The sequence below is a fragment of the Armigeres subalbatus genome, chromosome 2 (assembly GCF_024139115.2).
Source record: "Armigeres subalbatus isolate Guangzhou_Male chromosome 2, GZ_Asu_2, whole genome shotgun sequence".
In the NCBI taxonomy this organism is placed as follows: Eukaryota; Metazoa; Arthropoda; class Insecta; order Diptera; family Culicidae; genus Armigeres; species Armigeres subalbatus.
In genome coordinates this window covers 22,332,248-22,476,426 of record NC_085140.1, presented here as the reverse complement: position 1 = coordinate 22,476,426, position 144,179 = coordinate 22,332,248, and the positions used below count along the sequence as shown (strand labels likewise).

At 40.1% G+C, this 144,179-nt stretch overlaps 6 protein-coding genes and 2 long non-coding RNA genes across 10 annotated transcripts in view; 3 read left to right on the top strand and 5 right to left on the bottom strand.

Moving 5' to 3' along the window:
- Positions 1–4,895, top strand: part of LOC134218191 (protein dopey-1 homolog) — an 18,200-nt gene extending 13,305 nt beyond the window's left edge. The window contains 1 exon segment of the mRNA XM_062697099.1: positions 3,978–4,895. Coding sequence (XP_062553083.1) covers positions 3,978–4,196 — 219 coding nt within the window. The 3' untranslated portion in view covers positions 4,197–4,895.
- Positions 4,896–27,146: 22,251 nt separating this feature from the next.
- LOC134214128 (otefin-like) lies at positions 27,147–28,932 on the bottom strand. The gene is made up of 2 exons (XM_062693552.1): positions 28,578–28,932; positions 27,147–28,511 (listed from the first exon to the last, which is right to left on the bottom strand). The coding sequence occupies exon 2, from the start codon at positions 28,508–28,510 to the stop codon at positions 27,305–27,307; it is 1,206 nt and encodes a 401-aa protein (XP_062549536.1). The 5' UTR covers position 28,511; positions 28,578–28,932; the 3' UTR covers positions 27,147–27,304.
- Positions 28,933–38,576: 9,644 nt separating this feature from the next.
- On the top strand, positions 38,577–40,213 carry LOC134214127 (uncharacterized). Its single transcript, XR_009979670.1, has 4 exons — positions 38,577–38,870; positions 38,934–39,163; positions 39,299–39,744; positions 39,807–40,213. It is a non-coding gene; the product is annotated as an uncharacterized LOC134214127 (long non-coding RNA).
- Positions 40,214–55,569: 15,356 nt separating this feature from the next.
- LOC134214126 (uncharacterized) lies at positions 55,570–57,720 on the bottom strand. Its single transcript, XR_009979669.1, has 3 exons — positions 57,260–57,720; positions 57,119–57,198; positions 55,570–57,045 (listed from the first exon to the last, which is right to left on the bottom strand). It is a non-coding gene; the product is annotated as an uncharacterized LOC134214126 (long non-coding RNA).
- A 5,776-nt stretch (positions 57,721–63,496) lies between these two features.
- Positions 63,497–65,259, bottom strand: LOC134214125 (monocarboxylate transporter 12). 2 transcript variants are annotated; one of them, XM_062693550.1, is made up of 5 exons: positions 65,066–65,259; positions 64,801–64,927; positions 64,396–64,742; positions 64,072–64,332; positions 63,497–64,012 (listed from the first exon to the last, which is right to left on the bottom strand). In XM_062693550.1, exons 1-5 carry the CDS (start codon positions 65,135–65,137, stop codon positions 63,524–63,526), a joined length of 1,296 nt encoding a protein of 431 aa, XP_062549534.1. In that variant the 5' UTR covers positions 65,138–65,259; the 3' UTR covers positions 63,497–63,523. The 2 variants fall into 2 exon arrangements, with proteins under 2 accessions (XP_062549534.1, XP_062549535.1); XM_062693551.1 differs by having other exon boundaries at positions 64,825–64,927.
- Positions 65,260–76,737: 11,478 nt separating this feature from the next.
- Positions 76,738–135,169, top strand: LOC134218178 (ubiquitin carboxyl-terminal hydrolase 31). Of its 2 annotated transcripts, none has more exons than XM_062697078.1 (6): positions 76,738–77,789; positions 110,114–110,305; positions 110,373–110,507; positions 110,568–110,702; positions 131,256–133,586; positions 134,066–135,169. In XM_062697078.1, the coding sequence occupies exons 1-6, from the start codon at positions 77,337–77,339 to the stop codon at positions 134,114–134,116; spliced, it is 3,297 nt and encodes a 1,098-aa protein (XP_062553062.1). In that variant the 5' UTR covers positions 76,738–77,336; the 3' UTR covers positions 134,117–135,169. The 2 variants fall into 2 exon arrangements, with proteins under 2 accessions (XP_062553062.1, XP_062553061.1); XM_062697077.1 differs by having other exon boundaries at positions 76,739–77,801.
- Positions 82,991–84,257, bottom strand: LOC134214124 (uncharacterized). Its single transcript, XM_062693549.1, has 2 exons — positions 83,915–84,257; positions 82,991–83,842 (listed from the first exon to the last, which is right to left on the bottom strand). The coding sequence occupies exons 1-2, from the start codon at positions 84,237–84,239 to the stop codon at positions 83,595–83,597; spliced, it is 573 nt and encodes a 190-aa protein (XP_062549533.1). The 5' UTR covers positions 84,240–84,257; the 3' UTR covers positions 82,991–83,594.
- A 3,594-nt stretch (positions 135,170–138,763) lies between the features above and the next one.
- LOC134214612 (uncharacterized protein K02A2.6-like) lies at positions 138,764–139,518 on the bottom strand. The gene has a single exon (XM_062693943.1). The coding sequence runs from the start codon at positions 139,493–139,495 to the stop codon at positions 138,764–138,766; it is 732 nt and encodes a 243-aa protein (XP_062549927.1). The 5' UTR covers positions 139,496–139,518.
- Between the last annotated feature and the right edge of the window lie 4,661 nt (positions 139,519–144,179).

The following is a 144,179-nucleotide window of genomic DNA, read 5'->3' as shown; positions in this document are numbered from 1 at the left end:
TGTTCTCAATCTATTTGATCGCAGCAAACTGATTTGGATGGAGAATATTATTTCATTGTCTACTATTGAAAATTGACCGGATGGAACTATGGGCTCAAAAAATATGGCCAAAATACATTATTGAATATGTACAAGAACACTTAGAATCAGCCTCTTTTTCTGACACTTATCTTTAACCGATCTGCTTGCAACTTGCAAGTTGCGTTTGATAGGGATTAATTTTTATGAATGTAAATAAGGGATCCTATCCATCTACCAGTGCCAATTGACCCTTCCTGTCTAAAATTGTGGTTCGTTTTATTGTCTCATTTAATTCTTTGACTCGTTGAAGGTTAACTTTCCTACAGAACCCATATTTTTTTAAACCTGAAACGACTGAAGAAAAATTGACCTAATTCAAATTCTAAATCGGGCGTATGTTTGGCCAAGTGATCCTGCATGAGCATTTAAGGATCACTCGCTTGCTGAACGTTTAAACAGCAACACTCACATTCCGGATATTCAGTTTCTTTTCCTGCCCTTAAGCATCAGTATAATCCGCAAGCTTGTGGTGAACAAATATGAATGCGGCCGAGGGATATTCGACAACACTTATTTAAATATAAAGACTAAAGACTAAAGAGATTTTTCAGTTCTTTACAGTTCAAATCATAATCAAGCTCATACAAAAAAAAAAAAAATTAGCACACATTGAAATAAACTCTTCCAGTTTCCTAGACATACTGCTAACAAAATCCGTGGGTCGAATTTGTTGGATGTTAATGCGTCATCTGCCCTTCTACACGTAATTCCATGCACCAAAAGCAGAAAAAGGTTTAAAGCAAAGATCGAACAGTTAAATACGTCAACCTTATTTCATCACTTGCTTCTCATACTGTCAGACTGACAATTCACTTCTAGTTTTCATATAGCAGAGATTTGTAAGGACGTGGCCGAGGTGCTGTTGATTAATGCAATATACAAGTACAACGACATTTCCAACGTGAAAATGGTAAATTAATCCAGTCAGCCGAACATATGATTCAATGTGGGATTATATGAATATAAGTTCGAAAACATGACTTACTGGCCTTTACCTGCCCCAATTTACCCTAATAAATATAAAATCAATGTAAAATATGACATAGAATATTCAATAGCTTTTCAGAAACCCAAATCACGAAAAAAAATTTGGGCGAGAAAAATTGTCCATATAATCGAGGTAAAAAGTCCATATAATCGAAGTCCATATAATCGAGGGTCCATATAATCGAGGTATACCTTACTTACATGTCATCAAAAAGTTGGGAATTTATTGTTATCATGGGCAGATAATAAAGCAATAAATTAGCGATGAGTAAAACAAAATCGGTAAAATCGAAAAATGTCAAAAAATGGCCGCCATTTGCAGCAGCGCTAAAACACATGTAAACATTTTTTTTTCTCGAATTTGAGCAAAAAAAAGATTTGGACTCATTTTTTTAAAAGCGAAGTGCAAAAGCAGAATATTTGTTGCTTCAATATGATGAAAATCGGCTTTCAGAGTGTAATTTTTATCTTATAGAAAGCAATTTATGTTGCGCAGAATATGGCACAAAATTTACTTTCTGTTCCTAATTGTGCGCGCGGAATGAATAGGTACAATAAACCTGGCTTGTCAACCCAAATTGAACGTAGCAACTGTTTTGGCAAGGAAACATATTTCAAAATGCTGGAATAAAACAGGAAGAGCAAAAATGCGAAGATAGATTATCCGGAAAGAGACAAGGGCTATCTGCTACTTGGCCTTGCGCATCACAGTCACGTGACTAGCACGAATAATTTTCCCTGAAAAATCGACATAATTCCCCACTCGGAGATTTCCTAGGTCGGACTGGCATTCCGACATTTGAGAAAATAGCACTTTGGGCAACATTAGCATTTATGTAGGACTGGTCTTATTATTCGCATTGGATTACATTTATTTTCATTCTATATAAATATTCGATTTGATCGGAATAAAAAATTGCCTTTTCATCAATGGCGAACTTTAGTAAACAAGGCAAAACAGTGACTTGACCATTGACATGAACAGAATAACCGATTTGGAAAATTGTCTAACGGAAAAAATGGATCGTCGAAAGCAACTTGTGGCGATGGCGAGCAATCGGATAATGGACTTGAAAAATTAATAAGATCTTTGTGCACATACATCATACACACATACACGCACACACAGGCATCATCTCAATTCATCGCAGCTGAGTCGATTGGGTTTGGGTCTAATTCTCCAGGTCTTATGTTAAAGTTCGTTTTGGAGCGGACGTTTTTTCGTATACTTAGCGTACAAGAACGGTAAAACGTCGTAGTCAGATAGACTTTAGGAAACATACATGGTACTAAAAACGTGCAAAAGTAATGAAATATTTAAGTGTTTTTTATTATGCACAGAATTAGGGAAGAATACGGCATTGGCAGGGTGCGACAGTTGTTGGCACCCTCAAAAATATTTGCGTTTTCCAGCAAACATACACTATTTATGAACATAATTTTGATTCAATCACACAATTTCAAGTCTAAGCTTTCATTTGAATAAGTTGTTTGTGTAAAAGTAGCAAGATTTGATGTGTTAATCACCGAAACAAATTTGCACCTATGAAATTCATGCCATTATTGCATTGCCAAAGAAAGCAGCGCACGAATAGCAAACTGTTACTTACTTTTTTGGATCGCCTGTTTCTCCTCTTAATTGCGTATGACACGAGAAATTAAGTACGTAAACTACTTTTTACACTTTATCACCACTTGATTATCACCACAAAGAGCAAATTTAAGCAATATTTGCTCTATATTTCACTAAATAAAATCGGGACTGTTCGTTTTCTTTGACAGCAGCACACTTTGGAATAAAGCGAGAGAATGTGTTTGTGAGCATATCAAACACACGCTACGGAGATACCACGCACAATTCTATGTGAGTTGATTTTAGCAAAAATACGAACAAAATATCCGGCGATGGCATTTATTTGTTAAATAAACTAACTAAAAAGGATAAAAAGCTCTCAGAAACTTTTTTGATAAGTATGTAAAAAATGCCATCATCACCCGGGGCTTTCATATTTTATATATTTTCTAGTAATTAAATCATCCAAACCGTTCATCCAAATAAGTTCCCAACGAAAGGTCAAAACATTCTCATGATTGATAATGTCTTCGAAGCGCCGTGTAACCTGATCCTCAATTGGACTACACTAGACCTAGACCAAAATGATGGGCACTCTCAACTGCTGAGTAAGTTTTTGAGCCTTTTCGCCATTTGTTTATAAAATTTTATTTCCCTCTTAATGCGCTAGAATTGGCTTTTGAAGATTTTTTAAAAAGAATTTTCGGTAATTTCCAAAAGGGTTTAGAACGAACGAAGGGATCCAACTTTTAAACATAATTCTCAAAGTTGGTTTTTCTCAGAATAGCGAAAAGTTTTTTTTAATTTCTTGCAAATTTCACCAGATAACTTTCAACGCGGGATCTGGAGTTCTTTGGTATAGGTATTTCCTTCGTCTTACATAGCTGAAGATCGTCGTCAATAACAATGGAGTTGAATTTAATTTCACATTTCACAATTGCAATGCCTTTGGCTTCGATAATTAAATTTGTCAAAGATACGAGAGCATTATCAATATCACTTTTGGTATCTAGAGGAATATCGACATCAAAATTCCCATCGATATAAGTTTTATATAAATCCCAATCAGACGATAATTAAAAGTAGAGCTAATTGGATTATTAATGGCTTCTTGTAAGATATCAAACGTCACAGGAAGGTGATCAGAGTCAAAGTCAGCATGAGTTACCAATTGGCCACACAGCTGACTTGAATCCGTTAAAACTAAATCAATCGTCGAAGGATTTCGACTAGAAGAAAAACATGTTGGTCCATTGGGATTCGTTGCGAGAACGCTCTAATAATATGTTCATTAACGTTCGGACTGACACTAATTCGCCGCATATCTCATCAACAGAAGGCCCAAACCACCAAGGGCAGCCACATCATGCTAACCTGCCAGTCGATCAACACCCTGCAGGATCTGTACAGTTTCTTCTCGACGCTGTCGATGCGATGGCCTTCGCACATCTCCTACACGGCCGACACGGAAAAGGACACCAAGAGCTGCCTCGACGAGGTGGAGAAAGTGCTGGCACTGGACTTCCTCGAAAAGATGCCCTCAACGGTTAAGTAGGAGCGCGCACTGGGAAATACGGTCGACATCTGCGTTCGGACTTGTGTTCGTTTCGGGATGGGGCGTGTCTTTGAGCAGCAGTATTGTATATGTGACCGACTAGTTTATGAAATTCGTGATTTGTGATCCTTTAGATACTTCCTTTTTTAATTGTTGATTAGTCCCCCTCTCTATTATTGATCATGTACAGACGAAATTTACAAAATTAACGCTATTTATTCTAAATTATTTTTAAGTGATAGTCTGTAAATAAAATAAGCCACGTGTGGTGGTAATGACTATAAAAAAGGCCAACGTTTGTACTCTTCTGAGTAGTGAAATGTGAAAAGTGATATGACGGAAGAGGAGATTTAGCACACAAGGTGAAGATGGATACACACTTCACGACTAAGCTTACAAAAAGCTGTTCAGAGATCTAATTTAAAACAAACGTCTAAATAAGAAATCTATGGAGCGTGGATTCTGCATGTTAAGCTAGCTTATTTTTTCAATAGTTGCAGAAGTTCCTTGAATATATATATAATAGCAAATCAAAAATTGAGTATCGAAAGAAAAAAAAAGATTCAGGATAAGAGAACAGTAATTTTTCGGAAAATAAGATACAATCTAGTGATCGACCATGGCGCAGTGAATGCTAAATAGATATGTGATTACCTAAATATATTTTTAAAACATTTGCGATTGTTTTAAAAATGTTAATATTGGTATTTTTACTGCCGATTGTGGTGTATCACATTATTTCAAAAAAAAAAAAAAAATGTTCCTAAGTCAATATTTACGAGACTACAGAGGAAATCAACATCAATTGGGAAAACGCCGAACGGAGAGCGATTTGTTGATCCACCATTTTATGCACCTGGAAAAGTTGACCTCATCATCGGCAGCGAGACCTTTTTCGACCGTTATCAGCGGCTAGAGACCGTACTGTTCTCGACACCACACATACCGTTTTTAGAAACCAACAGAGGAAGATTGTAAACTGTAACAGTAACGACTTTTAGTAAATATGAAAGGAGACGAATTGGAACATGGAATGTCTTCAAGTTAGCTCAGCAAGGTGAGCTGGCACAGCACAGCTGGTGAGTTAAATCCGTTGGTCGAATTTTGGAGAACACAAATTACCATCAGAACAGGTACATCGCTTCCTGGCTCCGAGTCGCTTAGCTCTAAGGTACACTGGCCGGCATAATAAAGTGCCCACTTGCCGTTTTTCATACAAAATGGTCAACTTTGGAGCTCTAGATCTCGGGTTCCCGTGAACCGATTTGGCTGAAAATTTTACCAGAGCTCAGATATAACTTGAATTTTAACATATCTAAGTTTCGACCATATTGATTCACAGGTTAAAAATTATTGCGGTATTACCAAAGTGAATTTTTGGCAAAATTTATTTTTAAATATCTTGAATTCTATAGGTTGTAGACTGATGACATATTCAGCAAAACACGTATTTTGGCAATTCAAAAAGTTTGCTATATATACCTGTACACTTAGAGATGTAGTTTTCGAGGTATTTGAAAAACAATTTTTTGCCAAAAAATTCACGTTGGTATTACCGCAATAATTTTTAACCCTGTGAGTCAATATGCTCGAAACATAGATATGTTAAAATTCAAGTTATATCTGAGCTCTGGTAAAATTTTCAGCCAAATCGGTTCACGGGAACCCAAGATCTAGAGCTCCAAAGTTGACCATTTTGTATGAAAAACGGCAAGTGGGCACTTTATTATGCCGGCCAGTGTACATACGGCGCTTAAGACAATTAATAAAAGAATGATGATTTCCAGTTTTAGAACATGGATTAGGGGATTGTACGACATTTCGCGGATTATATTATTTGGCGGTATACCATTCCGCGGTTAGTACTATTTCGCGGTGAACTTTTTCGCGGTCAAAACCAATTCGCAGGTTTAATTTTACTAATGTTACAAGTAGCTCAATAATGTGTTCTTTAGCTTTGTAAAGCCTCAAAATTCACCTAATTATAATGTACATGAGTTTACACCAAACTTATATAAATTCAAATCCCAACAAAACAAATATTTGGTAGCAAAACATATTTTCAAATGCGACTATGTAAAGAAGGCGAAACAACACGCTTAAATGCAAACATTTAAATAAAGCGAGTCAACAGATTTTGCCTTATACCGTGCAAATGCAAACATTTAAAGAAGATGAAACAACACATTTTGCCTTATACCGGGCAAATGCGAACATTTGAAGAAGACAGCACATGATACTTCGCCTAATACCGGCTAACACTTGAGGAAGATACATTTTGCCTTATGAATAATTTTCAGTCATTCCATCTTCTGAGTTCTACCAAAATACCATAGCCTTTTAAGCTATTAAGACAGCGAGCTTAATCATATAATATAGTGTATCTTGATGATAAAGTTTACACATCTAATTAACATATTGACAATAATGTACATATATGTTTTAAGAGAAAATCGAATATCGCTAAACGGAGCACCGCGAAATAATATATACCGCGAAAAGGAATACCGCCAAATTGTATAAACCGCGAAACAGATTACCGCCAAATAATACAGACCGCGTAATGGTTTACCGCGGAATGTTTTACCGCGAAATGTCGGACGGACCTTACCATAATCCAAAGTTTCGCATCGACCGATGCTGTCGAGTTGCAGCCTAAGAAGAATTTTTACAGGGAATTCTGAGGTACAAACGATATGGTGATTGGGGGATCGCCTTTCCCCATCGACCAGTAGTACAAAGTCACATGGGTATCTGGTGAATGGCATACTAAAAATCCAATCGACAAACATTTTCTAATGAATTATTGGCAGTGGCTGATTTTCTACCCGCCGCTGTTACATCCAGGCGCTATCGTATATGCGCAAAATAGCCAGCATGAGTTAATCGCCAGAAATATGTACGGCCAAAGACATCTAACGCGGGTTTTCTCGAAAAGGGGAACTTTATCGGGAAAAATATTTGGTACCAGTAATGCAGGAAGGTATCCGCTACTACGCTTACCAAATACTTTTTTGATTAACCCTTTCCCGCTCACGACTTTTTTCAAGGATTTCAATAGGTAGGAATCATCTTTGAGAAAAATGCTAGAACAAAAGTTATTTGACATAGATTAAATTAGTGGAAAACAAAAAAAAAGTTTGATTGTAAATAAATAGTTGATTGATTGTTTTCAATAGGTTAACTATTTGTTCTCAAAATTGATTATATTTGCAGTCTAATGGAACCATAAAGATGTGCAAAATATTGTTTTAGTTGTTGAAACAATTCGATGAAGGTTAAAAGGTACAAAATTGGATGGTGCTCTACAGACACCATGGGCGGGAGAGGGTTAAGGTGTTTAGTTTCGAGAAAATCGACTTTAGATACATTTCGCCATACTGATTTCAGAGAGTTAACTCCTAGTGTGCCGCTGTAAACACGCTCAAAGTGGGTGATTCATTATCAAAATCCAACTACGCATTGCTCGGATTTAGCGGCGGAAGGAGAGGTTCGGATGGCGATTCAACACACGCCGACAAGCTGTTAAGAAATGAATCGCCCACTTTCGCCCACTTACAGCGACACACTAGGAGCTAACTTTCTGAAATCAGTATGGCGAAAGGCATCTAAGGTTCGATTTCTCAAAATTAAGCACTTTCATCAAAAAAATATTTTGTAGGCATGGCAGCGGACACTTTCCTACATAATCGGTACCAAATAGCTTTTCATGAAAAGTTTCTTATTTTGAGAAAACCCGCGTTAGATGACTTTCGCCATACACATTTCTGGCGGTTATTGTCGATGCAGATAAAATCAAGAACATGTATGAACTTGTCTCAACTACGTCGCTCGACTGAAACGTCGCTGGTCGCTGGCGACCCTTTCCAGTCAGTGCTCCAGCGACGCAGGCAAATTAAATGCGTCGCCACAGCACCAAACTGGAAAGCGCTCGCTGGTTGAGCGACGCGACAGTCCAGCGATGACCCGCATAGACAATAACTCTTGCTGGCTATTTTGCGCATATACTATATCGCCTGGATGTGACAGCGGCGGGTAGAAAATCAGCCACTGCCAATAATTCATTGTTCGTCGAAGAGAGGGGAGAGAACTCGTGGAGAGGATTTTCCGGATATTGGCAGCGTAAAGAGCAGTGTAGATAATCATCAAGAATGTTTTTTGATGATGCACATGTTTCGAAATGGACGAATCGATTTGAAATTTACGAAAAAGAATCCACGTGTCTTGGAGGGACGCGAACCGTGAACCTCCTACTCCCTAGATAAGCGTGATAACCTATACACAACAAGACCACTTGAAGATCCCGTGAATATCTTTCGAATGCTTGATTTGATCAATCATCACATGTGTTTTTCTGTTGTATATCGACCTCTTCAGATTCCTCAAGAACCTTCTTCGGAAATTCGTTCAGAAGTTCCTTTCGTAATTTTTTTCGAGAATACATCTAGAAATTCTCTCTAATTTTTTGGAAATTTTTCTAGCAATTCCTTCTGTAATCCCTTCAATAAAATCTTTAGAAATTTACTCCAATAATTATTTCTAACATTTTTCAAGCAATCTTTTCAGAAATTCTACAATGTATGAATTAGGAAACTCCTCAAAGAAATACTCCATATATACCTCAAGCGATCCTTTCGGGCATTCCTCCAAAGAATCCTTTGATTTTTTTTAATTTCACAAGATTTTTTTTCACAATTCGTCAATTTCTTCAGGAATTCTTCTTCTCCTTCTTATTCGCATTACATCCCCTACTGGGACGTTGCCGCCCCGCAGCGTATTGTTCATTCAGCACTTCCACAGTTATTAACCGCGAGGTTTCTAAACCAACTTACCGTTTTTGTATTCGTATATCATGAGGCTAACACGATGATACTTTTTTGCCTATTTTCAAACCGAAAATTGCCTACACCGGCACCGGGAATCGCATCTTACCGCTAGGCTAAGGAGGGCCCCAGGGAATCAGGAATTCCAATGGAAATATCTTCATCTGGAATTCATAGGGACTATTCACAAAATACGTAACGCAGCAAGTAGGGATGGGAGAGGCCAGGTCCAGTGTTACGGTTTATAAAACAAAAAATAACCATCCTTAAGTCTAGTAGTCTCCTCATACGGAAAGGGTTCACGAGAGGGACGGTGGGGGTCTAAACTCGCCAAATTTGGCGTCACGTAATTTGTTAACGAGCCCCTATGAAAGTTTCTTCAGAAATTTCACCTCCAAAAAATTTCAAAGAATTTCTCTAGGAAATTGATATTTCATTCAGTAATGCCTTTAGCACGAATTCTTGTAGCAGCAATGTCCCATTGTGGATATAATGCCAATAAAAGAAGAAAGCATTTCTGAAGTAATTCCCAGCATTCCTGGGGGGATTTCTCAGGTCAAAACAAACATGCTTACAATGGGTTATGGTCGTAAGGGACAAATGATCGTAAAGGACTTATTTCTTCTATCTTTTTGCCTTTCTCGTATACTAAGTATACGTAAAGGCTAAACAAACTTTTTATAGAAGGCTCGGAGACCCATAGTGTTATATACCAATCGACTCAGCTCGACGAATTGAGGTGATGTCTTTTTTTTTCTTCCTAAGCAATGGAGGGGGAATCTGCTCAACAGACATCCTGGGTTGTCCAGGAAGTGCGGGGTTAGGGACCACCTCCAACAGCAAACGAGGGAGGCATCCCCGACCCGCTAAACCGTTTCCATTGCCGCCAAGCCCATAGTCCCTTCGGTACAACCAGAAAGTAATGCTTCATGGTATCGTGCCAGTGCATTGCCGGCTTTTCAGGTGGCCTTACCACGCCCTATGTCCTCGGAAGGTGGGAAGGGTCGACTTCGCGCCTGCTTCCCTCTGCACGACTGGTATCAAGAATGATGATGCCGCGTGCACCCCAAATTGACCTCTCTGCGACAGGGCCTATTCGCCAACACACAGAGGGACTTGCCGACGCGGTGCCTACGCCTGCCCCAGCCTTGACGAGGACCCCGTTCCGTCCTCAGGCTCGGAACCCGCCTGCTTGACCGACGCCGCGAAAGCGACGATACCATGTTGTTCTTCGCGCGGCCACTTGTTCGATAAAAGGATCGAGTTCGACCACAGAGCATGACCCATGAAGCCGACTCCGATCCCTTGGGCCACCTCTTATTTGCGCCTGAACTAGCCATCCTTGAGTCCACGCGCCACCTTCTGTGTAGCTTTGAGACGATTTGGACGATAGCCGATGAAACGGCGTTCCAGCCAACTTCATCTTTACACATCCTCCGAACTAGGTTGTCCGGGGTAGTGTCCAGACCACATATGGCAAGCATGTGGTCACGCATTGCGCGAAAACGTGGGCACACGAACAACACGTGTTCCGCCGTTTCCTCTAAACCTGCGCACACCAAACACTCGGGCGAGGCCGAGCAATCCAGCTGCGTTACCTGCACTGTGATTTTGCAGCACGCTTAAACGCCGGGCACATCGAACCCCCCATGGGGTGCTTGCTGTTCACAGCTTTGCTGGAACAAATCAAACAATTGGGAGGGTTCGTGCAGCATTGTGCCTTATGTCCCTCCAATCCGCAGCGTCGGCAAAGATTGCTTCTGTCAGGGGCTTTGCAGTCCCATTGCTTGTGCCCCGGTTCCAGGCACTTGAAGCAAACTTCGGGTTGATCGTATATGCCCACAGGGCACACCGACCACCCCACCTTGACGCTCCCTAACTTGACTATTTTGGAGGCGTCCGCTGCAGATAGCCGAACCAATGCTACCTGCGTCCCTGCCGGACCTTTCCGTAGCCGAACGGCTGCGGTGGGCGTCTCGGGGGGGAAATGCTTATCTAATCTTCCGGTCAATGTCATCATATAGTGCATATACTCCTGTATATATACGATTGTGATGCATCACCAGTGCTACGATGTGCACGTATTACCTGGCAATCTAACTGCATTGATTGTCTGCCTTTTCAGAATTCCCAATAAGATTCCGTTGAAATATCACAATTACCATCATAATTGTTTGTGGAAAGGGAAAGAAAAGTGCAATGGGTACCGGCCAAGTTCCCCCTGGCGGTGCTAAAATGATAAGCGGGAACAATGCATAATTTCATTTAAATCTTTTAGTATCATTAGTGATAAGCACACGTTATTATTTTATGTGGGGGGCAAGCATGGAACATATTTTTCAACGCGGGTGTCAGGCGGCTGACCCATGCTCGACCAAAATAGTAAAATTTAGCTAGAATATTTTAATTTTGTTTGATTGTTTTTATTTTGTTTTATTTTTTGCCAAATGATTAGGAGCTTATTTTCAGCATCACATAACGCAAGAAAGGGTAATAAAAAGTTTGTTTTTGGAGCGATCATATAGCCTTTACCGTATAGAAAACCCCAAACAAGTGACGCGCTCGCGAGTGATTGTGGTATTTATTTATTTATTCATTGATCTATTTATTTATTTATTTATTTTATTTTATTTGTCCGGTGACGTGTTTTATTGAAATTGAAGTGAATCATTGAAATTTGAGTGAAACGTTTGATGGAATGGAGAAAAGAGAAGAGTCATGTTCTTTGTGAAATGCAACATATTTGTACAACGCAAAAGGAAGTACTATTTCTATTACTATGTGTGATATGTGTTTAGGTAGATCAGCACGTGATGAATATTTTCTGGTGGTGGTGCATTTAGGCCGTTTACAGCTATTGAATTTTATATCAGAAATCACGAAAATACTTGAAATAAAACTTTGTAAAATGTTTAGTATAATTATCTTTAAAAGGCATGGTTTGATTTTTGTATTCGATGAACCTAGAGGAATCGTTTTGCTCACTAAGCAGAAAGTACAAAGTGATAGATTTAGATTTGTTCAACGGATAGTTGTTGATAGATTGAGGTTAAGAAATCGTCTGTAAATTATTTAAAGAATAAACTGTAAATAAAATCGATATTAGCATACTCTTTCGACAGCCGGCTGGCAAGAGTTTAAAAAAAACAGGTAAACAACATAGTATGTGGGTCGAATTGCCACATTGAGGCAAACCTCCATGACCTACCTTACCCTACCAAACCACCAACTCCGTAGAACTTATGAGGGTGTCGCCAAGTCGGGGGCCTCTCGTTAAGTAAGTTCTACATCAACATTTCCTTTCCTATCCCTAGTTACGGTAAAGATGGGCGTGGCCGGGAGTAGTAATCCTCATGCTTATGCCATTTTTATCTTAGACTGGAATCAAGGGTAACTCCCCACCTTGATTTCCGATAGCAATCTGGATAAGGATTCCATAAGAAACATGAGTATCACTAGTGTCCAATCTACGAAGTATACCGTAACAACGCTATCGCTAACGCTAACGAACGGCTGCGGTGGGCGTCTCCACTTCACACTGTCGCCGCAGTGCTGTGACGAGCTCTTCGACTTCGGTGATCTCGTCCAGGTCTTTAACCCTTAGATTCACCTCCGTCGTGAGTGCCCTCACCTTGACCGTCTCGCCTAGGACTTCCTCCGCCAACTTCTTGTAGGTGGCGCCTTTTGCGAGACGCCCCGCTTCAGCTCGAGGATCATCTCGCCCATCCGGGTACGTCTTATTCGAGGTACGTCGGCGCCGAGTTCACCGAGATTTACGTCACTCTTCATCGCCTTCAAAACGTCCGAGTACTTAGCCTCGTCCGTTTTGATGACTAGGGCATCGCCCCTGGTGCGATTGGCGCTTACCCTAGACATCTTGCTACCCTCATTCGTCTGCGCCTTCTTTTCGGCCCTTGACGTCTTCGGTTTCCTCTTGTTCTTGACCAGGGTCCAGGAGGCGTCATCCCCCTCTACTTCCCTGGTCTGGTGCGGCTGAGAGCTCGCAGCCTGCCGTAACCCCTTACCACCGTCTTTCCTGGGTGGACGGACCTTTCCAGGTCCTTCCTCCCTTGGTTTTGGAGGTACCTGGCCGGGGTTCGGCTTCCCAGCCCCACTACCCTTGTTCGGTATAGTAACCCTCCGCGTTTTGGAGCGGCCCCAGGAGCTCGTCCCCAGAGACTGTCTCCCCGTTTTTGTGTCTGCTCCGTTGGAACAGTCACCCCGACGTACCTGCAAATACTTGAGCCTCAGTCTGGGTAGACTTTGGCACCACCGTCTTCGCTGGCACGCATTCGGTCGATTCGACCTTGCCCGAGTCCGCGAATCCTTGGGCCTCAGTCTGGGTAGACCTCGACTCCACCGATTTCACGGGTTTACACTTGGCCGTCCCGACCGCCCTCTCCAGCTTGGCGTCCAGCATCGACTTTCGAAGTTTCTGCAAGCTCCTCTTGAGGTCCTTACTGATATTATGCTTCGATGACGCAAAATCGATGATGGCGTCAGGCTGTTCCGTCGCCACCTCGAAGGCTGAAAGCCCATCGCGTTTGCGGTTCATCGCCTCCACAAGCCATGGGCCGTCAATATCCCCTACCGGCGTTTTTTTAGCCGTGCGGAAGGTTGAGTGACCCACGCTGGCGCTGCGCACTGAGCTGCCGACTATTGCCTCAGGTCTCCTAGGCGGAGACCTGAACAACCCACCTCTTTCGAAGGGATTGTCGCCTACACTACTAACAGTAATTGAAGAACTGATCTGGTTTTCCATTTTGATCCCACGAGTTGCTCGGGAAAAGAGGTCCACCACGCCAGAGCCCAGCATGACGCGGTAAGGGACAATTACTGTGGAGGGTGCCCAGGTACCCCACAGGCTCCGTTAAAGGCCTAGCTTATTATTTCACCCCCTGGCCATGCATCCCCTCGGCACGGGTCGCTTGACGCCTTGGGATTAGGGGTTAGGGACGATGGTCCCGGTCTAACTCGCAGTGGCCATGGGGAGGGGTCGTCAAGCCCTTGGACAAAGTCCCTGCTGCCCCTGTGTGTGTGTGTGTGTGTGTGTGTGTGTGTGTGTGTGTGTGTGTGTGTGTGTGTGTGTGTTTTTTTTTACAAGGGTTAAAGGCCATCAAAATCTGCGCGACAGACACCTCGAGCATCCACACTATGCTCGAAGGCGAACAGGGATGGGCTCCTCCTGACCTGCTAAAATGTGCCTCCCGGATAAACCGGGTCCCTAATCCTCCTTGCCTCGATCCCCCGGGACCACTGGATGCTGCGACTACTTCGGGGGGCTGTGCTCATGCACTTCTTCTAAAATTCCGGCCCCTAGCTTAGGCTAGTTCGCCGACTGGCTTGCTGAGATCCACTGCTACGTCTCGATCCCTCGGCGGTTGTGCCGCAAACTTCCTCACTCGAATCCTCCTGACTCGAATCCTCCTGCCACCGGCGTCGAGGGTGGTCCACCAGTTCCGGTGAAGGAAACTTCCGCACTGATGGTGCCCCGACTACCGGCGGCTATCGCAGGGGACGCTTTCGCGCATTGCGCCGACTTCGTCTTCAGGTTGCAGAGGTGGTCCGACAGTTCCGGTGGTGGATAACGTCCGCACTGGCGGTGCCCTACATACCCGAAGCACTTCCTTCTTCTTTCTTCTTTCTTCAGCAGGTTGACGGTTCGAGTGCCGAGGTCGGTCCGACGATTCCGGTTGGCAGAAGACTTCCGGTTCGCTGGCGCCCTGACGACTCGAGACCCAACACTGCTCACTGTGCTGGATTTTGCTCCAAACCGACGCTTACTTGCTGGTCCCTTCTCCATCGACGCTGCAGCTCTGACATTATTTGTGTCACGACTCTGGTTACCGCATGCCACGTACCTTCATCGCGACACATTCGCTCTGCGATGTTGTCCGCCCTTATGGCAGGCATTCTCCTACGTGCCACCGCAAACCTCGGGCAGTCGAATATCACGTGCTCTGGAGTCTCCTCTACGTCGATACACGCCGGGCAGAATGGCGATGACGCATGGCCACACCGGTGCAAATATTGGCGGAAACAACCGTGTCCGGACAGGAACTGTGTGAGGTAAAAGTTCACCTCACCATGCTCCCTGTTCACCCACGTCGACACATTGGGGATGAGCCGATGGGTCCACCTTCCATTATCCGCATTGTCCCACTCCTGCTGCCACTTCACCATAGAGTCCAGTCTCACCGCCTTCCTCACATTTCTGGTATCCCTCCGTTGGTAGCACTCGATGTCCTCTGCTAGGGTTATGCAGACTGGAATCATCCCTGCGATAACGCAAACTGCCTCCGACGAAATAGTTCGGTACGCACTCGCGACTCGAATGGCCATTAGACGAAACACGCTATTCAGCTTCCTCCGGTTACGTTTCGTCTTGAGCGCAGCTCCCCAGGCTGGAACTCCGTACCTTAGTATCGAGGATGATACTGACGCAAGAAGACGCCTACTGCTGCCTTTCGGACCGCCGACGTTCAGCATGATCCTTGCTAACGCACTGATCATTTGAGCCGCCTTTTCACAGGAATAGTCCACGTGGGTGTTGAAGTTCAACCGGTCATCAATCATCACACCTAGATGTCTCAGAGTCCGCACCGACGGGATGTCGTGCCCTCCAATGGTAATCTGCATCCGCTGGATTACTTTGCAGTTGCTGACCAGCATCACTTCCGTTTTGTGATGAGCCAGCTGCAGCTTGACTCCATTCATCCAGGTTTCTACTGCGTCGGTCGCTTCCGCCACCAGCATTTCCACCTCCTCCAGTGACTCACCGGTTATCGTTAGGACGACATCATCCGCGAATCCGTAAATCTTTACACCTTTGGGCAACTTCAGCATCAGCACCCCGTTGTACATCACATTCCATAACGTCGGGCCTAGTATGGACCCTTGTGGAACGCCCGCCGTAACCCTGATCGACTTCTGCCCCGAGTTCGTGTCGTAAACCAGAATCCGGTTCAGGAAGTAGCTCCTAAGGATCTTACACAGGAAGTCGGGGATTCGCATTCCATGCAGCGCTGCGGCGATGGCCTCCCAGCTGGCACTATTGAACGCGTTTTTGACGTCAATCGTCACTACCGCGCAGAACCGATTGCCGCTCCTCTTCTTCTTGGACGCCCTCTCTGCATCTTCAATGACTGTCCTGATTGCATCCACAGTCGATCTGCCTTTGCGGAATCCGAACTGTTTTTCCGATAAGCCAGTCTCACCCTCCGTGAACTGTGTAAGCCTATTAAGGATAACCCTTTCCAGAAGCTTCCCCAGTGTATCCAGCAGACATATGGGCCTATACGATGCTGGATTCCCCGGCGGTTTTCCTGGTTTCGGCAGCAGCACCAGTTTCTGGATCTTCCACGTGTCCGGAAAATTACCGTCTACTAAACACTTCTGCAGCACCATCCTGAACAGATCCGGGAACGCCAAAATCGCGGATTTTAGAGCCACATTTGGAATTCCATCCGGACCCGGAGCTTTTTTCAACTTCAAACCTTTCGCCACTGATAATAGCTCGTCATTGGTGACTTGCATACCTGCAGCGGTTACTCGGTCTTCATCTTCGTACGGCGTACGCGGCCACGTCGTAGAACCATGCTGCGGGAAAAGACCGTCCACGATGATCTTCAGCTTGTCTGGACACATTTCGGCTGGCGTCGCTGGACCCCTGATCTTCTTTGTCACAACTCGATAAGCGTTACCCCAAGGATCAGCGTCAGCTTCCTGGCACAACTCCTTGAAGCAGTTAGACTTGCTGATTTGGATCGCCTGTTTGAATGCCGCTCTAGCTTCACGGAAAACTATCTTTCGCTCCTCTCTGACCATTTCAGACCGTGCCCTCTGAACGTGTCTCCTAGCTCTGAGACAGGCAGCGCAAAGGTTAGCAAGATTTTCGTTCCACCAGTAACTTGGCCGTCGGCTATTCGTTGGCTCCAATTTCCTCGGCATCGTCGCATCGCAAGCCCTCGCTAGCGTTTCCGTCAGTTGGTCTGCGTCAAGGTTTGTAGCGTCGCTGTTCACTCGAAGTGCTTCGATAAAAAGATCCTTATCGAAGTCCTTCGTCTTCCATCTTCGCCAACTAGACCTTGTCTCCCGTCGTACCGTCGGCGTTCGCGTTCCAACACTATATCGGATCGCCTGGTGATCGCTATGGGTATATTCTTCACAAACTCTCCAGTTCATGTTCCTCGCCATCGACGGACTGCAGAACGTGACATCGATGATGGACTCCCTGCCATCTCTGCGGAATGTACTAACGGTACCTTCGTTGCACAATCTTACTTCCAGCTTAGCCAGCGCCTCCAGCAAACTGTAACCTCTGGCGTTAGTCAGTCTGCTTCCCCAATCCACTGCCCAAGCATTGAAATCGCCTCCGATGATCACTGGATTTCGGCCGATCAGCTTCTCCGTGAGTGAGTCCAGCATCCGGTTATACTGCTCCAAAGTCCACCTTGGGGTGCGTAACAGCTACAGACAAAGATCCCGTTAATTTTGGCGATTACGAAACCCTCGCTTGAACTGTCTACCACCTCTTGGATAGGAAATCTGCCCATCACTTGGATAGCCGCAATCCTCGTAGCATCCGCCACCCAGTTGCCGTTGTCAGAAGGAATCCGGTACGGCTCAGCAATAATTGCCACGTCGCACATTGCTTCTGTTGTCGACTGCCACAACAGCTGCTGTGCGGTGTCGCAATGGTTGAGATTCAACTGGATGATCTCCATTAATCTCGGCCCGCCATCGCCTTCTTGTAGGCAGGGCATTGAAAGCCACCCGTCATGTGGTCGTTTCCATCCTCCGGTTTGCAGAGCAGGCATCTTGGTTGCTTCGTGCAGTCCCTAGCAACGTGTCCTTCTCCACCACATTTCCTACAAAGACCGGATCTGTCTGGGCCACTGCAGTTTCGCGCCTGGTGTCCAAATGCCATACATTTGAAGCATCGCTCCATCTGTTTGGTGATTCGAGGGGTGAGTCTCAACGGACACATAGACCATCCGACCTTCACCTTGGCCACCTCCACCATTTTGTTGGCGGCATCTACCGGTAGTCGTATCGCTGCTATTTGTGTACCACCGTACGCTTTCCTCAACCGAATGGTCATCTGAACTTCGCCCAGCATGCATTGTGAGATCAGTGCATCCCTCAGTTCGTCTATCGTGGTGATCTCGTCCAGGTCTCTGCATTCGACCACGGCCTCCTGCGTTAAAGCCCTTACGTTTCCTTCACTACCTAAGGAATTGGCAATGAGCTCCCGGAAGGCCGAGCTCTTGACCGTGGGATCCTTCTTCAGCTCAAACAGCAATTCCCCCTTCTGAGTACGCCTAGTCCTCACCACTTTTTCACCCAAGTCCTTGAGCACCGGGTCTTCTCTCACCTTCCGTAATATCGCTGCGTATGTCGTCTTGTCGCTCACTTCGACTATCAAGGCGTCCCCTTGACCCGCTCACGAGAAGAGCGATGTTTTCTTTCTTCTTCTGCTCCTTCTTCTTTCCACGTACTCCTTCTGCTTATTTCTCTTCTCTCGCTGACTTTCCACGGTTTGCCAATCACCGTTCTTGACGCCTTCCTTCAGTACGCTAGCACTATCTTGCACGTTCCGCTGCTTCTTCGGGATTTCCTGCTCTCCTGGAGAGTCCCTGCTTCGCTTCTCCGTGCGAGTATTTCGGGAGCTCATTGGTGTTTGCAGTGTCTCGACTGTTGTATGCTCCGCTGCATCTTTCAGTGCTTTTTCAGCTGCTTCCGCTCTTCTTTTGAGCGCGTTCTGTTCGTGCTCAGCAGATTTAACGGCGGACTTGATGCTCGTCACTAGAAGCTTGATCTTCGTGTGAACATTGTGCTTGTCCTTCACGAAGTCATAGAGCTCGTTGACTCGCTTCCGCAGGTTGGACCTCCCAAATTGTAGATCCTCCTGAATAGCACTACTTTCCGATTTTGGGGTGGACACCCTATTTCCGGATCCTAGCTCCTGTTGGCCTGCCTGGTTCTCAGCAGCCTTGGCCATACTGCTGGTACTTGCTACTGCTGCCTGCGCCATCACTGGAGATCGCTGCAGCCTCCCACTCTTTGCGAAAACATTCGCACCGCCTGCTCCTTCGTTGATTGTAGAATTTGTTTCCATGTAAAGGGTCCCCCTCCGGGCCGTTATCTCTTCCTGTTGTAGATAGTCGCCTCTTGTGATCCCATGGGTGCCTTTGTAACAGTGAGGTCCATGCAAGGGTTGACTCCGGTGCCTTATAACACCGTGTTCAGAGCCGGATCGGCGTAAATCAGGAATGGTGCATCTGAACCTACTACCCACCGGTATAGGTGACAAGTGTTGAGCGTTACCGGAGGCCTGCCAGGTTGTTTACCGGGACGGAGGCAGACGAACCATTAGCCTGCTTGCCATTTCAAAAAGATGTCACTCTTTTTTACTCAGGAAACAGAATAGCTCGACTGTCAGCCCATATACGCCTAATCCTATCCAAAACCGAGAATCGTCCAATGTCGTTTGCCGTGACCAGTATACCACAATCAGGATCTTACTGGCATCAATCCTGATGTGCCGGTTGGCACACCTGTTGGGCTTGTGTTCTTTGAGCGGTGCACGGTCGCTGTGATAGGGCCTGCTTGCAAACACATGCAGCTTTTTATAGAGGTTCAACAGAGCCCACTGTCAAACCCCACCACGTTCTAGGCAGGCCCCCTAACTCGCGGTGGCCATGGGGAGGGGTCGTCAAGCCCTTGGACAAAGTCCCTGCTGCCCCCTGTGTGTGTGTGTGTGTGTGTGTGTGTGTGTGTGTGTGTGTGTGCACAAACCCAAAAAAATGTCACTCATTTTTCAGGCACTTATCCTTGACCGCTTTACTCGCAACAAGTTGCATTCGACGCAACATAGAGTAGAGTGGGGCAAGAGTGTGCGTGGGGTAAGAGTACGTTTTCGATTTTTTGAAGTAATAAAAAAAGATAAACTAGCAGCACTGCAACAGTTTGACAGGTATTCTGGCCAACCATTATCATGTGTAATTGTAAACGATTTGAATAAAAAACAAGGGAAATATGGAGTTAGATAATTTTTGATCATTTTTCGAAAAATAATTGGATTTCCGCAACTAGTATTTCATTACCATATATACGTTCAATCAGGTGAACATTATACCATTTCGATAACCTATTGTATAGAGTACTTTATGGTGCAGAACACCAATCCGGTTGGTTTTCCAAGAAGTGAAAACCATTACTTGAATAATTTTTGGGACTGTGGGGTAAAAGTACGCAGGAACCGGTGGGGCAAGAGTACGCATATGAATCTTCAAGTTTTGATGTCAAACCCGTAACACCGGGTGCAATAAGACTTCTTCCAAAGCGTAAAGATCCACAACTAAGAAAAAAGGGACAGAATTCGAAATTATAACAAGTTTTTAGGATAAGTTGAAGTAATTCGGTGTTAGAAAGGACTTAGCGAACCAAGCACTGAAGCGAAATAACAGTACGAAAACACAATTTCATCTAAATGATAATTTCATTTAATCAAAAGAAACATTCATAAATTACGCAACGTTTATCTGGGAGGGGTTGCGAGATGTATGACGATCCATATAATTTTCAGAGGTAAAAAGTATAATATGGGGAGAGGGGTGATGGAATAACCAAATTTTACGTTACGTGATTGGTGGACTTCCTTTAAGGAAAATTCATTTGTATACGCCACGTGAAACCTGCTATATATTTTTACCTCTGTAGTTGTTTGTATATACAAAAAACAATGGTTTTTCGTATGAAAGTGCACATTTTTAGGACCCCCTCCCCCTTTAAGAGTTACGTAATCTTTAAACATTCCCTAATATATGCTCATTAAACATCAATTAAATGTTATTAACTCTTATTTGTGTTAATATATACTTAAAGCATATGATTGGATAAATGCGTACTCTTCCCACCCGATCCGCACTTTTACCCCACCGGTGGGGTAAGAGTGCGTTTTTCACTTGTCTTGCAATAAGGGTTCTACTAAAACGAATCTCAATAATTCCAATATTTTTTCCACTGGGTAACTTAAAGGAAGAGTATATGAATCATCGACACTGATTTGATATGCAGAAGCTTGCTTTATAAGGGCCACATGATCGATTGAAAACTAAGTGCGTACTCTTGCCCCACTCTACTCTACTCTCCCATTGTATCCTATTGAAAATTGTCCAGATTAGACTATGGGCTCAAGAATAATGGCCAAAATACTTTTTTATAATACACGTGAAAGGCACCATCACCGCTAGGTAGATTAATCAGGGTTTTTTCTCTGTTCTTCCTTCTTTATTTTTCTTTCTCCTTTCTTCTTTTCTTATGTCGTTCTTCTTTCCTTTTTTTCCTTCTTCTTTCTTCTTATGTCCTTCCTTACTTCGTCTTTCTTCCTTCTACCTTTTTTATTTCTTCTTACTTATTCCTTCTTCCGTCTTTCTTCCTCCTTTTTCCTTTTTCTTTGTTCCTTCTTTCATTTTTTCTTCTTTCTTTCCTTTTATATCCCGTCTTTCTTCTTCTATCTCCTTTCTTCTTTCTTTCTTTTTTTCCTTCTTCCTTTCCTCATCCTGATTTTTTCCTAACTTCTTCCTTAGTTCTTTCGATTTGTTTCGCCCCGTAGACTTTATCCATGAATAAGACATCAACCTCGTCAATTTAAAATATTTTTTTGATAAAATCTGCAGAAAGTTGGTGCTTGTTGTTGGATTTGCAACGCCGATACAAATTTTGGTATATCTTTTGAATTCATGATTGACCAAACACGGCTCCCACCCCGACGAGAATGGTAGGAAGAACGGTTTGTTTGAACGAGCTTAGCATTGGTTTAGTTTTGCTTTGAACATGTTCTACAATGCGTTTCAGTTTACCGGAATCGTCCAAGTCGCTGTAAGTCAACATGTATTCCAAATGCTGATTGTTATACCGTTGTTAGGCCTTTTTCAGAAGATTCTTATTAAAATCTTGATTTACCAATTCGTAAAGCTGTATATTGCTTCGTCGATTCCAATAGCGGTCTAATTGTGAATGTATAAGAATGATTCCTTGATCAACTCTAGGGATTTAGAAAAGTTCTCGAGTGAATCACTTTCATCAATCACATTGCTGAATGGCTTGATGGTTTCTTCATAATATGTCTCAAAGTTGATATAATTTATGCCTACCTAGTTATGTCCTATTCGTAGGGAAGAATCACGATAGTAGTAGTAGTAAAATTCTTCTTTATTGTTTCATTTTCTGTTCTACAATTATTTTTTACATGTACAGTGCTCGGCCGGCTTGGCCCTCCAACTTCAATTTTAAATGTTTATGTTTACATTGTTATTTAAGTGTTAATATGATATATCATGACGGCCTTTAGGAGGCGCTTGTGTGTTTTTTTTAATTTGATAACCTAACTACTATGTACACTAATATTTACAATAAGAAATTTGATAACCTAGATTGGAACTAGCGCCCTAATTGGAGCCTGATCCGAATGCAAGCAACGGACCCTAAACTTTTCTTTACACTCACCAAAGCGTTCATGTAAGGTTTTTATTCCGGCCAGACGGTGGACCTCGGATGTTCTTGTCCTGGGAGGGGTGTTGAGGATCATCCTCAGGAATTTGTTTTGGACCCGTTGAAGTTTGAGGTGGTGGGTTTTAGCGCAGCTCTCCCAGACCGGCATGCCGTATTCGATCACAGGGAGGATGATTTGCTTGTAGACAGCAAGCTTATTTTTCAGGGACAATGACGACCGGCGGTTGATCAAAGGGTACAGTAGTTTCAACAAGACGTTACACTTTGTCACCGTTTTGTCAACCTGCTGCCTGAAAATAAGCTTGCTGTCGAGGGTCAAGCCAAGGTAGTCGGCCTCATTGGCCCATTCCACAGTCGTGCCATTGAGGATGATTTTACAGTCCCCAGGCGGAACAAGTTTAGGGGATTTGGAGTGGGGGAAAATGATGACCTGGGTCTTCGCCGCGTTGATACAGATCTTCCAGCTGGTGAGGTACTCTGTCAGGGCATCCAGGCCTCGTTGGAGTTTTGCCACTAGCGCTCTGATCACTCTACCGTTGTAGACGATGGATGTGTCATCTGCGAACAGAGACAGAATGCCGCCTTCTGGAGGTTCTGGCATGTCGGAGGTGAACAGATTGAAAAGCAGGGGCCCGAGGATACTGCCCTGGGGACGCCTGCGACGATGTTGTGCGCATTGGAACTCGCTCCGCTGATTGAGACCCGAAATGTCCTTGCCGACAGGTAATTGTTGATGATTTTCACCAGGTAGCTGGGAAGATTGTAGCGTTGTAGTTTGTACACCAGGCCATCATGCCATACATTGTCAAATGCCTTCTCGACATCGAGTAAGGCAATGGCGGATGTTTTTGAGACAAACTTGTTCCGTCTGAGGTCGTTGGTAACTCGAGTCAGTTGGTGTACAGTTGACCGACCGCGTCGGAAACCAAAGTATTCCTCGAGCAAGATGTTGAGATTTTCGGCAGACTCAAGTAACCGGTGATGAATAGCTTTTTCGAATAGCTTGGATAACCCTGAGGAAAGGTTGATGGGACGATAACTTTTGGGAGGGAGAAAGGATCCTTCCCAGGCTTCCGGATGGGGATGACTTTCGCTGACTCCCAGGACGATGGGAAGTAGCTGCGCCGGAGACACTGATTAAAGATCAGCGAGAGGTGATCAAAGAACGGAGCACTCATGTGTTTGAGCTCGAGATTCAGGATGCTGTCGAAGCCTGGGGCCTTCATGTTCTTCGATGATTTGATATAGGTCGTCAATTCGCCAGCTGAGATCTCCAACTCCTCCGAGAAGTCGTTGGGAATCAAATGGATGTTGTTTGCATGCTCGTTGACGGCTGCTTCGTGAGGACTGGTGATGTTCTGCCCAAGATTGTGTGAGCTGACGAAGTGACGACCTATTTCAGCGACCTTCTCTGCAGGAGTTATCAAGCGATCCTTCGAGCCATTATTGTCTAGTGGGATCAAAGGTGGAATGGGCCGAGGCTTGGATTTTAGAATTTTGGTCATTTTCCAGAACGGCTTAGCATAATCTGGGAGAGTGCGGATCTTATTCGAGAAGTCGTTATTTTTGAGGTCCACCATTCTGGCCTTGATAATTTTGGTGATTCGATTGCAGCGTGCCTTAAGCTCAGGCAGTCCAGTACGCTGAAACTGCCTGCGAGTGACATTCCGCAATCGAATCAAATCTTTGGTGAGTGTATCGATGTTTAAGGAGTTGCTTACCTGCCGAGCCGTCGGTACGTGTTGCTCTCGGGCCGCCGTGATCGCCTCCTCGATAGCGCACAGCTGGCGGTCGATACTTTCCGGCGTCTCCGGACGCACCTCGTAGTCAACGGTGTTATCGACGCACTGCTGGAAACGCTGCCAGTTCACTCGGTGGTAGTTCCGCCGTAACTGCTGGTGCCGATTGACCGAGGAGCCCAGTTCCGCCACCACCGGATAGTGATCCGAACTGAGCTCCTGGTATACAACCGGCTGCGAGACGTGGTCACTCAGGTTTGTTACGTAGAGGTCGAGCGTTGCGTGGGCACCGGACCGACTCAGCCGAGTGGGGGAATCCGGGCTCAGGATCGTGTAGTGGCCTTCCTCCATGTCGTTGCTCCAGATGGTGCCGTTTCGATTGCCGCGACTGTTGCCCCAGGCTTGATGTTTGGCATTCAAGTCGCCGGCAATGATATACTGGCCTTGCCTTCGCGTCAGCTTGACGATGTCCCTCCGAAGGGCAGCCGATGATCCATCGCCGGCTTTGGCTTGCGTTGGACAGTACGCCGCGATGAGCGCGATTGTGCCGACCGAAGTGGTGATTTCAACACCGATGGCCTCGATGACACTGAGCTGGAAGCTTGGAAGCAGACGACAGTTGATGTTGTAGCGAAGAGCGATGGCCACACCACCTCCCCTGGTCGGCCGGTCGAGTCGCACGATGCGGAAGTCCGGGATGTTGACGTTCACCTCCGGTTTTAGGTGCGTTTCGGTGATGAACGCCACGTCTATTTCCTTCTCCTCAAGGAAATCCCTCAGCTCGATTGTTTTGCTCTTTAGCGAGCAAGCGTTCCAGTTGACCAGGCCCACCCTAGCAGCCATTTTCAATGATGAACATGCCAAGTGTGAAGACCTGGTCGAATCGGGTTTGCAGCCGCGCAGTCGAGTGGCGAGCTGCGCGAAGATCGGCATCAGTTGCTCCGGGTGTACAGCGGGGCAGATTCCTCCGGTGGGACGGCTTCGTTCTCCGACTGCCGACGGCATCCAGGAGGAGGGGGCGGGGGCCATTCGCTGGTGGATGGTGCCGACGATGTTGGAGCTTGGACCGATGCAGCTGCCGCTGCCAGTCGCTTGTGCGGCTGTAGCGGTGGGAGTATTGGAATCACACGACGGGGAGCAGGGATGGCTGGAAAGTTCACCTCGTTGATTACAGGAACACGGTTCTTCTTCGGCATGGTCCTGGTGGAAGCCTTCTTCCGGATTTCCAGGAACTCGGCTCGCTTTGGGCAGCCCTTTGTGGTGGCCCGATGTTTGTCGCCACAGTTGGCGCACTTGGGATCGGCCACCTCCATTTTGTCGCACTCGTCAGTCGGATGGGGTTCGCCACACTTGTTGCAGCGCGGCTTCATGCGGCAGTTTCTGGTGCCGTGCCCGAAATTGAAGCAGTTGGTGCATTGCGTGACATCGCGGTGCACTGGCCGATATCGCTCCCAGTCAACGACGGTGTAATTTATAACGCCAACCAGCTTCAGGTCCTTCCAGGTAGTGGAGCCGTGCTCCAGATGGATCAGGTAAAGCTGGTCGCGATATTTCCTCGCCTTGTCGTGACGAGCGATCTTGTGGACGGCTACTGGCTTCAGTCCGCAACTTTCAAGCTCTGCTTGGAGCTCTTCCTCCTTCATGTCGTGAAGTCCTCGCAGCAAGCCTTGAGCCTTGAGCGACTTCGTGCCGGGGTGGTCATGAGTGTAGTACTCATACTTGTGGACCTCGAGGAACTCCACGACGGATTGATGATGGTCCCTGTTGGCCGGCATCACTTTCACGCCCTCGCTGCAGAGCCGAAAAGTACATTTCAGCCCCTTAGCGATCAGCTGGCGAATTTTTGGGCGTAAATCCGGCGGATCGCCCTTCACAAACACTGGCGGGCACTTCTCCTTCCGCTCCGGTTGCACCTGAGGCAGCTGCGATTGCTGCTTCTTCCTCTTTTCCGCGGATTGCCGGCGTCATCAAGCGGCAACGGCGAGAACACGTTGCTCTGCAAAAGCTGCTTGGAGGGTTACCCGCGCCTCCAAGAGCAGTGCGCTTAGGCACTTTTCCAGCGACCGAATCGGCCACCGAGTCTCCCATGACGGGTCCGGGAGAAAATAACGCCAACGCGACAAGCGAAAACGTAAACAGCGAAAGAACGAGAAAAAACACTTCGAAAAAATGCGCGAGCAAAAAACACGTCCGAACGTGTTGCTGTCTCGAACTGGAATGAAGAATCACGATCATTACATCAATGATCATGATTCGATTCCATTGTTGTACTCGTTCCGATCAACTAGATGTCTTACATTGAGAGTAACGGCTTTTTGTGTGCTCCCGCAATAAACTTTCAACGTGAGTTACAAGCCGTGAGTGTAAATGACACCGATTCACGTAAATCTTGCTCTCCTGAAATCACGGTAGCTCATTACCCGAAACGCTCCACACGAATAAAGGGTGGAGAGCGCAAAACCATCACTTACTGACGATGATGCTTATGGATCTCACATAAAGTGTGTACATGTTCGTTGGTCGCTAGAAGCCATTTTTTGACATCGCTGATCACGAGCTGTTGTACCTATCAAGTATACTAAGAAAATATTATGAATCGGATAAAATAAGGCAGACGGCAGTGGTCTGGTCACTCAGTGCGAATGTCGGAAGAAAGAATAGCGAAAACAGTATTCAACAGAGAACCGGATAGAAGCCGGCAACTTTGTTGGCTGCACGCAGTGGAATCGGAGCTGGAAAGGAAACCATAAATGTTCGTGGAAGAACAGCACCCAAGACCAACGATTATGGAGCTCTACTACGCCAGCCATAGGTGTATCGACGCTGTAGCCAACCAGGTATTCAGTTAGATAAAATGTAAAAATCATAGATTCTTTAGTAGTTGCATATTAAAAATTAGTTTATTAGATATTGAAATGTCAACCTTACACGGCCAGTATAAAACAACAATCAAATACAGAAAAAACAGATCTTTACGCACACCTCTGGGCTCTGGCTCAGAACAAGTTAGTTCTCCAACCTTTGCTGCTTAAAGAAAAAAGAAAACGAACAAAAATATCAAAACCATGGCCACGATCAGCAGGTAGAACAACTTCCTAATCGAATACTTCTGGTCCAGCGAAAGGATGACCTGTCGGAGCGATGCCCGAATTTCGCCCTCCTTTTTGCCTTCCGCGACTGGCTGGCGTCGAGTTGAAGCCAATCGGGATGCGACATAATCGCCATCGGTCTCACGGGTAGCAGCAAAACTGGAGGCAATCGTACGTCTTATCGGATGGTCCCGCACCGCATTCAGCTGGGCATTTTCTGCCTTCAGACGGGACAAGCGCTTCGTAAATTCGCTCAGATAAGGGGAATCGGTCGGTTCCAGGTGAACCTCCTCTCGACGCGATTCTGCCCTAGGGGATGTGTACACACTAGACAACGATGGACGGCCAAAGGATGTTGAGAGCTCGCTTTGGCGAGCAGCAGTCGTTACGGGAAATCCTCCGGCAAGTGTGGTCCGTTTGCTAGATGTCGTTGTACTTGTAGAAGTCGTATGGTAACGAGTTTCACGCGGTGGATTAACTGAAGGCTGCTTCCTGGGTTCCGGTTCAATCATGATATCGTCCGTCGACTCGGTAAGATCTATTTCCATGTCCTCTACAATAGGCTGCGGTGGCTCAACTTCCACCTGATGAACGTACGACGTCGTTACCATTTCAGCTCGCGACAGCGACGGGCTTTTCGATTTCCGGTCACGGGTATTCTTTATCTGGGTTAACGGAAGCATATCCTCATCTTCTTCATCATCGGAATTTTCCACAATCATTGGTTCCTTGGGGGCGGCCACTGTCGAAGTATCATTTTTGCCTTGAACTGGGGTAATCCTTCCTGATCTACGCTTCTGAACGGATTCAGTTTTCTCCATTTTTGCTTTTGGTGGTGGTAAATCCGGCATGACTGGAAGCATTTTTGATAGCTTAGTAGCAGATGCACCGATAGTTGCTCGTCGATTGGATTCCTTCTTTTGTATTTTCTTCGGTTCTTCGGCGGTATCGGTGTCGTCGTCGGAGGAAAACTTTGTGACGTGAATAGTATCCCGACGGGATTTGCTATTGGCATTCTCAACATAGTTTTTTAGCTTTTTAACAACCGCCTTACGAGTTGTCGCTGTTATGGGAATGTTCGGCATGCCGTATTCTTGCATCTTCAACCGGAGTTGATCGTTGGAAAAATCGTCAAAGTTTTCCATTCTGCAATGACGTGAATGATTGGAATGAATAAAAAAAATTATAAAGTCGATAGAATTGCTCTCTTACCTTGCCAATTATATGCAAATGCCTATTAAAAATATTGTAGTTTGCCTGTTCTTTTAATTTTAATTTAACGTTTATTCTTTGTGGTGTTGAAGCCAGGGGGAGAAGGTGGAGCACTGAATCCCTACCCCAACATGTGCGACATCTGGATTTGGTTCTAAACTGTAAACAACAGTGTTAATTCTCTACCACCTTTTTGTTATGGCGAGGCAATTTTTATGCACACTTTTGTTTTCGATATTTTATCAAAATTAAACACTCAATCATGCAGCAATATAACGATGCGGTATGCTTGAGATACCTGCTTGATTATAGGGACTCGAAAAAGAATTTATTTGCAGTAAATAACCGAATATAAAAATGTTCACATTAACGATTGCGCCCTAACACCGGTTCTAAGCTTCGATGCAGAGTACACGAACTTTGTTCGCCAGTGACAGGCGTATGAGGCCCTTGGTTTTTCCACGATTGGTCAAGGTTTCTAGCAGTGCAGGGGTGCACAGAACTCAGTTGCTCGAATATTTTGAAGCTGAGATATTTGAAGTACTAGCCTCAAACACGGAGATTTTCTTTTACCTATTAATGGGTATTTTTATGTGCGTTTTGCCTTTCTCGTACAACAAAGTTGTACCAGAAAGGCTTTCATTTCACTCCCAAAACGTACTTTTTATAGAGCGCTTGTAGACAAAGATATTTTAGTTACTAGATAAAGATTGTCGCTACTGTTCCCTTTGTTCTGCTGTCCGAAACATGTGTGGTACATACCTGTCAAATCGTATGGATTTTCCTTCTTTGACATTTAGCTCCCCTATCCTCGCCAGCAAAAGATGTTCCGGACAGCGACGACAGCGACAATCTTTATCTAGTAACTAAAATATCTTTTGTAGACCCATAGTATTATATACCATTCGATTCAGCTCGACAAACTGAGCAAATGTCTGTCTGTCCGTGTGTGTGTCCGTGTGTGTGTGTGTGCGTATGTGTGTGCACATTGAAACATTAGCCAATTTTTCTAGTACTAAACCTGAATCGATTTTGCTACAACAAGTTGCATTCGATGGGGAATGTTTTCTTCTTGTTCACTATTGAGTTTCATAATGATGGCACTTCTCAAAAATAGTAAATATTCAAAGAGTTATGAGACATCATTATTTCGTAACAAATAAGCTATCGATTTTCTAGGTTATGTTCTCCCAAGACACAATTTATTCGAAACCGGCACACTGACAGCATAGAATACACAGCTTACACGGAAGAAAAAACTTCACAAAGAAACATAGAAACCCATTAATGAGTTAAAAAGTACCTATTTTAAGATTTCATGTATACACTGAAAATTCTCGTTTATTTTTTCAAAATGACCTAAGAAACATATTTTCATGAATAAATTTTAATATTGCGATCAACAGACCAATATGATAGCTTTTGATTGCAGTACACAAATTAATTCATGAAAAAAAGGTGACATATGTTCTTTTTAAAAGTTAAGCGTCATTTCTGCCATTTCTTTCCCCTATGGGCCGATGTGAGCAGTGAGAAGTGAAAAGTGAGACGTGAGAAGTGCGAAGTGAGGAGTGAAAAGTAAGAAGTAAGAAATGAAAAATGAGAAATGAAAAATCACCAGATGATCCGAAATGAAAACAAAAATGTTTTTCCAAATTTAATCTAGACTATCCTTTGAAAAGAGCTGAAATTTTTTTGCTAATATTTTCAAATGGATATAATAGAAAAACGACGCATCCCACAAAAAGTGTTGTATGGGTGACCATCGCAAAATCAGTCAAACTTTCTAGTGAAAATATCGGAAACAATCCAAATTGAGCCCTACACTGAAAAAAAATCAGTTTAAAATTTTTAAAGTCGATTTGCGAAAAAACGCCCTTTTTATTTAAATGAAATTTTGTCTCAAGATAGGTGATTATGTTCCTACCAACCGTCCATACATCGCAAGCTGGCACTCTTAAGGAAAAAAGTTTTTCTAACAAAAACTTTTTCTTGTCGGAATTATTTTTAGTGTATTTTCATCTGAAATTAAACCAATGAAAGCCATCGTTATAGAACCCCAAGCAAATCTATTTTTATGATACATTGTCTAATTTAGTCACTAAATATAGTTTGTTTTAAATTAAGAGTAATATTAAGAAGGGGTTTATATCTTCAAAAATATTATATTCCATTATTAGCTTCTTTAGTTGCGACTAGCCACCCTATAACCAGAGACCGGCGGAGTGAAAAACTGTCGAAATGGCAACGTATGAAAATGCATGAAATCATGACAATGATACTGGCAGCACTTGAACTTTTTGCTTGCTTCTTATGGAAGCAAAAAAGTAAACAAGTCGAAATGGAACCACTTTTGACGGTTCGATTGGAACCAAGATGGCGTCTTCGCCGATCTCTTATTCTAGTATTTCTAGTTGCGACCAGTTACGACCAAAACATTGTACTCTGCCTGACTGTACATGAATACTTAATATGAGTATATTATGTATACATATGTTAAATCCAATTTAAAGACACTGAAAAAATCAATTCCGTCAAGAAAAAGTTTTGTAAGAAATTTTTTTCCCTTCAAAGTGCCTAGCTTGCGATGTATGGACGGTTGGTAGGGAACTTAATCACCTATCTTGAGACAAAATTTCGTCCAAATCGAAAAGGGCTTTTTTGCAAATCGACTTTTAAATTTTTAAATCGAATTTTTTAGTGTAGGGTTCAATTTTGAGTTTTTCAAAAGTTTTATTAGAAAGTTTGACTGATTTTGCGATAGTCACCCATACAACACTTTTTTGTAGGAAGGGTCGTTTTTCGATTATATCCATTTGAAAAAATCAGTAAAAACAAGTTTGACCCTTTTCAAAAGATAGTCTGAATCAAATTTGAAAAAACTAAGTATGCACTTTTCTTTTAACTGCACTTCTTAAATATTGACCAATAAATTTACAAAAAGTCAACTTAAACAATCAGAACACTTGCAAGTTCCCAAAAAGTTCTATTTTGGCTTTACGCATTTTATTACATTTCCCGCATAACTTTTCAAAAGGACCTAAGTAAATTTTTTTCATGAATTCTCGCTTAACTTTTCAAAAGGACGTAAGTAACTTTTTTTTCATGAATTAATTTGAATACTGCAATCAATAGCTTTCATGTTGTTCTGTTGATTGCAGTACTCAAATTAATTCATGAAAAAATGTTACTTAGGTCCTTTTGATAAATTATGCGAGATCTATAGTACAGCAGAAAGTCCATTGCTGATAAACGTTCATTTCGAACAATACACCGCAGATTGCTGGTTAATTTTTTTTTGACATATACTCTGTCTCGCTCAAACCAACAGCGAATAATCTAGCGACTACTTTAACGAACTATTTAAGGAACAGCTACTTTAACCGACCGTGTCCATTCAGCAAGTACGGTGTTGAACATAATCTGGAGATTAAAATAACACTTTAATAAAGTTAAAAAAAATCTTAGCAAGTAACCGCACAATATTGAGTAAAACAAATTAAGGGTGTAGCATTTATGCATGCGGTGAATGAATTTCGCACCGTGTATATAACTGACAGCATGAATGTTTGTGTTGCTTTTTTCGTGCTTTATTGATGATGCTAACCTCTCAAGCAAAGTTTTCCAAAGCTTCAAATGTGGAACACGAAAACTAATGGACGAACACACACGCGCTAGAGACCCGAAGCCGATGACTTCATCCGCTCGCATCAACACAGCTGTAAAAGTTTCATCGTTGAAATAAAAATCGCATACCTACGTACATGCTTTCTCGTGCGCTCGTTACGTTTGCTGCCATTTTGTTTCATGCTTTGGAAGGAAAGAAGAGGCGTGCAGTTAGCCACTGCTTTTTGGTTTGGGTGGTTTGGTTGGTTTGGGTGGAATAATGATGTAGTTTGGGCATATGGGTGATTTCATACACCTCCTTATTTCCATATTGTGCGGCTTTTTCATTTATATTTATGTGAATTGTTGGTTTCATTTTCACAAATGTACTTGTACAATTATTACACAAAGGGATGCAAAATCAATGTATGACATACAACTAGTATTATTGAACTTTAATATTACATTGGTGAAAAACACTACGTGGGAATCAGGAAAGTTGGAAACATATCGAATTTCAATCCATATGTATTTTTCAAAACGCGCCGTTGCGCTAATCATTGTATTTACTATCGCTAATCATTGTACTATCGCACGATCGCATATTTGTAACATATGCATTTTTTCCTTTCTCGTACAACAAAGTTGTACCGAAAGGCTATATGATTGCTAAAAAAACTTGATAGAAGGCCCGGAGACCCATAGTGTTATATACCGATCGACTCAGCTCGACAAACTGAGGTGACGTCTGTTTTTTTGTGTATGTGTACAAATTTTGTAGGCACACTTTTTGAAACTTAGAATTATCCGATTTACTCGCAACAAGTTGCATTCGACGGGGAATTGTTTGCTATTGGAAATGGGCCCGATCATTGCTTTTCGGAATTATTGAAAAATCATTGTTTTTCCCCAAAGGTCCCCCTTGAAAATTCAAAGAACAATTTTTTTTGAATGGTGGCAAGGCAAAAATATTAAAAATGATCGAAAAAATGTGATCTATTCCCCCAAAGAGCTTTTTTGACCTTTCTAATATGATTTTTTCAATATATTTTATAATGCACGAGAAAGGCATCATCACTGCTAGGTGGATTAATCTGGGTTTTTTTTAAAGAGGCTGCACCGACCCGGTGTCAAGCGTGGTGTCATCATCATCAATAGACATAGACCGCTGTCATCATTGAAACGCAGTATGAAAAAAAATTATAGCCCAGGACATCCTGGCTACGATCTAGCGATGGGCTAAACAATAGGATGTCAGAAGCCTGGGCTGCACTCATAACAAACACGTAAAAAATAACCTCATATGTTATGGCAAAAAACCATTCGAAAACTAATCAGAAAGCTAAGGGGCCGTACACATATTACGTAAGCACTTAGTGGGGAGGGGGGTTCGATCAATATCTTACGCTCTACACTGAGCTGATTTGCCATCTAAAATTTATGTGCAATGCACATATATTTTTGCAATCAAGCTTTGCATATGTACTCTATTGGTCTTGCACATAGAATGCGAGGCTCTGCTACCCCTATATTTTATGTGCAGTGCACACATAATATGTAAATGCATGTGTAATATTTATTATTGGTTTATTTTAATATAGTTTATGTGCAGCAAGTAATATTAACCATGGGAGCTTATTATGGGAGCTGTTTCAATCTTGTTGGCGTTTCAATTCATAATTCGGTAAATAATGATAAGTGCTAAGAAATATTCGTTTTTATTTAAGGTTTTTCCTGATGTGGCATTTAAACAATTCAGTACGGGAGGAGTGCTGCTGCTGTTGTTGCTCGGCGCTTCAGCGGGCGGAGGGCGATGCAACCCGCTTACCCGCTGCTTGGGTGGGGATCTCACACGCATGATTGGTGCCATCCGCATGCTCATCTGTCGAGGCGGAGCTGCTGATGTTTTTTGGCAGATGCGATAAAGCATCAGAGCAGCGGCAACATCAGCAGCTCCCCTCCGGCAGATTAGCAAGCGGATGGCATCGCCCTCTCTCTCTTCCGGAACATCGAAGAGGATGACTAGGAGTACCACTTGGACGAGGACTTCAGCACCACACGTACGAGGTGTTCACTTTGGCAGCGGATAGTTGGGACCGTTTCCTGCTTGTTGAGGCATCGAGCAGCAGCGGCAGCAGCATTCTGTCCTCATTGGCAGTGGAGTGGAAAGGTTACATTAGATGACCGACCGCGACATTCTGGATGTAAAATTTCCGCTGAGCTTGGTCCCCAGGTGTTTCAAACGGATCGGATTTTTATTTTTCCTGCCGAAATGCCATCAACACGTCACCGTCTTTTTCGTCACCACAACGGTGATGCACTGCGTTTTTCTATAATATATAATATACCATGTTTCCATTAATTGTCAATGTTTCCAATAGTCGAAAAAACATTACCTGCAACCGCCTGCAACAATCTTAAAAGGATCTGCTTGGAATAAAAAATCAAAACACAACTATGAACTTTCACGTTCGCTCCTCCGCCATCTTTGGTGATTTGAAACAAAAAATCTTTTATTAAACGCTGATGAATTTAATGTATGGTAAATTATGAATCAATGCATTGAAAATTCATTTACAGAATTAATACATCCTAAGGGCCAAGCATTCCCTTCTTACAGGCGTACATTTATATTCTATTTACAGTAAATAAAATTTAAATGCTGCACATAAAATGGAGTTCGAGGAAACAAATTCGATTTTATATGCTTTACGCACATAAAAAATATTGTAGATTTGATTTCAGTGTAGATAAATAAAAATTCATTTGTATGAAAACAATCTTACATGGGGGAGGGGGGGGGCGAAAAACCCAGAAAAATTGCTTACGTAATAAGTGTACGACCCCTAATAACATTCATAAGTTAATTAAAAGTATAAGTTTCGGAATGTATGTGACTAATGCGATGTATAAGTTTTTTCTTATACATATCATTAAGCGCCTGCTTTGGCAAAAATGTATTAGAAATATTTATAATAAATAACATTAAATTTTTTTACGTGAGAGAGACGCAGTGTCAAAATTGGAACAGCGCACTTTACTTTTTTTATGCTGGAAAATACATCAAAATATTTACAGCAGCCAGGAGGGTGAAACGCCTGTCATCCGCGCTACAATGGCACTCTACCCAACATCGCTTTTGGTACTTCTGTTTTTGGTACCCAGTTTCTGGGTAGTATACCCGAATTCAGCGCTCATTTTGGGTGATTGGTTAATACGCAGTTCACAGAGAAAAAAAAAATTGTGTTTTTGACAACAATGCGCTTTCATTCCAAAAGTGTGCCAGTTTTGGTAATCTTAAGTAGCGAAATATTCAATGTGACAATAGAACTTTTAAATTGAAAGCTTGTTTTCAAGCAAAATATTGTTATTTCGAAAGTGAATATTTTTAAACTAAGAGATCAAAAAATTTCAAAATGATTTAAAATTTGCTTGAAGTTTGGCAACACTGGCTAGAAATGAAATCCATCTGGCAACTGATCCAACTGTCAAATTTAAGAAAATCTTCCCCGCGCTTTTTTATAGCCTATTCAGATTACGCCATTAACGACATAATAATTGGCGTTTCAGGGTAAATACGCTTTATGATGTCATTATTTACGTAATATTCCATACATTTTGCGCTGTCAAAAGATACCCGCTAAAAAGAGTCATAAAGAATTTATTACGAACAATTATTATGAGAGAGCTTTCGTTCTAACTGGAATGCAGGAAGAAATTCAACAAAACAAAACTGACAAGCGTCACGCTCTCTTTTCCAGAGAGAAAATTCTCTGTTTTCATTTCGTTTCGTAGTTGACAGTCATGCTCTTTCTGTCGCAGCAGGGTCGAATGCATGTTAGATGGAAATCATCTGAGCGCTGAAGAATAACTCGGATTGTGATGGTTTTGTGGAAAGCATTTTATATGAAGAAAAATAATGATGATAATTATTTATTCTCCACTTATTCAACATGAATTGCTTAGAATACAGATGCTCTCTAGAATTAACATGAAGTATTTAACTTAAACCTAGATTTAATAGAGCAAATCGAATAAATTTTCAAAGTTCAAGGGCCAATGCGGAAGACAATTTAAAACGTAGGAATGGTTGTAAAACGAATATATTTGATGAATAAACATGATTTCATAAATTGTTTCAATTCTGCTCCTTGAATGGCTTAATATACTTTGGATTTCAACATTGTTCACGTGGGACAACTGTACGATTTGAATGGGATGTATATATAAAGTAGAATAACCTTAAATAAAACATGGATTGGTAATGCATTAATTCATCCAAAATCCAGTTTAAATTATATTACATTCACACGATTCGATTTTGTTAGAAGCTGTATCATTGATTGTCGAGTAGAACGCAATGGTTCAGTTTCCATTTATGAAAAAAAAATTAAATTGCTGAGATGCCCTTCATACATGGAGATACTGGTGGAATTACATTTTAGTTCGATAATATTTCTTGAAAATTGGTCCAATCGTCCTCTTTTTTTATTTATTAGTGAGAATTCCAAAAGTATCTAAATTTTCTATCAAATCTCCGTTCGATCATAGAATCATAGAATAGTTCGAATCAAAATACTTTTAAACTTCAAAATAACTTGAGGAATAGTCTGATTCCCCGAAGAATGGCGCACCCAACTAGTGAATGTAGCTTCGCTCATTATCCTTAATGAGAGCTTCAAATATATTCTTCGAAAATCGCTTTTCATATTTTTTTTTATATTTTTTTTTCGTAGAAACTTTGTTCAGAAAAAAATGTTCGATTGTCGCCACACAAATGCTTGATTTCGCAAATTAAATTTTAAAATTCTCCTTGAATTCAACCCTGTATTAGCGTGCAAATGAGGAAACATGGAAACGTCAAGATATATTATCTTGCTGCAGTCTGAACACCTCGTAATAATTGGATACCCTCTCACTTAACAAAGTCATAAATAGCCCAATCTGAATAGGCTATTACAAAATTTACCCCGGTGTTGTTTTCTAGAGGCCTGAATAAGAGAAACGCGGATAGAAAATATGACTCTGCCAACACTGCATTCATTCTTTTTCATCAAAGAACAAAACATGAAAAGGAAAAAACGGTTTATGTAGATAAAATCTCACAATCCGCTATTTAATGTGTCCACATCACTAAACAATAGAATCCAATAAACAATGCAATTTCATTTCCTAATCTATAAATAACTTGCATATATTATTGTAAACTTATGTAAAATTTGTTTATTTAAAATGGCATAAAATCGAATTTAGCCGTTTTCAGGATTTGAGCCAACATTTTGGCTGCTTGACAGGTCTCCTGCTCGATTGGCTGCTGTTTTTTGACGGTTCGATTGGCGGCACTAGAGGCCTGAATAAGAGAAACGCGGATAGAAAATATGACTCTGCCAACACTGCATTCATTCTTCTTCATCAAAGAACAAAACATGAAAAGGAAAAAACGGTTTATGTAGATAAAATCTCACAATCCGCTATTTAATGTGTCCACATCACTAAACAATAGAATCCAATAAACAATGCAATTTCATTTCCTAATCTATAAATAACTTGCATATATTATTGTAAACTTATGTAAAATTTGTTTATTTAAAAATGGCATAAAATCGAATTTAGCCGTTTTCAGGATTTGAGCCAACATTTTGGCTGCTTGACAGGTCTCCTGCTCGATTGGCTGCTGTTTTTTGACGGTTCGATTGGCGGCACATACCTATTCGCGTTTCTCTTATTCAGGCCTCTAGTTTGAACTAGAGGCCTGGATTAAAGAAACGCAGATATGTATGTGCCGCCAATCTAACCGTCAAAAAATAGCAGCCAATCGAGCAGGAGACCTGTCATGCAGCCAAAATGTTGGCTCAAATACTGAAAAGGCTAAATTCGATTTTATGCCATTTTTAAATAAACAAATTTTACATAAGTTTACAATAATATATGCAAGTTATTTATAGATTATGAAATGAAATTGCATTGTTTATTGATTCTATTGTTTAGTGATGTGGACACATTAAATAGCGGATTGTGAGATTTTATCTACATAAACCGTTTTTTCCTTTTCATGTTTTGTTCTTTGATGAAAAAGAATGAATGCAGTGTTGGCAGAGTCTTATTTTCTATCCGCGTTTCTCTTATTCAGGCCTCTAGGCGGCACATACCTATTCGCGTTTCTCTTATTCAGGCCTCTATCCAGCTTTCCACGCTCGGTAATGGCGGCTTGTCGGTGTACAAAAATCAATTGGTCACTGTACTGTTTGACACTAGCTGGAGGAAACCCCACTGCCATGGCGTTCCTGGGTGAGGGGAGGGAAAAAAGGCCTTTTCGGCAGTGAGTTTTCCTCCAGCTAATGTCAAACAGTACAGCGACCGATTGATGTTTGCACACCGACAAGCCGCCATTACCGAGCGTGGAAGGCTGGATTGTTTTCTATCGTGCATCTTCTGTTGCTGCAGCAAAAATTCTTTATTTACTACCGGTCGTACCGGTAAATTAGTGAGGGTAGTTCCTCCGGCTACGTTAAAAAATCCTGGCGCATGCAAAATAGTCGTATCCGGCGCGCCAAGGAAAAAGAAAAAGTCTTGAAAACCGGAAAAGATCCTTGGTCTGATTGAAGTTGAAAGACTTTCCGTTATGTTTTCTGATGGTGGTGGCGTTTGACTGGTGGTATTTCCGCAAGAAAGGAACTTTATTAATCGGTAAGGCTAGGTTATATTATAATAGTTATGAAATGAATATCATTTGTTAATTTACAATTACAGAACAAGTTTCCATAATTTCGGATCGATGACGAGAAAGCCACATCAGCGAATGTCACTAAAAGCACCACGCCGACCATGTAAATGAAACGAATTCACCAAGCTTCGCATCAAGAGCCTGCTGCGTGGAGCTAAATATCAGTGTTTTTACTTGGCCGCACAGAAGGAATCGCTTACCTTGTACGGTATGAATCTGTCGGCTCGGGATCACCAGAGATTTCTTATTTGTTAAGGTAAGATTTCTGAATGCATATGATATCTCTATTACTCTTCCGTTCATGTTTACGCAACGCAATCCGCTATGTGGTAGCACAGAGTCCACAAAGCATTCTTCATATAATCGATTTTATTTGCTCATTTCCTTTCAGGTGGAGATTAATCCGAACTGCAGTTGAAAAAAACATGATTTTGCTAGTGGAAGAGGAAGCAGAACGATGACTTCGAACGGTGTTGAAGGTGGCGAATTAGGCTCTGGGCTCCATTACAAATGGTGTTTTGAGTGTGCGTAAAATCTATTACAATTTGGAGGCACTGCTATCCTACGACGACGGAGCACCATGAATCAAAATAACGAAACGAAACTATTTCGGTCAGTACCCGGTTTGGTATAGGGCAGTGCAGCTACTATGGAGCGAGTGGTAGCGGCAGTCAGACCTTCCAAAGAATTTGAACCGAAGCTTAAAACTGCGTTGTCAAGTTTTAATGTACTGACGGAGAGCGATGAAGGTATTCGGAGGTGCCAAGATTCCAGTTTCGTCGAAATAAAAGTTAGAGCCGGTGCTTAAGCTGAACAACGGAAAAAGATGAGTGTTTGGTATGTTTACATAGTGTGCACGGCTCGAATCCATTTTAATTTTCTTAATCCTTTTTTTCTAGGAACAGATCGAATAAACCAAAACGTTGCCGATGTTCTACCGATGATAGCACTGGAACTGATCGATATTGTCAAGCAACGAACGGGATCAAGCCGACACCCCACCTGTGGAATATGTCATGCGCGACCACCGGGATAACAGTGGAATCACAACCGCAATATAGACGGACTGAAAAACCACCAGCACAATAATGGAAAAGGCGGTGCGGTAGTATCAGGAATAATAATGGCACTGTTCTTCACACAGTAATCGGGAAGAAAAAATAAATACTGATTTTTGTTATTAATATATTTGTTGACATTTATTTTAATTGAAAAATACAATCTACAACGCTTGTTGTTTCGAAAGTATGACAGTTGATTTCAATGCAAAATTCACATTTAGTTTTAAGAGAAAAATGTTGTTTTGAAAAGAAAATACACACTTAGTTCTAAGAGAAAAATGTTATTCTGAAAGATCGGCTCTTGTCAAAGTTCTTGCTGAAGTGACATTTTCCCAATTGTAGTTTTAACAATCTTATACTTTCTACTGAAAATCACTAACTGATTTTCTCAATTTTACCAACGATTTTTTTTTGTGTGATAGTGCTAATTATCGGAATTTAACTTCTCCTGGCGAAAACTTGCAATTGGTTGAGGTACATCGAGCCTTTTGTGTTTGTATGGCTTCTTTATGTCGAAAAATAGCTCGTCGATACTTCCGAAGTTTTGTTATCATGAATCAAACGAAATTAAAACAAAAACATTGTAACATTCAATATGACAATGAATGATGGGTAGGCGTATTAGCCTTCTCTTCAGTCTCCTGACAGCAACTAATTTGTTCAAAAACCAAGCCGGTGACAAGCGCGATGTCATCATTATCAACAGACATACCCCGCTGTGATCATTGAAACGCAGTATGAAAAAAAAGTTATAGCCCGGGGCTACGATCTGCCCGGATAAAAATGTACTATTGGTTCAATAGTGTAAACAATTGAATTCACTGAAAATAATTGAAACGCTCGATTCAAGAATTCTTGCACATTGATGTCAAAGTTGTTCCACTGTTCAATGAATCGACAGCTTTGAGCGTGCTTACAGCGGCACACTAGGAGTTAACTTTCTGAAATCAGTATGGCGAAAGGCATCTAAGGTTCGATTTCTCCAAATTAAGCACTTTAATCGAAAAAATATTTGGTAGGCGTAGTAGCGGACACCATCCCTCATAACCGGTACCAAATAGTTTTTCATGAAAAGTTCCTAATTTTGAGAAAACCAGCGTTAGATGTCTTTCGCCATACAAATTTCTGGCGGCTAACTCTTGCTGGCTATTTTGTGCATATACTATAGCGCCTGGATGTGGCTGCGGCGAGTAGAAAATCAGCCACTGCCAATAATTCATTCAAAATGGATATCCTTCCAGATTAAAACTTCTTCACCCTTTGAGTTCAAGAGCTAAAACCGACCCGGTGTCAAGCGTGGTGTCATCATCATCAATAGACATAGACCGCTGTCATCATTGAAACGCAGTATGAAAAAAAATTATAGCCCAGGACATCCTGGCTACGATCTAGCGATGGGCTAAACAATAGGATGTCAGAAGCCTGGCTAAAACACTTGAGAACTCAATGAATCGCCTGCTTTGAGCATGCTTACAGCGGCATAATAGGAGTTAACTTTTTGAAATCAGTATGGCGAAAGACATCTAAGGTTCGATTTCTTAAAATTAAGCACCTTTATCGAAAAAATATTTGGTAGGCGTAGTAGCGGACACCTTCCTACACTACTGGTACCAAATATTTTTTCGTGAAAAGTTCCTACTTTTGTGAAATCCCGCTTTAGATGCCTTTCGCCATACAAATTTCTGGCGGTTAACTCATGCTGGCTATTTTGCTCATATACTATAGCGCCTGGATGTGGTAGCGGCGAGTAGAAAATCAGTCACTGCCAATAATTCATTACCATTCACTCACCGATATCAAGTGTGTTGGTTATTTAATTAAAGTGGAAAACACTTGGTTTTGCCCCACTAGTCAGTAAAGCCCTAAACGCAATACAACGGAACGGCGACGGAAACGGAAAATTTGACAGTTAGCCCATATATTTTCTGTCAAATTTGCCGTTTCCGTCGCCGTTCCGTCCCGCATAATTACAAACTGTACATGGATATTTTCCCGTGCGGTCGACAACAGTATCCTATACTGTTGACAACTGTAAATGAACAATCTCATATAAAGTTTTAACAGTTTGTGGTACGGTTATTTGACAAATAACAATATGTTGAATGGGTTGTTAAGTTATGTCACCATAAAAAATCGTCTGTTTTCGCGTGCAAAATTTTCGCTCAACAGTATGATAAAATGTTGACATATAATGCAGGAAATAAAGAACATTTTAGAGACAGCATGTTATATGTTGACATTTAGTGATGATGTCGAGCAGTTATGATTGAATCGATCGAAAAGTACTCGATAACCGCAACGTAAACTGTGAAGCTATATCTTACATCCTAATAATGATTCTGACCATATAACATGTTGTTTTTTATTATGCGGGTCGCCGTTCCGTTGTATAGCGTTTGGGGCTTAACAGTGACATCGAAGTGTAAAACACTTTCGATTCGATCGTTTTGGATTTGGCAATAAAGAGAATTCTGTTGTATTGCTGGCGAAGTCGTCAAAGTAAAATCCCTACAATCGAAAGTGTTTTACACTTTATTAAACCATGTTTTGTTTTGAAAAAAAAAATGAACTTGCAAGTTGTGGCAATGAATCGACTGCTTTGAGCGTGCTTACAGCGGCACACTAGGAGTTAACTTTCTGAAATCAGTATGGCGAAAGGCATCTAAGGTTCGATTTCTCAAAATTAAGCACTTTAATCGAAAAAATATTTGGAAGGCGTAGTAGCGGACACCATCCCTCAAAAGTTCCTAATTTTGAGAAAACCAGCGTTAGATGTCTTTCGCCATACAAATTTCTGGCGGTTAACTTTTGCTGGCTATTTTGTGCATATACTATAGCGCCTGGATGTGGCTGCGGCGAGTAGAAAATCAGCCACTGCCAATAATTCATTAGTGGAGAACATGAAGGAAGCTAAGAAAATTCACGTTCTCAGGATAAAAATCAAAATATTTCCAGAAGGTAAGAAAAATTAATTAAATACCATCATAGAAACATTATGTATCAATTGTTGTGCATATTTGTTTATAAATGTTTATAACTATTATTCTTTCAACAGGAAAAAATCAGGTGCTATAAGACACAATATTCACCATGGAACATGGCTGGTGTATACCTTATAAGATACATAGTTTGAATCACTTTAAAATATAACCACCTCGATAACCACCACATGATTCATCCATTTAAAATGTCTTTTGCAGTACGCTGCTATAGAAACAAGACATGCATAAGACAACGGACAGGACGCATAACTCCCAGTATGGACCAGTGGAGAAATTAACCGATCGCTAAAAACTTCCTTTTCGGAGATTGAACCCACACTCCATAGTCGTCGCTAACCGCACGGCCATGAAGCCCACATTTTCCAAGTAATTTATTTCACTATATGATGTAAAATACTTTAGGATACAGTCGTGATTGTTCGTTTAGCGTTCACTGGTCAGAGCTTCTGTCGAACTATTGCTCAAAAGCAGAACTATTCAAAACTATAGTTTTATAATGAGTAGTCCTGCTGTTGATGGAAATTGTGTTAAATTTCCGTGGGAAGAAAATAGACGGCAATACAATTTTACTCAGTCACTGGTTAGATGAAAATTAGAGTGCAGGATCTCAGTGAAATGGTTTTTCTCCGGCAAAATCACCGGTAGTTTCTTGTCGTGGGGCAATGGATTAATGAAGAAGCAAAATCTGCCGCTACGAAATGAGTAGATAGTGCCACCTATAGATAGTAGAATCTATAGATGAGCGAAAGCATGGCTGAGTCGATTTTTTTTGCCCGTGCACACGCGCATATGACGTCACAGCCCTTAATATTTTCATTGAAATAGTGACGTCATGCTCGTTTGGAGACACGTTTGACAGTTCGTTTGGAGACAGAGGATTTATCTTCGCTCATCTATATATTCCACTATCTATAGTGCCACCGTAGACCAGTTCCTTCAAAATAGGGATCCTATATTAAGAGATGTGCGAATACTTTCCCAGACGATTTAGGGGCTGTCCACAAACCACGTAGACCGAAATTTCACTTTTTCAAACCCCCCCGTCCCCCCTAGTAGACTTTCATAGACTTTTCCAAAACCCCTCCCCTCCCCCCTTGAAGTCTACGTAGACGTTTCCAAATTTTACAAACCATCATATATGATTGGAAAAATATGGAAATCAACCACGCTTTAAGCAATTCAGCTATTCAATTCCATTTCCATGTAAACATTACAACAAAATTCGAATTTCAAACATAATATAATAAAACTCAATAAAATACAACAAAAAAAAAGAAATTCAATCCTCTGTCCATAACTCCTGAAATCAAATCTCAAAGCCAATTAATTTAATTACTGTTGAATTGAATTCCTCCTAGAGGTGCGCCACCATGGCCGACATTTTTGCATCGGCGCGCCACTGATAAAATCTGTCACGCATCTGACCTATAATTCTCAACGCCGGTTCAAAATTGTGAAAACCGAAGAATTTTCTGAATTTCGAAAAATTTCAAGTTGAAATTTCGACTCCGCGAATGTCAAGTCTACATTCCAATAAGTTTTGATAACCTTGAAAGCTTCCAAAGAACTCTCCGTAATAATTCCGATGCTTTTCTTGAAAATTCTGAATAATCATCTGTTGAAATCCCAAGATTTTTCTTCTTAATTCCAAAAGTTTCCCCGTTAAAAAAACCCCGAGTAATTTTCCGTGAAAATTTAGAATTATTTCCCGAGGTAATTTAAGTTTAAACGGACATTCCGAAATATTTCCGTGGAAATTTAGAATGGTTTCCTACGATATTTTTTAATTTCTCTTGCAAATTTGGAGCAATTTCTTGAGGAAATTTAAATAAATCTTATGGGCATTCCAAAGAATTTTCTGAATAATTTTCGGTGGAAATTATGGAGAATTTTCAGTTGCGTTTTTTGTGAACCTCTCGTAAAAAAATCTAATAAATGTTCATAAAATTAGAAATGGTTTTTTTTTACTAAAATGGCATTTTTTTTTAAGCTCAAACTGTTTTTGGTGGGAAATTCAAATAATTTCTCGTTAAAGTTTTCTATGATTTATTTAGAAATTCTGAAAACTTCTCATCGATAATTCCAAAGAATTTGCATTAGAACGAAGAAAATTACGAAGATTTTTCCACGAGAATTTCGAATAATTTTGCATAATGTCCAAAGAACTCCTCGCGAAAATTCCGAAGAATTTCCGAAACAAGAAAAAAAATTTCGGGGACTTCCCAGAAAATCTCCAGTGAATATTCTGAAGGGTTTCTCGCGGAAATTTCGGAGAATTCCCTTTACAAGTTCCAAAGAATATCTTTTGGACATCCCAAAGACTTTTTCTTGGATATTCCAAAATTTGTAAATTCCAAAAAAAAATCCGTTGAAGTACGATATAATTTCCATAGTTTGCAAAGAAGTTCCTCCCGAAAATCAAAATAAATAGTAGTAGAATCTGCAATAAAATCCAAGCGAAAATTTTGAAAAATTTTCGAAAGTTTTCATACACAGATAAAAATATGTTGTGATTTTAAATGTATTTTCATGAACATATTTGGAGCATGCAAATAAACGTAATATTCAATTGATCTCACTCTTCTTCTAAATCGAAATAAATTTAAATAGTGCTTGCTTGTAAAATTCAATAAAATTTAATTGAATATCGAATGCTAAATTATTTGATGGCATGAGCTGCAATTTAACACGTCGTTGAATTTTCATAATTATTTGCTGTGTAGAATACTTTGGATAATTTGGATCCTGCTCAACACATAAGAATTTCCTGGTGAAAATCCATGATAGTTTTAAGCCGTAGTTCAGACTTTTACTTCAGTGATATTCATAACATTTTTATGGAGAAACGCAAGAGATTATTTCGGTAAAGTAATGCAGAAAAAACCGGAAAATCTTTAAAAAAAATCAAACTAGTGAACAAAGCTGCTGTATGAATCGTCCTAAAAAAATAAAAATAAAAAAAAGTCTACGTAGACTTTTGGTATACCCCCTCGTCCCCCTTCGTAGACTATCGTAGACTTTTTTGAAACCCCTCCCCCCCTCTCAAGAGTCTACGTGGTTTATGGACAGCCCCTTAGCAACGCTGTTACTTTCGTAAACATACGCTGCCAGCACTTGTCGTGGCGCAAAATGTTGGAGCTCGAACATGACTTTGCGTATAATGGCATTTTCAGATTTCGTTAATTCATTCGCATTATCACTAAAATAAAAGTGCAATATAAATGAACAAAGTACCATGCATAAACTACACTCAGAGAACTGAACTATCGAAATTCATAACTGGCGCCTTATGAATCTTCGGCTGATTATTCCACCAACAGTGATTCTTAGGCCGGTCACAATGCTGTTGGGTTTTGTATGGCGTGTTTGGAAATCAAACTAGAACTGAAACTAGCAGTTCGCAACGCAGAGTTGATTTTTATTTTTCGAGCACTTTTTGAAACTGATTTGCAACTGCTCGACTGGTTTGTTGCAAATAAAACCTGATTTGAAACTTGAATGAAACTGAGTTTCAAATTTATTTAATTGTGTTTGTTTGTTTGAGATGATGGACAAACTCATTGTTGTTCGTATGCGAGGTAAAAACTACCGCGAAAATGTTAGTTTGTTTTATTTTTGTTTTATGAAAAATAAAACCAAGTTGCATTTCGTTTACAACTCTGCGTTGCGGGCACCAAGTTGTAGCTCTATTTTGACAGTTATAAATTTTATAACATTAAGCAGTACCAAACTGAAACTGCAACTTCAGCATTGGGACCGGCCTTATACTCAGTTACCTTCCCGAGTAATCAAGCGTCGATTGGCGTGTGGTCTACATACCGGCCTCCCGACCCCGACGTCCATGGTTCGAACCCAGTCTGCCGCACTTCACTTTTTTTCAAATGAAAATCATCATTCATAAGGCAACATATTGAAATTCATACTGATTCCTTGTGGCAAATTTTCATAAGGCGTTTGATTAAAAATCATACGTCTATTTTCCTCAGTGTAGACTACTTCAACTTGCCAATGTAAAATAAATTGTTTATTCGACAGAACTTTTCGTAAAATCTTTTTCATTACAATCGCAATAATTTTCAATCCGCAACAATATCAATGTTCATTTGGCTCAGATTCTGACAGATCTCAATGCTCGATTGGCTCAAGATGGCCGCTTTCGCATATCTCTGAATGTAGGATCCCTACTTCTCGGGAACTTTTTCAAATCGGCGTATGTAACATTTTGACCAAGCTGAGAAAATGAGCTTGAAAGTTTTCAGATTTTATTTTTATTCCTATTTAGAAACTAATCATTTTTATTGCAATTGAATACACCTCAACGATACATTATGAAAAGGTTCATCGTCACTGACTCTGAAATCTGCACTGCGTGTGAACATTTCAGTTATTTTGATAAAAATATATGTTACAACGTTCTGCATTAGATAAATCACATACGTCGTTTTGATACGTCAGCATGACCGAGGTCATGCTACTTTCGTCGAAATGTTACGCTGCTCCGTACGCTGCATTGTTGATACGTCGAAATGTTGCGTCAAGTTGAAACGTTTCACGCACATGTGACAAAAAAAAATGCAACACTTACAACACGACGTAACAACATTTGCTGCAGAAAAACAACGTAAAATGTTTTTCTTAACGAAAATCAGAGTATTTAAGCAACATGCTTAATTTTGAAATCAGTGATGAAAAAGTACAAGCAGACGCACGTTTTAAACTATTTAGTTGTTCGAAAAAACTTTTTAAAGTACATTTTCTGCTAAGCGGTGTATGTGCAATATTTTCAACAATGATGTTACACCGTTTTGCAAAAAATTGATTTCCATTTTTAAAAACACATTTTCATGTAGCTTTGAAGATATACACATTTTTAGATGAATTTTATGCCATATGCTGTTGAAAACGGGTTTGTTTACAATTTGCGACATACGCCGTTTTGAAAAAGTACCCGAGACTTCAAAACCTCTCGCATGTTAACCTACATATACAGTAGTAGCTTTGTTTTGATGCGGTGAGTGTAAAATGAGTTACCTAAATTAATTTATTCTACGTTCCTTATGCGGTCACCGACACGCAGAAACCTTTCATTCACATAGTACAACCGCCAACTATGTTTGTGGTAAATACAACACAACGGGTTCAAATTACGCAACTTCCCTTCACTACTTGCTTCTTCCGGATATGATCAATTTCATCCTTGTACACCATTTGCTGAACAATGATTACCATGCTCTACCATCAGCTCTCCATTTCTACGTCCCACATGATTATGTTTTGAATGGCAATTGTAGACAAAATGTGTTATGTAGGCAAAAATACATTTCAGCTTACGAAATCACATCATATAGTTCATACTGTTTCTCTGATACAGTTAGAGAAACACTAAATCTGCCGGGTTTTGCTGCGACGGAATATAACACCACATGTTCGCTGCAAGCATCAGTTTTCTGATTTTCACCACTCGATTTTGTACAAACACTGGAGTTCCAGCTGACACTAAAGCAGCACACAGTTCCAGTCTAGGAATCGTCATCTCACCTGGTGTTGCATATTCTTCGGTATCTCGTTGCACTTCTTTCAAAGGAGCGACACGTGACTTGTCACAAACCAATCTACTCTCCGTTGTTACATCACCCAAGACACTTCTCGAGTAGATGCAGCATCCATATGTGACTTTGGATGCATCGGCGAACCCATGAATCTCAATAGCAACAGCGTCGTCAACGGATATTCGCCTATCGATCCGCAAAGCATGTAGGACGCCACGCTCAGCTCTAAATCTATTCCATTTTCGAAGCTGTTCACTCGGAATTGGATCATCCCAAACGATGTTTAGTTTCCATAGCTGCTGCATCACCAGCTTGGCGATGAGTACGATTGATGATAGTAGGCCATGTGCATCAAATCGTTTTGACATTTCAGATAGCACCATTCTCTTCGCTAAGATTTAATTGTGCCTTGCTGCAAAATGACAACTTTCGTGATCATTTTTCAAATCAGATCTGAAAAAATATCCGCAGTACAAATAACACGTGCTATCAAAGCATTGCATATTTTTCTTAGGCGACTATCTGGCGATTATTTTTGGTTGCGATGAAAAATAAGCGGATGTGTAGATTTTTTTTAGCGGCGGTACAATATTGCAGTCGCTCAAGGATTTCGCGTGGAACATAAATTCAACCCGAGACGGATTCCAAAGTATTCCCAGTGTTTTAATAACTCCGTTTATCTCGCTATATTTCAAGTCAAATTGTGTCTCATAGATCTCAATTTGGATGTCATCGAGCAGAGTTTCGTCATTCGCACACCATTTGTGAAGTTGAAAGCCTCCTCTATCTAGAAGAGCAATCTCCTTTCAGAATCGCAAGCGAGTTAGCTCGTGCGTGAAGCCTCGATGATTGAGATTTGAGTATGATTCTACCAACACTGAGAGCAATCAAATCTCCTTGAAGTTGTTTTGCTTCGTGCAGTGTATCAGCACCAGTTAATAGGTCATCAACATAGAAACATTTCTCTACAGATTTACTTGCAGCTGGAAAATCTTTCTGCTCATCTCTGGCCAATTGTAAAATTGATCTGGTTGCCAAGAAGGGCGCAGCAGCGCCTTTGTCGTCTTCAAATGCATACAATAAGCATCATAGCGTATTCTTCTGACTCCGCCAATTAGTATGATTGTTATCAGTACATGACATGTATGACATTAGGGCAGTTCAAATTTCAAAAATGTTTGAAAATTCCAACTCCCATATGTCTAATAGCATCATTTTGATAATATAGGAGTCCTGGCAAAATTTCAGGCAATTCGGTGGCCATTTAGGGGTGGCGCGAAGTCAATTTATGTTTATATGGAAATTTGTATGGGAAAAACGTAAAATTTATTCAAGTCTCCCTACAGCTGTCAAATCGTGATGAATTCAAATAAACATCCCCAACCTCCCTTTTTGGAATCTATATAAATGAGACCTCCGGGTAATACATTAGTTATGAGTGGATTGAACGGTTCTATTGACAGTGTGAATGTGGGATAAATGGCTAAAATGGTGTAATTAGCCGCAACGTAGCAGTGGAAATATAAATCAAAATAATGAGTTACCCACTGGTTGAGCTCAAATAGATTCCAAAATTGGAGGTTGGGATGTTTATTTGAATTCATCACGATTTAAGAGTTGTAGGGGGATTTGAATAAATTTTAAGTTTTTCCCATACAAATTTCCATATAAACATAAATTGACTTCGCGCCACCCCTAAATGGCCACCGAATTGCCTGAAATTTTGCCAGGACTATTATATTATCAAAATGATGCTAATAGACATATGGGAGTTGGAATTTTCGAACATTTTTGAAATGTGAACTGCCCTAGTATGACATGCATGACATGCGAACTGGGGTCGTGGGATCAAACCCCACCGAAGGGGCGGTTACCCTCCAATACCTTTTCCGAACTAAATCTATCACACGTTGTACATATGCATAATCAAGTTTCAGACATAGTAATTAATTTCCACTCCGGGTGGCTTAATACCCGGCATATAGGCAATTAACGTTGAATGTACTGATCTCGAGTGGCGATCTCTCTTCGCTTGTGTGGTCGGGTCGGGATCTGACGACCAAACTGGCACAACCTCACACAACCCTACTTCATTGAGCGCCGTTGCTGATGAAGCAAGTGTGTAGGAGCCGGACAATACTAAATATTCATCCTACTTGGTTGGCATGTGTACAAAAATACATATGAGAGAGTTAGTTCTGAAAATGTATTGCGAGACATCGGCTGGTACCTGGTGCTGGGAATTTGTTTTCATCAGTACCCGCTAAGCTGCGGTTACCCTCCAATACCTTTTCCGAACTAAATCTATCACATGTTGTACATATGCATAATCAAGTTTCAGACATAGTAATGATTGTTATGTTAATCTTCATTCTGTAATTATTACTTACTAAATTTTTCGAAAAAAATACTTTGTTCACTTCGACTAAATAAATTTGTCACCGGATAATGTTAAAGTCCCTGGATAATGCATTGATATTACAATCACTGGAGCAGATCACAAGTGCAAATAAACCGCTTTATATCTTAACAACCTTTTGCATACGAAAAATGCGTATGCTTTTATGGATCGTTCATCAAAGTCTAACTCTTCTTTGGAAGCAAACATTTATGTAAGTTTTGTCACACAAAACCATAAATACTAAATTAAATATTTAAAAAAAGTCTAACTTTTTTTAGCACTCGAGAAGGTGGTGAAGTGGGGGCGTTCTTGATGGGTAGATCAAGATTTATTGTGTCAATAGCAATGAAATTTATTACATTTAAGTGCATTATACACATTTTATAAAAATTTTAAAAATTGTTAGTTTTGCTAACAACTTGGCTTATATGTATTTGTACAAACAAGTTAAAACGAAATCTAATGACTCAATGGCCTCTAATATCAATGGCCTCTAAAATGGAATTTACATATACAATAAATCTTTTAGAGCCTGGTACCCGCATAATCATGAACCATAATTGGATTATTTCTCAGAACGTTCATGACAATACATAACATTAAACCAACTATTTTGTTTGTTGTTCATACTTATGATAAACTAATTTCATCATAAATGGTTTCCACAATATGGTATGTTGTATTTGACAAATCAACTATATGAGTAATAGGCGGTTAAGTACACTGCCGTAAAAAACCTTTCGATGTTCATAATTTTGCCTTATGAAATTTAGCCACAAGGAATCGGTTTGAAAATCATAAGTTAGCCTTATGAAATAGGATGAACTCCTGGATGAAGTGAACGAATAAGTGTCATAATAACTGTCAATGAAATCCATAGAGTAGCCTTATGAAATTTCGTAAGTTTATCTTATGAAGCTCCTAAGATCGTAGTATGAATATAATTTTGTGAAATTTAGGTATTATTCTTGAAAACATCAATAATTTAATTAAATAATTTGAGAATACGGTATCGTTTTATTTTGACAACAATTGTAAACAAAGTACATTAAATTGAAATTAAACTTGAATAAAAAATAAAATAGATTATAGATTTTTCTTTTCCACCTGCCGATCCTTTTTAGGTGCTCGTTCCATCCGTTTAATTTCTTTGATTTTAGTCTGGTGCTTAGTGTGTTGATGCGCATGCTAGAGTTTTTCTTAATTTTATTTCTCCATATAGTCAGTTCCTTTTTCACTATAGTTTCTTATTTAATGAAGCGAAGTCCATTGGCTTGGTAGTCTGTAACTACGCATTTGGCTAACAATTTCGCCAGCAATTAACAGCTAATCCAGTTTCTTGATCCTTTGGAAGTACACAGACAATTTCCTTTGGAATCCCTAAAGGATTCCTGTCGGACTCCCTGAAGGAGTACCGTCGGAATCCTTGAAGGATTTCTGTCAGAATTTATGAAAGATTCCCGTCAGAACCCATGAAGGATTCACGTCGGGATCCTTGGAGAATTTCAGTCTGAAGAGCTAAAGAATTCCAGTCGAAATCCCTAAATGATTCCCGTCGGCATCCTTGAAGGATTACATTCGGAATCTCTGAAGATTTTCGTCGGAATCTGTTGAGGATTCCCGTCAGGATCTATTGAGGATTCTCGTCAGAATCTATTGAGGATTCTCGTCAGAATCTATTGAGGATTCTCGTCGGAATTGCTGAATGATTCCCGTCGGAATTTCTGAAGGATTCCCGTCGGAATCCCTGAAGGATTCCCGCCGGAATCCCTGAAGGATTCCTGTCGGAATTCTTGAAGGATTCCCGTCTGAATCCCTGAAGGATTCCAGTCGGAATTCCTGAAGGATTCCCATGGAAATCCCTGAAGGATTCACGTCGGAATCCCAAAAGGATTCCCATGAAGGATTCCAGTCGGAGTTCCTGAAGGATTCCCATGGAAATCCCTGAAGGATTCACGTCGGAATCCCAAAAGGATTCCCATGGAAATCCCTGAAGGATTCACGTCGGAATCCCAAAAGGATTCCCGTCGAAATCCCTGAAGGGTTCCCGTCGAAATCTCTGAAGGATTCCCGTCGGAAACCCTGAAGATTTTTGTCGGAATCGCTGAAGGATTCTCGTCGAAATTTCTGAAGGATTCTCGTCGGAATCTCTGAAGGATTCTCGTCGGAATCTCTGAAGGATTCTAGTCGGAATCCTTGAATAATTTTTGTCAGAATCTCTGAAGGATTTCTGTTGGAATCCCTAAAGGATTCCCGTCGGAATCTCTGAAGGATTCTTGTCGGAATTTCTGAAGGATTCTCGTCGGAATCCCTAATGGATTCAAGTCAGAATCCCTCCCGTTGGAATCCCTAAAGGATTCCCATCGGAATCCCTGAAGGATTCTCGTCGGAATCTCTGAAGGATTTCCGTCAGAATCTCTGAAGGATTTCCGTCGGAATCCCTGAAGGATTCCTTTCAAAACCACTTCAGAGACACAATCAAAATTAGGGCAAACTTACCTGCAACTTAGGTCGACCTTCCCCAATGCATTGCTTGCGGAATCCTTGAGATTCAGTGCGGAACCGAGAAAAGACCGAAGAAGCCGACCGAAAGTGCAGGTGAGCTCGCTTCGATTTTGATTATATTTCGGGGTGGTTTTGGTGAAATAGATGTTGACGTCGGGATTTTGAACATTTTGTCTTCGTCGGTCTTTCCGGGGCTCTATAGTCCAGGAAGCTTGATCGATTGTAAAATGACGCGAAGCAAATCTTCTTGAAAGTATCCTGGATTTAATAAAACTGGTTTTGCGTTGGTGATCATCCAAAATTGACTCTTTTGCCCAAAGTCCGTTGCAATCGGGAACGGACAGTTGCTTCAGTGTTTTTGATTTGAATTCTAGCAGGTGTCCAATACGCGTAGGCCCTCAACAGGTTTCTAAAAACATGTATGAATTTGATTAAATTACCAGTATTTAACAGAATGGAAGTATTAACGCATGTAAGTAATTTTGGACCATAGCGGAAGAACCATGCATATTCATTACCCAGTGTTGCAAAACAGGCTTGCAATCGAAGTTTCTACGAAATAAAAATTTCTTGGCCCAACTGCCACTGGAAGCTCCCACCGTTATAATTATACAGCATCACATATACCCGGAACTCAGCTTCATTCGAACACCGGATTCTTTTCAATGCATACCCTGTATAATGTCCTTCCGGGTACCGCGATTCCTGTCCCAAGCAAAATGAAACCAGTCGCTCAAATTTCCGTCATCGCTTCCGTACATATACATAATCCGCCAATAACGCATCGATAGTTTCGTGGTCCAACAGATGCGACCTTTTTCGGCCGCGTAAGACGTCACTTAACTTGCACACTCTTATACATATATACATTTTCTTATTCGGACGCATATCTTTGCATTTCCATTTCCATTTCCTGGTTGCTTCTGGCCTTCCAGATGTTTGTGGCCCAATCAGTCGTAATACGAACGTACTATCATCTAAATTCAGCGCCTGAAATCGTACCTCCACCGTCAACCCTGTTTAGGATGTTTAGCCAATAACCAATCTTCTGAACCAGAAAGGGCTGCTCTTAGTACCGATACAATTCCATCACGATCGGCACCCTCGTTATAGCTACGGCTGACAACGGTTGAGGGCCCGGAAAGCAATCCTTTGTCTTCAGAAATCATTAAAGTGCTGAAATAAAGAGCAATTTTCATTAAAAAACATCAAAACATCATCAAGAAAGTGAAATTTCATTACAGTGATTACTTACATTTCTGCTGATAAACCAAATTCGCAAACTGCTTGGTCCTCCGTTCATAATGTCCTGCTCCTGCTGCACCTCAGGATCTACGAATCCATCGTTTCGCGCTGACGACAAAATTCCTCCCACAACCGATTCCGGTGCATCTTCCTCTAAAAGCCTTTACAAACTGAACTTGTCATCACAGAGCAACCATCCACTTGCTAGGGCTGCTTCCACTGCTTCGTATTTCGTGCATCGCACAGAGAGCCGCTCCGGTCGCAATATGAAGCAATTAATGGACAATAATTGGACGAATATAGTTTTATTTAATTTAAAAAAAAGTCGGACGGGATGCAGACAAAACAAAACAATCAATTTTTCGGTGGATGAACTGGATGAACATATGAAATGACATAAGATTATCTTAGGATTTTTATTCATGAGGAATGGTATTGGGATTCATAAGGCATATGTATGAAATTAATATTATTGATTATGATTTTCATAGAAGCCTTATGAATCGATTAAGAAATGAACTTTTGGTGTTTCATAAGGCGTAACTTATGAATATCCATATTTTATTTGGGCCAGTGTATAATTACTATATAGAAATGGGCATTTTTCAGTACATTTTTTTCGGTACACACCATGTTATACAGTTCATTTACAATCCATGATTAAGATGGTAACAGTATGTGATATAATTTGTGAACCATAGAAAGATATGTGAAAAAATCGATGTACCGTATCCCTTATCTTTTACTAAGAAGGAGCAAAATGGCTATTTCTTCCAAAATATTGAACTAAACACATAATAAACGTTGGACTTGCATTGTTATTACATATTTTATTTATCTTTTTCCTTGTTTTTGTTTTTGTTCACATGAAAACCGGAGAAGCGTAGAGCTACCCAACTAACAATTTTGGTGCTAAAAGCTAAAACTTCTAGCCTTTGGCTGTATAATATTTTAATAAAAGCAGCCAATGCTGTCTAAAAGAAAAACCTTCGCGAATAATCCCCTAAACTTCAACTCGACTATTACCCAAATATTTATCAGCTAGTCAGTTTGTGCCGAATATATTTCATCTTTTATCGTTTATGCAGCTTTCATTTAGTCATAAAACAGCTCTGTCTGAATTAGCAACAAAGCTTATCGGTTAAGAGCTCATGTATGTAGCTGAGTTGCTTGTTAGCAACTTCCCATATTACGGTGACTAGCATTCACAATGAAAACGTTTTCGCTGTTGTTATAGCACTAACAATATAGCGTAATGGCGCTATAAATGAACTAACGAAGCTTTTAGGCAACTTCTGTATCTTTGAAGATTACACAACGTTTAAGTAAACCTTATACTGCTTCTTTATATAGCTTATCAGCATGGAACGTCAAAACCGCAATGTTTACATTTGATTTTTGTTGCCGGAGCTGTGTATGAGCTATTGATTTCTGTAATTACGCTACAAAGGTATTCACCTGCTCTTATAGCAACTGACAAAGCGCTGTCATTAATGCTAGCAGATAGTGTAAGAAAACAAGCCATTTAGAAGCGATATTGCTGTTCACGGCTACTGTTAAACGATTAGCAGCAGAGTAGCATCTATACAGATCGAGAAAATGTTGCCTAAAAACAATTTCAGCGATTGATGATGCATAAAAGTTAGCCAACAGAACATGCTGATAGATGTTTGAATAGTGGTTGAAATAATGCTGAAAGCATAATTTTTAAGCTTATGTGCTAAAAGCAGCATATAGGCCTCTTCCTAACGTTTATACAGCATGAATCCGAAAATTGCGTTAGCAAAATAACCTATAGGGTATGCGAAGAAGCACATCCATAATTTTCTTTGTTATTTACATATGTCAAAGTGACGGTGATGACAGAGCAGCGGCCATTGAATCAGGAGATCAGGAGTTCGAATCTAGGTAGCAACAAAATTGATATTTAAGTTTTCACAAAAAAAAACATTAAATAAACTCCGGAATTTACTCTCCTCTCAAATAATATTTAATCAAATTGAATTCAGTGGCTGTATAAAACTTATTTAACAGATTCAAAAAATCTGAATAAGCGCCATTGAAGCGAATTATATTACTAAATGGTTTAGTAAAGATTGAGAAAAAAATGTGTAACATCCTGTGAAGTAGTTGTGCAGGCACGTCAAAAACAGCTGAATAGATTCGCCAGATTTGCTGGTAAAAGCATTGAATAGAAGTTCTTGATCATATGTATAGCACACATATTCAGCTTGAAGCCGTATAGACGAGTTGAAATAACATTTACATTGACATTAAATGTTAGTTGGGTAACCTTCATGAAGAACTCCGTTTGAATGCCTTTGCCTTTCAGCTAGTTATCCGGAAGCCTCATCCAGGAAGAATACGAAATCGACCTGCAGGAAACGCAGGAAAGAATTGACTAAGCTATAAATCTGCGATATTATAAATTTATGTAAGAATACTTACCAATTCCATTTCCGAATACAATGAGATTGAAATATAAAACGTTGAACTGCAACGGCTATTTTCATTGTAACTTTTGGGAGCTGCAAGAAATATTTATTAACTAATATTATTTCAGTTAGTCAAGCAAATTTCATTACTTACCTATGTTTTTTCCAGGAGTAGAAACAAGCTCAAGAAACAAATTGATTAAAAACATTCACGGTTTAATTTGGTTCGAGTGGACTAAAAGTTTTGTCAACAACAATCGATGGCAGCTACACTGAAAATTTCTTCTGCCGTCTATTGAGAAACATACACTGAACGGATGGGTCTATCGGATTTTTATCATTGGAGGATACATTTCTTAAAGTGTGTATGGAATTGCAACAAGACAAAACTATTTTCAGATGATACGTAATTATTTAGTAGCTATATTTGGTATTGTTGCAGTATCAGTTATGGGTCTTTTACAATGTATTGTTGTTTTCTTTCAAATGAATGGAAGATAAGAGATTATTAAGAGCCAATAAATTGTGATATTAATGTATATGGTAGCGTATATTAAACGTGTTGTATAATACTGATTCTGAATTGATATGTAGTTCCATTTTAAATCGCCCATAACATAAATAGTAACAGTATGCCTTAATTCAAGCGAATAGTATTAACAACAATACAGATCGTTTTCAATTATGCGGGTATATACATCTTTTATTCATTTCTTTCCAATCGAGACTGAAGATGTGTGCTCTAGATTTTCTTCTGATTGTAGTCGATCAACTGTTTCAGTGAGTTGAAGAATGTTACATCCAAAATTTTGATTGATTCCTGAGTTCTTGGCCAGCTAGAGTTGCTTATACTTCCCGCTGTCTGTCATCCCAAGTTAACTGCAAAAGTTTTTCCTATGTTGAGTAAGGATCCGGAGCACCTCCCGAACTCCCGAAATGCTTGTTGAATTTGCGTCAGTTTGCGTTCATCAGTGATCACTACAGATATGTCATCAGCATATGTTACCACGAGGTCCATTGGATCATTGCAAATTGTTTGTAGCTTTTCTAGGAGCGTAAAGGACGAATAAATGCATACTTAGAGAATCGCTTTGTCTTACGCTGGAAAATTTGGAGTGAGATTTCCATTAATCATCTTCCCTAAGAGCTGCACGAAGTTGGAGTTCAAGCGAGTGTTCCGCATCACAGTTTACAATCAAAAACTTTTTTTCCACAATTTATTTCTGATATTTGGAACATTTGAAATAGTTTGATTGATATTATAGAAGTGTAGAAATAGTAAGCTCTTAGATAGAAAGCGATTTTATCGAAGCTTTTGATATCTTCGTAGGTAACACATATTTGCATGTGGTCGTTTTTGTTTAGTGAATTGATTCTAGTATCTACAGTAGACGTTCGATAACTGCAAGTCATTTAAAGGCAATGCTTTTAAACTGCAATTCGATAGTTGCAACAGTTTCGCAGTTATCGGACCGCTAAACTTCAAACTGATGTCAGATTCAATGACAGCTGCATTGCGCTGCACATTTGGATGCACTTTTATTGCATCTGACTTCGATTGACAACCGTTTGACGTCTAGAATGCGTTGCAGTTATCGAACGGCATTCGTTAACTGAAAAGTAAACATCTTGCAGTTATCGAACGGCTACTGTATCAATTTGGGAATGTTTTGAGTGCGCGTTTCATGATGAAAACTTTTGTCTTCATGCATAAGTAATCGCTGCTTGCGAAAGCCTGTAATGAAACTCAACGTTTTGCCTTTCTCGTACAACAATGTTTTTTTTACTAAATTATTTTAAACTAGTTTATTCGTGGACGCTGTAGCGCCCGTGGCAAGTGTTTTTTTTTTTTCAAAAATAAAAAAATCAAAAAAAATAACGCCTGTTGTCTGTGATTTTTTTCATTAAATGCTGTGTCTGGTTGTCTGAGGTTGTCACTCACTGGTTTTGTTTCCTGCATCTGATAGTAAAAAAGAATCGAAGTGTCAAATATTTTATTTTTGTGAGAATTTCCCCGCGTGCTGCGTCTGGTTGGCTAGTCACCGGACCGACAAACAGGGCTATTATATATACATAGTACAATGGAAATAATCTGATCGTTTACTGTTTGCAAAATATGATTGAATTGATCATAATTAATTATCTTAATGATAAATCGTTTAGTTCAAACCTTTATAGACGTTCATCACCGTAATCTGATGTAAATACATAATAACATGATTTCTATAGAATATTAGAATGGATCCTTCATCTTCTACGACTCAACTTCTTTCTTGAGATTGCATCCAAATATTCATTAAAATTAGTGTCAGAAATGAAAGCTCAATTTTATGTTTATGGAGGTTTTATTAACGTACTTCATTACAACAACAGAAAATAATTATTTTATATGGGCTATAGTTCATCATTAAGAAAAGCATATCGAAGTACTAATAAATAACTCGCAATAGAGCTTAACGAATAAAACCTTTGCCTAATTTTCTTGTGTTAAATTCATTCTCCTTCTCACCAAGAAAGTTGAAAGCGCGTTCAACTGCAACTTGAGTACATGATGTAGCTAGTGTCGTTTGCGCCAGTTGATACATCTCCTTTTCGGTATATTTCAAACTTTCTCAATGATCGAGAATCGGCTGAGAATCTTGAATTCAAACTCAATTGTTTTAACTTTTTCTCGATTGATTGAGCATAAGGATCCAATGTTCCCTGGTAAGCTTGCAGAACTCAATAATCGAGAACGAAGTTGAAGTAGTTTGAGAGTTCTTATATTCTTCAGCAGCCGTTGACTTCGTTTTACCTGAAAAACTCAAAATGTGTTTCTGGAAAAGTTAAAAAAATACATAAACATTTGTACTATTTCCTTTTAAATAAAATATGTTACCACTGCTTTTTCTCGATCATTATCCGATATAAGCTGACTGCCATTGTAATTAATTCTGGGATCCATTATATTCCAGCGAGAAAAACAATATTTTCGATACGGAAACAATTAGTCTTCGATTCATTGCATTAATCATCAATTTTCCTTCCCTGTTGGAAATTCGTCAGTTTTCATTTTGCATGTAAGCCATGTGAGATAAGAATCTCCCATGGTAAAATTAACCGTTTGTAGCTTAATCCCGAGCAACCATTCGTCAAACTACTTCAAAGTTATTTATACAAAATAAATAATTTTGTCGGTATTTCTTTACCCTAAAATATTTCCAAAAACGATATAAATCTTAATTATTCGTTATCTCAATTCATGTAAAGAATGTTACCAACGAAATGATATACTTTGACAAAGCATTTCAAAGATGAACACCGCTACATCTTTATCATTAAGTTAATCGCAATAACGATATGATTATTCATGAAACGTTAACTGATATCTGATAAAGAACGATCTCAAATCAATGATATATGTTGACAAAGAATTTCATAGATAAATACCGTTGATCCTTTATCACTTTTTAGTTCATCGATTCATATTACTGGATATCGAAAAACAGATTGTCATTTTGGGGTTTGTTTATTTCCCCGGAAATAAAGATTTTCGTAAACAAATGGATTATGGAATGAAACGACTTTCGTTTTCCAATAATCAAAGAAAAACTATGCCGTAATCAAGGCCGTAATGGAAAACCATTTTACTTAGATATGACCGAAATTGATGTATGATAATATTTGCATGGAGGTAGTGTACGATGATTATTAGAATAGAAGGGTGGAAAATAATTCCCCTACATATAAGTAATATTTCAAATAAATGATATGGTGTAGAATGTTCATGCAATTTATCTACTCCCAATCAGAATATGCCTGCCTTTGCGAGTTTAAGAAATATCTGGAAAAACAGGCAGATAAGTGAACGCACCAAAATACGAATTTTCAACTCTAACGTGAAATCTGTGCTGTTATACGCTAGCGAAACATGGTGTGTATCAGTGGAGAACACTCAACGGCTGCAGGTGTTCATTAACAGATGCCTGCGGTATATAATTCGGGCCTGGTGGCCTCACAACTGGATCTCAAACAACGAGCTCCATCGTCGTTGTCACCAGAGGCCGATAGCAACAGAAATTCGGGATCGGAAGTGGGGCTGGGTCGGCCACACTCTACGTAGGGGCGGAAACGAAATCTGTAAGCAAGCATTAGACTGGAACCCAGTGGGACATCGCAGCAGAGGCAGACCCAGAGGCTCATGGCGGCGAAGCCTCAATAAAGGAATAAAAGAAGTCGACCGAAATCTAACCTGGCAACAGGTTAAAGCGATAGCCGGGCATCGCTCAGGATGGAGATCTTTCAAGTCGGCCCTTTGCACCACCGGAGGTGTACAGGATCCATAAGTAAGTAAGTAAATCAGAATATAATGTGGTGTAGTGGTAAAGATCTTTGTGTGAAAATACAACATCTTCAACAGTTCTTCAGGTTCGATTCTCGAATTAGCGAATGAATGAAAAAACAATGAACATGCTCTCGAGGTACCTCTGAAGATTTTTATTTTTGTGGAAAATTTTGAGGTCGATAAATAAGAACGGTGAAAAATCATATCGTTTCAACGGCATCAATTGGTATCGATATTTTGGAAAACGATAAATTTTCCGTGTTGTAACTTTTGAACAATTTAAAATTCTTCATGAAATGGCATCGATCGCTATCGATGGTTGATAAGAAAACCTTTAAAGATCTTTATGAAGATTTTAGAAGAAACTTGAAGAAATGGTTGGCCGGTAGCATCATAATATATCATACTGGTTTGGAGGTATCATGGAAACCCTTTATAAATAATCACATGTTTGATGTAAATTCCATATCCTTCGCGTACTCCAAGTTCAAGACATATTCTTTTAGAGACAATTATAATTTATAATTTTCAATAAAGTATTTGATCATCGTTAAAGGATAGTTCCATCTTGTTTTACAGTCCATCGTAGTTATTGGTATCTTGAGGATTCTTCGAAACTTTTTCGTCCGAAGCGGTTTTGAAACTCGGCGGACCTCTTCTATTTTCCAGAGCAAGATTACTTTTGGCAGATATCTAATCATTTTCCATCGATGTCCTGTTGGAATTACTGGGTAGCACTAGCCATTCTTAAAACGGGGTATTTTATTAGTTTTCGAACTGTCACTTTTTTTAATTCTCCAAATGAGACAGACCCTAAGTACAAACGTTGGCGTTTAAATCTTGGAGATGTTTGAATTGAGTGTTTATGATTGCTGAAGACTCTTCGTATCTCATGTTTTTTTTTGTCAGACATTTCCGTAAGATTACCCAATTGCGAATACATTCAAGTTTATAGCACACCGCACCTTAACTGGCTAAAAATTGATTTATTTTACCTTCAATTAACAAATAACAGAGAAAACTGGCTTTCCAAAATGCAGCGGATGACAGAGACAACTGCTTCGCGTTGAACCGTGTACTGCGATCAAACAATCTCATAATTTTGAACATGAACACTGTGCTCGTGTTCAAACATGAAAAGAACACGAGTAGCTTTTGTTTAAATCTCGCGCTTAGTTTCATAGGGGCGTAACTGTATAGATCGATTTCTCTTCGTCGATGTTTTCTTTTTATGATTGTATCAAATTGCGCTAATTTGTCGATAATTTAATGGTTTGGTGTGATAAAGGATGATTGTATCTTGCACCAGAATCAATAATTACGGTTGTAGCTTTTGAAACAATTGAGTTATTAACAAAATATATAATCGATTAAGAGAAATCGATCAATACAGTTACGCCCGTATGAAACTAAGCGCGAGAAATGCATCTCTGCAGGTGAACTTCCTGAACTCTTTCAGCTTAGGCTTTGGTCCGATTCGCGAATTAAAGTCAAATTAAACCATTTTTAGACAGTTCAATAATTTTCAAATAACCCTCCTCGCAGAGCAAGATTACTTTTGACAAGATGTTGAATCATTTGGATAGATATTTTGTTGGTCTTGCTGGGTAGCACCAGTCATTCTTATGATCGGGGAATTTCATAATTTCCGAACTATCACTTTTAAGTTTAATTTGATTTTAATTCGCGAATCGGACCAAAGCCTTAGCATAGCTCACGACATACTTAGGGGCTGTCCATATACCACGTGGACAGTTTAAGGGGGGAGGAAGGGGAAGGGAGTAACTGTCCACGCTGGGGGAGGGGGGTATCCAAAACTGATCGAAACCTTTCCACGTGGTTTATGGACAACCCCTTACCCGATAATTACAGAACTGGAACTATAAGAACTGGATAAAGTAATTCCGTTTTCATTCCGCGTTCTGTTTCACTACGCTTCATTTTCATTTTTTATATTTCTCGTGCAAAATGACGTTTGAATAATTTTTCTTTTGAACGACATACAAACAAACAGAGCTCAAATTAAAAAGTGTTCAGATTACAAACGATAAAATTACTATAGAGATCCAATGTTCATTTGTGTAAATATATTTATTATTCATCCTTATACTTAAAATATAACTCACACAACCACAACACACACGTTGAAACAAGTAATAAATTTTGAGCATGCAAATTCAAAGAGTAACTTCCAGTATAATCAACAAACCAGCCGAGCAATTGTCCTAAGCTTAAAACTAGAACACCTTTCGTGATCATGTTGAAACCCAAGGCATTCGGCAGCATCGATTCCACATCTTTTTCTGTACAATATTCCGCTATGGTGAGATTCTGGTTCACAATTGTTATGGACCTAAAAATTCCGTAGAAAGCAGACGTAATCATGAGCGCCACGATGTTTCTCATTTCTGCCATAACAGATCGGGCAACTACTAGACACAGCCCAGCCAGTAGAAACGTATTTCTATGGGAGAATTTCATTTTGTCGACAAATGCAGGTACTGTGATTCGGGTTAGTAGATCTGTAGTGGATAAAATCGACATACAATTTGCAGTTTGAAACATATCCAAGTTAGCGGTTTTCTGTGAAAAAAATATGTTGAAAGGTTTTATGTCTTGTAGATCAGTTAAATGGATATCACCTGCAGAAAGTATGGAAAAAATAGCGAAAAACTCGTAGAAGCGGTATATGCCAATCCAAGCCCTATTATCAAATTTAGAAACGATACTCTTTTCAATATCGCCACGTCCATTAATGCAGCAAGTTTTGACCAACCGCTATCCAACCTTTTGGGTGTAGCTTTGGCATTTTCTAGTAGTGGAATTCGCTCGTCATTTGCATCTTCAATAATTTCGACCCGTGTGTGCCATTCCACTGGCTGTAGAAGAGCCGCACCAACTACCTGTGATTAGAAAATAGAACATTGTAAAATGACTTTTGCTAACTCTTATGTTAAGAAAAGTACCCCATTAAAAGCAAGTCCACCGATGATTAGAGTGGTGCCTCTGAAGCTATAAATGTCTAGCAAAAATTGTACAAGAAGTGGCATCAAAATTTGACCTACACCAGTTCCAGCTAGAGCAAGTCCCACCGCTTTGCCTTTATTATTCCGAAAATAAGAGTTGATTGCAACAAAGGTAGATGATTGTATCAAGCCCAACCCAAATCCGAATGCCACACTGTACGATAGCAGAACTTGCCACATTTGTGTAGAATATGCGCATGCCACTAAAGCTCCTCCAGTCAGCATACTACCGAGTATAGAAGCTTTTCGAGTTTTGAATTTCTTGATGATGGGTCCTGTTATAAGACCTGAAAAATTTCAAAATATTTTATTACAATTACACACATTTAAAAAGGACACTACTACCAGAAAAATTGAGTGATATATTACACATGTTCATGACTAATGCTGCTCCAAACGCATTCTCTCCCATAGTCGCCAAGTAATCGCCAAACATCAAGCCAAACACGGATACGAGAGATTGGTTGAATACCTTATGAATAGTAATACATTATTTATATTTTTCTACAACTTAACACAACGTCCAGACTACAGATATAAAATGTTATCAAGACAGTCGTATAACACGTTACAAGCCAGTGTTGTGAACATGAGGCTTTCGTAAACTTACGTTTATAACTGCACAACCAATTACCACAACCCATCCATAGCCGCCATCCGGTGGCATCCTATTTGACACCATATTCAAAAATTTCACGTGAACTAGAATTCAATTTCAACATTAAGCAATTATATCACATCCAAATCCAGACACGAACTGAGCTCTTTCTGTCCAAGATTTGTCTGGCGAATTGTGATTCATGAAAATAATAGCTGAACTGCCTCCCCATGGGTTATCAAATAGTAAATATCATCAGTCGGGGAGATAAAATAGATATGTCCATATTCATACGTGAGTGATGAGGCTAACCGTAATCTCGTGCGATGCAAATGGTGCGAACATACAGCACTAGTGCACAATACACTCACTCGGACTATGTGCGGACAGGGTCGTGAGCATGCCATGAGAAGTGCATTTATTTTCCTTTCTCCCTCCACGAGTTTAACGGATATGTCAGCACGGTCTTATCTTGTAAGTCAACACAAAAAATTTGAATTGCTTGAAGACCATTGCCCTTGTGTCTAATGGTCCTGAAAAAATGCATAATGAATGTGTCAACAAGCGTTGTTATCCGAAATTGCAATCCTTTTGATTTGTTATGGTAAAGAATTCACGATCTCAACGAAGGCACAGAGAACAGACGTTGAAGCTGCACTCGCTATGTTGTGATAGCTTTTTACTGTTCATTTTGAAATAACTTTGGAATGTCGCCGTTATCCCGTGCATAATCAGCGCTAGCGTCATCAAGAAATGCCACTGTGCGCTAGTGTCGTTATGCATGCAAGAGTATAGCAGCGCCATCGTGTTGTCAAAATGAGATTGTGAGTTGCAATGTCGACGTCGTTGGCGTTGCGGTTCGGTTTGTTTGTTTACACATGTTTTGCATAAAATTTTGTTCGAGCCTCCATGTCTGTTCTCTGTGACGAAGGTGTGTATAGTATAAGAGTAGGATGCAATTGTATGGAAAAACGCAAACTTCATCCAAGTGAGATCAAGGTGAGGTTTTTATGATTCCTTTGGGAATACCAATCAACTATGTAAAAGATGGACTCGATTGATTGCGTCCCCGCTTTCCACATCTTGTTTAAAATTTATATGAAGAATAGTATACTGACAAAAATCTAATCATTCAAACTTCAAAGCATATAACTTTTATTGTGGACGTTCCAGCAACTTACCTTCTTCAGCAAAGTTCTTATGTATTCTTTGGGTTAACTTTAACCCAGTGTGCCACTTAGTTTATGATGAACTGAAACATGAATTTAAAAGTCAAAACATTTGACAGAAAACATTTGTGGTCATTCAGAAATTTGCCAAATGTGTGCTATGTAAGTACGATCTTGTTGTGTCCATTTCCAAAGCATATAGGAGTCTTTGTTTCGTTTTACAGAGAAAACACTTTTTTGTCAACTGAAAACCCACTCCAAATTGGTCATTTGCTTAGTGTTATAAACCGAAGTAAAACGATCGAAATGGTGAGCGCATTACGTATTAACAAAGCAAATTAACTCTATTTTGTGATTCATATTAAATGCCACCGTAGCGGTCGCAATTTAATTATAATTTTCATTTTCAAAAGGGTTACTTATTTCGGTTGTCGGCACCCCGGTGATAATCAAGGGAAATCATCAGTTTATTGCCTGATTTCGGGCTATAAGCCAAGTTGTTAGCAAAACTAACAATTTTTAAAATATTGTTAAAATGTGTGTAATGTACAGTGGCCGTTTATTTTTCAATTAACGATTGCCGTTCGATGACTGCAACGCATTCTAGACGTCAAACGGTTGTCAATCGACGTCGGATGCAATAAAAGTACTTCTAAATGTGCAGCGCAATGCAGCTGTCATTGAGTTTGACACCAGTTTGAAGTTTAGCGGTCCGATAACTGCAAAACTGTTGCAATTGAGTAATTCTCGCTGAAACCGGGCCACTATTTGCACGAGGTTCTTCAAAATGCCTAAATTTATATTCTTTCGAAAGCTTTTGGCAAGTATATTAAGGATCCGAGCTAAATTCTTCAGAAAGATGAACCCCTCGTTAGTTATACACGAAATCATTTTAATGGACCCCTCGATTTTTGTCAATTCTTGACTCACCAAAACTGTCATAACTCCAACATTTCTCAACCGATCGTAGAGATCAGCATATCGTTGGAAAGAGGAAGAGTTTTGACCTCAATTTGCAATAGTGAAAATAGAAGCAGCCGTATTGAATTTGTCCGCCATCTTGGATTTCTTTTTAAAAACTATTTTTCCGCCAGGTTTGCAACCACCGATTTTGAATATTAATACATCGAAGGAAAGCTTAGCTTATATTGTGCATTGTGTCAAAAAATCTCAGGTGTATGTTTTTTCTATCGAAAGTTATGTACGATTTACCAAATTATTTTTTTCAGGGCCATCTGACCAACGATCAAGAATTGACAAAAATCAAGGGATCCATTAAAATGATTTCGTGTATTACTAACGAGGGGTTCATCTTTCTGAAGAATTTAGCTCGGATCCTCGCCGAAAGCTTTCAAAAGAATATAAATTTAGGAATTTTTAAGAACCTCGTGTAAATAGTGGCCCGGTTTCAGCGAGAATTACTCAATTATCGAATTGCAGTTAAAAAGAATTGCAGTTAAATAACTTGCTGTTGTCGAACGTCTACTGTACTTAAATGTCATTAATTTCATTGCTATTGGCCAATAAATCTTGATTTTCCAGATTTTTCTTCATAGTTTTTTTTATTTTGAGTGTTTTTTCTAGGGTGCTTACAATCGACCACCTTTTTCGAAATGGCACAAAATCAACGCTTAACCTGGCGCTTAACAAAGTTGTTATTTTTTTATTTCAAACATGCTGTCGACGAAAAAGATAATGGAGTCTGAACGTAAAACAGTTAAGTCTGCCTTATCCAAATCAATATTATAGGCGTTTGATTTCCAATATCCAGATTTAAACCAGAACCATTCGGTTTGTTACTTCACGAGTTATTTTACTTAACCGTGTCGACTCTAAAAATAAAAGAAAATAATAACCGTCTAAGACGAGTTAAGTACTCTCCATTTGATTCCACCAATTATTTCGAAATCTTTGCAGATACGTATTTCGACCACAACTGTGTGGTCGTCTTCAGTGTCTCGTACTTGACTCGACTTCTCGACTTGACTCAAGTTGACTGATCCCTTCCGGCTTTAGCTACCTTCTGGATATGTTTATCTTATGTTTACCTTTCAAGTATCATAAGGCAACCTTATGAATATTCATAAGTTTGTTCAATAAAACTTCATACGTTGATTTAATGAAATTTCATAATATCAGTATGGTTTTTTATTCGTAATTTACATCAATGAAAATAAAACGAAGTTGTTTAGGTGAATGAAATAAGGTTTCAGTACCGTCGACCAGCAGCAGTGCCTTTCCTGCTTTGTTCTCTCCGAGGCAACCAAGTTGGTTGCGACGAGACGGACGCAATGAGAAAACAGAACTGTGCAATAAAAACCCTATTCGACTAGATGCTGATGTAATATTAGAAATTTGGAGATAGTACTCGTCGATAGAAAATCCTTCCGCACGCGATGGCATATGAGCAAATCAAACCACCTTCCTTTTGCCAGTGGAGATATATCAGCTTCCACACTGATATTCTTTCCTCCCCCTTCATACGGGAGCTTGGCAGAAGGAAGGTCGTGTGATATGTGCCATCACAAATATTGCCCTCCGCTAGCTTTCAAATCGACTTCTATAAAAACATTCTTCATGCCTGCCGTATCCTAACGGAACTATCAATTCTATTCAATCAAAGGTAATTGCCTATTTCCGGGGATTAAACCACCCGACTTGGACGTTAATTTACAATGTTATGAAAACTCATATGTGAATATGTACGTTATGTGGAAGATATTGATTTGAAAAATGTATTGGAGGTAACCACTTTCCCTTCGATGGGACTCGAACCCATGACCCTACAGTACGCTATTTTCCACATAACGTGCATATTCACATATGAGTTTTCATAACATTGTAAATTAACGTCCAAGTCGGGTGGTTTAATCCCCGGAAATAGGCAATTACCTTTGATTGAACTGAACTTGAGTTGCGTGCTCTTGCCTACGCAATGCGGTCGGGTCTGAGCTTGACGACCGACTGGCAAATAGCTTACACAACCTCACTTGATCAGTACCGTTGCTGATGAAGAATGTGTATAGCCGCCAGACATTCTAAATACTCACGCTCCTCTAATGTGGACGTGTACAATACACATGTGGAAGTATTGGCTTTGATAAATGGATTGCGAGTGATTTGACTATGCGTCCAATTTGGGAATCTCGAGCTCGTTCAGTAGCCGCTAGGTTGCGAAGGCCGACGGAGGTCCTTCGTAGCTTAGTTGGTTAAAGCACCAGTCTAGCGTACTGTAGGGTCATGGGTTCGAGTCCCATCGAAGGGAAAGTGGTTACCTCCAATACATTTTTCAAATCAATATCTTCCACATAACGTACATATTCACATATGAGTTTTCATAACATTATCAATTCTATACTTTCGCCTCTAATTCTATTATGAACATGCACGTCCAAGTTTGGAAGATGATATTAGCATTTCCATATCATTGTAAATCGTTTAACTTCACGTAGAAGTAACACACACAAAATTATTAATTTAGTACCAAAATAAGATCAACAAAAAACGAGTTGACCCTAGACGAATTCTGCTGAAATCCATATGTCGAGCACACAAAAAAGAAACCACGCGGATTTCTCCTCCGGAAGCCAAGTGATGCAACAAACCACGAAAGGCCAATAAGAAACGGAACAAGAAAAAGAAATTAAAACAAGATACGCGTAGTCTTTTAATGGCCTGTAGAAGAAGAAATTCAAACCATACAGCTAACAATCACCTTCGACTGGTTAAACACAGCGATGCTAACGAAGTTAAGGAGTCAACCGAGCAAACCTGTATACTCACTACTTATCCCAGGATAGTAACAACATATTGTTAAGAAAATTATTTTGAGCTTTTTAGTGGAATGTCTTCACTTGACAGATACGTATTTCGACCCCAATAGTAAGGTCGTCTTCAGTGTCTCGTACTTGACTCGACTCGACAACATCTTAGCCGGAAGACGACACGGGGAATCATAAATAATGGTTCTGCTGCACGTCAACCCCCACTTTCAGTAAGCTCCCGGCGCGTCACGGGTAGAGCCTCGGTTTAAACTACTATTCCGAGGGTTATTTTAAGAATATGCACCGACAATTTTCAGCAGATAACAAACCCGTTTGATTTTACCATGCGCGCAGTAAAAATTAACTGTGGCACATGCGGTATGTTGTCACATGAACTGAAACAGTGGTGAATTTCTCTAAAACCATGGTAGTTTTAAAAACAGAGCGTAGTCTACAAAATAGTAGTTTTTACCACGGATTTTTTTTTCTATGTAGCACATGATACTGGTGCTTGCCACATCCATTAATGTGCTACACAGAAAAAAAATCCATGGTAACAATTACTATTTTGTAGACTACGCCATGTTTATAAAACAACCACAAATTTCCAGTTAAATTAACCATGCATTCGGACAAATTCACCACTGATTCAGTTCATGTAACAACATTCCACCAAGACCACAGTTGATTTTTACTGCGCGCATGGTAACATCAAACGGGTTTGTTGTCTGCTGAAAATCGTCGGTGCGTATTCTCAAATTAACCCTTGGAATAGTGGTTTTGACCGCAACATTTTTTTGCGTGTAGTTACTCGGTAAGTGCCCAAATAATATTATGAATGCTTGTATTGAAAAAAATAAAGCATTTTGGAGCGCGCAAGTCTCCGAAATTGAAGAAAAAAAATTATAACGAACCGAGCAGGTCTTCGAAATATCGATAAAATTTATAATCCCGGAGCGAGCAGGTCTCTAGAGGATATGAAAAAGATGACGGAGTGAGTAGGTCCCCGAGCACATTTTTGTTTATTCCGGAGAGAGCAGGTCTCCGAGGCATTTTTTTTTCTGTTTATTCCTGAGCAGTTTTATTTGAGAGATCTCTTCAGTTGGAAGTTGGATTCGGTGAGATTTACTGATCCGAATTGATGGATTTGGGGATCGTCTTGCGAACTTAGACCTAGAGTTGTGAAATTTGATATAGATTGATTTTAGAAGAAAATTTTAATGGAATCTTAGTTCTATTTGGTTAAATTTGGCGATTTTATTTGGAAAATATATATGGATGTTAGACTCGAAGCAAATCAAGTGATAAGATTTAAAGATTGAAATTGAATAATTAATTATAGAAGCAGTTTTGAAGAATTTATTAAAAAAAAATTTCGTTGGGGTTTTATTTTGGTTTTATAATGAAATGGATATTGAATATTATCGTTAGGTTGAATTTGAAGAATGAATTTTGCAGTCTAGAGGATTTGGAAACAAAATATAAAGTCTTTTTGCCTTTCTCGTATACTAAGTATACGGTAAAGGCTATATGATCGCTCCAAAAACAAACTTTTTATAGAAGGCCCGGAGACCCATAGTGTTATATACCGATCGACTCAGCTCGACGAATTGAGGTGATGTCTGTGTGTATGTGTGTGAGTGTGTGTGTGTATGTGTGTGTGTCTGTGCGCACCCACCAAAAAAAAATGTCACTCATTTTTCAGGTACTTATCCTTAACCGATTTACTCGCAACAAGTTGCATTCGACACAGGATACTCTACCATTGTTTCCTATTGAAAATTGGTCAGATCGGACTATGGGCTCGGAAGTTATGGCCAAAATATCACATTTTTATAGAAAAATTGAATAAAAAAAATGTCACTCATTTTTCAGGCACTTATCCTTAACCGATTTACTCGCAACAAGTTGCATTCGACGCAGGATACTTTATCATTGTGTCCTATTGAAAATTGGTCAGATTGGACTATGGGCTCGGAAGTTATGGCCAAAATACCACATTTTTATAGAAAAATTTAGAAAAAAAATGTCACTCATTTTTCAGGCATTTATCCTTTACCGATTTACTCGCAACAAGTTGCATTCGACGCAGAATACTCTCCCATTGTTTCCTATTGAAAATTGGCCAGATCGGACTATGGGCTCCCGAGTAATGGCCAAAATACTATTTTTATAATGCACGAGAAAGGCACCATCACCGCTAGGTGGATTAATCTGGGTTTTTTTTTATCAAAATCAAAAATTCAATTTAAAGTTAAAATTAGAACGGAAATAGAAAGTATAAGATTTGTAGTTAAATTTTAGATTTTAATCAAGATAGAATTTCTGCATCATTTGGATTGAATTCAGAGATAAAGATACCTTGGTAGATTTATACCAGACTAAGGCCGTAGTGGCCTGTGCTGCACATAAAAGTCTTCTCCATTCAGCTCGGTCCATGGCTGCACTTCGCCAACCACGCAATCTGCGGAGTAGGGTGGCTCAAAAAACACTTTTTAAAAAAAATTATGGGCCGCCCTCTTTTTCGGTTCTATTTGATGCCCTGATGCTCTGGACAAAATTTCAGTCAAATCGGTCAACGTTTGGGCGGTGCTAATCTTGTTGGAAGTTTATATGGAAAAGTGTATGCAGGACCATCCAAAAACAGTGATATGCAGTTGGACGGCACAATTTACGATCAAGAACAATGATACTATTCAGTTCTTGTAGAATTTAATACAGAATGTTATGCTGAAAACCGCGAGAAGTTTCGCTCATCTATAGTGCCCAAGTAACACCAAGCATTACAATATTGCACATATATCAATCATAAACCGGCATTCTGTATGATAATTGAATTAGATTAGTTTTAACGATGTGAAGTTGCTTTTATTTGTCAACTGTCAGACAACGATACTCTAAGTCAGCATTACGAATTACTGATGCTTTGTTTCAAAATGTCAAAGTAATGAACCATTAATTCGGTCTGATAAGTGCCCTTGTCCACATTAAGTCAGCTTTTAGGGCTGTATTTTTTACAAGTATATATCAAGCATAATTTTTCATAACGACGTATGTAACAATTATGAGGATTCGAGAAATCCTTTGCAGAAAGTTGGCAAAACTTTTTCTAAAACTGTTTTAAAATTAAATCTTTTTTCAATACTTTTTTCCGCTGGCATGCATCATTACATGACACGTAATAAGCGTGCTTCACAGCAAAGCTCAGTTCATTCAAATTCACTGTGAAAAACGATAAAATTAAACATACACCGGTATGCTACACGTACGTCGGTGTACATTGGTCGGTTTTCCATAGTGCACGATTGACGCAACTGCAGTTTTGTTTTGTTTTGCTTTTTTTGTTACATAGGTCGCTCTTAGTTCCCATATGTTAAAGCGACGTATGTAACAGTGAGACTTCAAAAATAGAAATTTTTACATACGTCGATTCGCAAAAAGATTGAATTAAAGAATTTTATGATCTGAAATCAGTAAAATCGATGCGTATTATATAAAGCCGCGTGTGATTGTCACGTTATATTAAAAACCCCGTTTTGTTTACTTTTGTTACATACGTCGTTATGAAAAATTATGCTTGATATAGCTTCATGGTTACTTGAGTGAGTTGTACTAGAAATACTAGAATAAGAGATCGGCGAAGACGCCATCTTGTTTCCAATCGAACCGTCAAAAGCGGTTCCAATTCGAGTTGTTTACTTTTTTCATCCATAAGAAGCAAGCAAAAAGTACAAGTGCTGCCAGTATTATTTTCACGATTTCATGCATTTTCATACGTTGCCAATTTGACAGTTTTTCACTCCGCCGGTCTCTGGTTATAGGGTGGCTAAGTTGTGCTAAATATCTATAGTTCAGCCTGAGCACGTGCTTTTATGTATGCCGTGAAAAAAGATATTTTAGTTACCAGATAAAGATTGTCGCTGTCCGGAACATTATTATGCATCTCGAGATAAAATAGAATACAGCGGTTTCCTGCTGATTGCTTCTCAGGTAATCGCAACAGTCACTAAACACAACAGAGTCAATGAAAATCTCACCCACCGTATGCACTTGCCATGATAAACACTCTCCATGTACTCAGTGACTCCGGTTGCCTCTCACTAATACAATCGAACACTGCTGTCATTTCGCGAAAAGCACGTGGTTTTGTTTTGAGCGGGAAAATAGACCTGTGCAGGAGTTCATCAAATTCACTCACCTGATGGATTTTGACATTTGAGCGGGTCGTCCACTCGAACAAAAGTTCATTTTGCGTTCATTATGCGACCCGCTCAAACGTCATAATTTCTTGGGGGAGTTCATTTTGCGTTAGTCTATTCTGCCTATCTTTTAACACGGCGGCTATCTTGACATTTACCTTCGCAGTCGAGCCTGAGAGTGTAAGACCGCCGCAGCACTCTAGAAAAAGATAAGCGCGATATTTGCTGGCGAGGATAGGGGATCTAAATGTGAATGGGAGGATAAATGTAAAAGGATGAATACATATGATTTGACAGTTAGGTACCACACATGTTTCGTACAGCAGAACAAAGAGAACCGAAGCGACAATCTTTTATCTGGTAACTAAAATATTTTTGCCGTATGAGCCTGAACTAGCAACCCTATAACCAGAGACCGGCGGAGTGAAAAACTGTCGAATTGGCAACGTATGAAAATGCATGAAATCGTGAAAATAATACTGGCAGCACTTGAACTTTTTGCTTGCTTCTTATTCGCGAAGTCGAAGCAAATTCTGCTCTTCCCTCCTATGGGAAATCCCATTGCTATCTGTCAGAGTTTGAGTGAAACATGGCCGCCATCTCCTCCTCTCTGTTGCTCTACTGTAAAAACCCATAAAGAACTGTCATTGTTTGTGTGAAGAATTTTGCTTCGACTTCGCGAATGGATGCAAAAAGTAAACAAGTCGAATACTCCATTGCACAGTGACGTCACACACGACTTTTGACAGGTACTGGTCCTGTTGTTTACAGACGACTTTATTTAAATTTTGAGATACTTCTATCATTCTTTGGATTTTCTGATCGTTAATTACCTAGACTTATCGATATTTACCAATATTTGAATGCGGATTGTACACTAAGAAATTAATGAAACCATCTATAGGATAAAATCTATACTATTTTAGTAATAATGAGATTTATTCATTGCTCAGTTTAAATTTTATACTATCATAGCATACAAATAAAACTAGTTAAGATTTGCGCGAAGGTATTTTCTCTAGTATATTCAGATTTGACAGTTCGTTTCCAGCATGTAAAATAAGTGCTCACTAAATTTAAATGTAAAACTTATTTTAAATTTAAAAATGCATGGCGATGATGGTAAACGCGCATTACTTGCGTGAAAGGTAAGTTGTGCCGAACAAATATTTCTCCTGTCCACGCTTCTTTTGCGTTCAGAACATAAGTTTGAAATATTGCTTTGTAGGCAATGCCGGAGAATCGATGATGTTGGTCAATCAAGCCGCCTCCGAAAACCAGGATCGACGCACACGGATAAATGGTTGCTTGAAACTACCTGGACTACGAATAAAATAAGCAATGATGCCGCGGCAGGATTAATCAGGATGCTACCGATGATGAAATTCAACCGCAACGCGACAGATAATTCCGTATTCTACGTAATTTTGAGCGAGCTTAGAAGAGAAACCCACCAAACGGTATTTATGAGCCTGAGCCGTAATTTAGTTATAAGACGTGTTATAAAATTATGTGAACGAGAAATAAAAACTAATATTATTTATCATATTATTATTTCCATTATTGAATAATCAAAACAACACATTTGTTGAATGCAGAATCCAGCAAAAAAATCCAGCCAAATGAAGTTAAACTAGTGTTGATTAAAGTCAACTTATACATTACTCCCTATAAATCCAAGTTATACTATTGCGGTATAGTCCGCATCTAATCTAAGCCGGGGTCAACCAGGCGAATAGCCAGTTAGTATGACTTTTAACCTATTTGGTATTTATTTATTTCAGAGTGTACGGAATGTCTTCAACATCGTGAAATATGCAGTTTTAATTTGGATCAAAACAATTCTAAGTCCGAGACGTAAACAACAGGACCAGTACCTGTCAAAATAGTGAGGTTAGGTTTGCCGCGCGCAATGACCTATTGGAACCGCTTTTGACGGTTCGATTGGAAACAAGATGGCGTCTTCGCCGATCTCTTATTCTAGTATTTCTAGTCTGAACAAGTTTGAAACTATTTTGACAACCCGTGTAGAGAATCTAGTACTTCGAATAAGATAAAAGCACCATAAATCCAGGGGGAGAAGGTGGAGCACTGAATCCCTACCCCAACATGTGCGACATCTGGATTTGGTTCTAAACTGTAAACAACAGTGTTAATTCTCTACCACCTTTTTGTTATGGCGAGGCAATTTTTATGCACACTTTTGTTTTCGATATTTTATCAAAATTAAACACTCAATCATGCAGCAATATAACGATGCGGTATGCTTGAGATACCTGCTTGATTATAGGGACTCGAAAAAGAATTTATTTGCAGTAAATAACCGAATATAAAAATGTTCACATTAACGATTGCGCCCTAACACCGGTTCTAAGCTTCGATGCAGAGTACACGAACTTTGTTCGCCAGTGACAGGCGTATGAGGCCCTTGCATAAATCGAGCAGTCATAGAAGCAACCCTGCGGGTGACGCACGTTGACGTCACATTTTCGCCTTTCTGTCACGCCATTTTTCGCCTTGATATTTATACATGTGTGTGAGTGCAGGCGGAGGTTGGAGCATCCCCCTTTGCAGCCCAAAAACACGATCGACGACTCGACGGGCGTTTGAAGCACTGAGGTTTTTCAAGTGTACATCAGTAGTTCCTCTTTCGAGGCATTGCAGTGTTCTTTTTAGTATATCCTACTATGCTCGGGCGGTTTTCTCTTCGGGCGTAATGTCAGTGTAGTCGTCGTCGGTGTCCACTCGAGTCGTTCCAAGTTTTCGCGTTTTTATGCATTCATATGGAACTGAGCTCCGCTACGCCCCGTGCTGCTACAGCCGTCATACCTAATTGCTTTGGAAAGTTTTTTTCGTCGCGATTTTTGGGGTTTTCGAGGAGTCGCATCCGATGCGACGAGTTTATTGTGTAAAATTTAATATCGTGAGTGCGAACCGGAATTAGGCCTCTAATCGCGGTGAAAAGTGATAGTCGTCGATGAGGAGCGTCGCCCGACACCGTCGTCGTCGTGTTTTTCTTTTCGTTCCTCTTGTTTTGAGTGTGCAAAATTACGTGTCCAACCATCGCAGCCTGTGTCCCTGGACTGGGGCACTCTAAAGTTTGTGATTCTGAAAGAGTAATAGTGCTCCGGAAAAGTGTCATTAAATAATCATGGAGAACAACATCAGCAACAGCAAAAGTGAGAAAATTACCACCAGCTCCTCCGCCTCCATCACCATCAACAATAATAATGGCCAACAACAACAACCCCAGGGGAAGGGCTCAAAGCTGAAGCGGGCCTTTTCGATGTCGCGCAATCCGTTCCAGTCGGTTTCACGCCAAACTGGCAAGAAATCGGTGGTGGAAAAATCCGCAACTGGAACGCCAGCAGTAGTGACAACGATGACGAATGCAAGCGTCGTGACCTCGGAACAAAATTCCATCAACAGTGGCGGAGGGGGTGTAGTATCAGAGGGGAGAGGCGTAGTAAATGGCACCGATGCAGCCAAAGTGCAAGGCAATAATTGCCCGGAAACGAATCGTGGCGGTTCGGCGGAGAGGAAGATATTTCGTCGGCTGTCGGTGAAGAAGTTCATCAATCGGATTGCACAACAAATGACTTATGTTAGTCTGGCTGTAAGTTACGGGGTTGAGTTTTAACTGATGGAATATGATTGTTGAAAAATTTTCCACGAGGGATTCATAAAGGCACATGGAGGTGTTGAGTGGGTGGCATGATCTGAGATAAAAGCAAAAATAGAAAACAAAACCTGTGATAATAATCATGATGTTTGGCCACTTGTACAAACAGATCTTGTAAAGATTTCACAGCCGTTTGCTCCTAGGCACGCCCCTTGCCGTTTAGATACTTGAGATAGTGTTATTATCGTGCAGTACACATGACTGGACCGCAAGATATGTCCCTTCTACTATAAATAAGCACCTTTTAAGTAGCCTATATTGCGATAAAAAACCTTAGGTAACGAACGTGTGACGCATTAATGAATGCCTTGGAACTACTGCATATCTTCTTCTTATTGACATTACATCCCAAATGGGATATTGTCGCCTCGCCGTTTTTAGCACATTCCACAGTTATTAATGGCGAGGTTTATAAACCAAGTTACCATTTTGCAATCGTATATCAGGAGGTTAAAACTATAAAACTTTTATGCCCAGGGTTATTGAGCAAAATTACAACCTAAACATTTCCTGACGTTAACGGGAATCGGTTTTGTAGCCGCACACCATACCGCACGGTTAAACAAGTCTCCTATTTCGGCAATTTTGTGCACTGAAAATGTATCAGTGTATCAATGTTACGTGAACTTATGATCAAAAAGGTATACACCCGATTCTGTTTTACACGGCCGTGTAAAACAAATCCCAAACAAAATTTTTGCAAAGTTGTTCCATTTTGCATGATTTATCAAGAAATCATAAAACTTTTTTTACACGGATTTTGAACTGAAAACTTTTTACACGGAACGCATCCCCCGTGTAAAAAAAGAATCGGGTGTATTAATAATTAGCTCAAAAAACGTATACAGTATTGACCCCATTTTGTCTATCCCCGATTTTATAACGTTTTCGACCCGTTTTATCACGTCTCGATTTTATAACGTTTTCGACCTGATTTTGTCACCCCAAAAAAAAATGTGTCATTCTTTTTATTTTCGTAAATAATACCCCAAACAACATTTATTTTCATGAAATAACTTTCACCGCCTGTAGTTTATTACGAACGACTTCTGAGTACCTGGGAAATATTCTGTAAGCAATTTCGACAAGAAATAACGGGTACCGTTCACGTATTTGGCCTTTCCAAGGCATAAACTGATTCATATTTGTGGAATGAATTAAAAAATTGGAAATATTTTTTTATCCAATTTTGTCACATACCCTGTTTTATAACCCTAAAATTCACCAGGGGGTGATAAAATCGGGATATTACTGTATTTTGTTCGTACAAGGACAACGGAAATCGTTTCATATCAATTCAAGCGTGCATTTGCAGTATGATATCCTCAGTAATGGCGTTGAGGGATATCCGATGCGATTTGCGATCAATTAAATCTGCTAAACGAAAGTTTGGGCAAAAAAAATGGATAATTGGCGCTTGGTGTGATTTGGCTGAACCCCGACCAGATTGAGTTCGAAAAATGTATAGGAGGGTAACCTCTTCCTTCGGTGGGGTTTGATCCCACGAAACCAGTACGCTAGACAGGTGCTTTCCCTGCTAAGCTACGAAGGAACTCCGTCGTCCTCCGCAGCTTAGCGGGTACTGATGAAACTAAATTCTCAGCACCGGCCGCATAGGGCCGAACTCAGAACTCAGAACTAACTTTTATGTATTCTTTGTACAACACACTAACTTTCATCTACTCAAAGACTGAGTAAAATTGTATCTCTCCACGAAAAATTTACACAATTTCCGTCAGCAACAGGATTACTCATAATTTTGAGTAGTCCCGCTTTTGACAGGAAATCGTATAAATTTTCACCAACATTTAGCCTTTTTGGATTTTGAGAATGATTTATAGAAATGCTAAATTTTCTATCATTATTCACTAAAATTATACCGCTTTTTCAAATTCCTGTTTATTTTTGAGTGTTTGTTCAAATTTACAGAAAGTCGTACGAGCTTTGAATTTTTTTTTTTCTAAATTTTATCAGCAATTCTTAGTGCTTTTACAATTAGCATTAGCATTGAGCATTCGCATAAATTCGTCTGGTGATACAAGCCTGAACTATTGTGTGAGAGTAGCATTACTTTGATCCGTAACCACAGACATTAATTTGGGACTAATCACTATCTCTTAGATGGAAGCAGTGCACTCTCCAGTAGTCGAGATCTGTCCTGGCCAAGTCCTTGCGAATGCTGAGAAAGGGGAAGGATGGTTAGTAGGACACCTACTTAAGAAAGATTCAGTGAACTCTATGACCTCTCTTAGATGTCAAGGGAGGTTTTGGAATTGTTAGTGTGGGAGGTTATAGCAGTAGGAATCGTTTTGGTAGAACTTGAAACACAGAAAGAATTATTTGAAATACATAATAGGAAAGGGACGAACCTGGAATTTAACCCACGAACTCCTGTTATTAAGGCAAAAGCGGTAGCCACTAGACCACCGAGTTTGTCCCAGCAATGCTTACTGCTTCTACAATAATCTAAAATAATTTCGTAGACTCCTAAAGACTGCTTTTATAATTTTAGGAACTTTTGTGAAGTCTATGCGAATTTTAGGAAATTCCCAAAAATTTCAGATCACAATCTCTTTGAAATCTAAAAATGGCCTGTTTAGTTAAGAAGGTACGCCTAAGCAAGATTCGCCATCAGGTGCTGCAGATGATGCTGAGATCTATCGAGTACAGAACAGTTGAGACCCTTTTTAGAAGATAGGTTGTTGGGAAATGAGTGAGCATGCGTGAGAAATCTCACGCCTGAGTGAGTAAAACTACTCATTTGATTTTTTTTTTGGCGAGTAAGTGAGGAAATAGGTGTATTGAAAAAAAACCTAGATTAATCCACCTAACGGTGATGGTGCCTTTCTCGCGCAAAAAGGTAATAAATGTAGCCTTTACGCTTACACCTCGATGATGTACAAGAAAGGCAAAACAGTTACACCGTCTAATGTTATGATAGAAAATTTACACTAGTAGACGACAGATGGCGCTGCCAAAAGTTTCTCGAATTTCCTATGGTCGAATTTTGACTTTCGGACAATTTCATAGTACTATGAAACTGAACGAAGAGCATACTTACGCCTAAATGCGTGCAACACGAGCATCTTTATAGTGCGATGAAACTCTTAATGGGAAGCCACGGATAAAATATTCATAGATGCAAGGCATTTTTCATAACACATTATTGTTCTATGTGACTATGTCTCATCACTATTTTAATATTATCTATTTTTTGCAATTTGCAATTATTATGAAATTCAATAGTGATCAACGGCGTTTTAGTCTCTGTCGGATGCAACTTGTTGCAAGAAAATCGGTTAAGAGTTTCTATGTGAAAATTTGGCTAATGTTTTTTATGGCATTTTGTGCACACACACACACACACATACACACACACACACGCACACACGGACAGACAGACATTTGTTCAGCTCATCGAGCTGAGTCGAATGGTATATAACACTATGGGTCTCCGGGACTTTTATCAAAAGTTCGAATTTGGAGTGAAATGATAGCCTTTCGGTACAACTTAGTTGTACGAGAAAGGCAAAAATGTTTAAAAATTGTAATTAAATTATTTCTTTTCCCGGTTACATTTCATTGAAAGTATTGTTTATAAGGAACGTTTGTAACATTTCTTCTGGAATGACCTCTATTTTGTACTTCTTCACGAACTTCAAACGTTTCTGAAACCGATCGCGAGCGGCACGCACGGTCTGCATGGGCATTTCGTTCCAGATTTTGAGAATAACGTCTTGAACTGTTACTGTTGTCCAAGTTACTGACCTTGTTCGTACAGCTTTAACATAATAAAGGACCAAAACAAGAAAGTTAAGAGGGTTCAAATCCAGGAAGCTGGGAGGTCGCAAAGTTTTGTCCAAAAAGTCGATGAAATTGTCCCCATATAAGGCTTAAATCGCATTTTCCGTGTATAAAGGGTTATCGTCCTATTGGAACACGTAGGGCTGATCTCCGTCTTATCACCGGGCCACTGGGTGTATCAATCTTCCCCAAAATCTCAGTTTTGTAGTACACCGCAATGATTTTGACCTTCAAAAAAATCTATTTACAATGCCCCAATCCATTTTCACCGCGCGTAATAAACAAACAACAAGTGACAGAATGTCAACAATACCGCTAACGCTGACACCAATACTTATACAGAATATGTACATTGGGCTTACAAACACAATGATCAAACATTTGTATTCGAACTTATTGAACACCCGTACATGCGTAATGGCGGATGAATACAAATTTCAATAAAAAACTTTTTGATAAAGTTCTGATATTTTTTTATTCTAAGACTTTGTATTGTACATAATATGCATGGCGATCAGTAAATCAGATTTTGAATCCTGCTTATCCCAAGCACAGTGTATGAAGGGCTGTGGGACAAAGGTCAAAACGTCGTTTAAAGGAATATATTTCTGAAATAAAATCAAAATTAAATCTGAAGGCTAAAACCACCATTTGATTTGAAAGACATGAAGGCCTTTTTCTGGAAAGATCAGAGGCTTCATTGCAAGAGGTATGGAAACCTCCGTTTAAGAGGCTTGGAGGCCTCCTTCCATGAGGCTTGGAAGTCTCCTTTGAAGAGGCTCGGAAGTCTGCTCTCAGAAGGAAGCCTCCTTTAAAAAGGCTCGAAAGACTCCCTTCAAACGGCACAGAAGTCTTCTTTCAAGAGGTGTAGAAGTTTCCTAAGATGCTCGGAGACCTCCTTTCAAAAGGCATGGTCTCCTTTCAAGAGGCTCGGAAGCCTCCTTTCAAGAGGCTCGGAAGCCTCCTTTCAAGAGGCTCGGAAGCCTTCTTTCAAGAGGCTCGGAAGCCTCCTTTCTAGAGGCTCGGAAGCCTCCTTTCAAGAGGCTCGGAAGCCTCCTTTCAAGAGGCTCGGAAGCCTCCTTTCAAGAGGCTCGGAAGCCTCTTTTCAAGAGGCTGGGAAGCCTCCTTTCAAGAGGCTCGGAAGCCTCCTTTCAAGAGGCTCGGAAGCCTCCTTTCAAGAGGCTCGGAAGCCTCCTTTCAAGAGGCTCGGAAGCCTCCTTTCAAGAGGCTCGGAAGCCTCCTTTCTTTAATATTTAATTTTATGGATTTTCGGTTATACAATTCACTCCTGAACACGTCCTATTAGGTTTACAGTCTACGATCAAAAGAGACCGATTTATCATTTATTCTCATTAACCAGACCTCAGCTTTGCTCTTCAAGCCGAACCGATACGAACTTGCGTTACAGCAAAAGGGGTTCTGACCTTTTTGTCGAATATTACAATTCTTCCCCCTAAAGTATCCACAATATATACACATACATTTTTACATAATTTTGATTGATGATCCGAACGTTTGAGTAATAAACCAAACCATAAAACATATTCGAATTCATTCTATAAATGAGATATTGAAAAAACTTTCAGAGCACTGGACAATTCTTACCGTATCTTTTTTTCTTAAATTTCTAGCAATATAGTCCAATCTGGATTTTTCTTACTAACTACACATGAATTCAAAATTTCTCAATCACTTCACTTTTTCTCCTCGTTCGTTTTCCAGGACTCAGTAATACATAATGTATATCACCGCTGCTGGGATGTTTCCTGATTTGATGCTGTTGAGTGATAGTTTCTTTTTGTTCTCGTCGAGCTACGTGTTATTATCGGACTGCGTCGAATGTGCTTCAAACGCCTACTAACGCCTTCCGAATCTGTTGGTACGGCCGGAACGTCTGGGAAACCGTAAAATTCCTCTTCGGAATCACTCACACTTCTTGGTCGTTTCATCCTCTGTATTGGAATACGTATCGTGGTGCACGTCGGCTGAGCAGGAACAATTCTCAGCTGATTCCGATGCGCTTTGAGTGTATGCCTTTATGGGAGTTATAACGTTTTGTTTCTCCAAGGAGTCCAAATGCTCAAGAACCTTGTCCTTCAGTTTGAACGGTACTTCGTATGCTCTGCGAAACACGGGCCTCTCCTCTTTAAGCACAAGATCTGCTTCAAATCCTATTATTGGATGCGAAAAATCGCCGTCAAAAATTTTTGGAAACCGTTGTTTTAGAAAAGATTCAATATTACCCGATTCGGTTAGCTGATTGGTATGTAATTTGTTTACGTGCAAATTGGCTTCAAAACTATTCCTCCAGTTTGGATAAAAAATATCCAACCAATTTCTACCGATCAATGGTACAAACCAGATGCCGCTGTCTAGGATTACTAAGGAAACCTGTTGTTTGGTGTTGTTTATCATCACGTCGACCTCTATCTTCCCATATATGTTTAACTGCTCGCCACTCACCACTACTAGACGATTGTTACAACGGTGTACTTGAATGTGTTTGAAATACGTTTTGTATGTTCCCAAACTAATGACCGACACTGCCGCTCCGCAATCAATCTCCATACTCAAAATTACTTTTCCGATATACGCTTGCACTAGACACGGTTCGCTGATCATAGCTTTGGTTGAAATCATCATACATGGGTACTCAATATCATCATCTTCAGAATCTCTGATGCTCAACCTTTTAAAATCGTAACTATCAACCTGTTGTTCTCCCATGAAATTAACAGCTTTCCGGTTCTTCAGCTTAAAACAATTTCGTTTCACATGACCCCGTTTCTTACAATAGTTGCATATCACGTTAGCATGCGGATTGTCATTACTGTATCTACGACGCTCTTGTAAACCACGGGACTCGATGTCATGATAAACTCTACGATCATTGTGATTGTTTGCTCTACCTCGTTCCCTACTCATACTTCTACTGCGGCTACGGTATTGGTTGCCATACGCGTGCGATGCCCTACCATTATCTCTATACATATCTCCATGCTCTTCTCTACTTCCCAATCTGTATTTCACTGAGTTCACACTCCTTATCATGTCATCTCTTTCTTTGCATTCTCTTGCACGGAATTTTGCCAGCTCAGTGCGTACTACTAGCTCCTCAACTTCCTCAAGTGTCATGTTATCCTTCATTAGCAATTTGTGTTTTAATTCTTCATCGCGCAAACCAAACACTATCCTGTCTTTTATTGCCTCATCCTTATGTGCACCAAAACCACATTGACTAGCCAATAGTTTTAAAGCCAATACGTAGTTTTCAGCAGGTTCGTCAACACCTTGAAGGCGCGCATTAAACTTATGCCTACACAACATATTCGGCTTTACCTTGTCCAATCGTTCTTTTAGCTTCTGAATCATTTGATCGTAATCAATAGATGCAATTGGCGCTCCCGGAAATATTAGCTTAATTTCATCAAATATAACAGGACCGCTCAACGTAATAAATATTTTTTTTTGTTACCATCCGGAATGTTATTTAAAGAGTATAAAATATCCATACGTTCCATATAGTCCCCAAAGCTGGAACCTGAAAGTAATGGTCTACCGTTCCTATTATAGACGACATGACTAAATTGTTCACTGTTCACAGCAACCAATGCTAGAAAAAATAAATGAAGCAAAACCAATAACAAAAACTTACTTGAGTGATGATTTGCTTACTATTCGACGACTTCTTAGCGAGTTTGACCCGATGACATGCAGCTGCCAATGTTTGGGAATCCGCTGCAGCACCAATACAGTCAAACGTCCACTGACTGCTCAACGGTGGTTGCTTTCCAAACGCTGAGTGCTCCTTAAATTGATGTTCGCTGGGCTTCTTGCGGTGTATCAGTCACTCACTTGATCTTTGCACGATTGTCGTCAACACTCACACATATATCGTTCGCCAGTATGCCGTTGCTTAATAACATGCAGCTTCACTCGGTTACAGTGTTATGTGAAATGTGATCTAGGTATGTGTTTTGCTCTGTTCTGTTCTCTAAACTTTCATCACACACAACTTCCACTTTATTACATAGCGCCGATTCCTTCAACCACCAACAAAGACCTCATGAGATCGTGTTACGTATTAAACAATAGCATACACCCTTACTGCAACCTTTATACACTTTTACGAAACCAGACTGCTCTTCGCACACTAACTCAACCAACTGGTCAATTTCTTTAACGCTTTTCGCAAAGTAATAGATACTTTCCGTCTTTTTCTCACTTTCCTTACAAAGATGCTCACCGTAACCCGGCTGCAAACAAAAGAGAGCTATTATATTCACCAATTGAAACCCGTCGTCATAGTTTTCTAAAGAAACGATATTCTCGAAATGATCTCTTCCCGCTTACAAAATGGCGTATTGAAGTCCACCAAATAGAAAGAACAACCAAAATGGATATCGCAAATACACTTTTTTCCAATTTGCGGTTCTCGTAAATTTTTCTCTGCTTTATTCCTTTTTTCCACAATCCACGCTACAGCTGCTTCTCAAACAAAAATTCTTAGCTCACTGTGCGCTGTTCAAAACTGAAAATTTCAAAATGGCACCTCTCACACAGCGACGATCCAATTAGCACGCTTCCAATCGCCACTGCTAAGATTGCTTTTAGCCTAGTCTAAAAAAATATCACCGTTTTTTTTTTTTAAACCAAAACGCGGTAAAATTAACTTTTCTACTCGTCGCCACTTTAATATTTAATTTTATGGATTTTTCGGTTATACAATTCACTCCTGAACACGTCCTATTAGGTTTACAGTCTACGATCAAAAGAGACCGATTTATCATTTATTCTCATTAACCAGACCTCGGCTTTGCTCTTCGAGCCGAACCGATACGAACTTGCGTTACAGCAAAAGGGGTTCTGACCTCCTTTCAAGAGGCTCGGAAGCCTCCTTTCAAGAGGCTCGGAAGCCTCCTTTCAAGAGGCTCGGAAGCCTCCTTTCAAGAGGCTCGGAGGCCTCCTTTCAAGAGGTTAGGAAGCCTACTTTCAAGAGGCTCAGACGGAAGCCTCCCTTAAAAAGGCTTAGAATTCTTTGTTAGAGAGGGTAAGAAGTCGCCTTTCAAGAGGCTTGTAATCATACTTTCAAGAGGTTCGCAAGCCTCCTTTCAAGAACTTGGAAGCCTCCCTTCAAGAGGCTTGTAAACATTCTTTCAAGAGGTTCAGAAGCCTTGTTTCAAAAAGCTCGAAGAACTCCTTTAAGTGGCTCGAAGATTCAGATCCGTGTTGCATATATTTTGAGAGTTACGTTTATTTTTATTTACAGCGAAAAAATAGGGGGTACCTCAATAAATGCAAACGTTCGAAGGGGTACCTCTAAAGAAAAAATCATAAGGGTTGTGTACAAGACACGACCGCCCGACGTAAACTACGTAAAACAGTTTGGTGAAATGAAGAATCTAGTGCCAGTGCAAAAATACATATTTGCAGCCGCTCTCTACAATACGCGCTCGTTATTGTGCTACGAACGGCAACGTAATTCTGCTACGACGTCGTACTTTGAACAAATTCGTCTCGCCTCAATCTTCCTATGTTTAAAATGGTGTCCATGAGAAGAATCGATTAATTCCCAATAATGCATATTTCGAATCACTAACGACCACACGACCCACGCCATAGGCTGGAATAACAAAACCAAATAAGAATCTTGAAAGAATTAATCTTGACTGCCACTGAAGCCATCCATGCGAATACATATTTGTAGCATCTCCCGCCGACGCGCGCTCGTGATTCTGCTACAGACGCCAGGCAACTTTATGGCGTCTCCAAGCGGTTAATTTGCACTTTGAAAAAAGTTCGCTTCGCCTCAATCTTCCTTTGTATAGAATGGAAGCCCTGAGAAGAACCGATTTTTCCAATATCCCATATGTATTTGGAATAAAATTTGCTCAGCAACTCCGCCGATGCTTAGAGATGTCGTAAAATCTCGATTAATCGATTAGTAACTAATCGATTACTCTCGATTCTTGACGATTATTGAATCGATTCATCGTTGAGTAGTAATCGAATCAAAATTAATCGATTATCATAACGATGAATCGATTAATTGAAGTAATCGAAATCTAATAGTTGTCGTAAAATCCCGAATAATCGATTATTATCGATCCTTGTCGATTATTGAATCGATTCATCGTTGGGAAGTAATTGATTTAAAAATTAATCGATTATCACAACAAATAATTGATTAATCGAAGTAATCGATTAATTTGCGACATCTCTACCGATGCTGGGACCGCTCTCCGCGATATTTCAAATGAAATGCCACGCGCGCGGGGGAAAGCAGTTTTCTTATAATCAATAAAGATGGCCCATTAGTCCCGCCTCTTTGTTGTCCGGAATGACTGCAAATATTGTGTACCCGTCACACACTTACTAAAGGGGCGTGACTACAGGTTTAACTTGATTGATTACAAGAAAGCAGCTCTTCTGCGCGCGTGAGCCATTTCGTTCGAGATGTCGCGAAAAGCAGATCGTAGTCCCACCATCGGCTTCGGCGGAGCTGCTACCGGAAATTTCTTTCTCATCGATGGTGTGGTTCATGCGGTCGTTCGCGCTCAGATTAAATTTTCTTGTCTGAAGTACTTATGATTGGCTACCATCAGCTACCATCAGCCAATTGGCAACCATACCAACTGGAATGGGCCACACGCGCGCGGGAGAGCAGTTTTCAATTTTATGAAATTTGGCCACAATATTCTTTGATATGCAAAGAATGTTTAGGGCAAATTTGAGCATAATTAGTTACAGAAAACCCCCTGAGAATAATAGAACAAAACCTGCCAAAGCCGTAATTTCCTCTACTAACGATTGGCTACCATCAATGAAAGTAGCTCTTAAGTCACAACTTGAGGCGAGATGAATTTTGATCAAAGTAAAACTTTGCTTAAAATTGCTTGGTGACAGCAGATTGTTTTCCGTCGGTAGTAGAATCACGAGAGCACGATTCAGAGAAAGACTTATAATTTTGGTAGATAGTCATCCATGCGAAAACATTTTTGCAGCTTCTCCGTTTGACGCGCGCTCGTGATTCTACATTCATACAGAAAACATACGATGATTCAACTCATCCATGAGTTTTTAGGTGCTGAAATGCCACGCGCGCACGGGAGAGCAGTTTTCTTATAATCAATAAAGATGGCTCATTAGTCCCGCCTCTTTGTTCTCCGGTATCACTGCAAATATTGTGTAACCGTCACACACCCCCCAAAGGGGCGTGGCTACTGGTTCAACTTTATTGATTACAAGAAAGCAGCTCTTCCGCGCGCGCGAGCCATTTCGTTCGAGATGTCGCGGAGAGCAGACCGTGGTACCACCTTCGGCATCGGCGGAGCTCCTACCGGAAATTTTATTCCCGGCGATGGTGTGGGTCGCGCGATCGTCGTCATCAACATTAGCAGCGCTCAGATTAAATTTTCTTGTCTGAAATAGGGGGAATGACGGCTTTGGCAGGTTTTGTTCTATTATTGTCAGGGGGGTTTTTGTTGACCAAATTTTATGAAATTTGGCCACAATATTCTTTGATATTAAGTGGTGGAATTCAATGGGATTGTTCAAACTCGTCTTATGACAGGTGATTCTTTGATATGCTATGATAAGATATGATATTTGATATGAAGTACTAACGATCGGCTACCATCAATGAAAGTGGCTCTTGGGAGCGTCCATAAATTACGTAACGCTTAGAGGGGGGAGGGGGGTTGGGCGAAGTGTGACGACCCATACATAATATTTAGATACTTCATACAAAAAATGTGACATAGGGGGAGGTGGGCTGAAAATGCCTAATTTTTGCGTTACTAATTAAAGGATCTTCCCTTAAGGTGATTCGGGGAGGCACTACACACCGTGTTATTTTTCCTATCTTTTGTATTTTTCTAACATTGTCACCTTGTAATTTTGGAGTGGCGTATTTCGGTTTTCAGTTGTTTGATGTAACTGTAAATGTATCAGCATGTAGATTGCGAGTAAGCACGCGCCGGTGATACTTTTTCAAAATCATATTTGTTGTAGAAAAAAAATTAAGCAATAATGATAATCAATAGTATCAATAGAATTGGCAAATTGCTAAAGGGTTTCCGAATCGATTGATAAGCAAATGTCGAAAATAAGATAAAGACGCTATTAGCGTTTGAAATCTATCCTAATTTTTGTGACAGTCTCGAATTTGGAAATTTTCGTTTTAAACCCTGTATCTGAGTCTTCCCCTTAGACGAAGTTTACGTGAAAAAATCTGTAGCAAACATCAATACTGACGCCATACAATTTTCTTCAGTCATAATGCAAATCAATTGTTTGCATGGTCTCCTTCCGATACTTGCTTGGGATTCAACTACCGACGTTAGCGTTGCGCTTTGAATAAAGTTCATATCGGAACCGATTTCTTTTTCAATCATCAACAGGAAAAATAAAAAAATTAGAGTCTCGCGGGAAAATTTCATGTTGTGCCGACAACATCCAAATCGTTGCAAACGCCACATTAGTGAATAAATTGCTTCCGATGACAGCCTATGCTCGGACCGGCACTAATGCTATGATCCCGCTACCGATGCCAAACAATTATGCTTTGTTCTATGAAGAAAGTTCGTCTAATATCAACATTCTCAATCACTAAAATCATATAACTCCGAATTACGCTAGAAAATTTCACCGAAGAATTTTCCAGTTCCTAACGGTTGCACTTTAGGAAAATTATTACAACTAAGCCTTCCTCCCAAATATAATGATGGTCCTGAAAAGAACCGATTAATTGCCACTTATTAGCAGCTACTGGGCTGCGCAACCGCCATCCGATGATTCGGCTCAACGAACGCCGTCGATTGCCAGATCCGCCGAAGATGGGACACGGATGAAAATGATGTACTGCTGCTTCCACGACCGCCACCACCACCGACCGAAAAAATTTCATCCGCTGAGACAGCCGTTGTCACTGGGACCGCTTCTGGACGCCCTGGTCCGCTCGCCGTGACATCCAGAATGAAAATGACGCGCGCACGCGAAACACGGGGCTTTATATACACAGGGAAAACGAAGCAGTGGATCAAAAGGCCCGTACCTTACTGCAATCTGATGTCCGTGTTGGGGATTTATGAACGGAATTGAATTTTTCACCCGGTTTGGAAAGAAATGAGATTTTCAATAGTTTAACGTTGATATTCAATAGTATCAATAGAATTGGCAAATTGCTGGAGAGTTTCTGAATCGATTGATAAGCAAATGGCGAAAATCCATCGAAAGATAAAGACGCTATTAGCGTTTGAAATCTATCCTAATTTCGTGACGGTCTCGAATTTGGAAATTTCGGTTTTACACCCTGTATCTGAGTCTTCCCCTTAGACGTAGTTTACGTCAAAAGATTGAGAACCGCTGATGTACAAGAAAGGCAAAACAAAAGATATTTTAGTTACTAGATAAAGAGTGTCGCTTCGGTTCCCTTACCTGTCAAATCGTATGGATTTTCCTTCTTTGACATTTAGCTTCCCTATCCTCGCCAGCAAAAGATGTTCCGGACAGCGACGACAGCGACAATCTTTATCTAGTAACTAAAATATCTTTTGGCAAAACATCTACACCGTTTAGAAAATTTACCCTAGTAGACGACAGATGGCACTGCCAAAAGTTTCTCGATTTTCCTATGTTCGAATTTTGACTTTCGGCCATGCGGGCAACTCGAGCATCTTCATAGTACGATGAAACTCTTGTTGGGAGCAAGCCACGAATAAACTTTAAAAATATTCATAGATGCAAGGCATTTTTTATAACAAATTATTGTTCTATGTGACTATGTCTCATCACTATTTTAATATTATCTAATTTTTGCGATTAGCAATTATTATGAAATTCAATAGTGATCAACGGCGTTCTAGTTTCTGTCGGATGCAATTGGTTAAGAGTTTCTATGTGAAAAAATGACTAAATTAGTCAATCTGATGGCACTCCCACGCAAACCATCACCACAGACAGGCAGGGGAAGCCTTCGGCTACCTGCTGGTGGTGTTGGTTTGCTTGGGAGTGTCATCAGATTGGACAAATCGACGTTTGAATCTTTGTTTACAAAATCACATACGTCCTTTTGAATAAGTACCCGAGTAATGTTTTTTTATGGCATTTTGTGCACACACACACATACGCACACACGGACAGACAGACATCGTCGAACAAATATAACACATATATTACACTATGGGTCTCCGGAACTCTTATCAAAAGTTCGTTTTCGGAGTGAAATGATAGCCTTTCGGTACAACTTTGTTGTACGAGAAAGGCAAAAATTATATACTGTAAGGTTAGCAATAATTGAAAATGCGAATTTCGAAGTCAATTTAAGATCATGAAATATACGTGTACAATGTACATGTTTGTGTTTTGGGTGCATGTTTGTGTTATTGAGGTGCGTGTTTGTATTTAGGTGTTTGGTTTGCGTGTTTGTGTTTGGTTGCGTGTTTGTATTTTGGTGTGTGTTTGTATTTAGGTGCGCGTTTGTGTTTATTTGCGTGTTCATGTTTTGGTTGCGTGTTTGTGTTTAGGTGCGTGCTTGTGTTTAGTTGCGTGTTTATGTTTTTGGGTGCGTGTTTGTGTTTAGTTGCGTGTTTATGTTTTTGGGTGCGTCTTTTTGTTTAGTTGCGTGTTTGTATTTTGGTGCGTTTTGCCTTTCTCGTACACCAAGTGCAACGAAAAGGCTATATATTCACTACAAAGACGATTTTGTGATAGAAGGCCCGGGACCCATTGTGTTATATACCAATCGACTCAGCTCGACGAATTGAGATGATGTTTGTTTGCGTGTGTATGTATGCAACAAGTTGCATTCGACTGGCCAGATCGGACTGTGAAATCGAAAGTTATGCCCAAAATACCATTTTCATACAAAAAACTCGCTAAAAAATCTTACACAACTTTTTTAGTATGTCTAATGCACGAGAAAGGCACAACCATCGTTGGGTGGATCAATTAAGATTTTTGTGTTTAGATGAGTGTTCATGTTTTGGGTGCGTGTTTGTGTTTAGTTGCGTGTTGCGAATGCAGAAATGGTATCTTGGCTTAGAAACCTCGCGATTAATGATTGTGGATTTGCTGAATGAACAATAAGCAGTGAGACGGAAATGTCCCAGTATCCCCTACTGTAATGCCAATAAAAAGAGGAAGAAGATATCTGGCAATATTGTAAGTCATTCAAACTTGCTTAGTCAAACGTTTTGAAATTAGTATGAGTAATTCGAGATATTCTATCAAAAAGTAAAATACTTTTAGTATTATTATTATTATGATTCACCTACCTACCTATGATCTTTTGGTCTAAATGCTTCGCATTGCACTTTCCAAAACTACGTTGAATAGCAGATTAGAAAGTACATCGCCTTGCTTCAGTCTATCAAACGTCACGAACTACGAATCGAATCTCATCAAATATCCTGACGTTCGATTTGGACTCATTCAGCGTCGCACGAATCGACTAATAAGTTTTGCCGGAATGCTATGTTCTAGCCACAAATAGATGATGGAATTTATCACTGATTTGTGGCAGAGTGAACATCTGGTACGTTGTTAATCGTCCTTATCGAAAACTGCTTCGGTATTCGAGCAAAAATTTTTGATAACGGACGCAATCTACTATACATTCTAGAGAGTACCTTGTAGGCAGTATTGAGGAGTGTCAAACCTCGTTAGTTTTGAGAGATTTCGCTTGTCGAACAAATATTGGCAACACCCTCTCAGGTTTCAATGAAACCTTCGGGACATGTAGACTTTGTCACAAAAACTAACTTTGTATACTTATCATTTACTCAGAATAAGGCCAGAGTGGTCTGTGCACTACATAACAGTCTTCTCCATTCAACTCGAATCATGGCTGCATATCGCCAGTCACGCAGTCGCGAAGGCAGCAAAATAAAATTTCCATGAAAAATTAGAAATTTTCCTTAAAAAATTAGGATATTACCAATAAATAAAATCAGGGTATGAGCAATAAAAACATAAAATTTCCATAAATAGTGCAAAACTTCCGTATACAATTGAAAATTTTCCACAAATATTTATATTGCGCTAAATTTTGTATTATTTTCCGTGGAACATTTTGATTTCTTTATGAAAAATTCTTCTTATATAATTGCAATCTTTGCTTTTAAAAGCGCAAATTTGTTTTTGTTTTGTGGAAAATTCCTAATTGTTTATAGTTAATGCAAAATTTCATTATTTGTGGAAATTTTATATTTATTTGTTGATCATACCTGATTTCCTACACTAATAAAAATCCACACATTTTTATTGGCAAAAATCTAAAGAAATTTACAAATAAATTTTATGTGTGCGTTAATAACCACCCGCTATGGGAAAATCCACATAAAGGTTATTAGTTAATAACGGTTATGTGTGTTTCCACATATATGCTATGCGAATTCACATAGCCGTTATGTGGGAAATGCTATAGTCAAAATTTATGTGTGCCACACATAATGGATATGATTGGAGTTTTGTCAGTGTAATGGGCAATTTCCTATTTTTTATGAAAATTTCTAATTTTTAGGGGGAATTTTTATTTTAGTCGTCTGCGGATGATCCGCAAATCGACTTCCACCTGATCGATCCAATTTGCACGCTGCGCATCTTGGGTTATTGTGCAACATTCTGGCTATGTGCCCGCACCGCTGTTGTTCGATCTTCGCGGTGTGAACGATAGATGGTTCTCTCAAAAGCTGCTGCAACTCGTGGTTCATTCGTCTTCTCCATGAACCGTCTCCTATCTGCTCCCCGGGCCGTAGATAACCACGCACATTTTCCTCTCGAAAACTCCAAAAGAAAAAAGGGGATTGGTTAAATTTCAATATAGATTTTTATTCGTGTCCGTGTGTATGTGTGTGTATGTGTGTGCACAGAAGCTAAGAAAAACATTAGACAACTTTTCATAAAGTAATCCTTATCCGATTTTCTCGCAACATTCGACAGGTGACAAAGCCTAGGTGATCACTATTGAATTTGGTAACAATCTGCCGTTGCGTTTAAAAGTTATAAAGAAAATGGTACAGCAAACCATATATACCCATATAAGGTTGGTGTCTTAGCTAAACGCGAGAAAGGCAGTATCACTAATCGGTGAATTAAGTTGGGTTTTTCTTTTCCTTATGAAACCTGCATTCTAATTTAAAACCAGCCGCTAGTCACGAGTTACTCCCAAGCTGAGTCTTTTATTCATTCATCAACCATTCTTCATAAATCAAATGCAATAAATGAATATTCTTCTTATTCTCTTATTTTAAACCTAATTTCAAACGCTCAGATGTAGAGAAGCATAGGTAATAGAGCCGAAATTATTAAATTCAACATTTGGTTAGCAAACCGCTTCGCAATGGTTGTATGTTTTAACAGCAATCTCTCCCTGATCAATTTACTTTCATTTCATTACACTTTTTGGATTTAAATGTAAATTAGCAAAATTCGTAGAGATTTATCCAGATGATGAAACGTTTAGATAAAAATGCATTTGGAGTACACACTAACTTTTTCTATTTCGAGCTCGGCAAAATTGGGCACCGCTGTAGCTCAGTAAATTACAAAACTGAACTTCAGCAGAAAATTTCGTTTATTATTGATTCTCAGCAAAATATTTACCATTAAATGCCACCAAAAAATTAAAAGTGAATTCAATTCCAAATTGGTAATGAATTTCTGGTGAAAATCATCATTTCTAAGGGATATTTCTCCAAACTTACGCATTGCAATATCCTAGAAAACTGGCGTGTTAATATTTGTTATAAAAATAGAGTGAAAACTAAGCTGCTGTTTCAAAGATATGGCTCATTTGCAATAATATGAATTTCCTTTTTGGTCTAATCAAAAATACAGCAAATTTTATTCTAATTTTTATACGCTACCTTCTTCTTCTTCTTATTGGCAATACATCCCCACACTGGGACAGAGTCGCCTCGCAGCTTAGTGTTCATTAAGCACTTCCACAATTATTAACTGCGAGGTTTCTAAGCCAGGTAACCATTTTTGCATTCGTATATCATGAGACTAGCTCGATGATACTTTTATGTCCAGGGAAGTCGAGACAATTTTCAATCCTAAAATTGTCTAGACCGGCACCGAGAATCGAACCCAGCCACCCTCAACATGGTCTTGCTTTGTAGCCACGCGTCTTACCGCACGGCTAAGGAGGGCCCCGCTAGCTAATTACTTGTATTTGCAGCCACCTTCAGCATAGTGTTGCTTTGTAGAAGGTCATTGTATTACTATGGTAAATTATTGTTTAACATGATAAATCGTTTTGAATAATTTTGTGACACCAGTTAAACTTATTCATTCACATAACAAGTTTCAATTTGGCATGTGTTGGGAAAGAATTGAATGTATATGTGCATAAGATTACGATGCAGTGCATAATCTCCATTCAAGCCTTTCTTAGCTGTTTTCAGAGGATAACATAAATTTATCGAGTTCGGCTTCGCTAATCTCTTTGACGCTTGAGCTCCAATAAACAATATATGATGATTGAAAGTAAAACAAATCCAGGAATCTCATTTAATATGGGACGCGGTGAATAATTGATGGTTTTCCAACTAAAAAGATCCGTTTCAGGGGGAAAAAAGTTGGGACCCCCCGGTATCTACCTTCAAATTGTCAATGGAAGCTGAAGAGCTATATTTCACATTGTGAAAGTTTTAGCGATGCTCATTCTTCCCAAGCAGCACAACTTGTTTCACTACTGAACATTTCACTGTGCTGCAACTATTCGGGAAGAAACAATCTTTGCGTATGTGCGTTAAATATAACTCTCTTGCAATCTAAAAAGCGCAAAAGGTGGAGCCTACGGAAACATCTTTCGATTGCAGTAAAATTGCAATAATGTGGCAAAATACTACAGCGGAAAAAATAATAAAAAGATAAAACTGGATTCGATTTATGGATTTTGTGATTGATAGTCCTTCACTCTACAACAGCACCATTCAACACTTCGAAGGGATTGCATGTTGACTCACCATAAAAACCATACGATTATGAAGTTTTGTACTCGGGTTTCTTGTTACTTGATTGCACCATCACAGAAAAAAAATGTTAATTGTCAAAACGTTGAACGATGCTGAATTAAACATGAAGACACACTCAACTTATCTGCAACTCAATTTAAACAAACAAATTAATTTTGAAAGACGCATTGAAGTTACATGGTTAAAAATATGCTACTTAATGATTTTGTTTCGTGTTTGCAACATGAAGTGCAGTATTCTATGGTTGTTTGTTTCTAAATGTCAAACACGTACTGCATTGCAATGTTAATGAAACATTGATCACAATTCCATGCCTTTAATGAAACTGAATAGAAATAAGGTGCTTTTAGGAAGATGTTGCGTGTGCTACTTGGGTTGTCATAAAGGTCCCCATACACAAACCGTGCCACATCCTTGGCAAGCGCCCGAGCACACCGTAGCCTGGGAAGGTTTCCATAGAATCTATTTTAGAGTTGTTGCATTTTTTCATTTCCTATAAGTGATTCAGGCAGTTACAATTTCAAAAATATTTAAAAATTCCAATTTGATAATTTAGGAGTCCTGGCTGAATTTCAGGCAGCAAAAGGTAATCTATTTTTATATGGAAATTTTTATGAAAAAATGAATTTTTATTGTTTTTTTTTTCGTTAAATATCTTGGTTGTGCATATGCACAGCATATGTTTCGAAATGGACAAATTGATATGAAATTTGCGAAAAAGTGTCTTGGTCTGTCCACGTGTCTTGGAGGGACTCGAACCCTCAACCTCCTACTCTCTATGGTTTAACGGTAAATATTATTGATAGTGTAAAAATGAGAAAATGGATAAATTGGTGGAATTAGCCTTAATTTACAAATGGAAATTCAACTAACTATTCGCAATCTAATGATATTGAATTGAACCATATTTGGAGAGAATTGCAGAGAAGGGTGGGTGGAGAAGGTTATCTGGTCCATTTCCCTATTTATTTTTTATCATAATCTATTATTTAATCAGACTAAGGCCGAAGTGGCCTGTGCGGTATATAAGAGTCTTCTCCATTCGGCTCGGTCCATGGCTACACGTCGCCAACCACGCAGTCTACGGAGGGTCCGCAAGTCATCTTCCACCTGATCGATCCACCTTGCCCGCTGCGCACCTCGCCTTCTTGTGCCCGTCGGATCGTTGTCGAGAACCATTTTCACCGGGTTACTGTCCTACATTCTGGCTACGTGCCCGGCCCATCGCAGTCGTCCGATTTTCGCGGTGTGAACGATGGATGGTTCTCCCAACAGCTGATGCAATTCGTGGTTCATTCGCCTCCTCCACGTACCGTCCGCCATCTGCACCCCACCATAGATGGTACGCAGCACTTTCCTTTCGAAAACTCCAAGTGCGCGTTGGTCCTCCACGAGCATCGTCCAGGTCTCGTGTCCGTAGAGGACTACCGGTCTAATTAGCGTTTTGTAGATTGTCAGTTTGGTACGGCGGCGAACTCTATTCGATCGGAGCGTCTTGCGGAGTCCAAAGTACGTACGATTTCCAGCCACTATGCGTCTCCGAATTTCTCTGCTGGTGTCATTTTCGGCAGTCACCAGTGAGCCCAAGTACACAAATTCTTCTACCACCTCGATTTCGTCACCACCGATGCAAACTCGCGGTGGGTGGCTCACATTGTCTTCTCTTGAACCTCTTCCTATCATGTACTTCGTCTTCGACGTGTTGATGACTAGTCCGATCCGCTTAGCTTCCCTCTTTAGTCTGATGTAGGCTTCCTCCATCTTCTCAAAGTTACGTGCCATAATATCTATGTCGTCGGCGAAACCAAATAGCTGGACGGACTTATTGAAAATTGTACCACTCGTATTAATCCCTGCTCTTCGTATTACACCTTCCAAAGCGATGTTGAATAGCAAACACGAAAGACCATCACCTTGCCGTAACCCTCTGCGGGTTTCGAAGGGACTCGAGAATGCCCCTGAAACTCGAACTACGCACATCACCCGATCCATCGTCGCTTTGATCAACCGTGTCAGTTTATCCGGAAAACCGTGTTCGTGCATTAGCTGCCATAGCTGGTCCCGATCGATTGTATCATATGCGGCTTTGAAGTCGATGAATAGATGATGTGTGGGCACGTTGTATTCGCGGCATTTCTGCAGTACTTGGCGAATGGCGAACACCTGGTCCGTGGTGGAGCGTTCGCCCATAAAACCCGCCTGGTACTGCCCCACGAACTCCCTTGCAGTTGGTGCTAGTCGACGGCATAAAATTTGGGAGAGTACCTTGTAGGCGGCGTTCAGCAATGTGATTGCGCGGTAGTTGCTACAATCCAGCTTATCGCCCTTTTGTAGATGGGACACACGACACCTTCCATCCACTCCTGCGGCAAAACTTCCTCCTCCCAAATCTTGGTAATGACCCAGTGCAGCGCTCTAGCCAGTGCCTCATCACCGTGTTTAAATAGCTCTCCTGGTAGTTGGTCAACCCCAGGGGCTTTGTAGTTCTTCAGCCGGCCAATCTCCTCCTGGATTTCCTGGAGATCCGGAGCCGGTAGAATTATGTTCTGCGCGCGTTCTCCCAGGTCCATCACCATACCGCCATCTTCGTCTGCCACATCGCCATTCAGGTGTTCTTCGTAGTGCTGCCGCCACCTTTGGATCACCTCACGCTCGTTCGTAAGAAGGTTCCCGTTTATGTCCTTACACATATCAGGCTGTGGCACGTGGCCCTTACGTGAACGGTTTAACTTCTCATAGAACTTTCGCGTGTTATTAGCGCGGTACAGTTGCTCCGTTTCTTCACGGTCTCGATCTTCCTGCTGGCGCTTTTTCCTCCGGAAAATCGAGTTTTGTCTGTTCCGCGCCTGTTTATATCGTGCCTCGTTCGCCCTCGTGCGGTGTTGCAGCAATCTCGCCCATGCTGCATTCTTCTCTTCCACTAACTGCTCACATTCGCCGTCATACCAGTCGTTTCTCTGATCCGGGGGCACCGTGCCAAGTGCAGCGGTTGCGGTGCTACCAATGGCGGATCGAATATCTCTCCAGCCATCTTCAAGAGACGCTGCGCCTAGCTGCTCTTCCGTTGGAAGTGCCACTTCCAGCTGCTGCGCGTATTCTTGGGCTAGTCTACCATCTAGTCTACCATCTTGTAGCCGCCCAATGTTAAGCCGCGGCGTCCGACTTCGACGCGTGTTGTACACCGTCGAGAGTTTTGAGCGCAGGCATACTGCAACGAGGTAGTGGTCGGATTCAATATTCGCACTGCGGTAAGTGCGGACGTTCGTGATGTCGGAGAAGAATTTACCGTCGATTAGAACGTGGTCGATTTGGTTTTCCGTTTCTTGGTTAGGTGATCTCCATGTGGCCTTGTGGATATTTTTGCGGGGAAAGAAGGTGCTTCGGACTACCATTCCGCGGGAGGCTGCGAAGTTTATGCATCGTTGGCCGTTGTCATTCGATACGGTGTGCAGACTATCCGGTCCGATGACCGGTCTATACATTTCCTCCCTTCCTACCTGTGCGTTCATGTCACCGATGACGATTTTAACGTCCCGCAGTGGGCATCCATCGTATGTCTGCTCCAGCTGTGCGTAGAACGCTTCTTTCTCGTCGTCGGGTCTCCCTTCGTGTGGGCAGTGCACGTTGATGATGCTATAGTTGAAGAAACGGCCTTTAATCCTCAGCTTGCACATCCTTGCGTTGATTGGCTGCCACCCAATCACGCGTTGGCGCATCTTACCCAGCACTATGAAGCCTGTTCCCAGCTCGTTGGTGGTGCCACAGCTTTGGTAGAAGGTAGCCGCTCGATGCCCGCTTTTCCACACTTTCTGTCCTGTCCAGCAAATCTCCTGCAGCGCCACGACGTCGAAGTTGCGGGGATGTAATTCATCGTAGATCATCCTGTCGCAACCTGCGAAACCTAGCGACTTGCAATTCCATGTTCCAAGCTTCCAATCGTGATCCTGTATTCGTCGCCTAGGTCTTTGCCGATTATATCGAGTCGCATTATCTCTTATATTGTTCGTAATGATTGGTTTTCTAGGCGGCTTATTGGGCCAGCGCAAACCTCCTGTCTCGTCGGAGGGCCGTCGTGTCAGGGCTGTTTAGCGTCCCACCTAACACCAGGACTTGGGCTTGTGCGCTTTGAGCGGCACACGGTCGCTTTGGTGGGGCCTACTTGCGGATACATGCAGCTTTTATAGAGGTTTAACAGGGCCCACTGTCAAACCCCACCACATCCTAGGCAAGCCCCACAACTCGCAGATGGCCTGGGGAGGGATCGTCAAGCCCTTGGACATAGTCCCTGCTGCCCGTTATCATAATCTAGCATGCTGGATAAGTCCATTTTGGTGAGCCCATAACCGGTCGGAAAAAATATTTTTTGATAGGTTCACTAATACGAATCTTCAGTGAATCTTGAACCAGACTAGCCCGCTCGCTGTCAAAAGTTTGGGCTTACGTGATTCTGTTGCGAATTACGGGAACTTAAAATATTTTATTCAATGTGTCCCTCATATACAAAATTCTTCAAATGTACCCGACACCTTCCTGCATTTCGTACCGGCGATGGTATAGTAATCAGAATATTTTCATTGTCATCCATCCTACCATACCACAGTACCATTCCTATTATATTGGAAACGTCCGCTTGAAATCATGCGACGGAGAGGATGCTCGCATACCGACACATTAGAAAAGCTCGCTGAAATATAATTGACCTTCTTCGCTGATTGCTCTCAATCGTCATAGCATAGCTCTGGTTAGTAGTAGCTGGCGGGCGGCATACCGATGCGATGGATGGGTAAGCAAAAGCAGCGCTCTAAATTGAGTCCCCGCCCGAGGGGTGCGCCAATTGGCGGCGGTGTGTGCGTTAGGAAGCCCCAAATTGTGGAAACGGTCAGCCACCATAGCATAGTTTCCAGTGCTGAGGTGACTTAGCTGTTGGTTGCTCATAAATCACTCCTCGGGGAGATGTTTATCGCGTATTACACCGGACCGGCACGCGTGTCTGCTACGGAAGCATGGAAATGAGTCTGGACGGGTTAATTTTCTGGAAGGTCGTGTGACTTGTACGATAAGACAGTTTTTTAATATGGTTTTACGAGACGTTGGAAGATGTAAATAACGTTTGGATTATACCGCCGATATCTGCCTCGAACATTCATTCAATGATTACGGCAGGTCCACTGATAAAAATGGGACTATTATTTACTTAGACTTTTGTCTTTTTTTAGAGGTGGTGATACGGTGCGTGTACAATTTGTTTGATGGAATAATATTAAAGGTTGATATCGCAAGATACAATATATCTTCATAAAATGATGATTTCAGTTTAGCGCTTGTGAAATCTAGAAGACAAGTACGTAACAATATAATTAATTCCACTACCTGCTTTTCCCTATAGTTTTACTCTAGGGATTAGAGATTATGGATTACATACATATAATACATATTTAAATTTGAATCAAATTTGTTAACTTTCTTTTCAACAGTTTCAGACAGTGTTACTTGATTGCGTTTCACGATTCATATTGGCAATAGATTCGCAGGAAAACCATGTAGCATCATTTTCCAAAACAAATTTCGTTTCAATGAATCATACGATGCTTTGAAATTCATAATCAAATTCTGTGTTAGCAAATTTTACTCCCGGAATTAAGCGAGGCCAGCAATTTTCATAATATGGAGCAGAGCTTAGTATACTAGTATTCTTAGTAAGAAATACCGCAGACGATGATTTTAGTATACTAGTTACTGAATGTCTTTTTTAATACGTTCAGCATTGTTTTCGTCACCTTAGTGACTTTTCTAGCTCATCTTAGATAAGCCACTTAACATTTTCCTTCACATCCAACGTTCAAAACGAGCTTGGTGGGTTCAATCCCAAGCTCGTTCCGTTCTCCTACTGTATTTGTACATACTTTTTATTGATGTTACAGACTTTTACAGGCATCTGTTTTTTTGTTAAATATCTTGGCTGTGCATATGCACAGCATATGTTTCGAAATGGACAAATTGATATGAAATTTGCGAAAAAGAATCCACGTGTCTTGGAGGGACTCGAACCCTCAACCTCCTACTAGGTTAGGGTTCGGAGGTTCGGAGGTTCGGAGGTAGGAGGTTGAGGGTTCGAGTCCCTCCAAGACACGTGGATTCTTTTTCGCAAATTTCATATCAATTTGTCCATTTCGAAACATATGCTGTGCATATGCACAGCCAAGATATTTAACAAAAAAATTGTTTTCGTACGGCCGAGTTGCCGAATAATATGCAATTAATTAGACATCTGTTGTTTTCGAAAACTTTGGGCTTCCAAACAGAATCATGTTGGGCTTTCCAATTGAACAATTTTGGGTTTTCAAACAAAATCCTTATGGGATTTCGTACGAAATTATATAAGGTTTCCGAACAGTATCATTTTGGAATTCCGAGCGAAGTCGGAAGCTGTTTCTGTACAAAGGATATTTTTGGGATTCTGTTCGGAAACCAAAAAGATTATGTCCGGAAGCGCAAAAGGTATTGCTATGAAAAGCCAAAAAGAGTTCCGTTTGGAAGCCCAAAAAAAGTTCGAAAGACCAAGGGTTCAAAGATAAACCCAAAAGATGTCCGTTCCGTTCTTTGGGTTTCTAAACGGTGTTATTGCTTCTGTGCCTCTCCTTCGAACCGAGCGCTTTAGTGGAATACCTTAACTTCTCATAAAACGAGATAGTATTATCCCATCTAATTCCACCGCTTGGTTGTAACTTTACAATTACTTCAAGAATACGTATTTCAACCTCAACAGTATGGCCCTACTTGTCTTTAGTATCTCGTACTTAGTCTTACACCAATTTTTGTTGATTATTGATACCTCAATATTCTACGTTGTGAAAAGTGCAAGGTTTTTGAATAATTTTCTAATTCTTGTACCATCTAAACTCCATACAGACAAAAACAGACATTTTGCTGAGATTGATATAGACTGACTATGAAAATTGTATCTGGCATCCCTGCTTGACTATTCTAGAATTGGAAATGACCGGAAAATCAACTTTCTGCTTCCGATTAGTAGCTATTAGAATATAGTCCTTTGTTTCCTATCACATTGGCAACTCGTTGATCAAGACGATCCAGTGCCATAGAACAAAGCTTAGCATATGTGATTGTACAAATCGTGGGTGGCTATACAATGCTCAATTGAGCAATCTACTGTATATTGTCGAAAATTAGTACAAAGGATTAGTACCTTTTCCTATACAGTAGCAGTTGTATTCATGGCCACGTCATTACAATCACGGAAGGAAGGGAAGGAATTTAGTTCAACATTTACTAGTGAAGATGCAGGGAACCAATACTACCTTCGTAGATGTCTCGGGAAGGAAAATTAGTGTTAGCGGGTAAGATGAATAATACACTACAAAAAAAGTAATATTTTTCTATATAAATATGTTGCGACACATAAAACACCAAGAAACCATAAACCATACTTTTCATTAGTGCTTTATAATTCACAAAGTTATACAGATACCCTTAATAAACTATCGTTATTTAAAACACTTGCATAACTTTTCAAGAATATGTGTAGAGACTTATGGTTACAAACCATAACATCTCACACATAGAATTGAAAATTTTCGACTTTACCTCTGAACTTTGCAAATATGTAAAAAAATAGACAAAACCAAGAACAAAACCAAGATGGAGATTGGAACGAGTGCAGTAACATTAGTATTTATCTGGCGAAGAATTTATTTTTCTGAGGTAAGATGCATAATTTTACAATATGTACTACTTTTATTTGCATAGGGCTTACTTTTTCTTTTCCAGCAGAACCCGAAATCAAACGCCACCGGCATATGCGAGCAGATCCGAATCGATCGAAAATCCAGAACGACGGCGACGACGATGACGACAACATGTATGTGCAGGAGTTTGACGCTTCCGAGGATCCAATAACTAGTGGCTAGTTTGGTCAGGAGGAAACCGAAATGCGACCGTATACCGGAGGTGATCTCCATCGGAGACATAATCTGTTTGCAAGTGAAGTCGGGTACTGCGAGTACCGTGAGCAACGGACTGCTTTGATTGAGAACGGCAGCGGTTCGAAATAATGTGGATGTGCAGGAGTTTCTCTGGCTGCTTCGCTTGGGAAAGAATAAATTCAATAATGGTCAACAGATTGTAGTCCGGATAAAATCGGAAGAAAGTGCACCACCATCATGATTCTCCATCTGGCAAGCTATCTTGTATCGTCTTCAGTTTCTCCCAGTTAATGATTACAATTCTGATTACTTATTATGTTTACTATTGTATTTACTCCATCGTGTGATGCAGCTTATTCATCTTGTCATTTGAAATAAATGCGAACAAAGCGAGTAATATTTGACTTGTTTATTATTTTCCACATGTACATAATGGAAGGCCATTTAAAAAAAAAAAATATTTATTATAATTAATCAATTATATACAGAAACCCCATTCCCCATTATTACAGAATCTAATATATCGTATTATTTGTACTTATTGAGTTTTATGTGTGGCCACTATTACTTTTTCTATGTGGTCCACACATAAAATATATTTGTTTTGTGTAATTGCAAATATCTATATCGCTCACACATAAACTTTTTATAGATTTTTTTGCCAGTGTAGGGAGCTCTATTCGAAAATATAGAGCGTTTGTCAATATATGCTGAAAAAAAAATATTAAAAATATATTCATTAAATTACTTATGAACCGTCCAAATCAGAACAAAGTAACTCGGATTGTGCAAATGTTTCGCATCATATACAAAACATGTTCAATCGCACACTTCGGGACTGATTTGCGATTTGGGCGAACTTATTTTGTAAACAAACATTGTTCCATGAATTCCGGAGAATGCAAGCGGTTTTTACCCCAAACTAATTCCCTTATCTAGTAGAGGAAAGCTTGGTTTAGCAGGAATTCACCCTCCAGTGTTTGTTTACAAAATAAGTTACGCCCAAATCGTAAATCGGTCCCGACTTATTCACCGTTAAAAAAAGAACCAAAAACTCGGATTTCACGAATATTCTGCGTCTTATCTAAAGTACGTCCGATCGCGCACCAATTATTTACTCATTCGACCGCGTGAACTATCTGCTTACTGAGCAGAAACACGACAAAACAGGCACTGATTGGTTTTTATTTCGGCCGCACAGAACCACAAAATCGTCCCGCGTGAACTATCTGCTTACTGAGCAGAAACACGACCGAACAGGAACTGATTCTGATTTATTTTCATTTCGACCGCACAAAACAAAATCGGCCCACGCGGACTATCTGCTTACTGTGCAGAAACACGACAAAACAGGCACTCGATAATATTTCGCATGAAGTTGCAGTGAGCCAGTGAACTGCATTCCTTCCCATCCGCGATAGATCAGCGCCGTTATTGACCGTTTTATAATTCAGAAGTTCTCGGAGGGTGCACTGTGGCCGGAAAGCAAATCCCATACCCCACCAATTGCCTTTCTACCCAATTACGATTGTTCTGGTCAACCTCGGAGTAGCATCTACGAAAGGTACTCTCATCATAATCATGTTTTTATTCTTCACATCCATTATTGTATGAAGTATTGCAGTTGTCGTTGAATGTGATACTCCGCATATCGTTCTTGTGACTTAGGGTCGATTTGATTGAACTTTTGTATGGGTGGAACTTGGTAAATGATCAAGCAGAACGATAAAAACGAAACTGCATGTCGAAATCCGTTTCCTCCGGAATTTTTCCAGAGATTGTGTCCCAAATTAGGTTGCTGGATGGAATTATTAAGAATTCTCTCTGAAACCGGTACAGAAAACTCGTTAAGAATATAATACCGTCTGCGTATTTCTTACTAAGAATATAATACCGTCTTCGGAATTCTTTCTGGAATAATATCCAGAATTACTTAGAAGAATTTATTTTGAACGGAAATATATTGCCCTTCGATAATTCCGTTTAAGGAGTTCTTCCAAAAAAATCATAAAATCATCAAAATCAAAAAATCATTCCCTTTTCGAGCCATTCAGCTCCCACCTTATTCGTTGAGCCATTAGGTCCCGCCTCGGTCGCGAACAACTCGTATAGTTCCCGACGGCGGATCTAACCTACTCCGACGAGAAGTTCCGCGAAAGCGGGAGCTCCCACGAAATCAGCCATTTCACCTCGTTCTGCGGCTACGCGCTCCCCGTTGGTAGCTAGCACTGACGTGTGTGTATGTGCATGTGTGTATGTATGTGTGCAAAATAATACTCACCTATTTTTTAGGAAATTATCTTGAACCGATTTGCTTGCAACAAGTTGCATTCGACGGGAAATCATTTCCTATTGTTTCTTATTGAAAATTGGCCAGATGGTACTATGGGATCAAAAGTCATAGTCTAAATATGATTTTCTTACATAAAACACTGAAAAAATCTCATTCAATTTTTTAGTGTATAATGCACGAGAAAGGCACTACCAGGAGAATTAATCAAGCTTTCGAGATAAATGAAATAACGTGCTGTTATAGGTTTCACCGGTGATTTTGGCGTTTTCGTCCATACACGTGAAGGAGAGCCGAAAACCTTCGAAAATAATTAATTGGAGCTAATACTCATTTACAACGTGAGTTTCTCACGAGTTGAAGTCAAGAGATGTCAAACGTTGTTTCTTCACCTGTGATCAACTCTTTCAGCGACATCAAAGGAAGAATTTCTTCCATCGCATCGTGACAGGTGATTAAAAATGAAGAGAACAAAAACATTGTCTAGTCAAGCTTTAACTTCGTCAACTCGGTCGAATATTCTTATTACGAAGGTTATGCTTTTATCCCGTTACGCTGGGATATGGTTACTCTGAAGTAGTGCGTAACTGTGTAAATCCGGTCATATTGCCAGGCTCGGTGTGAATGGTGTGAAAACTGTGTGAATATCTCGGGCGAACACTCCAGTTCGTTCGAATCGCGCCGGGGACTAAGACAAGGTGATGGACTTTCGTGCCTGTTGTTCAACATTGCGCTAGAAGGTGTCATGCGGAGAGCCGGGTGTAACAGCCGGGGTACGATTTTCAACAGATCCAGTCAATTTATTTGCTTCGCGGATGACATGGACATTGTCGGCCGAACATTTGCAAAGGTGGCAGAACTGTACACCCGCCTGAAACGTGAAGCAACAAAAGTTGGACTGGTGGTGAATGCGTCAAAGTCAAAGTACATGCTTGTGGGCGGAACCGAGCGCGACAGGGCCCGCCTGGGAAGCAGTGTTACGATAGACGGGGATACCTTCGAGGTGGTCGAGGAATTCGTCTACCTCGGATCCTTGCTAACGGCTGACAACAACGTTAGTCGTGAAATACGAAGGCGCATCATCTGTGGAAGTCGGGCCTACTACGGGCTCCAGAAGAAACTGCGGTCGAAAAGATTCGTCACCGCACCAAATGTGTCATGTACAAGACGTTAATAAGACCGGTAGTCCTCTACGGACATGAAACATGGACAATGCTCGAGGAGGACTTGCAAGCACTCGGAGTATTCGAGAGACGGGTGCTTAGGACCATCTTTGGCGGTGTGCAAGAAGACGGTGTGTGGCGGCGAAGAATGAACCATGAGCTCGCCCAACTCTACGGCGAACCCAGTATCCAGAAGGTAGCTAAAGCCGGAAGGGTACGATGGGCAGGACATGTTGCAAGAATGCCGGACAGCAACCCTGCAAAGATGGTGTTTGCTTCCGATCCGGCAGGTACGAGACGGCGTGGAGCGCAGCGAGCGAGATGGGCAGACCAGGTGCAGAACGACTTGGCGAGCGTGAGGCGTATCCGAGGATGGAGAGATGCGGCCTCGAACCGTGCATTGTGGCGTCAAATTGTTGATTCAGTGTTATCTGTTTAGATGTTAACTAAATAAATGAAAAAATAAATGAATTGCCAGGCTCGGTACAATACTGAAGCTGACAATATGACCTCCCTAACCTCGAATCCCAAGGTGTCAGGCGACCTGTGCTGAGGGAATGAATGGGGCGTGGGGGTTGAAACAATTAGCTAGGCAATTAACGGAGCCTACACTTTTTGGTGGTGCATTACGGAGTAAGGTCTACCACACTGTGCTCTAATTCTTACTATTCTTGTTAATACTTATGAGTGATGGTCGGAAGAGTATGGAACGACTATAATTTGCTTTTAGCTGACCCATCTTTTGCACTTTTTGGATGAAGTCAATGAAGTAAATTATATAAAAGTAACTCAATCTTAGGTTGGTTTCGAAGCCGACGACATGAATCTCCAAGCTCCAGAGCGCTGATTAATTAGGAAAGAAGCGGATACAAATTTGGTGGATCTGCTAAACCCTCTGACTGATTAGAGCTCTGTATAAAGGTGAGATTCCGAAATGTCAAACGCAATGAAATCAGATCTCTGTACAAAAACGAATTCGGAACTCATGAGAAGAAGCAAAAATATGTTTGAACTTCAGTACTGATGCATGGTCAAAATCAGTATTATCTTATTATTGGTGCCGTAACTGATTGAGGGGCGCGCTTTTGAGAGTTGGTATAAGCCATTTCTCGAAGGGTATAGATAGCGGTACCTCATTCTAAACAGGCCTTACATTAAGTTTGAGAAATATCTGAATAAAAAACTTCTCAATAGAAATGGATCATAAACACCTTCACTAAACAAATGACATGGGTATACTACCATCCATCATCCTGAACGAAAAAGGAAGGTTATGCTTTTTATTTGGTGAGATCAGGACGATGGTATCTGAAACGGTTGTCCGACATTTCTCGGTAAAACATTCCGCGGTGAAACATTCCACGGTAAACCATTTCGCGGTCTGTATCATTTGGCGGTAATCTGATTGGCTTATATTTTTAACTTTTTTTAACTACCAATTCTTAATTTCTGCTTCTCAATATGGCCGTTTCTTCCACTCCATTTCCCTTCCAAGTATTTTTCTGTTTTCTTGTTTGCTGGGATTTCCTATGTGCATGGGACAGTTGTGCGTATAACAGCAGTATATGGGTAGTGTTATACATTGAAAGAGCAGTAACCCTATTAGTAGTAATAAAAAATAAGAGCAAAGCAGGATAACAAGGACGAACAATTTAACGGCAACAATTATACTGCCGCTAACCGCAAGTCGAGCACATCTGTATCTGGGCGTCCATATACAGATGTGCTCGACTTGCGGTTAGCGGCAGTATAGAAGGGAATACCATTTCCAGAATAGTTTTAGGTTTTCAAGATAACAATCAACTCCTGTTGAAATTACAATATGTCTAAATCTGTTAGAGGGAACCCCATAGTGGATCCTAGAAGAATAGTTATGATCAGCCGTGCCGCCCCTCAGGAATGCGCCAGCACATATCTAATCATCCAGCCGCATTCATAATCACTCAATATAATCAACCCTCGCATCATTCCCCCTCGAATGAAAAGAAATGTAAATGTATCGGAATTATCGCAACCAAATGCACTCACGCTGACCTATCTTCTCTTCTCGTTTTCGTAATAGGGCAACCAGAAAGGCGCCGATCGCGTTCCACCTGCAGCTCCACCAGCCAATGGCTTCGTGTGGCCACCGGACACAGTACCGGGCGTAATCGGCCTGCGGAATCACGGCAACACCTGCTTCATGAATGCCGTCCTCCAGTGCCTCAGTCATACCGACATTCTGGCTGAGTATTTCGTTTTGGATCAATACAAGGTTGGGCTAAGGCTAGGTTTGATCTTCTTCGATTGAAACTAAATCAACCTTACTTCTATTTACACAGGCGGATCTGAAACGACGCAACAAAATCAACGCAAAGAAGTTCGGCACCAAGGGAGAGTTGACCGAACAGTTGGCCCTGGTGCTAAAATCCCTTTGGACGTGCAAGGACGCCCCCGAGTATAGTTCTAGTTTCAAGGTAGATACCCAAGTTAATTTTTTTGTATTGCAAATATTCTAAATTTCGGTTTGGTTGTAGGCCGTAGTCGACCGTTACGGTAGTCAATTCCGGAGCTCTACGCAACATGACGCGCAGGAATTCCTCTTCTGGCTGTTAGACAAGGTGCACGAGGATCTCAATACCGCGACCAAGCGGAAGTACAAAGCTATCAAGGTACGTACAATGGAATTTCCGATCGATTATCCACCAATCGCGCGATTCATTATTATCTTTTAATTGTTTGCCTAACGAATTTTTGGGCACATGCTATTTCTCCTACGATTTGCGAGCAGCATCCGCAATGACAAGTCAGACATAGAGACGAAGCCTCTAATGTTTGCACATTCATTTGAAAGTTAACGTCGGGGTGTTAATAAGTGCTTCTTGTTTTCTTTTTTCTAAATCTGGACTAGAAGACCGGTCTAGAAGTTGCGCGCATTGGGGTGACGTCCCAGCGCAGAAAACGACCGACACAATCTGGATTTTTTTTTTCACCGCACGACGGTTACTTTTGATGCCATCGGCCGTCCTAAAGGCAGTTCGGTGTGGGGTAGTCGTCAAAACAGCTCAATTGGTTCTTCCCCTGGCTATCATCGTTGATGGCACTCAGCTCGTCAATTGACCCGACCGGCCTCCGGTTATTGCCTGTATGGTTCGCGATGTGGGAATTTTGTTTTCAGTGGAATGCCAAGGGCATGGCTCTTTATTAGAAATATGAATGAAATGTGTTATAGGGAGGGATAATCATTCAATTTTTAAAGGGTAGAGCGGTACAGATGGATGAATGGAAATTAGGGTGCCAATGGAATGGATGGGAAAAAAATTGTCATCGAATTTCAAAAAATGACATTGCTCACAAGTTTCGTTATCCCAAAATATGACCCCATGCAAAATTTGAGCTCAATCGGACATGATTTAGGGGTGCCTAAAATTCATCTAAGTTTTGAAATTTTTACCCATGTAAATTTTCCCAAACGGGGACCAAAGGAAAAGTCGTAAATCGATTTTTTTTGTTTTGGAGCTGTCCATATACCACGTGGACAACTTTGAGGGGAGGGGGGGCGGTTATGTCGATTGTCCACGATTCATACAAATTTTTGAAAATTTATATGAAGAATTGTCCACGCTGGGGGAGGGGGGTGTCTGAAACTGACCAAAACCTGTCCACGTGGTATATGGACAGCCCCTTTTAATGCCAAATGACTTAAAAATGCATGAAACGTCAAGATCTGATGTTATTTCAAAAAACAAAACAAAAATTGAAAAAAAAAAATCGATTTTTTCTCTTAGAACATTTTTGGGATTTTTTTCAGACGATGAAAAATTTTTTCATCGAATTTTAACACCGGACGATACGCAAACGTTTTCGTAGCCAAAAATATGCAAAATTTGAGCTTAATCCCCTAATGAGCTAAATCGGACATGATTTAGGGGTGCTCAAAATTAATCAAAACTTTATTTTTCTTTTCCATTGTTTCTCAAGTCATCTAATTTGCCGTCGTATGGTGAAGTTCTTCGTAAGTTTATGTTTAATTTGCGAGCTGAGAAACAAAGTGCACAAATAACAACAGAAGTGTTGATAGCTGTATGGAAAGGAAAACAAATTAATCAAGTGATTGGTAATAGGGCAATTGAATTTAAAATTTTGCGTTACCATAAAAATTGGAGAGATCTACAGAAAAATAGGCTGCTAATGTCGACGACTGAACAACAAACCAACGTGAAAAATCGTGTGATTTAAAAAAATTCCGTTAAAAAAAAGTTCCGCAATGACATGAATCGTGTTTCACATTATCATGCGGTACCACGTAATAATAAACGCGTAAAAATAAAAAAAAATCTCCGTAAATCTTATCCTAAATGTTTTCAAAGTTACGAAACATTCAAAATTTTGGTAGCAAGATTTTGAGCACCCCCAAATAATGTCCGATGGAGCTCAAATTTTGAATAGGGGCATATTTTAGGGCTTAGGAAATGATTTAGTAACGTCCGGTTTTTAAATTCGATGAAAAATTGTTTTTGACATGAGTAATTTTTTCAAAGTCCCAAAACAGTCGATTTCTTTCAAAAAAAATAATTCTCAAAGTTTCATGCATTTTGAGTCCTTTGGCATCAACAAACAAACAAACAAAAAAATTTCCCCCTCGTGAGAAAAAAAAAAAGTTTTGATTTATTTTAAGCAACCCTAAATCATGTCCGATTTAGCTCAAATTTTGCATAGGGGGATATTTTTGGCTACGAAAACGTTTGTCCATCGTCCGGTGTTAAGTCCCACGGGTAAAAATTTGGAAAATTTGATGGATTAATTTGATTGATGAATTTTAAGCACCCCTAAATCATGTCCGATTGGGCTCAAATTTTGCATAGGGTCATGTTTCTGGGTAATGAAACTTGTGAACAATGTCGTTTTTTGTCATTTGTCATGTCATTTTCATTGGCACCCTAATGGAAATGGATATATTAGCTATATATGTATTTATGCCTGAAGTATGAAAAAATAAACTAAACATTTTTTTTTGCAATTATAGAAAATCGTAATGTTCCCGCTATAAAACAGCTTTATTTGGAAAAATAAATTTTGTTATATATACCTACCATTTTTGCCTTTCTCGTATACTAGGTAGGTATAATACGTAAAGGATATTTACCCCGGTTTAGGAGACCCGGTTTAGAGTCATTTGGTTGAATGCTGTTTTGCCGAATGCCATTTGACCGAAAGGGTTATTTGGCCGAATGCCGTTTGGCCGAGTAGTTAAAATACGTTTCCTTATTAAGAGAAATAAGAAGGGTTTGTAGTGGAAAGCAAGAAGGGAGAACCCAAGCAACCAGAAGTTCAGATTGTACTTAAATTTGTCCTTACCGAACCAATTAGTTAACTTTTGGTTCACATTCAGTTCCAAGCACCTTAACAAAGCTCCCACCATACAAAAATACTTAAAATGCGAGCTGATTAAGCCAAAACATACGAACTTTTGGTTGCTTGGGAGGTGATAAGTGAGATAGTCCAGAGGTGAACCAGTCAACCCAAGTAACATTTTAAGTTTTATAACGCTCTTGAAGTCCATATTTTACTCTACAAGAGTGCGATAAAACCAGCATAAAACCAAAATGTTACTAGGGAGGTGCTGAAAACCTCTTTCATAAAGAAGCAAGCAATACGAAACAAGATTGTCTCTGAATGAAAAATAAACAAAGAAGAAGGAAGGAGGGAGAAGAAGAAAGAAGGAAGAATAAGGAAAAAAGAAGAAGGAAAAAAATGAGACGGGTGAAGGAACAAGGAAAAAGAAAGACAGCAGAAAGAAGAAGGAAGAAGGTAGAGGGAAAAAGGAAGAAGGAAGAGGAAAGAAAGAAAAAGAAAGAGGAAAAAAGAAGAAGAAAGACGAAGTAGCAATAAGGAAGAAGGAAGTAGGATGAAAGACGAAGGAAGAAGGAAGATGGACGAAGGAAGAAGTTCTCTGTTGGTTCTCAGTTCACTTATCTCTTTTCACTTTTCTCTTCTCACTTCCTACTTCACATTACTCACTATTCACTCCTTGAATAGTAAGTGATGAATATCCGGGAAAATTCCTGGAGAAATATCCGCACGAATTCCTGGTGGAAAACCGAAAAAGTTTCTGGAGAACTGTCCGGAAGAATTCCTGGGAGAATATTGGGGGGAATTCTTGGAGGAATATCTGGACAAATTCCTGGTAGAATATACGGACGAATTCCTGAAGAAATATCCGTAAGAATTCCTGGTGCAGGCCTGGTAGCGAGTCACTTTTAGTCACTTTTTTCGGGTCAGTCACTAAAAAGTCTCTTTTTTCGACCTCAAGTCACTAAAGTCACTTTTTCTCAGATAAAGCCATTTTTTTTAACTATTGACTAGATTTCTTTAAGAGCATCATCGCGGAATGAAAAAAATGTTAATAAATTTAAAGCTTTATCCGTCGTAAGGAGCAAAATGAATGGTCTCTCGACATCTGCTCCAATAAATACTAAAAAAAATCCAAAATATTTTCTGATGACAATTTAGACATTCGAGACTGCATAAACTTTGGACACTTAAACAAGAAAAATCGTGAATTTTTTATAATTTTTATTATTTTGAGTTTGACTCACCGATTGGTAGCTCAAACTTCTTGTTTAGGCTTTTTGAAATTCTGAACAAAGGGTTTCGGTTTCGGAAATTATGAATAAGGCTTCAGGTTTCGAAATGATTTTTGGGCTTCAAATTTATAAATTTTGCTAGTCAAATTAAATCTATGTCGAAACATTATTTAAATAAATTTCTATCATAAAAAAGTGCCATTTTCAAACAAAAGCAAAAATTTTCCGAATAAGTTCGAACCCGTATTAAACATTATTGCACCTTATTTTGTATGACTTGCCTCAAATTGTGTTTTCTAGTGCTAAAAGGGGTGGAAAATACAAAAACAAATATTAAAAAGAATAAAATAAAACATACTCATCAGTTTTCATTTGTCATAAAACGAACTTTTCTTAAATTCCATCACTTTATCAACATTGATCATCGATCAGTGTCTCATACTTGACTCGACTTGAGAGACTAAGGACCTCAGTACCTTCATGACGTATAGTTGTAGAGAATGCAAAGTAATGGAATTAACTAATTCATTACAAGTGAAGACACTCCACTAAATAAGCACACTATTTTCTTTCATCGGATTTGTTGAATAATGTTTTGGCAATTCATAATTTTTGCAGAATTTATTGCCTCTTCAAATTGAAATTTTCAGGGAGACAAATTATTCGAAAATTATATGTATTGGCCTTATTAACTTCATATAAAAGTCACTGCAAATTAAATTCAAAGTCACTATTTGGTCACTTTTTCTGCAGCTGAAAGTCACTATTTGGTCCCTTTTTCACCAGTGTTGGTCACTGAAGTCACTATTCAGAATTCCTGCAGGAATATCCGCAAAAATGCCTGCAGTATTTTCCGGAGGAATATTCAAAGGAATTCCTGGAGGGGTATCCGGTAAAATATCCAGACCAATTTCTGGAGGAATATGCGGAGAAATTCCAGGAGGAATATCCAAAGTAATATCCGAAAGAATTTCTGGAGGAATATTTGGACGAATTCCTGGAAGAATATCCAGACGCCTTCCTGGAGGATTATCAAGAGGAATATCCACAGGAAATCCTGTATGAATTTCGGACGAATTCTAGAAGAAATATCCGAAGTAATGTTTGAAGAAACTCCTGGCAGAATATTCGGAAGAATTCCCGGTAAAATATCCGGAGAAATATCTGTACAATTTTCTGAAAGACTGTCCGGATGAATTCGTTGAGGATATTCCTGGAAATTCCTGGAGGAGTATTCGAATGAATTCCTGGAGGAATATTCGAAGGAATTCCTGGACGAATATCCAGAGGAATTCCTGGAGAAATTTCTGGATGAATATCCGGAGAAATTCCTGGAGGAACTTCTGGACGAACTCCTGGAAGAATATTTGGATGAAATCCTGGAGGAATATCCGGACGAATTCCTGGAGGAATATTCGGAGGAACTCTTGAAGGAATATCCGGAGGAATTCTTGGAGGAATGTCTTATTTGTCTAATTTATCTTATTTGTCTTTTTTGTCTTATTTGTTTTATTTGTCTTATTTACCTTATTTGTCCTATTTCTCGAGCAACATATGATTAGGGCCGAAAAAACAACAATGCTGAACCGAGAAAAATGAGGTTCAAGTTTTCTATGACTAATTTAATTGATTGAAGTAGAAACTCATTCCATTGCCAGAAACATGTCAATGCTATACGTAAATGGTTATATTATAACAGCAGATTGAGATTAATTGAAAAACCATTCAAAATCTACAAAATTTCAGCCAAAACAAAAATCGCACCGTTTACTCGCATTACCGGCAACACGTCTGGTTTTTAAGCCGTTTGCTCAAAGAACTTAAAAACCACTATAGTGCAAATGGTTTATGAGACGTTCACTCAAAATAGCAATATGTACATGTGTTTCTTAAGAGATATCAAGTACGGAATTTTACCTAGGATGAAGAATCATTTACAAAGCAATCGTTTATGCTAGAAAATCAACAATCATGGTTTTGGTTTATAAGCCGTAATCATATGTTACGCGAGATTTGTATTATTTGTCTCATTTCAAGCATAATTTTTCATAAGGACGTATGTAACCAAAGTAAACAAAACGAGGTTTTTAATCCAAACATGACAGTCGCACGCGCCTTTACACAATACGCATCGATTTTACTGATTTTAGATCCTAAAATTCTTTAATTCAATCTTTTTACGAATCGACGTATGTAAAATTTTCTATTTTTGAAGTCTCACTGTTACATACGTCGCTTTAACATATGGGAACTAAGAGCGACCTATGTACCAAAAAAGCAAAACAAAACAAAACTGCAGTTGCGTCAATCGTGCACTATGGAAAACCGACCAATGTACAGCGACGTACAATATACAGCATACCGGTGTATGTATAATTTTATCGTTTTTCACAGTGAATTTGAATTAACTGAGCTATGACGTGAAGCACGCTTATTACGTGCCATGTATTGATGCATGCCAGCGGAAAAAAATATCGAAAAAAGATTTAGTTTTAAAACAGTTTTAGAAAAAGTTTTGCCAACTTTCTGCAAAGGATTTCTCGAATCCTCGTAATTGTTACATACGTCGTTATGAAAAATTATGCTTGATTTGTCTTATTTGTCACGTTCCTTCACTATATTTCATTTCAATATATATATATATATATATATATATATATATATATATATATATCAAGCATAATTTTTCATAACGACGTATGTAACAAAAGTAAACAAAACGGGGTTTTTAATACAACGTGACAATCACACGCGGCTTTATATAATACGCATCGATTTTACTGATTTCAGATCTTAAAATTCTTTAATTCAATCTTTTTGCGAATCGACGTATGTAAAAATTTTTATTTTTGAAGTTTCACTGTTACATACGTCGCTTTAACATATGGGAATCAAGAGCGACCTATTTAACAAAAAAAATCAAAACAAAACAAAACTGCAGTTGCGTCAATCGTGCACTATGGAAAACCGACCAATGTACACCGACGTACGTGTAGCATACCGGTGTATGTATAATTTTATCGTTTTTCACAATGATTTTGAATGAACTGAGCTTTACTGTGAAGCACGCTTATTACGTGCCTTGTAATGATGCATGCCAGCGGAAAAAGTATTGAAAAAAGATTTAGTTTCAAAAAGTTTTAGAAAAAGTTTTGCCAACTTTCTGCAAAGGATTTCTCGAATCCTCATATTTGTTACATACGTCGTTATGAAAAATTATGCTTGATATATATATATATATATATATATATATATATATATATATATATATATATATTTGATAACTTCGTGTTTGCAAATGTGAATACGCTATTTTCTAGTGTCACGCTAGATACAAAATTGATCGTTCTCATCGCTCCTTTCCTGCCGTGCACCACGAGAAAATATGCTGTTGGATGCTCTCCCAAAATGGTAATTTTTGTATGGAATTTGGAAAACTTGGTTAAAGTAAAAAGACTTTCTTTCAAAATTGTATGCGGTTGATAAATTTCAAAAAGATTGTCAGTTGCGATAAGCGAAATTCGTTCCCAATTCCGACTTATAGACATTTTAGTTCGAAAACAGTGCTCTACAGCGAGAGAGCTTCCTTCAGTGCATGTTGCTCACCCGCACTGCGCTGTCATTTTAGTTTAGTCACTATTTTCCGTACCTGTCACTGTTTTCTGCTATCAATTTGGTTGCTGTATTCCGCACCGACGACGTTTGACGTTTGGCAGTTCATAAAATAGCAGCGCTCTTCCCGCGCTACCAAATTTGGTCACTTGTCAGTTGCGGTACTGGTTTAACAGCGCGTTTAGTAGCGACTGATAATGTGTCAAGTAATAATACTGCGATGCCAAACGGCCGGTAATCTTGAAGTCGAAAAAAATTGCAAACCGAAAATTGCCTAGACCGGCAGCGGGAATCGAACCCAGCCACCTCAGCACTGACGGTACATGATTTTCGAAATTTTACTACCTTTCCATCCCTTCTTTGCAAGACCATGCCGAGGGCAGCTGGGTTCGATTCTCAACTTCCCTGGGCATACAAGTATCATCATGTTAGCCTCATGATATACGAATGCAAAAATGGTAACTTGGCTTAGAAGCCTCGCAGTTAATAATTGTGGAAGTACATTAATGAACACTATGCTACGAGGCGGCAATTGCCCAGTTGGAGATGTAATGCCAAAGAAGAGGAAGAAGATCCATCCTAACTACCTAGTGTTAGATCGCGAACGATCAACATCTCACCAATAGAAAAGCGATCATTCAACATTTTTATCTCATCCAGACGTTGTTCGCATGACTCTTGGGTTGTGAAGGATCATATAAAGAAACTTATTTTGCACCATTTGAAGCTCAAACAATGTATTCTAGCACCAATCTCCTAGAGTGAAATGATGATCCGTTTGTAGACTGTAAGCTTATTCTTTCGTGACCATTGATTAATGGACACAAGAGCTTCGGTAAAAAGTTGTATTTGGTAACAATTCTTACGACTTGCTATCTAACGGTAAGTTTACTGTCCAGTGTCAGGGTTGTTACGACTACGCGGATTTCGCGATTTTCGCGGATTTGGCGCGGATTTACATAACGATTTTAGGGTTTCGCGCGGATTTAGTTTTAGGTGAAAATTTAATAAATAAAATACTAGATCTAAGCGCGACAATTTAAAAATTATTGTTAAGTCTATCTAGATGATTTTTATTAGCAACAAACAAACAAAATCACGTTTGAATGCTGTTAACCTTATTTTTAGGAATTGTCCAAGCCCTTAACGAATAAGGGGTTATACAACAATTGAAAAGACAAAAATGTTCTTTGATTTGATGCCTCATTCTATTAAGTGCTCCCGCAGAAGTTGTTCAAAAATTAGAAAATGATTCTCAAAAGTTATTCCTGAAGGATTTCTTGCGATATTTTCGGATAACTCCGATGGTATTTTTACAGGATTACCAACAGAACCTAAGAGGATCCTTGCATAAATTCCTTGTAAATAAATTTCCACAGCCTAAAGAGGATTTCTGCAGCATTTAAAATTCGAAAAATTATAATGAAATTTTTGAATGAATTTCCTCGGAATTTCTTATAGCGGTGACCGCAGGAATGACTTTTAAAAAATCCCCAAGAATGCCGCCTTGAATATACAAAAAAAATCAGGAGGGCTATAAAGATGATCACAGGAATTTCTGTAGTAAGTCCTCAAATATAACACCTGGAGTTTCTCCGCAGGAAGTTACCAATCAATTTCTACAACAATTTCTGAAGTGATTACCGCAGGAGTTCATGAAGCGATTTCTGCAAATAGGCTCTGAAAATTTTCCACAGGTTATATTTGAAGAACTTACTTTAACTTACGATGAAATTCCCAAATGAATTTCCGCATAATTTTCCAGGAGAACTTTTGTAAGAATGTCTGGATGAATTTCCACAGAAGTTCTCGGAAGAATTTCCGTAGACAATTTTGGAGCAACTTCTGCAGCAGATCCAAGAGCAGTTGGATTTCTGCCAATATTTGTCAGAAAATTTCCGCTAGAATTCCTGGAGGATTAATCACCGGAATTTTTGGGTTGAACCTGCGCACAAATGATGAATTTGTGCAGGAATTCTCGGAAGATTTTTCGCAGATATTCTTGAAGATTTTAGCGGAAATTCCGGTAAAAACGATCAAATAATTGTTTTACAGAAGTTTTGTTTTCTAATTTCTGCATTATCTAATTCCTTAATATCTACGCGAGTTTGTCTTGTGATCAATAATTACAACAAAGTTGCATACTTTATAACTTCAGAAGAAGTTACGGTTTTGGCAGTTTTTTTTTTATTATTTGCCAAGTTTGTCTATAATCAATTATGATCAAATCCGGCCTGAACATTTTTTGTATATCAGTGCATCTTGTGCCGAATTGTATAAAGTTCGATCAACAAAAAATCCACTGACAATAACAGAACAAAACATGCTAAAATCATCACCTCATCTAAAAAGCTATGCTTATTGAAATAGTGTTGGCTGTTTAGTTTATGTTTACTTAGCTTCAGTACTTCTAGTGGTGAATAGGGCTATCTAGAAGGGTTGTAATACTGACTGCGGTTTTCTTAGTCCTGTTTTCAATTTGGAACAAACATATGTAAAGTTGCAGTTTAAAATCATATTTGAATTAAAAAAGAGCTTTAAAAAAGATTATCAGTAATAAATTGTGATAACAAAATTGATATTTCACGTGTCAGAATTTAATTGTGAGTCGCGCGGATTTGGCGCGGATTGGATTTTATGTCGCGCGGAAATGGCGCGGATTTGATTTTAGTCGGCGGTTTTCGGGTGCCTCTTCGTAATAATGGAAAGATTCTACAGGGGTTAGACAAAAAGGTTGAGATAGGCAAAAATTGGTAGAAGTTCAAATCAACATAACTTTGCGTAAAATGATCCGATTTTGATGAAACTGGGACCATGAGACGCGGAAGCTCTTCTCGTATACTTCCCTCTTAAAAACCTCTGACTGGCCCTTGGCCACCGGAGATGTTCCGGGTTTTCCGATGGTATGTTCAAAATGCATTTTTCTTCTGCTTGTCATTTTATATGACTTTTACTGCCATCATGTTTTATGCTTTCCCCAGAAACTAGAACTAATATGCTGACCAATGCTGGATGGAGATCGATAATCCGTTAGGTACACGCAGAGATATGGCCATTTTCGTTAAAACGGTACGGAATTGGACATACACCCTGAACAAATGTCACTTTCGCAGAACACCTGGAACCTGTTACAAATTTTCCAGAGAGTCTTACAGTCCTCAAAATGCATCTTTAAAAAAGATCCTACATTCATCGTCTTGCGATAACATGAATTTTGACACCCATGGTTCCAGATGGTACCAAAACCGGCCCTTCCTGGAAAGCCAATGGAACCTGCTGTAAGGGTGGCAGTGGACACTATCATTCTGGAAATGTTTCTATAATCATCGTATCGCAAAGCCATGAAGTCAGATACTCATATTTGCATTATTCCGATCTGTTATCATTTCATTATCATTTCATCATGTTATGTGATGAACTTATTACCCAATAAAAAATCAAAATCACCGTTTTTACGGAAATGGCCATTCTCTATGTAGTTTAGCTGGATTCTTGATCTACAGTCACCATTGATCGGCATATTAGTTCTAGTTTTTGGAGAATGCATTAAACATGATGAAAGTAAATATCACATAAAATGAAAGGAATGGAAAAAATGCATCTTGAACCTAACCTTTGGAAAACCCGGAACAACTCCGGTGGCCAAGAACCAATCAAATGTTTTACAGGGTGACAGTATACTAGAAGAGTGTCCGCTTCTGATGGTTCCGGTTTTTACAAAATCGGATTATTATACGCAAAGTTATGCTGATTTGAATTTCGTCATAATTTTACCTATCTCGACCTTTTTGTCTAACCCCTGTATTTGTTACTAAAGAGCAACATTGAGTGGATTTTCCCATATTCTTCTTCAGTTCAGAGACGAGCCAGCCTCGGGCTGCAAGTCTCTTAAATAAAGACAAAAAAAATATTCTTCTTCAATGGTTCTATAAAAAATCCAGATTCTGTAAAATGATTCGAAAAAAATCCTTCACTTTACGTTCGTTTTTGGAATGCAATGAAAGCCTTTGGTACAACTTTGAAAGAAATATTGGAATCACCTTTAGACGTGATTATTCTCAGAGCCAACCACTTGGACAATGACGCCTTGCAACTAAGTGTTCGTTTAACACTTCCACAGTCATTTACGGCGAGGTTTTTAGCCACGTCACCTTTATTTACGTATAAACAGATTATGCAATTAACACGATAAATGTCGAGAAAATTATCGACTAGGAAATACTCCAACCGAAACGGAACTCGAATCTGATTTGTATAACTCCTAGAACAGACTAGATCTTGAGAAAGTTCATGAGGAGATGAAAACCTTTATTAAAATTCGAATTAGGGCGCTGGCTCAAACGCTACATTGAATAATTACCCAGATTTGAGGACATATAACGAGTGGTTTGAATATATAATGTATCCCATACTGCCTTCATATGCATATTTGTCCCATGTTTACTGGGATTTCCTATGTACATGGGACAATTATGCGTAGAACGGCAATATAGGATACATTTAGAATACATTTAGTATACTAAATGAAATAAGGCACAGGGTGCCAAATAAATAAATAAAATCCTAAAAAATAAGGAATTCGTTTAATGTTGGAAATATTACACTTGTCCCACTCATAGTAAAAATCAGGCAAAGTCATATAATACTTTTATCCATATTTTTGTTGCTGGAATACAAAACTAAGATGAAAACGCACTTAAACGTGGTTAAGAAATCAACTTAGAAAAATATTCATATTCTATGATACGCAGTAGAGCTTGTTTGAAAGATCAACTTGATAAGTGAATAATCTTGGTTGTTGAAATTTATTTATTTATTTAAGATCATGGTAAATGGTTTATTATCTCATGTTTTACTTATTTAGAGCAATGATTTGAATGGCCGGTCATGTAGAATTGTGAATTAAAAATGTTACGAAAATTATTTAAACTCTTAGTGGAATGTATTTACTTGTCATAAGACGAGTTTGTACAATTCCATTTAATTCCACTACTTTACTGGACCATTGACAGATACGAGACACTGAAGACGGCCTTACTGTTGAGGTCGAAATACGTATCTGTCAAAGGAACAATAAAGTAGTGGAATCAAATGGAATTGTAAAAACTCGTCTTATGACAAGGAAATTAAAAATTATTAAGGTACAATGGGGCAAGTGGGTAAAGGAAATCGAATACTTCATGTTATCAAGTCATCAAGTCATAAAAGTTGTATAGAATATTGAAATTGATCATATTTATGACTTAACGAATCACCTATCCAATCTTTATATGCCTGCGAACAAGATCTTTGAAAAATACTTTTATCACAGACAAACGGACATAACACTCGTCAAATTTTCATCGTTCACTGATTTACTGGTAAATTCAAATAATCATTAGTAGGCCAGTCGGTTACTAATGGCCTGCGCATCGGATTTGTTCGAGTTTGACATTTGCTCACTACCGCCATCTAGTTCGTGATTTGCCCAACTAACTGAAATCAACAGATGTCGTTAGTGTTTAAATGACGATGAATTTGATGAGTGAATGTTCGACGTGTTATGTCTGTTTGTCTGTGCTTTTATGATACAAACTATTTGGAAAACAAAAAAATCGGTTTCAATTTTTCACTTGCCCCACATGTGGGGTAAGTGAAAAAATGATTTAAAAAAAAAGATTTTTCATTATAAGAACACATTTTCTGTTCATATATTTCATATAAATGATAATTATACTGAATAGAGCATACATAACTATGATCTGTTGTGACGCTTTTGGACACTTCATGGAAGTCAAAGGGCACTAGAGTGCCTCCTTAAATGATTTTTATGTTTTTATGTTTTTTTTACTTGAATTTTTTGAGATCTAATATCTCATCTCCTTTTGTGTTTAACACTACTTTCTATTTCAGGTTTATAGTAAGATAATGAACCTTGGCGATAATGCAGAGAAATTATCTTTGAAATATTAATCAAACCTGGAATCATTTATTTAGTACTAGCTTTATGTACCCGGCCTTGCTCGGAATTGCCAGTTTGATTCGCAGTTTTTTTTCACAATCGGAAAATGAATAAACCAATTGGTCAACAGGATAATTGCGTTTTCTTATCGATACTTCATCATTTGATCAGAAGAAGGCAGATTTCATTTGAAAACATTGACTGGTTTTGAAGAAGGGAGCAAACCCATAATCGCCATATTCCGGGCAAACGTTTATTTCTAAAGAAGGAAAAACATCCACCGATGCCTGATTCCGGGCCAACGTGTATTTTAAAGAAGGGATCACATTCACCATCCAGAAGGAAACACATTAAGCATTGCTTGTCACTGGGCAACCATAATTTCGATAAATGGTTAAATTGATCGATAACTAAACAATACAATAATGTGTTCAGAAGTTAGGCTGGAGCATACACACAAACATACAAACATTGAGTTTTATATATCTCGGGTACTTATTCAAAAGTGACGTATGTGATTTTGTAAACAAAGATGCATACGTCGATTTGTCAAATATGATGGCACTCCTACGCAAACCAACACAACGAACATGTAGCCGAAACCTCCCCTACCTGTATGTGGCGATGGTTTGCGTGGGAGTGCTATCAGATTGCAGAAATCAACGTTTAAATTTTTGTTTACAAAATCACATACGTCACATACGTTGAATAAGTATCCGAGATATATAGATAGCTAATAGCTATATGTATTCGGCTTTGCTAGGGACTGAAAAGTAAATTATTCAATTAAAATGTCCAATGCTGTAGCACAAAACCCACAGAGGTAGATCTACCGCTCATAGAATTGTTCCTTTGTATCAATCTATTTTTATATATTTGTTTGGCCCTTCTACCTTTTCAATAAACATCTTCCAAAAATAGAGAATAAGTGTACCAAATCTGGTTGTAATTTATCCTGGGAGTTACACTGCATTGCTCATTTTTTAAAGACAACCCTTCCCCCATAACTTCCCTTTTTCCCCAATGACCCTCCCACCTCCTTTGTTATCTTCTCCTTGGGATAGAAAATGTGTACACCAATTTTGGTTGAAATCGGTCCTGGGAGTTAGGTGTTACACTGAATTGCTCTTTTTCTAAATACAACCCTTCCCCCTTACCATCCCTTTTTCCCAATGATCATACCACCCTTTGTTATTTTCTCCTTAGGATAGAGAATGTGTGTACCAAATTTGGATGAAATCGGTCCAGGGGTTCAAAAGATACACTGAATTGCTTGTTTTCTGAACAATACCCTCCCCCAGCCCCTCCCTCTTTACCAAATTACACTTCCATATGATCGACTACTCTTAGTGAATATGTGTACAAAATTTGGTTGATATGGGTACTGGGGTTGGGAGTTACACTGAATTGCTCGTTTTATAAAGACAACCCTCCCCCCATACCCTCCCTTTTTTTACAATGACCGCCCCACCCGCTTTGTTATCTTTTGTTTAGGGTAGAGAATGTTTGTATCAAATTTGGTTGAAATCGGTGCAGGGGTTCAGAATTTACTCTGAATTACCCGTTTTCTGAACCATACCCTCCCTCCAGACCCCTCCCCCCTTTCAAAGATTACACTCTCATATGGTTGTCTCCTTATATTGAATATGTGTACAAAATTTGATTGAAATCGGCCCTAGGAGATGCAAGTTACACATAATTGTTCGTTTTCTAAACAAAACCCCTCCCCCTTTTCTAAATGACCCTCCCACCCCCTTTGTCAACTTCCCCTGAGGATAGAGAACGTGTGTACCAAATTTGGTTGAATTCGGCCAAGTGGTTCAGAAGTAGTTAGCGAACATACATACATAGATTGATTTTTATATATATAGATTTAGATTTATTTATTCAGACTAAGGCCGAAGTGGCCTGTGCGGTATGTAAGAGTCTTCTCCATTCGGCTCGGTCCATGGCAGCACGTCGCCAGCCACGCAGTCTACGGAGGGTCCGCAAGTCATCTTCCACCTGATCGATCCACCTTGCCCGCTGCGCACCTCGCCTTCTTGTGCCCGTCGGATCGTTGTCGAGAACCATTTTCACCGGGTTATTGTCCGACATTCTGGCTACGTGCCCGGCCCACCGCAGTCGTCCGATTTTCGCGGTGTGAACGATGGATGGTTCTCCCAACAGCTGATGCAACTCGTGGTTAATTCGCCTCCTCCATGTACCGTCCGCCATCTGCACCCCACCATAGATGGTACGCAGCACTTTCCTTTCGAAAACTCCGAGTGCGCGTTGGTCCTCCACGAGCATCGTCCAGGTCTCGTGTCCGTAGAGGACTACCGGTCTAATGAGCGTTTTGTAGATGGTCAGTTTGGTACGGCGGCGAACTCTATTCGATCGAAGCGTCTTGCGGAGTCCAAAGTATGCACGATTTCCAGCCACTATACGCCTCCGAATTTCTCTGCTGGTATCATTTTCGGCAGTCACCAGTGAGCCCAAGTACACAAATTCTTCTACCACCTCGATTTCATCACCACCGATGCCAACTCGCGGTGGGTGGCTCACATTGTCTTCTCTTGAACCTCTTCCTATCATGTACTTCGTCTTCGACGTGTTGATGACTAGTCCAATCCGCTTGGCTTCCCTCTTCAGTCTGATGTAGGCTTCCTCCATCTTCTCAAAGTTACGTGCCATAATATCTATGTCGTCGGCGAAGCCAAATAGCTGGACGGACTTATTGAAAATTGTGCCACTCGTGTTAATCCCTGCTCTTCGTATTACCCCTTCCAAAGCGATGTTGAATAGCAGACACGAAAGACCATCACCTTGCCGTAACCCTCTGCGGGTTTCGAAGGGACTCGAGAATGCCCCTGAAACTCGAACTACGCACATCACCCGATCCATCGTCGCTTTGATCAACCGTGTCAGTTTATCCGGCAATCCGTTTTCGTGCATTAGCTGCCATAGCTGGTCCCGATCGATTGTATCATATGCGGCTTTGAAGTCGATGAATAGATGATGTGTGGGCACGTTGTATTCGCGGCACTTCTGCAGTACTTGGCGAATGGCAAACACCTGGTCCGTGGTGGAGCGTTCGCCCATAAAACCCGCCTGGTACTGCCCCACGAACTCCCTTGCAATTGGTGCTAGTCGACGGCATAAAATTTGGGAGAGTACCTTGTAGGCGGCGTTCAGCAATGTGATTGCGCGGTAGTTGCTACAATCCAGCTTATCGCCCTTTTGTAGATGGGACACGACACCTTCCATCCACTCCTGCGGCAAAACTTCCTCCTCCCAAATCTTGGTAATGACCCAGTGCAGCGCTCTAGCCAGTGCCTCACCACCGTGTTTAAATAGCTCTCCTGGTAGTTGGTCAACCCCAGGGGCTTTGTTGTTCTTCAGCCGACCAATCTCCTCCTGGATTTCCTGGAGATCCGGGGCCGGTAGAATTATGTCCTGCGCGCGTTCCCCAAGGTCCATCACCATACCGCCATCTTCGTCTGCCACATCGCCATTCAGGTGCTCTTCGTAGTGCTGCCGCCACCTTTGGATCACCTCACGCTCGTTCGTAAGAAGGTTCCCGTTTATGTCCTTACACATATCGGGCTGTGGCACGTGGCCCTTACGTGAACGGTTCAACTTCTCATAGAACTTTCGTGTGTTATTAGTGCGGTACAGTTGCTCCGTCTCTTCACGGTCTCGATCTTCCTGCTGACGCTTTTTCCTCCGGAAAATCGAGTTTTGTTTGTTCCGCGCCTGTTTATATCGTGCCTCATTCGCTCTCGTGCGGTGTTGCAGCAATCTCGCCCATGCTGCATTCTTCTCTTCTACTAACTGCTCACATTCGCCGTCATACCAGTCGTTTCTCCGATCCGGGGGCACCGTGCCAAGTGCAGCGGTTGCGGTGCTACCAATGGCGGATCGAATATCTCTCCAGCCATCTTCAAGAGACGCTGCGCCTAGCTGCTCTTCCGTTGGGAGTGCCACTTCCAGCTGCTGCGCGTATTCTTGGGCTAGTCTACCGTCTTGTAGCCGCCCAATATTAAGCCGCGGCGTCCGACTTCGACGCGTGTTGTACACCGTCGAGAGTTTTGAGCGCAGGCAAACTGCAACGAGGTAGTGGTCGGATTCAATATTCGCACTGCGGTAAGTGCGGACGTTCGTGATGTCGGAGAAGAATTTACCGTCGATTAGAACGTGGTCGATTTGGTTTTCCGTTTCTTGGTTAGGTGATCTCCATGTGGCCTTGTGGATATTTTTGCGGGGAAAGAAGGTGCTTCGGACTACCATTCCGCGGGAGGCTGCGAAGTTTATGCATCGTTGGCCGTTGTCATTCGATACGGTGTGCAGACTATCCGGTCCGATGACCGGTCTATACATTTCCTCCCTTCCTACCTGCGCGTTCATGTCACCGATGACGATTTTGACGTCCCGCAGTGGGCATCCATCGTATGTCTGCTCCAGCTGTGCGTAGAACGCTAAACCTAAACCTAAACACTAAACCTGGAATCATATTGTGTTTCAAATAACACTCCACTTATGATTTTAGTAGAAGAGTCTACATTAACAAATAAATATTTTTTTTAAATTTCAACTAAATAAATCATAATTGTTGATATATTTGCAATAGTAGTGATTCTTGTATTTAAGTTATATAAATAACATTTTTTTCACGAATTATTCCTTCCCCTCGGATATGTTACCTTGCCGCGGTGGGTCGGCTTACGCCATTAGCACTGATATGGCAACCAAAGACATATCCTGTCGTGGTGGTATCACATGTTGACTATTTTTGTTTGGTGCCGCGTCACATATCTGGTATTGACGCTCTAATTTAACGCATAAGCATGTGATCTAACGTTCATCGTGTCTTGGAGCCTTGAATGGTAGTGCAGTCAGGCCCTTTTCATCAGTGATAATGATGTGAGTTCTCTTCTTTTCGGCAATACTTTTCTGATGCGTTCCCTGTGACGATGAGTCGTAGCCACGCTTATATTTAGCTAGCTAGGTATTTATTAAAAACAAAATATTCAAGACATTCGTAGGGAATTGACTGCTGGATTCACTGAGGAGAAGTTTTTCAAAACTAGGAACGTGGTGCCAGTTTTATTTTGTTATGCCTCACTTCGAAAAGCAATAATAAAAAATACCACACATTATAATGATGGTATATGAACAATCTTATGACGGCTTCATTCACGATAATTTTTACTAATAGTAGGGAATAGGCGTGATGAAGCTTTACTTTGCCACCGAAAAGTGAATCCTATAGCTGACTCATAACTGATCATTAGTACATGATAGATAATGACAGTTAGTTTGGAAACGATCAAGCTACTTATTAGAACATAAAAATAGTAATACCTTGACAAAGGAATAACAATAAAAAGACTAAATGCACGAACAGTTTCCACTTTTTACAAGACATAACTTACATTGCGTTTGATAGTATTGACACAGGATGAACCAATAATTTAGGCAAACAAAGTAATTCAAGAAACGCATACTTCATACCTTCTGACCATACAGACAAAAATGACATCGTACAGATCAATATATATGATTCGGCAATTGATTCTCCAAAATAAACGAAAGATTAAAAAAAAATGTATGTGATTAGGAATGAGATAATGGGAGAGAGTATCTATTAGAGTTGTAAATATAATGTCTTTTGAGCCAGTTCAACAGTGTCTTAATGGACGACATGATCCTTGTACGGCTGGAAAACTGCTTCAAAAGTTATTAACTTGTCATTTTTATAAATTGAACACTTTCTTATATTTGATAAAAAAAACTTCCGACTCAGTTTCTACAATAAAGCATTGGGCAACGTGTTCCATGTGAGTCGAAAAAACTGCTTCGGTCGATTTTGAGCGCGTACAATGACAATAGACATCAAATCTAAATAGCATAAAACTGACAAAATAGTTTGATTCTGACAAGAAAATGACAAAAATGACTTTAAACTATAACGATGTTAGTTAGCATGAGACCTGTCTGACTATTTATGAACGTAATTCCCTCTGATTCAGTTGCAACAGCGTCTTCTTGGACGACATGTTCCGTGTACGGCTGGCAAACTGCTTCGAAAGGAATTATGCAACGGTATCATCAAAGGCCTGGTGCAGAGGTTTCTACTCTATTCAGAGTCCCGCCAGTAAACCTTCATAAAAAAAAAAAAAAAAAAAAAAAAACGTTTTTTTACGAATTATTTATTAAACATGGATTATTTAAAACACTGACACGCTTGGCCCTTTGGGTTCCTGATTTAGTATTACCACGTATCACTGTAATAACCAAAAGCCTTCGAATGAGTTCGAATTGGTATTATTTGTTTATATACGCTTAGTAGAACTTATTTGTGTTTGGAAAAAATAGAGAAATGCATTCAGTTTCGGAAAATTTTCACTTGCCCCACCCATGGTAAAAAACAGGCAAAGCAATAAAACTTTTTTTTTCAAAATTTTTGATGTTCATATTAATATTTTTGTGGCTGGAATTCAGAACTACAAAGAAAACCAACTTATAAATGCAGTAAATGAATGTGTTATGGAAACCAACATAAAAAAATATTTGTATTTATTGACACGCAAAACAACTTGTGCAAAAGATAAACTTGAAAGGTTAATACACTTTTACTCTCGCATGTTGAAATGGTTCATTATTTCATGTTTCACTTATTCAACGCATTGATTTGAATGGCCTTGTATGATTGTGACGTGAAATTGAATAATTCTGTGCTTCATCAGTGAAATACTTGGGTTTTTTTCACTTACCCCATTTACCCACTTACCCCACTGTACCTTAATCCGAAGCACTGTCGCTGAGTTTTTTTTTCACATAGCCCACTGTACCTTAGATCTTTAATGAGTTTTTGAAATTCGGTTTCGGTCTTTAGTATATCAAAGTATCTTTGGCAGTCACTAGAAGTATCCATCAATGGATTCAAGAATTAGAATGGATTGCTGACAAATCTAGTCATGATTTATGATGGAAAATTTACTTGTTGGGACTTATTTATCTTCACTAAACAGTTCTATTTTGTATATCTGTTTTAATGTAAGAGGTTAGAATGAAAACTAATTCTTTTTCCTTAATTTCAGAACAACTACGGCCGTTCGGATGAAGTGATCGCCGCCGAAACGCTAGCCAACCACATCCGCTGCAATAGTTCGTTCGTGCAGGCCGTCTTTCAAGCCCAGTTCCGGTCCTCGCTGACCTGTCCCCGGTGCCATAAGCAGAGCAATACCTTCGACCCGTTCCACTGCATTTCGGTTCAGTTGCCCCAGCTAACGTTGCAGCCGGTGTTCGTGCGGGTGATCTACGCCTCGCAGCAACCGAAACAGGTCCAGCTGGGATTGGGAGTGCCCCACGGGTCACCAGTGATGGTGCTAAGAGAGCAACTGCACGCCGACACCGGTATTGCCGTCGATCGGATGATACTGGCCGAGGTGTGCGAGGCGGGCTTCAATCGGGTGTACTGTGATTCACATCTGGTATCGTCCATCGGGGACGATGGCTCGGTGTACTGCATCGAAAGTCCGCCGGTCGCGGAGGGTATGACCCAAATTGTGCTGTGCATTACTAATGGACGACGGGACGTCGGAAGCGGCGAAATTCGGCGGTTTGGAACACCGTTTTGTATAGTTGTCAATAGAGACGTGTCGTATGTAGAACTGCAGAAGCTGCTGTTAAAGGAGATGGCGAGTATTCTCAAATCGGAAGTATTTGCATTCAGTACACCCATGCAGGAGATGTTTAAGATGCGATTACAGGATCCGTCATGTGATGCGGATACTTATTTGGAGTCCCATGTAGAGCATCCGTTATTTACCGAGATGATCGATTTGGCCTTGTCGGTGTTACCAACAGATGCTGGTCCGGCACACGTAAAGCTATTAATTGAATGGACTAATCCTGAACGATTCTTTAGCGATATGACAGATCCTTTCGTGGAACACGAAAGTGTTAGTCAGATGAAGGAGAAGATTCCAGGAAGTTCGGCACTCACTTTGGAACAGTGTTTAGAGCATTATACCAAAGCAGAAACGCTCAGTGCCGAAGATGCTTGGAGGTGCCCTCACTGTCAGAAATATCTCCCGGTTGTGAAAACTTTAGGGCTGTGGTCGCTTCCGGATATTATGGTTATTCATTTCAAAAGATTCCGACAGCAACAGTCACGCGGACCGCAGGCGGCCAAGCTGACCACGTTGGTAAAGTTTCCACTGACCGGTTTTGATATGTCACCCCATTTGGCTAGGGATCCCAATGCAGAACCATCCTCCGCCACTAACGGAAATGATGACAACTGGAGTCCTTGGCGGAAAACTACTAACCGTTACATGAAACATTCCTCAAACCACTACAATCAACATCATCAGCAAATGGATAATCAATATGATCTTTATGCGGTCTGCTACCATCAGGGCGACACTTTGGAAACTGGTCACTACACGGCTGCATGTAAAAATCCCTATGATCATCAGTGGTACAAGTTTGATGATCAACGTGTGGCGCAAGTTTCCAATGAACGCATCCAGGAAGAGATTGTCAACAATGAGGCTTATATACTTTTCTACCAAAGACGTAAAATTGATGGTTCGGAATGTTCTGGGACCAGCTCCAGCTCTGGCAATGATCATTGGGTTTCAAAGATCACTGCAGCCCCGTTAGGCATCACAAACGAATCCAAACCTAAGGTAGACATTACAAAATCAGCTCCTCCTCCTGCTACTGTCACGACGACTGTACCATCTATTATTGCTGTTCCGGAAGTCCCGGTGATTCCGAAGAAAGCCGAAATTGAAGAAACTACCATACATTCCGAGAGTGATAGTGAAGTAAGCGACAACAAGCTGTCTAAAGAAGCTAGCGTTGAATTTGAAAAAGTCCAAACAACCGTAGTTCAAGCAGAAGTGGAAACACAGAATTTAAGCAATGACGAAACAATTGTTTTACCGGAAAAATCCCCCTCAATCACAGAGGATCTTGTGAAATCGCTCGACGAGGAAGACATATTCGAAGAAGATTCCTCAAAAGATGGTTCCATTAAAACTCTAACCGATGAGCCTTCGTCGCCCGAATTGAGGAAATCCACGGAACCGACGACCTCGGAACAGTCGGACGAAACGAGCGATAGCACAACGACCAAGTCGCCCGATTCGAGCAGTCGATTCTCGTTGCCGACGTCGCGCTCGCATTTTCCGGAGTTTCTCTGGAGCCATCACCACCACCACCATCGGCCGTCGTCGTTCACCGCGTATAAATCCGGCTATGAACCGGATGCTGTATCGATGATACGGGGGGCAAACACGTGCAGCAAGGACACGTTGCTGTTTATCGATCAACAGTCGCATGCGACCGGACTGGATCGGGTCATGATGGACGACGAGGACGACTCGGATGACATGATGAGTAGCAGCCGAGCATTGTGGGTAAGTTAAGTTTTTGGATAACTGTGGAATCGGGTTAGAGGATTTTTAATCATATAGGAAAAACAGTGGCTTCGGCTGGATTGTTTCTAATATGTTCAGCCGAATAATCTGCTGTGTGAAATTTTTTTATTATTTTTTTTACATCATAAAATAAAGTCGTGTGATTTGAAATGCAAACTAATATCCAAACAACTTTACCCATAGAGACAGATATCAAGAATTATAATAAAAGATGGCCAGCAACTCCCAATAAATGAAACAGCGTAGAAACAGAACATTTTTATTTAGACATAGTGAGTGAGAAGGTTGGCAAATTTTTTTTTGCCGTGATGTCAAGCTAGAATGCCGGGAGGAGACAAAACAAGAAGACTCGTTCTCCCGAATAGATAAAACATGTGTATATTACCTGAGCAACCAGAACTGTACGAGATAATTTATTTCTTATACGAGAAAATATATTGTCTTTCCTTCTATTGCAGATATCTCCGGTAACGCCGCATAAGCTGATAACGGTCTCACCGAAGAACTAACGAAGTTTTTGAAAGTACATCCCGAGTCGTAGTAACGCGAATGAGATTTCAAAAATCTACCACCAACCTCCCATCCACCAAATATAGCGATCAAGGCGGTGCAGTCCTAGTATCAAAGACATAAAAAACGTACAGATAATAGGAGCCTTTGTATTCGCAGCGTGTGAACGTACCTTACCTACGCTCATCGCGAGTAACGCAGCTCTATTTATATATGATCATGTTGAAAGTTTTAAATCGTTTTTATGTTATAATTTTTGTTTGCCTGTAATAGTTGGGAAAAAAGTCACTCATTTATTATTATTTATTGAACAGCGGTGGGAACGAGGGTCCGTAGAATGTAACGTCTATTGTTTATTAGGTAGTGCGGGGGCGTTCTTACGCAGGACGCAACCGTGTTCGGGTGAGTATTTATTTGCGCTAGGAACTAGTAGACTAAGATAGAAAAACGAAAAGGAACTTTACTGTATAGAACCCATTCCTCTTTAACCAAACAAGATTTTCAACCCTAATATACAATCCTATTTCGAGTTAGACACATTCTTCAAGACTTTCAAAATTAAGGAGAGGAAACCACGTTTGACTAAACCAAAACTATTCGGTCACCTCTTCATAGTTCAGACCATAAGACAGAAGATGAGCAATTATCTAGAGAATGTAAATTTACAATTTGAGCATAGATATATTTATATTTTTTTTTTTCGAGAAACATTTCACACTTGCATCATTACCATTCGGGGTCCCAGCAGAGATAAGGCAAATGTTTCGGCAAGGTCACAGACCAGCCTTCCCCGCCCAAAATCTGTAGGCTAGCATGGCAATCGAGTTTTAGGCAGAGTTCAGTACTATCGAATGATAAAAAAAAATAGTGACAGAGATCAACAAAATTCAAGAGAGATTTTCGCATAGATATTCGAGCCCGTTGAATCGGCATAAATAGTGCTGCTGATATACGGAAACCGGAACAACATTAAGCATACAGAAACAAGTACAATTTAATGTTAGTTATTTGATTGTAAAAAGAGGAGTAAAATTATAAATTATTAGAATAGATTTCTTTTGCCTACGTTTCTTAAATTTCCGAAATATCCCTTAGATCTAAGTTTTACTGAAGCACGAAGCATGATATCGTTGATTTTACACATATATACAAAAATTCCTTCATTTCGGTATGATTGCCATTTTGACGTTGGACAACATCTTACCCGAAGATACTGGGTGTAAAATCAGTAGGGGAAGGAGGGGAAATATGCCCTAGCTCAGCAAAGGCTGCATTAATGTCTTATCTGAAACGATTTTCATGATTATTTTTACCTCATGCAACAGTTACACAATAAAGCTAGCTGATCCCACATTAAAATTGTAGAAAGTCACAGCCATATTGATAATATTCACATTTAAAAAAGTGGTAATATTTCGTTGCCAGAAAACTTATGAGGCAAAACGCCTTCTATCTGGCACTTCTCAGACAACAACGCGAATTAGGAAATGTGGAAAATTCCTTTTTTTAGTTTGATACTTTTTCGTCTAACGTAAGGAAAATGACGGCTTCGACAGGTTTTGTTCTATTATTGTCAGGGGGTTTTCTATTACTAATTATGCTCAAATTTGGCCTAAACATTCTTTGCATATCAAGGAATATTGGGGCCAAATTTCTGACAATATTAGAAATAAACCAAAGCCAAAGGTAAATATGAGGGAATACCCAAGAGTCGTTTTGCATTGAGGGGGCATTTCCCTATCTTAAACTTAATGACCACCACGAATTATGTAAAATTTTGAACATTAATAGCTTCAATCCCATTGAAGCTATTGATAATAAACGATAAACCAAAAAATATCAAGCAAACTATCCTGTTCGTGTACCCGCAACACGGACATCAGATGAATGTAAGTTCTTCTTCTTCTTAAATGGCTCTACATTCCAACTGGAACTTGGCCAGCTTTTCAACTTAGTATTCTATTAGCATTTCCTCAGTTATTAATTGAAAGCTTTTCTATGCCCGCCATTGCATGAGTATGTATCTTGTGTGGCAAGTACAAAGGATACACTATGCCCAGGGTGTCGAGAAAGTTTCCAACCCGAAAACATCCTAGACCGGACCGAGAATCGAACTCGCCATCTCCGGATTGGCAATCCTACGCCTTTGCTCGCAAGGCTACTGGAGACCCCATTAATGTAAGTTACAGGCCTTATAGGAAGATCCATAAAATACGCCACATCAAAATTGGCTCGAAAGTTGGGCCTGTAACCAGTAGTGCCTGTACACAAACCTGCTTTACCTTGTCCACCTGAAGCACGTCTTCACTACCAGCACATACCTGAAGCTGATCGGCAATATAAATTATACAAAGTCGTTGACTGGGAGCGATATCGGTCAGTCCACCGCAATGCCAGTGCTTCATATTTGGGCACGGCACCCGAAACTGTCGTATGAAGCCGCACTGCAGGAAGTGTGGCAACCCTCAATGGATCAGTGCGACAAGATGAGGGTGACCGAACCTAACTACGGCGCCATACATCGGGCTACTGCAAAGGGCTATCCGAAGTAGAGCCTGGAAATCATGACGAAGGCTTCCACTATGACTGTTCCGAAGAAAACACATGTTCCTGCACTCAACGAGGTGAACTATCTAACCAACCCGGCTCTACGTCGAGCGATTTCAAACCACTTAGCGTAACAACCGCACAAGCCGCTGGCAGCGGCAGCTGCGTCGGTTCAAGCTCCAAGCTGCTGGATTTCGTTAATATTAGGACTACATTACGCTCTACACCCCGGAACAACTGGTTCCGATTCCCTCGCATGTTGCCACTCGGCTGCGCAGTGGCCTGAATGCAAAGCCTTAAGTTTGTGGCAACAGTCGCGGAAATCAAATGGCACCATCTGGAGGAACGACATGGAGGAAGGCCACACGATCCTATGAGCCCGGAGTCCTCCACTTGGCTCGATCCGGAGTCCATGCAGCAATAGACCTGTACATAACCAACATGAATAGCCACATCGCGCAGCCGGTCGTCTACCAGGAGTTCAGTGTCATCCGGCAACACCGAAGGAAATCGACGAGCAGCTACACGCCATCCAAAAAACGTTGTGCCAGGTACACCCTAATCATTGATACATTCACCAAAAATTTGATCCGTTTACGAAATGTCACGCAGGCAGTACCATCGTACTGGGCTGCCTGTGCTAATGGGGCGAACACAATGCTCTGACCATTTGCGATGAAATTGAAGTCTGCAATAACGCAGCAATCGTATGACAAAATTATCAATGGCGGAATAGTGGTTTCTTCTATAAGATTTGCGCTTTCCCAGACTATTCTGGAAATTTACCCTCCCTAAGCCGTTCTGGAAATCAACCAAGATTATAAAATTCCTATTTGACCTTATCAAACAACAATGGATTTACTAAGAACTCCTGCAAAAAGGCCGCTGAAATAGGTCGCCACTTGGTCAGCTCACTCAATCTCCACACGAACCAGCCATTAACAAGCATGCAAGCAACATCCATTTGACTCCTTTCGCTGACCTTTAATCAGTGTCGCTCGCTCAGCTAATTCCCATCGTTCATCCAGGGACACCAACCGACCCGAGTTGCCTGGATGCTCTGACAGAGTACCTCATCAGCTGGAAGGTCTGTACTAACTCGGCGAAGATTCAGGCCATCATCTTTCCCCACTCGAGATCCCCCAAACATGTTCCGCCTGAGAAAATCATCTTCAATTGTTGGACAGTGTAATAGGCCAATGATGCTGATTTCAGACAACGGATTGACAAAAAATTGACGAAATGCAATGTCTTGCTCAAACTGTTATCTCCGCTGATCAACCGTTGGGCGTCATAATCCCTGAAAAAAAAAAGGCTCGCTATCTACAAGCAAATCATCCTCCCTGTGAACGAATACGGCAGCCTGGTCTGTGAGAACTGCACCCAAACCCACCATCTAAAACTACAACTTGGTCAAAACAAAATGTTATATATGGGACAGTCAGAGATCTGGACAAATAACGTCTTGATTGGACTGAGGTGAAAACAAGAATGCTTTTTATTTTTAGTGTCAAAGTAACATAGATTGCTATGATGTTCTAGGTCTTAAGTTTGGCCTGCTAACATCTCCCCCTTAGAAAAGATTGTAATCCTTAAAAAATGCTGGAAACCTTCGTGTTCTTGATGTTGATTCCCTTACAATGGAAACTGGAGTTGGTGTGTCTGGAATGTTTAAATTAATTTGGGCAGTTTCTCTTGGTCCATCCGGAGTATTCGGGGGAACATCAGAGGCTTCTAATGCATCCACATTTCCAAGTCCAGTTGATTGGTTGACTCGTACTTCGGGAGCTGTCAATAATTGTTCCGTTGGATATACACTGAGTCCAGAAAGCAGCGGTTCATTTTCTAGATTCTGTTGACTGATTTCGACTTCTTTTTCAAACACTCCGAATTCATTCAAAAGCGTTAATATTGGTAACTATTCTTCCTCCGCCATACTTGTGTTGCTAACATGTCTGTGCCTTAGTTGGTTTGTATGCGATCTGATTAGTCCTCTTCTTCTCACGTCGTCAGAAACACGTTGTACGTCACACTTCCTTTTTTTTCGATTATTTTTCCAGCAGCCCAGTATCGTTCATATATACGCTATGAATTTCTGCCTATACTTCATCACCGGCAGCAAACATCCTTTCTTTGGCTCTATGAGATCTATTAAATTGGTAATTTTGCTGGTGATTAACCTGTAACGACTTGGGTTGTTGTTTTTTTAGATGGTCCAAATTCATTTTGATTTTTCTTCCAAGCATCGCTTCGGCAGGTGATTTTGAATCTTCAATATATTTGTTTGGAGTGTATCTGTACGTGAACAGAAACGTTTGAAGTGCCTCTTCAATTGCATCACATTCCATTTTTGTTAACGCCCTTTTCAATGTATCGACGAACCGCTCGGCTTGTCCGTTCGACTGAGGATGAAATGGTGGAATTTTAATATGTTCTATTCCATTCTTTTCACAAAACTTTGCGAAGGAATTTGAATCAAACTGTGTCCCGTTGTCAGTCACGATAACATCTGGTAATCCAAACCTTGCTATGGTTTCTAAAAGCTTGTTTATAGTGACGGATGATGTCATGGAGTTCGTGCAATATATTTCTGGCCACTTGGTGAGAGCGTCGACGATAACCAGAAAAAAATTGCCCTTGTATGGCCCGGCATAGTCCACATGGATACGAGACCATGGCTGTGTAGGAATTGGCCAAGATGAAAGTGTTGTCTTTGTGGGAGACTTGGCTACTGCTGCACAACGGGAGCATCGTCGAACGTAATCTTCAATGTCCGCATCGATGTTTGGCCAAAATACGTAGCTGCGTGCTATAGCTTTCATTCGCTCCATCCCAGGATGTCCAGCATGTAGCTGCTTTAGAACTGGTGTACGAAGAACATCTGGAATGACCACTCTATCCGATAACATGACACAAACCCCTGAACTGTATAACGATTCTTGTCGTGCACGATACGGTTTCACATCAGGTGCCATATTGGTTGTTGACCATCCAGTTCTGATTTGTTGAAGTACATTCAGAAGTGTTTTATCTTCCTTAGTAGCAGCTACAACCATTTCGTGTGTGATTGGAAGCGAAGAAAGTGATTCGGTTTGGATTATTCTAATGCTGGTCTCCATTCGAGTACTTGCGATAACATATTCCTCTTCAGGTTTAGCATGCTGATTTATGAGTCTTGATAGGAAGTCGGCGTATCCAAAGCTTTCCGTTGATTTGAATTCGATTTTGAAATTATACAACAACATAGTTAGCGCCCACCGTTGTAGCCGATTAGCGGTGTGAACCGGAATTCCTTTCTTCGATCCGAAAATGGAAACCAAAGGCTTATGATCTGTCTGCAATGTAAATGGACGTCCAAACAACATTCGATGAAATTTGGTAACGGCAAAAATTAGCGCCAATGCTTCTTTCTCGCCTTGACTGTATCCTTTCTCTGCTTGAGTCATGGTTCTGGAAACGTGACAAACCGCCTTAATTGTGCCGTCTGGAAAACGATGTAGCAGAACCGCTCCAACTCCACTCATGGAAGCATCAGCGGCAACAATAATCTCGAGCCTTGGGTCATAGTGTGTGAGTAACAGGTTTGACTGCAAAATCCGTTTGAATTGGTTGAAAGATTGTTGACAAGCCGGAGACCAGTACCACCTGACGTCTTTCTTCAGTAATGCATCCATCGGTTCAAGTAGTTTATGCATACCACGCACAAATTTGCTATAATAATTCAACGCACCCAAAAATGATCGTAAGGTAGTGACATCATGCGGTGCCGGCATCTCACTAATAGCTCGAACCTTCTCTGGATCTGGACGTATACCTTGAGAATCAACGATTAACCCCAGATACTTAATTTCACTCATGAAGAAATTGCTTTTCTCAATCTTGAGAGTAAAACCATATTCGCGAATACCCCAACTAACATTTTTGGTCGAATAAGCTAGTGTTACTAGCTCATGCATCATATAGAAGCTGTATTAAAGCAACAAACGCTTAATAAGTCATAAGTTACATAAAAATAGCTGAAAAATGTTCTAACAACTAATTAGAAGCCATTATACAGCATCGTTTTTTAATTGAATAAAAAAGCGCGAAAGCTGTTATGCAGCTTTTTAAAAACTATTATTAGGTTATCACGCTAAGCTATTTTCTAAATCGTTTTAACGTTGTGTAAACTTGCTTTAGAGCTACAGAGAGCAACTAATATTAACGTTTGTACAACGCTGAAATGATAGTGAGAGACTGTAAGCATTGAAAAAATTAGTTTTATTTAAAAAAATATGTATTCTACTTAGTATATTTACCAGTAGTTTGGTTCATTATTTCAGCTATTTTATTACTCCACTTGAATTTTACGATAAAAAACTCCAAAGAACGCGAGCGACAGAATGCAAAATTACTTTTTTAGTGCTGGTTATGCAGCCTGAGAGTAAGTGGTGCCAGTTTTCGATAAGTTTCCAATATATTCCAATATTTTCATTTTTTTTTCATTTTTCCGTTAAATCGTAAAACAATACCAATCCAAATCCAATACTTTTGCAAATATGAATTCATATTTTTCATGATTTTTTAATGATAAACAAATTGGTTTACTGTTCTTTTTCAATCCATTTATATTTGTGTGCTTTAGCTCTCTAATCTTTTTTCAATGATAAAATCCAGCTGCTTTTTGGCATCACTGATCTCGTTGCTATCAGAATGTGAAGTGTCCCGAATGTTTAAAGCTTATTCAGCTAAAGGTTACTAACATAAACATTTATACAGCATCGAAATCTGTTCGAAGCATCAATCGTTTAAGAATATCTTTTATTGTTGATTTAAATAACATCCATCGTGGCTCCGAGGGAAAAATCAACGTCACACCAGAAGTCTTCGCAGGAATCATTAGTTCAAATCCAGGTATGAGTGAATAAAATTGATCAAAGGTTTAAGTAAAGATATGGTACCTAATTCTAAATACTCAAAAATATTAAAAAATAATACCATTCCCGGACAGTAGGAGTGAATGGTTGAAAATTATTTTATATATTTTTTTAGCTTTGTAAGCTTAGCTATAAGCATTAAATAAATCCCTATAAAACCAATTTCTATTAATAGATTATATATGAGTTATGACATCCAACTGCATAAAAGCTGAGACAGCGTAATATAAGCAGTTTTCGAACCAGTGTTGAGTAGGTGATATTTTGTGGTGATATAAAGGCAACATAAGTTGTATTGCTACACTTATATTATTTCTGTCATTTGGTTGAAAATGTTTATGCTTAGGTAAAATCTATATGACAATTATTCAGCGAATCTTTGGAAAACGGCTGTAAGATATGTGAATATGGATTGTACAAGCGATGTTGGATTTAAACCTTTTATAGTTGCTGTATAGCAGTTTCAATATAAATGTAAACAAGTTGTTTAAGAGTACCAAATAAATGCTGGTTAAGTTCGCCAGATTTGTAGGTGTAATGTTTGTTTAGAAGCTTCAATGAATTGTACAGGCCCTTTATACAATTTCAAGTTGAATAAAAGTAGCTTTAAAAACGATTACATTCACCTCAAATGTTAGTTGCAAACGTACGTGCAAACAGACGCTCTAAATGAATCATGTGTTCTTCCACTGAATCACTTGCCACGATGATGTCATCTAAATAGCCACTTACTCCGTCCAAACCAGCGATCATGTTGTCTACAATTTCTTGAAAAGCACCTGGAGCTGTCTTGACACCAGGAGAAAGTCGTGTAAATTTAAAAAGTGTCTTGTGAGTATTGATTGTGAGCAGCTTTCGTGAATCTTGATCAATCTCGACCTGTAAATAGGCGTCTGATAGGTCTATTTGACTGAACACCTTCTTGTTGGCCAGCTTGGAAAAGATGTCTTGAGGTAGAGGTAACGGATGCTGATGTGGCTTCAATGCAGAATTTAATCCTGTTGAGTAGTCGGCACATATTCTGACACGTCCATTTGGTTTTGTCACAGCTACTATCGGAGCAGCCCACTCTGAATACGATACAGGTATGATAATTCCGAGTTTTTGAAGACGATCCAATTCTACTTCAATCTTGCTTGCAGATGCATAAGGAACTGGTCGTTTCAGACGGAATATGGGTTTGATACCAGGTTTGACTGTGAACGACACCTTTTTCTTTTTGCAAAGTCCAAGTTCATTAAAGAAACGCTGCACTATAATTCACGAATAAGTCCAACCTCTTCGCCACTAACATTAACTGCATCAATGGAGGGTTTTTGCTACAGGTGAACCTAGTTGAACGTAAACATCTTCAGGAATGATGGTGATGTCTGAAGCACAGTCGAGCTGAAGTTTAATTGGTACTCCGTTGATCTCCACTGTGACATACTTCCATCTATCCGATAGTTCTACTTGATTGACAGTGAACACCCCCTGTGCTTGAAACTTTTGCTTGAATCGTTTATCTTTCTGCTTTTTGATCGGCTTCTCAAAACAGGCGCAATAACCTTTCTTATGACCAATCTTCTTACACGTGTGGCATTCATGATTGACAAAGAAACAGTGCTTCGAGTAGTGCATTTCTCCAACATGGTGATCTCGGAACGTCATTAGGTTCATCGCTGGAAGTGAATCTTGATGGATTTGTACGAGTTATGGCACATACTGCTTGCTCCGTGCTGCTATGCTTCTCTACCATTGCTGTGTCGCGTTTTAGATTGATCAGTCGCTGGTATTCATCTGCTAACCTATGTACCGTCATATCATCATCAGGCTTATTGCTTTCAATTCTGGACAGGAGAGTGGTGCGAATGTCTGCATCCCGGTGTGATTTGAGGCCGCACACGTACATAAGGCATTTGAACTGATCTGGCGTCACTTCGTTAAGCTTGAATTCTTCACATTTTTGATTAACGATTCCTGCGTAAGTGTAAAAATCATCACTGGAGTTCTTTGACAGCTGTAGACACTGATATCTTGCGTTGAACACTGAAATCTGTCGTCCGAAAATGGTCTTCAGAATTGATACGGTTTGATCGAAATTTTGATCTTTGGGCTTCTTCGGAAGGATATAGCTAATGTACTTTTGATGTGCCACCGTACCAATGTTCCGAAGCAAAAGTCTAACTTTTGCGGCTTCATCCAGGTTTTTTGCATCTTCATGGAACAAGTCTTCATACCTTGAGAACCACGCTGCAAATGTTACGCCGTTCTCAGGATCGTACATGAACTCTGTGATTCCACTGGACAGAGACTCGATAATAAACTCCTGATTGTTGTTCCTCTGGGTCGAAAACGTGGATTGTTGGCTTGATGAACTTCCATTGTCTTGACCAGCGGATGATTGATTTTCCATCAGTTTATCGAGAATCCGTTGTTGATTCTGAAGAATATCCAGAAGCTATTTTTGAAACTCTGGATTCATCTTGAAATTAAAAATCTTTGAATTTCCGTAATCCTCGTCGCCAAAACTGTTATATATGGGACACAGTCAGAGATCTAGACAAATAACGTCTTGATTGGACTGAGGTGAAAACAAGAATGCTTTTTATTTTTAGTG

Coding starts and splice junctions, on each gene's coding strand:
- LOC134214128 (XM_062693552.1), bottom strand. CDS start 28,510: ATGGAAAACTTTGACGATTTTTCCAACGATCAACTCCGGTTGAAGATG.
- LOC134214125 (XM_062693550.1), bottom strand. CDS start 65,137: ATGGTGTCAAATAGGATGCCACCGGATGGCGGCTATGGATGGGTTGTG. Junction 64,928..65,065: donor TTGGTTGTGCAGTTATAAAC/GTAAGTTTACGA, acceptor ACTATTCATAAG/GTATTCAACCAATCTCTCGT. Junction 64,743..64,800: donor TATATCACTCAATTTTTCTG/GTAGTAGTGTCC, acceptor GAAATTTTTCAG/GTCTTATAACAGGACCCATC.
- LOC134218178 (XM_062697077.1), top strand. CDS start 77,337: ATGGAGAACAACATCAGCAACAGCAAAAGTGAGAAAATTACCACCAGC. Junction 110,508..110,567: donor AGTATAGTTCTAGTTTCAAG/GTAGATACCCAA, acceptor GTTTGGTTGTAG/GCCGTAGTCGACCGTTACGG. Junction 133,587..134,065: donor GTAGCAGCCGAGCATTGTGG/GTAAGTTAAGTT, acceptor CTTCTATTGCAG/ATATCTCCGGTAACGCCGCA.
- LOC134214124 (XM_062693549.1), bottom strand. CDS start 84,239: ATGGAGATTGATTGCGGAGCGGCAGTGTCGGTCATTAGTTTGGGAACA. Junction 83,843..83,914: donor CAATCAGCTAACCGAATCGG/GTAATATTGAAT, acceptor ATCCAATAATAG/GATTTGAAGCAGATCTTGTG.
- LOC134214612 (XM_062693943.1), bottom strand. CDS start 139,495: ATGGAGCGAATGAAAGCTATAGCACGCAGCTACGTATTTTGGCCAAAC.